Source organism: Phycodurus eques, chromosome 1 (assembly GCF_024500275.1).
Source record: "Phycodurus eques isolate BA_2022a chromosome 1, UOR_Pequ_1.1, whole genome shotgun sequence".
Lineage (NCBI taxonomy): Eukaryota > Metazoa > Chordata > Actinopteri > Syngnathiformes > Syngnathidae > Phycodurus > Phycodurus eques.
In genome coordinates this window covers 45,835,666-45,962,028 of record NC_084525.1, presented here as the reverse complement: position 1 = coordinate 45,962,028, position 126,363 = coordinate 45,835,666, and the positions used below count along the sequence as shown (strand labels likewise).

Sequence of the window (126,363 nt, the reverse complement as noted above, 5' to 3'; positions counted from 1 at the left end):
CAAAAACATGCATGCTAGGTTAATTGACGACTCTAAATTGCCCGTAGGTGTGAATGGGAGTGCGAATGGTTGTTTGATTGTACGTGCCCTGCGATGGGCTGGCGACCAGTTCAGGGTGTACCCTGCCTCCTGCCCGATGACAGCTGGGATAGGCTCCAGCAGGCCCGCGACCCTTGTGTGGAGAAGCGGCTCAGAAAATGGAAAAATTGCCCCGTTTGGCCAAATAAATCACCATTTGAGATTTCCCATACTCAAAAGTCAGCACATTTTGCAAGCCTTTCATCTTGCTGAGTTTGACCGATGGGCAATACTAAACTGCGAACCATTTTTGTTTTCATCGCTGTATGTGGGCGGAGCTCGGAAGGTTTTGATGACTTCATGCGTGATTACGGCCATGCCGAAATGACCTTCATGACACGACACGCCCCCCTCCCAGATTTCACGAGTGTTTCTGGCCGGCGTGGGGCTTCGAGGGCCGTTTTTCTCTGCTCGCAGCTTAAATTCTCTTTGCGTTTTGTCTGTGCTGCACGGGTTACGTATACACTGTGTAAATGACTTCTGTGCTTGCAAATAAAACCTGCTTTCATGTTTTTGGCTGCCACGGCTGCTGTGCTTCTTGGATAAAAGGACAAATAAACACTACAGATAAAAGGACGCTCATGTTTGTATTTTGTTACGTGTGCCGCAATTTGAACCTTTTACTATAAATGTTGAAACCTGCTTTTCATTTGCCTCATTTCCCTCCACATGTACTCTTATCCAGAATTCATTTTCATGTCTGTGTGTCAGGAAATCAATCAATCTGGTGCAGAGCCAGGCTGCTCATTCAAACAGCAGGAGCCAGAAAAATGGAGCAAAGTTCTCCAAATAAGCTCAAACCCCCACCCCCCAACCTCCTCCGGTGGTGGTTCAGATCAATTTCCCAAACCGGCTCATCAAGACAATTCACTGCTGGGATCATCAAAGCAACATTTCCAGAATGTTATTACTTGCTTGTTAGCCTCGGGGGAAGGTTTGGGCTCGACACATTTCGCCTAGTCTTGAATGGCTAAAAGGAAAAAAATGACTGGGCGGGGTACACCCCGAACTGGTCGCCAGCTAATCGCAGGGCACATCGAAACAAACAACCATTCGCACTCATATTCACACCTAAGGACAATTTAGAGCAGGGGTGTCAAACTCTTTTTTTTGTGTCTCTGGCCGCATTCTAGTTATCATTTCCCTACTTGCGACATTCCAATATTTTCCGATACCCTCTCACCGTTACGTGAGTGTGGCCTGCTAATTAGCACAAGCCTGCTCTTAGCAACAAGACCAGCAATCAAGATGCCTCCCTTTCCCACTGAGGACTATCACGGGCTGCTGCACAGGATGTCAATCCTGGAAACAAAAATCCAACGTCTTGAAGTGTATGTGGATGTAAATGGAGAGTCGGGGAATGAAACCACTCTACCGATGTCTCAAAATGGTGAGCCGAAGTGTGCTAACAGACAGCCACTTAGCTCAACAAAGAGGACGGACGCGGACTGTGGAAATGGTAATGGACCATCCAGCAGTGCTCCCTGGAATTTACTGGGAGCAAAGCCCAAAGATATGGGACAACATCTAAAAGAAAGGACACAACACCAGCAGATTACCGAGGAATCCGGCTGGCCTGCGTCGCGGGCTGCTTCAACGCAGAGTGAGCGGCCGTGGACGGTCGGTACAGCAAAGGGCAAGAAAAAGGGACGCGAGTCAATGAAAGCATTGACATCAGACTAACAAATAGATTTGAGCCACTTTTACAAGACCATGGCCAAGAATGCTCATCCCCCACCACCCCTGAATGGTATGAAACTAAATCATACATGAAAAAAATGCCACCCCAAACATTAATAGTTGGTGATGGAGCTGTCAAGGATGTGAAACGTTTTTTTGCAGTGACAAGAGCACAAAAGTACTGTGTTTTACCAATGACGTGGTGTCTGATATCGCTCAAAAAAAAATCCTGGAGATCACTAATCAGCACCCAACTGTGAAATATGTCATTTTACACACAGGGGCCCTGGTTGTTCTCAAGCAGCAATCAGAGGCACTGAAGCGAGATTTCATTGATCTCCTAACAAAAGTGCAATGTTTGGATGCTGAGGTTTTTACACTTACACACTTTTACACTTTGGAGATGAACATTTCTCTCGGGTCAGTCAATTAAATAAGTGACTCAAAGAAGTGTGTACGGCATTGACAATGTCTGCATTTTTTTGGGAGCGCAGACATCTGTACAAGGCAGACGGTTTCTGTCTAAATAGACAAGGAGTTAAGTTATTGGCTGCCAATTTTTTTTTTTTACTGTGTACGTCATTCAGCGGCCCAAAAAGAAAACACTGGCATTGGTGAAGGACAAAAAGATGCAGTTGTTCCCAAACAAGCGGAGGAACAGGAGATCAGGCGACATGAGGCGCAGACGGATTCATCGGGGTCATCCAAACAATCGGAAGAGTCAATGACAAATGAGATGAGCCAGCACGTCGAATCTCCCTGCCCCACGTTGAATCTCCCTGCCCCATTGGAGCAAAGCCCAACGCAAAACTCACTCTCGACTAGCCTAAATTCTCAGCTCGGTGTGACGGACAGGATGAAGACGTTTGTCAATATTGGAATCCAACGCGCACCACACCAAGATCTTCCTCCCATCCCCCCTCGCCTGAAAACACCGTCCACTAAGATGCGAAGGTCCCCTCCTCCACCCATGAAGAACCTTATCTGCGAATCTAACCGATATCCGCCGGGTCTTTTCCAGAATAATTCAGACCCCTGTGGCCATCAGGCATTTTTTATCACTGTAATTACAAGGGACAGAAAGTTGGTCAAAGAAATATGGCCCAAAAAAAGTAGAACTACAAACTTAGTGAGGATCAAATGGGAATCTATCAAAGCATTGTCTCCAGTTAGCTCTGTGAGACTAGCTCTTTTCAATGTCAGGTCACTGGGTAATAAATCAGTGTTGATTAATGACATCATTACAAGCTATGATCTGGACTCTTTGTTACTAAATGAAACGTGGTTAACAGAAAGTAGCTATAATACCATTTTAAATGAGGCGACACCAGCAAATTTGTATTTTATGAACAAGTGTCGAATAGGGAAAAAAGGCGGTGGTATTGCTGTTATTTTTAAGTCATTATTTCAGTGTAAAGAAATTATACTGGGTGATTTTAGCTCTTTTGAATATCTCTGTTCTTTAGTTAAAGGTGACCCAAAGGTTATTGTTTTAATAATTGATGGGCCTCCAAGCTACAATAGAACATTTATGGAGGACTTTTCAGAACTGCTGTCAGTTATTTGTACTAACTCCAACTATTTTGTCATAACGGGAGACTTTAACATTCATGTTGACAATAACATGGAAAAAAAATCTGAAGAACTCTCTGCTACACTCGACACATTTGACCTCGCTCAACATAGTAAGAGTCCAACCCACACTCCAGGTCACATCTTAGACATGACGTCGTCTTAGACGTTGCAATTCTATCAATTGACATTAAGGATATGGCTATTTCTGACCATTTTTGTGTATTCTTTGAATGACAGATTCTTCCAAAGGTTCAGCTAACCTCTATGTCTATTACGAAAAGGTCATAAATGAGAGTACCGCCATTCAATTTATGGAGACCTTTGCTGTGGCACAAACTGTGAATGCTGAGACAGATGATGAAGTTTTAGATCATTTCACCTGTAAAACCTCAAATGTCACGAATGCTGTTGAGAAGAACCCGAGGCGACCGAGAACACCGTAGAGGAGAACAATGATGGTAAAGACCTCTAAATCAAAGTGTAGGAAAGCAGAACGTAAGTGGAGAAAAACTAAACTCCAAATTGACTATGACCTCTACAGACAAAGTCTTTGTAATTTTCACCAAGAGTTAGTCAGGGCTCGACAGCAACACATTTCTGAAATCATCAGTAAGAACTTCAACAATACTTGCACTCTGTTTGGCTGTGACAAGCTCACAATGCCCCCGAATCAGATAGCTCCGGAACTCCGAACAGCAGGTAAATGCAATGAATTTGCTTGTTATTTTAGTGAAAAAATAGAATCCATCAGGTTAAATATTAGCACAAATCAGCAAAAGGATAAAATGATACTACATCTGAAGCCACCCAGGAAACACTCTCTTACCATGTCAGAATTTGATACAGTGGACCAAAAAATTGAAGAGAAAACGGTTCAGCAGCTGAAACCATCAACGAGCTCTCTTGACTCAATACCGTCTGACTTTTTCGAAGCTATTGCGAAGTCGGTGCTCGCTCATTTGCAGCAAATAATCAATTGCTCACTTCAGTCAGGCGAGTTTTCGAAAGCTCTTAAAGTAGCTGCCATTAAGCCACTACTAAAAAAATAGAACTCTGGATGCTTCCATGTTAGCAAGCTATAGACCCATCTCAAATCTCCCTTTCATACCCAAGATTGTTGAGAAATTTATTTTTAACCAACTCAGCAATTTCTTGAACTTAAATGGACTTTTTGGACAAATTTCAATCAGGGTTCCGAACTCATCACAGTACAGAATCTGCTCTTATCAAAGTGCTAATGGTTGAATACTGACTGGGGAAAGGTGTCCATTCTGGTCTCGTTGGACCTCAGCGCGACACGGTGGACGACTGGTTAGAGCGTCAGCCTCACAGCTCTGAGGACCCGGGTTCAATCCCCGGCCCCGCCTGTGTGGAGTTTGCATGTTCTTCCCGTGCCTGTGTGGCTTTTCTCCGGTTTCCTCCCACATCCCAAAAACATGCAATAATTGGACACTCTAAAATTGCCCGTAGGTGTGATTGTGAGTGCGAATGGTTGTTTGTTTGTATGTACCCTGCGATTGGCTGGCAACCAGTTGAGGGTGTACCCCGCCTCCTGCCCGATGACAGCTGGGATAGGCTCCGGCACGCCCGCGACCCGCGTGAGGAGAAGCGGCTCAGAAAATGGATGGATGGATGGATTTAAAAACATGCGTCAGCTCATTTAGCATTTTTTTTTCAGCTCAAACATTAGCAAAGCTAGGGAACTTGTTGTTTTGATAATAGTCGCTCGAGTTAATGCTAACTGGAGCGTAAACCACAACATGCAACATGTAACGTCCATCCATCCATTTTCCGTACCGCTTTGTCCTCACAAGGGTCGGGCGAGAGGCGGGGTACGCCCTGAACTGGTCGCCAGCCAATCACAGGGCACGACCATTCGCGCACACAATCAACAATTTAGAGTCCTCAATCAACCTCGCATGCATGTTTTGGAGATGTGGGAGGAAATCGGAGTGCCCGGAGAAAAGCCACGCAGGCACGGGGAGAACATGCAAACTCCACACAGGCGGGACCGGGATTTGAACCCCGGTCCTCAGAACTGTGAGGCAAATATGCTAACCAGCTGACCACCGTTATTTGTTTATGCATGTGTTCCATACAAGTTCTATGCGATGTTATCAAAAAGGGAAACTATTTTGTGGGCATAAGATTTTCTTTTCCCATTGTGCCAAGTTATGAAATTGGGCATTGTATATAATTGACAGTAAAAATGATTTAGTACTTATTTTGTAATGAAGTATTAAACTTTAATCAGTACCACTAAAGGTACGTGAATTAAATACGAATAAAACAAAACCTATTGAAAACAATAAATGCAAACATAGCTTGAGGCGAGTATGCAAACAGCTTTTTTAAACTTTTTTTTTTTTTTTTACATCCAGTACAGTACATTTAAAGGACAGTTCAGTTGTACTTAACTTTTAAGAGCCATACATTTGCATTTAACCTGCGAGAAAATTTTCACTATTCAGGTATCGCATTTTGATGATGGTTATGGTGGTGGTGTTGGCGAGCCAGCTATTTTTTCAGCTGGTACTTGGAGTAAAAAAGTTTGAGACGCACCAGCCAGTCGACAGTAAACGTGGCTATATACGCATGCGCATTATGGCGTCATTACGGGGCTCAAGTAGATGCAATTACATTTGTAAACACTGGAGGCAGCAGGGAGCGCAGTCGCGACAAAAATCCGGCGGAAGTGACGTTGAGGTTACAACCGCTCAGTGTTTACTATTGGCGACGACATAAAGATTTGGGGGGGGGGGGGGGAAAGACGCCACTTACACGTCCGTAGCTCATGTAACCAAAATAAAAGTTGTCCATGTGAACGACTGGTGCTCGTTGAAACGTGATGGCGGATCCTGCGGTGGCAACGGGCGCTTCGCTGGCTGTTGGCGGGGTGAGAAGCCGTTGAATGCGGCCGAGAGACGAGCGACTTTGCAGGCTAAGCTAACCTTTGATGTACACTACGTTGGATAATAAATAGGAAGCACTATCGCATCATTCGTCGGCGTGAGGAACCCATGCAGTGTCGAGTCGGGCTCAATAAATTGAGCATTTGAAGATACTCTTAAAATGAATTGGCCAAGTATATGTGTAAAATTTGCACGTTCCTGTGCCCCAACACACTCTGATGCAAATCCATCAGCTCATGACGTCATAGACGTAGCCATGAATATTTAGGAACCTCTTCTCGTCGCGATTCATGAACCCTCTTCAAATCGCACTCATTCCGAACTGTTTATTTACGTTAACAGCAGCCATTTATATTTATTATTGCTCCTCCATTTTCTGGACCGCGGGCCGCGGGCGTGCTGGCGCCCATCTCAGCTAACTCCGGGCAAGAGGCGGGGTACGCCCTGAACTGGTCGCCAGCCAATCGCAGGGCACACATAGACAAACCATCATTCACACATGCACACCTACGGGCAATTTAGAGTCTTCAGTTAACCTACCGTGCATGTTTTGGGAATGAATAAAAAAATAAGCAGAGCATTCTGCAAGAGCATGTATCTCAACAGGACAGCTTTAATAAAAAATAGGAGTTCCAAATTAAAATGTTTTGGGATCATAGTTTGTTGTCTATTCACAGTTTCAACTACTAATATAGGCAAGTATGACCATTTTTAGGGGGAGTTACTGACAGATTTTTGTTCTTCGCGGCTCAATATTCGCTTGGTTTGTAGTCCGTAACTAGTGTTGCCACAGTTACCTTGAAAAAGTAACTTAGTTACATTACTGATTACTTGATCTTAAAAGTAACTTAGTTGCTTTACTGATTGCTTGATTTCATTTTAGAATGTTTCAGAAGCTGCCAAGTGGCAGGAATATCACGTATCCACAGTACAAAAAAAGCATTAGCTTAACCGAACCCATTACTTGTCTAATGTACGCCACACAAGTTACAGAATGATGTCATCAATATGAGCCAATAACTTAAATATTCGTGCAGTTGAAGCCACATTAAATCAGCAACTTAGTGCAGACTTGACATGACAACACAGTACAGTAAGTACCTAAATGTAAACAAGCGCACCATTCTCAGTAAACTTCTCTAATCTTAACTGATAGATAAATGGATGCCGATTGTGGTCCATGAAGGCAACTGTGTGTGTGCGTGCTTGCGTGTATGTAATCGTGAAAGTGAGTGGCCCTTTGATATTGGGGGCATACAAACACACACACCATTGCTCCCACCATCGTCATTTTGTTGCGAAGAGCGAGAAAAGGTGACAAGAATTACGCAACTGTTTAACGAGTAAAGCTGTGGGCGATTGGCGGGGGAGAAGCACTTACTTACGTGACGTCAGCCGTGCAGCGCGTCAAACCAGCTCACAGTCCGGACTACAGACAAACTTGAAAGTTCTCCCTTTACATTGTAAATATTATTTAAGATAAGCATTGTAAGTCCTTCCGTGAGTCAGTCCTTATTGTACGGCGATTTATGACCGCGGATTTCGGTATGAATTATTAACCCCAAATGCATTGCGCATTTAACACGACAGTAAAACTGTTTTCTTAATGTGTAAATAAAAAAGTAACAACAATCAAATAAAATTTTTACAAAGGAAAATAACAAAAATCGTGTGCATTTCTTTGCACTTTTATGGTACTGCACCGTCACTGTGCATTGTAGAATCAACAATCACCCCCCAATCGCTTTCTTCCGCTTATTGAGAATTCCGCATTCTGCGTGAACGATTAAATACTCTTGAATGGCTGGACTGCGATTTTTCGAGTCACCAGCAGCCACAAATCAGCACTTAGTGAGAGACATTGATGACTCAAAAGTAACTATTGCTGGTTTGAAAAAGTAACTGTAGTCTGATTACTCTCCCGGGGGAAGTAACCCGTTATTTTGCTCGTTACTCAAAATGGCTGAATTTTGGAGTAACGCGTTACTGGCATCACTGCCTGTAACACGAGGCATTCCAGTTCTAAAATTAAAAGTGTGGAAGAAAATTGGAGTGATACATTTAATTATTTAACCTTTATTTATCCAGGAAAGCCTCATTGAGATAAATCTCTTTTACAAGAGTGTCCTGGTCAGGACAGACAATCTGAAAACATTCAGACAATCTCATAATACAAAAGCGATAAGGTTTAACATTACATATCCGGAGAGAATCAGAATCATCTTTATTTGCCAAGTATGTCCAAAAAACACACAAGGAATTTGTCCCCGGTAGTTGGAGTCGCTCTAGTACGACAACAGAGAGTCAATTGACAGAGAACACTTTGGAGACAGAAAGACAGTCACTGAGGAATAAAGGGTAGCTAGTTATCTGGTAATGTCAGTACATTTTTATTTTTTTTTTGACAATTGTGCAAAAAGATGCAGAGTCCTCTAGAAACTTCGAGCAGTTTGAAAGACTAATATTGCAGTAGTCCGGTGCAATGACCATTGTGCAAAGGGCGCCGAGACTTCAAGCGTGTAGTGCGATAATCTGGGAAAATGTCGATTGTGCAAATGTTGCAGATACTCCTCGATCAGTGTGCAAATGGAGCAGATGCTACTCTGGCATGAGTGGCCAGTATTGGTCAACAACAGATATGCAAATAGTGCAGCGTGGGAGAACATGCACAATCGCTGTCAATTTCCAATAACTATTGCGTTTGGCTGTGACTTAGTCTCCATTTTAAATTTTGGCCCAATGTGAATTTGAGTTTGACACCCCTGATCTTGTATGACCACACTACTGGTATCGGCCGTACGTAGTATATACATGAGTCTAATAGTGATCGAATATATTTCCCGTGCCTTCCCAGCGTGCAGGTGGCAATAAAGCAGCCAACAGCCCGGTGGAGAACTACCAGCTGGCTCGACGACGGACCCTGCAGGTGGTGGTGAGCGCCCTCCTGACAGAGTGCGGCTTCGACTGCGCCGAGAAGGCGGCCGTGGAAACACTCACTGAGATGATGCAGAGTTGTAGGTCTCAATCGGGAAAAAAACTCAAAAAGACACGCCGACACTTCTTTTACTATTGTTGTTCTAAAAGTTCCAAAGAACATGTCTCTTTGTTTGCGCGACGAATAACAAATCTATTTTTTATTTTTATTTTTTAAGATATAACAGAAATCGGGCGCTGCACTAAATCATATTGTGAACACACAGCCAGAAGCGTCCCAACTCTGTCGGATACTGTGGTGACACTCATTGAAATGGGTGAGTCATGCAACGCATGTTGATGATGCGCAGCTCATGCATAAGGTCAAAAATGAAATTGTGTTTGATTGTCTGCAGGATTCAATGTCGACACACTGCCCATCTATGCCAAGCGCTCTCAGAGGATGGTCATCACCGCACGTAAGAAGCCTCATCATATTATCTGTGACGCCGTTGACTTAAACAGGTTGAGTGAAAATGTGCCGGATTTGATGACTTTCAGCTCCAGTCACCAACCACCCGATGACGCCCAAAGCGTTGTCAGCCGGACAGAAGCGTACACACCCACCTCACATACCTGGCCACTACCCGGAATTCCCAGACCCGCACACCTACATCAAAACCCCCGTGAGTCCCAAGTCTCATTCGGCGTACTCGCACTAGGCTAAGGCTGAAGTGGATGTCGTAAATAGACGTACAGTGGAACCTCGATAGAATGGACTAATAGGGGCGGGAGTGGGGGGTGGTCCGATACAGCAGATTGTCCATTACATTTAAGCATTTTTTTTTTCAAAATTGTTTTGTACGTTTTTTTTTCATGGCCTAAATCGCCCAGTACAGTACATAGTTATTGGAAATAAATACAGTATAAAAAAGCTTGAAAAATTTTGAATGTTTCACATTCTATCCAAAGTTACCACGCTGGCGTGCTTGGTCAACGGTGACATTGTTGACGTACAATAAAGTAACTATCATGAGCTGCGAGGAATTAGTGTACTTCCTAGTTCCAAATCCTTTGCCAAAGGTGAATGGCTTGACAAAAAACAACTGTTACTGTACCAAAAATAGCCTGTTCCAGACTCCAAAGACTTGTTTTGTATTCCTCAAGGTAATTCAATGTGCCCCCAGTACCCTTCTCATTCATGCACATATATTCTGTCTTACTTCGGCTAATCTTCAGGAAGGAGCTCAGGGTGGACCCCTGATGCACTCCCACCTGACATATGTTCTTCTGCCCCGCCTGAGCGTGTTTTAAACTGTTTAAAGGTCAGAGGACAAAGATTTACATTTTTTCTTAACTCTAGAACCCCTTTACAAATGACGTCTGCCATTTCGAAGTGATTATATAACAGTTGTTCTTCTCTTCCTTTGGGCTTGTCCTGTTAGGGGTCGCCACAGCGTCATCCTTTTCCATGTAACCCTATCTCCTGCATCCTCCTCTAGAACACCAACTGCCCTCATGTCTTCCTTCACGATATCCATCAACCTTCTCTTTGGTCTTCCTCTCGCTCTCTTGCCTGGCAGCTCCATCCTCACCATCCTTCTATCAATATACTGACTCTCTCTCCTCTGGATGACCATCGAAGTCTGCTCTCTCTAACTTGGTCTCCAAAACATCTAACCTTGGCTGTCACTCTAATGAGCTCATTCCTAATTTGATCCAACCTGCTCACCCCGAGAGCAAACCTCAACATCTTCATTTCCGCCACCTCCAGCTCTGCTTCCTATTGACTCTTCAGTGCCACAGTCTCTAATCCGTCCACCATGGCTGGCCTCACCACTGTTTCATAAACTGTGCCCTTCATCCTAGCAGAGACTCTTCTGTCACATAACACACCTGACACCTTCCTCCACCTGTTCCAACCTGCTTGGACTTGTTTCTTCACTTCCTTACCAGACCCACCATTGCTCTGGACGGTTGACCCCAAGTATTTCAAGTCCTCCACCCTTGCTACCTCTTCTCCCTGTAGCCTCACTCTTCCCCCACCACCCCTCTCATTCATGCACATATATTCTGTTTTACTTAAGCTAATTTTCATTCCTCTCCTTTCCATTGCATGCCTCCATCTTTCTAACTGTTCCTCCACTTGATCCCTGTTTTCACTGCAGATCACAATGTCTTCTATGAACATCATGGTCCACAGGGATTCCAGTCTAACCTCATCTGTCAGCCTATCCATCACCACTGCAAACAGGAAGGGGCTCAGGGCTGATCCCTGATGCAGTCCCACCTCCACCTTAAATTCGTCTGTCACACCTACAGCACACCTCACCGCTGTTCTGCTGCCTTCATACATGTCCTGTATTATTACTTCTGCATGCAGTACCACAGTTCCTCTCTGGGTACTCTGTCATAGGCTTTCTCTAGATCTACAAAGACACAATGTAGCTCCTTTTCCATCAACATCCTCAAGGCAAATAATGCATCTGTGGTACTCTTTCTAGGCATGAAACCATCCTGTTGCTCGCAAATACTCACTTCTGTCCTGAGTCTGGCCTCCACGACTCTTTCTCATAACTTGATTGTGTGGCTCATCAACTTTATTCCTCTCTCGTTCCCACAGCTCTGCACATCACCCTTGTTCTTAAAAATGGGCACCAGCACACTTTTCCTCCATTCCTCAGGCATCTTGTCACCTGATTAGAATTCTGTTGAAAAAGCTGGTCAAAAACTCCATAGCCACCTCTCCGAGATGCTTCCATACATCCACCGGAATGTCATCAGGACCAACTGCCTTTCCATTTTTCATCCTCTTTAATGCCCTTCATACTTCGCCCTTACTAATCATTGCCACTTCCTAGTCCACCGCACTTGGCTCCTCTACTCTTCCTTCTCTCTCATTTTCCTCATTTATCAACACCTCAAATATTCTTTCCGTCTATCCAGCACACTATATTGCAGATATACAGCAGTTAAATCAATAAATATGATGCAGAATGCGCCTTCTGCTTTTTGCATCTAGCGTCTTCGACTCTATCCGGCGCAGTGATGTCACACCAGCCAAACACCCTGTTCATTCGGCGTTCCGTGCTATTGTTCCATGCTGTTGTTCCCGTCCTTGTATATTTGTTGTCGTATGATTTAGCGATGTCACGATGGTTTATAGTGTGGCATTTGGTTGTACAAATGGTTCAGGCAGTGGCAAGAGTTTTTCTTTTGGCTTTCCAAGTGAAAAAAAGAATATACGTGACCAGTGGATAGGGAAAGTCGCCGTCGCTGATGTCATCGGCTGTTTCGTACTCCTTGAACCCTGGGAGCTAGATCCATTCCACACATCCACCATCCACACACAGATGTAATTGTGAGGATTACTCCGCGGCGGACTGATATGCAGTTTGAGGTTCCGCCTGTGGGCTCTGGACTTGCTTTGGGTAAGTCACAGGAGTAGACGAGACCAGAAAAAACCCTTCCGCCGCCTCTGCTGTTTAGAATGAACGGTACTTTTACTCCGTTACACTGATCTAAATCTCGCTCGCTACTTTTATTGATCAATTATTGCTTATTTATCAACTATTTCCTGCGCGAGACTACGACTTCGACTTCCGCATTGGGCGCTGTTTGCGTCAATCCAATTTAAGCGCTAGTGACGTTTAAGTGTAGTTTACCAATCAAACGACGCAAGAAAGTCACATGACCTCACACGTGGTCTTCCATTGGGCTTCCCGGACATACGTATTCCCACTAAATAAGCCTGCCCCGCTGATCGTCGTGCGTACGTGGCGGCCCTGTTGGGAAGGTCGTCCTTACCATGAAGGCGACGGCGTGCTACTCGTGTTTACATTTCGACGAACAAAAACAACAGCTTCCGTGTATTATAGTATTTGTCTGGCACTGTCTGCCCAAACGGGGATATTTCAGCTCACGTATAACTTCAGAAAACACCGTGCGGTAAATTGCAGATGTTTTTTGGGGAGTTTTGATTGCTCATACACACACACACACACACAGCAACATCAGAATTTGCACATTCACGTTTTATTTTGTAATTATTATTTTATTAATTATTGATGTTCATGCCGTGGTAAAAAAATAAAAAATCAGAAGTTACTGACTATTTACTCAATACTTGAGTAATAATTTCACTTTGTACTTTTTACTCCAGTAATTTTTTGGAGGTCACATTATTGTCAAGTAGCACAGTACTCTTACTTGAGTGGAATGTTTGGCGACTCTCCCCACCTCTGGAGCGGACATCCTCTTTTGCTACTCTTACGTTTAAGCAACATTTTTGCTCATCAGATCAGCCAGCGTCGTATTTGTTGCGCTGGTCTTTTGTATTTTCGCGGCCCTGGTCGCGGTCCCACAGGAACCGCGACGCACACGTAACACTGGCGACAAGTGCTGATCCGGTAGTACATCTTGTATTAATTAGGAAACGCAGCTACAATTATCTAATTAGTTTACGGATGTTAACGTTAAATGTATTAAGCGACGGAGCGATGTTAAATGGCCCAAAAAAACTGAAAACTGTGGGTGTGTACGCTTCTGTCCGGCTGACAACGCTTTGGGCGTCATCGGGTGGTTGGTGACTGGAGCTGAAAGTCATCAAATCCGGCACATTTTCACTCAACCTGTTTAAGTCAACGGCGTCACAGATAATATGATGAGGCTTCTTACGTGCGGTGATGACCATCCTCTGAGAGCGCTTGGCGTAGATGGGCAGTGTGTCGACATTGAATCCTGCAGACAATCAAACACAGCGCTTATCCGAGGTCGGGTCGCGGGGGCAGTTGCTTTAGCAGGGACGCCCAAGACTTCCCTCTCCCCAGGTTAGGGTTAGGGTTAGAATTCAGAAATGGCCAATAAAAACAGAAAAATATTGTACTTAATATTTTCCCGGAGGATGCATTTGGAATTAGCCTTTGAAGTTGGCAATAGTGAAAAATGAAGTGAACCAGACAAAGATTTGAGTCGATTCTTTTCCAGAGTGAGAGTGCTTAAAGAGGAGGATGCTATTGATGTGGCACAGGCGGAGATGGGCCTGGCTCAAGTTGGAGGCCAAAACAAAAAAGCAAAGAAATGACGCAAATTGAATTCTAATCTTAAATTTGTACATCATCATGTACTTGAGCGCTGTAAATAAATGTTTTTCTGCGTGAAGAACATTTGTTTATTTCGCCTTATTGTACTCTTCAGAGTCTTCCAGATTGCTTCATTTATGTTGAAATCAAAAGAAATCTCCGCGGGGGCTCGGGGATCCCCCCAGGCGCCCCCCTCCCTTACAATGTTTTTTTTGGTCACCTTTTTCACGCCTTTGGTGTTTGCATGTCTGATAGTTAAAGTTACCGTATTGCGTTTTGACTGCTTTAAAATGTATCTTTGTCTTATTTTGTGCAGACAGGGTTTAATAGTTAAATGGGTGTCGTTTGTAGTTGTTCATCGTTAAATGGGTGTCGGTTTTAGTCATGTGTTTACTGCTGGTGGCAAGCTGGTACCCATACTGAGAATAGTTAGTATGATGTAACATATTTACTAGGCTTTACAAGATCAGGATTTCTGGGGCCGATCTGCAAGCGACACAGCGGTGCGAAGAAAAGTTGCCCTGCCTGGTACGCACGTGTCATGTATCTGACAGTGAGTTTGGGAATATGAAAACAAACGTGCGCAGAGTAAGATCATTTCTACGCATTTATTAGTGAATGAGGCCTTTTGTCCTTTTGTTATCCTAAGGCATAAAGGTCGTCGTCTAAGTCATATTTTAACATTTCCAGGGAAAAAATGAGGAAAAATAACAAATACAACAAACAAGAGTGTAGTTGCCAAACAATTCAACCTTTCAGGATTACCGTGGCCCGAATGACTGAGAATCTGCACAGAAATAAAGAAACACTTTTTTTTCCGCAAACACGTTGGCGTAGTGTGCCAGTGAGTTGAAAATGACTTGGACAGCTATCAGGGTTCCTATGAATAAGTAGGCCATTTGGTTGAATACATTTCCAGGTACACACACAAAGGTCTTACAACAGCTCTATTTTCTAAAAAAAAATAAAAATAAAAGAAGATAAACATATTTTGAAGGAGCTTGGAAGCACAGCTTCAATGTTTACGTGAGAGTAAACAGGATTGTATCATAGTCTCGGGGAATACTCGACTGATTCGCTGAGAAAATTCCATCGACACCCTTGGAACGTCTCGAGTCGTTTCTGTCAAAGCATCGTTCCTAAATGAATGCCAGGAGCAAACATAGCAAACTGACAGTCAGATTTTCTGATGAGTAAACGTCAAGTACTCTGAGGACAGAAATGTATGAATTGAAAACGATTTAATCATTTACTTTATTTGCTGATTACAACACCTTTGATTACTGGAATGCAGCTGAGGAATTTGGGGGGAAATGAAGAGACCGAAGCGGCACAAAGAGTTAGCAACTCTGTAAGTTAGTAAGGCTCCGTTGCAGACAAGAAGGAGAAGCCCGAGAGCTTGCATCAACCGTCACATACCCCGAATATGTGTGTCATAGTAAGAACTGATTTTCATTGTCATACCTGTGGTTGTTATTTAACATTGTCAAACTCGAAAATCGGAGTCCTGAATAGCGTTTACGTTCCCTTAGAAAGTTAGGGGATTGGAATGACTCTTCATAGTCAAGCCCTCAAATGTTGCAAGAGAACAGAAATCCTTTATAAAAAAAACCAAAAAAAAAACTTTGTTTTGACTACAATTTGTTGGAAAGTGACCAAGGTATAAGAAGGTGAATGTCCTTCGAGGTGTACAATTATCAGGGATGAAGGAAGTTTGCAGAGGTAAGTCCTGCGTTCTTGCCTCCACGTCTACTCAAATGTCACTTTTGACTTTTTTCCGAGAAGTCTGGAAATTTCAAATCTGAATTGTGTAGGAACCCCGAATTGCGCTCTTAGGCTCACGATTTCTTCTTTCTGTAAGCAATGGGGGAAAAAATGTATTAGTGAAAAAAAAAAAAAAAAAGAAGCAGATTTTATTTTACGGCCGCATCGTGCAGCATCACCGCAAAGTAAAACAAACAAAGTTGTAGTCATGTATGCGGCGTCGATCGGGAGTATGACCTCATTTGACCTTGAACGCGCCTCGGTCCCAGCCGCCCTCCGCTCACACGCTCGTTCTCGTCTCCCCAGACGTTTCGCGAGCCCGTGTCGGACTACCAGGTGGTGCGCGAGAAAGCGGCAACTCAGAGGCGGGACGTGGAGCGGGCGCTCACACGCTTCATGGCCAAGACCAGCAAAACCCAGAGCCTCTTCAAAGACGACATCACCACCTTCCCGCGTAAGTGACGTCAACCCCGGCTGAACCTCATTTCTTTATTAGCGACCTCCTCGCTCCTCAGGGTTGCGAAGTTTTCGGTAAATTTGCACGGGGCATTTTGAAAATAGGGAAGGATGAATGGCAAAGTATAGTATTCAAGCATATGTACAGTATCAACATTTTGTTTTGTCAGACATTTGTAATACAATTAAAAGATTTATTTGATGTACAGTGGGAGGAAAAAGTATTGGAACCCTTTGGAATTTATTAACGAAACTACAGATCGTCCAAGAGCTAATCGGGGTCGGTTGTGAGCCGACCTCGAGTCCAATCAATGAGGCAATATCGGAGGTGTGGCTTAAAGCTGCTCACGCACACACGCAATGTTAGAATTGTCTCTTTGTCAAGAAGCATTGCCTGCCGTCGACCACGCCTCACTCAAAAGAATACCGCAGCAAAACATGCAAGCGTCAAAGTCACTGTTCCACTTGACGTGCTTCTTTTTGGTGAAACAAGCCCATGTTCGAAGGAGCAGAAAATCCTGGAGGCAACCTTTTTTTTCCCGGTGGTAGAAGAGAGTCTCCGCTTTCTTTCGCTAGGTTGCTCATAATGTCACAGAACACAATGTTCTGTGGGTCTTGAAAGATGCTGGGGAATGGCTGCTGGCAACGAGGGCAGGACGACTGTTTTGAAAAGGGCTGCCAGTCAGTGAGGTGAGAGCCAAGCTTGACTTTTCAAGTTCCTGGAATTTTGCAAGCCTGCTCCTCTGTGCACAGTTAGGACAATTGATATTCTATTTCTATGGCGGCGTGAGAAGAGCTTCCGGGTCGCAGAGAGAGAACCGAGACCCGCCCCTCTAATTTGCACGTGTTCTGCGTTGTCGTCAGTGATCGCCGCGCAGCCGAGCGCCATCCCTTACCTCGGCGCCCTCCTGCCGTCCGAGCTGGAGCTGCAGACTTTGGAGGAAACGGACTCGTCGGAGCAGGACGACCAGACGGACGGCGATATCGCGGCCGGGAACGTCATGAACGTAAGCCGCCGCTCCTCTCGTAAGCGCGCAATGGAAAATTTTTTCAAAACCAGACGGCCATTTTGCGAGGAGGTCATCGTGAAAGGATGCACGATAACGCTCTTTTCCACTGTTACCGATAACAATAACGTCTTCTCCGAACCCATTTCTATTTATTTATTATTTTTTTACTTATATCAGGGGTCTTTAACAGTTTGCAGACCAAGGACCCCCAAACTGATGGAAAGCTGGAGCAGGGACTCCCTTCCTTCCGTATTTTCACAACCATATTGCGCACCGTATTAAAAGGCGCAGTCTCAGTGACGGGGTCTATTTATTTCTGTATTTAACACATACATAAGGCGCACCGTATTATTGGGCGCAGGCATGCTAAAACATCCATCCATCCATTTTCCGAGCCGCTTCTACTCACGCGGGTCGCGGGCGTGCCGGAGCCCATCCCAGCTATCATCGGGCAGGAGGCGGGTTACGCCCTGAACCGGTTGCCAGCCCATCGCAGGGCACATACAAACAAACAACCATTCGCACTCAAATTCACACGGGCAATTTAGAGTCTTCAACGAATGCATGTTTTTGGGATGTGGGAGGAAACCGGAGTGCCCGGAGAAAAGCCACGCAGGCACGGGGAGAACACGCAAACACCACACAGGCGGGGCCCCGCGGGGATTGAACCCGGGTCCTCACAACTGTGAGGCTGACGCTCTAACCAGTCGGCCGCCACTGGGGAACAATTTCGTGGGAAAAAAATTCAGTTGAGTTCGATTTATAAGTATTTAACAATGTACTCACGTTACGTTTTGATCAATCCTCATCCCCAAATCCATCAAAGTCCTCATCTTCTGTATCCGAAATGAACAGCTGGGCAAGTTCTCAATCAAACACGAGTGAGTCTCGTTGCCGTGCGGCTCCTCAGAAATGATGGCGGCTTTTACGAAAGCTCGAACAACAGCGCAAGCAGACACGTTAGCCCGAGCATCCGCAATCCATTCGCAAATCGTGGCGTAACTCGCCCGCCGTTGCCCCCTCGTCTCAGTAAAGATGTGTTCGCCATCTGTCATCCGTCGCTCCCACGGCGCTCGCAACTTCACTTTGAACGCCCTGTTTGCACCGATGTCCAGCGGTTGGAGATCATAATCCATTGGTCTTCCGACTCGGGCCACCTCGCCTTGTTTCCGCGGAAACTCAGCTTTGTCGTCTTGACTCGGCGAAGCTCGTTTTCCCGCTTCCTCCACTTGCGAACCGTGGATTCGTTGATCTTGAATTCTCTCGCGGCCGCTCGATTCCCATGTTCCTCCGCGTCACTGATAGCTTCTAGTTTAAACTAAGCGTGTCTCTTCGTAGGTGCCGTTTTCGACTGCGGTCAAGCCAGCCTCCACTCGTAAAGTAGCAGTCAAGCCAGCCCCCCCTAATTTTGTTCATACTAGGCATTACGGAAATAGGTCGCCAACTGGCGGCGAAAGCTACCTTCAAAATAAAAGCTTCCCAATAATACGGACGTCAGTGCTCTTCGGTTAAGGAATGCAACCAGCAACATTAATTTGAATCTTGAGATACATTAAAAAATGTAGTTTATTTGATATCTTAGGAAAAATAAATGGTAAATGGACTGCACTTATATAGCACTTTATCGACATCATCAGAGTGCCCAAAGCGCTTTACAAAGCCTCACATTCATGAACCAATGGGCGACTGCTGCCAGGCCCACTGGGAGCAAAATAGGGTTCCGTGTCTTGCCCGAGGACACTTCGACATGCGGACAGTCGTAGCAGGGATTCGAACCTGTTCTACCTACTGAGCCGAAGCCACCCCGACATAATCCCATTGGTATTGCGAGAGAAGTCCAGATCTGTGTGACAGACCACCAAGGACTCCCCTAAAAGAGGTTTGATGAAGATCTGATATTGTATTTCAAAATAAAAGTCTCCGAAAACTAATAAGCTACATTTTTTAATGCATCTCAAGATGCAAATTAACCTTGCTGGTTGCATTCCTGAGGCGGTGAGGTCCTGATGTCACCCATAGAGTTGCCAAAAGCGCGCAAAAAACTCTGGAAATCGTTCAGGCTTCCAAGAAAGTGGTGTTATTCAGCCCAGTGCTTCTCTAGCTGGGGTCCACGAGCTGTAACTTGGGGGTCTGCAAAAAATCATTTGCAATAAATGATGTGCGTCCATAAAAAAACCAAAACTCAAGTGTCTTTGGTGTTCTCACCAGAATCGCTCAGTTGTCGTGAAAATATCGCGGAATAATGAAACTCTGAGTGGCGACGTGACAAGATTTTCCAAAAGAATGACAAAATGCCGAGTCTGCTCGGAACGGCCGCTGAAACCCGAGTACAACACACACAGAATACTCAAAATGTGATAATAGCTTGCACAGAAACCTCGTTGAAAATCTGGTCCCAAAACTACTATTTTTGTCAGTGCCGATACCGATTATTAGTAGTCGAGGAGGCCAACAACCGATATTTGGAGCTGATATTCAGTTGCAGTTCAAAGGAAAAATCTTGCTGTCAAAATTCTGAATAACAACTCAAATTTTAAGCATGTTAATTTTTTGGTCAATTTTAGACAATAGACATCTTTGTTTTAAAATCCTAACAAAAAGTGCAGAGTTCCTTGCTCTTATGAAGTTCAATAAAAACTTGAATGAATAGCTTGTTTTCTACAATAAAGAAAGTTTTCCAAAGTTTCAGTGTCACTGAAATGTTAATCTTTTACTTTGTTTTAAGTTCAAACAAAAACAAAAACGTGCAGGGAGTTCCTTGGGTCAGCAGGATCTCTTATAAACTTAGCTGAAAATGAAAACAAATATTTACCCAGCTTTAAATTGGGGGAAAAAAAAAAAAAAAAGGCAAATGCCAATATGCGTCAAAATACTGCATATCAACCCGGTTGATAATCACTCTATCCCTTCCAAACACGCTTTCAAATTTGAGTAAAACTGTAGAACTTGATTATTTCTCAACATCTCCTTTAACCTTTAGTTCCGTCTGCTACTCAGGTAAGCCCGTCTCCAATTGGCTGACGAGTTTCAGTTAACATTATCCACCAATAAACTGGTACGGGCTGAAATTCCCAGGGAGCCGACACGTTGAAAGGAGCGTGACGTTTCAAACGACATCATTGGCTTAAAAAGCGCAAACGCAAGGTGATTGGTGAGAAGAGCAGTAGACAAGGTCGTGCAATTGTGGCCTCTTGTCACGTTCCTATTAAGAGGCAACCTTCAATTTTGTAAATTTGTGGTTAGTTCCCGTTTATCCAAATTCCTGACTTTGGTGACCCTCACGCCGATTGGTGTTTTCCAGGACGACCCGGTGGTGGACAAAGAGAACGCCATGCTTCCTCCAGGCGGCGCCATCATGTCCACGAAAGGCAGCGAGGACAACGTGATCGACAACCCGTACTTGCGGCCGGTCAAGAAGCCCAAAGTGAAGAGGAAGAAATGAGCCTCAGCCACACAGGATGCGGGCAAGCCTTCAATTTTTTTTTTCTTCCACTTCCTCCGCGGAGGACCGCCAGGGTAACCTGGATTCTCCAACTCAAGAGAACTTTAGTTTAATTCCATTTTTTGCTTGATTTCTATGAGCACTCGTTTAAAAGCATCATTTTGTAATCTGGTGACACAAAGCTGCCATTTTGTGAATAAAGTTTTTTTTTCCCCTTTTTAACCCTTTATTAGTTGAACTCATCAAGATGGGTTCTGCAACCGTGGGTTATTAACCTGATTCTCTCGTTCTTAAATGATCCCAAACTGCTTTTCGTATCGTCTATGACTTTGTCTTCTCAATTAAAAGCACAACTGATATGACGTTTGAGTTTGACCAGCTCTCAGCTAGATAAACTATTTAGTTAGCTCGCCTGTCTTGTGGGTTTTGCAGTGAGAAATGTAGAGAGACGTTGTTCGCTCTTGATTCGAGTTGCAGTTCTCGATTTGCCGACTTTATCGAAAACATTGTCCTTGAATCCAAATTGAAGCATCTTCAGAGCTCCTTTCATCGCATTTCGGTGGCCCTACACGGAGAATTTTTTAAATTTCATTTGAGCAAAGGAAAGTGAAAACCCTCCTTTCCAAAAAATGGCTCCGTGTACGGCCACCGAAACACGAAATGCGTGGATTTATTCATCTTTATTCATAAATAGCACGATAGTCATTCTTTTTGTGTGTGTGCGCGTTGAAGTTTTTTCAAAGCCAAATGTTTTTAATCCACTGCAGCCTTGCTTTTCACTCGACATTTCCTGGAGCCATTTTTGAAACCATAAGCCCAAGTGGTTTCATGCTTCACAAACGCTTCATGCGCCCATCACTTGTAATCAGGCCCAATTTGTAAATATTGAAAAATTGACACAACACCATGGCTGAGACATTGCCAAACTTCTATTGAACATGATGCAGAAACGTAATTTAAAATGAACACATTTGACTTTGGATCGTATCAGTTGGCAAAAGCACATGTTCATGTTTAACAACAGCTAACGTTGCATAGTTTAAGGATCCTGAATCAAACTTCAAGGGCCTCCTTTCTGGAAATAAATAAGGTAAGAGAACAGTTGTGACATTTGAACAATTTGAATGTAAAGGAATGATTGATTCAGGATGGGTCAACTTCTATACAACACTTTATATTGAGATATCTTACCCAAATGGCATGATAAATATTAATTGTGAAAGATTTTAAAAAGGTCTGAGGTGTGAAACGTACTGATAGCATCAAGCACACTTTCACACGCAAAAAAGGCATTCTCTGGCAACAGTGGCAAAACTTAACACGCAAGGGTGACATCACACGACTATTTTGGCACTCGGGAACGAGTCTTAAAAAGCAGCCCAGAGAAGAAGGGCTTCAAATGTGAACGTGGGGGCTTCACTCCGACTGAGACACGGAAATCGACGGACCTTTGGGGTCGTCGAATCGGTCCGTGGCGTTGAGCTGCATGATCATGTGCAGGCCGTACACGAAGATGTACAGCATGAGCAGTGATGTCAGCAACCCCATCCAAATTCCTGGCGTGAAGAAGCCCGCGCAGTCACTGGCGTAGGAGAAATTCGTTCCGTTAGTCAAGCCGAAGCCCTGAATCTGCAAAGAGGAACGAAATCTGTGAAGGGCACCCGAGTTGAATTACCACTCAACTCCACGATGTCAATGCATAAGAGCTGACGTTGAAGTTACTTTTGGAATCAGGTAATCAGTAAATTAAGTTACTTTTGAATTTAAGTCATCAGTAAAGTAGCTAAGTTATGTTACTTTTTCAAGGTGACTGACAACAGAATAAGCGGGGGGAAGAATGGTTTAAAATGTGTCAAGCAATATGGGAGTACACCAATTTCAACGATCTTCAAAATGGAAAGTGTATTGCCAAGTAATATTTATTCAACTTGCCACTTGGTAGCTGCTGAATAACCAGTAAAGTAACTTGTAATCTTAAATTCTTTAAAAATCAAGTAATCACTAATTACGTTACTTGTAAAATCAAGTCATCAGTAAAGTAACTAAGTTACTGTTGAAATTTTAAAAAAGTAAATTAACTAAATTACTGTTGAAATCAAGTAATCGGTAAAGTAACCAAATGACTTTTTCAAGGTAACTGTGACAACAGAATAAGCGGAAGGTCTTGGAGGAGACCCAGGACACGTTGGAGAGACTACGTCCTTCGGCTGGCCTGGGAACGCCTCGGGATCCACCCGGAAGAGCTGGATGAAGTGGCTCGGGAGAGGGAAGTCTGGGCGTCCCTGCTAAATCTACTACCCCCGCGACCCGACCTCGCAAAAGCGGTAGAAAATGAATGGAAGGACTTGAAGTTAGACTGGTTTAAAATCTGTCAAAGAATGTGGGAGTAGGTTAACCTGATAATAATTTCTAAAAAAATGTGAGAGCTCTTCATCGATCACACAATTCAAATCTCAAGAACAAGTACTTGGAAGTCGATGAAGTTGAGCCTCCAGTCTGATACGTTTCGGTTGGTAGAGTTTGGTACGAGCAGAGCGTCCCGGAAGCTGCTGACCGACTGGCAGTGGAAGGAATACTCGGCGGGCGCGTAGATGGCGCGGCTCCCGACGAAGGATGCCGTGACGCCGTCGGACTGCAGCTGCACCGAATCCAGCGTGAACCAGTTCCTCGCGGACACCGGATAGAATCGCTGACTCATGGAAAAGCTGCAAAGTCAAACGGAAGTAACAAATTCACCTTTATCAGTCCTGAATATCATGCAACCTTCTGTTTTTAGCAATATGTGTCCTACACTGAAGTGGAACCAAAAGGTTTAATTGGACAAATCACAGAAAAGACTTAACAAGCTGGGCGTGCCGCTGAATGCTCTGAAACCCCCCCTCCCCAAAACTTTCAGCTGTCAATCAAGTACATGCTTCCTCTCACGGGTATTTCAATTCAAAAGCTAGTTTATTTTTAGCCTTGTCGCATGTCTTTTGACATAGTAGTGTAAATATCTGACAACCAATAACAAATTTTAAAAAATGTAAACTACAAGACATATTTGCTCTTTCACGATTGCACCATGTCAGACTACTGCAATAAAATCTTGTATTCCGATACCACCGCATCCCATCTTTAACGATCATGGGGCTTTATCTTGTCAACTCATAAACGCGACCGGATACACTCGTTACCATGGCGACGGCATTGCAATGCGTGTATTCTAAGAACAAAATGGGGAAAACATGTCCTGGTGGTCACCGGTGCTCGGGAGATTACGTTCATTTAAGGCTTGCTTGAGGTATGTTCACGTACTGTTAATATAGCGCTCGCAAACAGACAACAAAGCGTTATGTAGCCTAGCAAGCTAGTGCAAGCACTAGCGGTTGTGCGTAAACATGCCGGCGTGATGTCGAATCACGCTCTAAAGTTTCGGTGTCTGAAGTACAACCCCAATTCCAATGAAGTTGGGACGTTGTGTTAAACAAATAAAAACAGAATACAATGATTTGCAAATCATGTTCAACCTATATTGAATTGAATTCACTACAAAGACAAGATATTTAATGTCCAAAGTGATAAACTTTGTTTTTAGCAAATAATCATTAACTTCGAATTTTGTGGCTGCAATACGTTCCAAAAAAGCTGGGACAGGCTCATGTTTACCACTGTGTGACATCACCTTTTCTTTGAACAACATTCAGTAAACATTTGGGAACTGAGGACACTCATTGTTGAAGCTTTGTAGGTGGAATCTTTCCCTCAGGACATCACAAGCTTCTCAGAGCGACATCACCACTAGGTCACACATCGTGACTAGTGAGTGGGTATTAATAAATACAGCGGCTGAAATAAGTATTCAACACGTCACCATTTTTCTCACTAAATAATACTTCAAAAGGTGCTACTGACCTGAAAATTTCACCAGATGTTGGGGACAACTCAAGTAATCCATACATATAAAGAAAGTAGAACAAATAAGCTCAGAAATTAAGTTGTGTGTAAAAATGTGAAATGACAGGGGAAAAAAGTATTGAACACATGGAGGTGCAAAAATGCATAGAAAGCCAAGACAACACCTAAAATCGATCAATAAACAGCATTCCAGCCCCTCGTCAGTGCAAAATGAATATCAGCTGGTTAAGTCCGAATGGATGGCCTAAAAAAAGGTCTCATTGAGTCAAGACACATCTCATGATGGGGAAAGAGCAGAGATCTGTTTCAAGACCATCACAAACTAATTGGAACATTCAGAAGCTTAGAAATGCGCCTGTAACCAATGCCATGGTTATGCTTGGCAACAGTGAGTGAGGTTGGGGCCATAATGCTTAAGCGGAAAGCCAATCGCACCACCATATATTTAGAATCAGAAGAGTTGTCCAAGAGCCAAGGACCACCTGTGGAGAGCTTCAAAAAGACCTGGAATTAGCAGGTACTGTTGTCACAAGGAAACCAGTGAGTAATGTACTCCGCCGCCATGGCCTGTATGCACACTCGCCACGCAAGACCTCATTGCTGGGGGAAAAAAAAGCATGTCGAAGCTCATTTCAAGTTTGCCGAACAACATTTGGACAAGCCAGTTAAATACTGGGAGAATACAGTCTGGTCGGATGCGAGCAAAATGTAACTGTTTGGATGCCATAATGCAGTGTTCCCCAACCTTCTTTGCACCGCAGACCAGTTAGGAGTCTGCATTTTTCTCACGGGCCGGGTGTGCTGGCGTGCGTGCATATATAGGTGTCCCAATGATCCTAGGAGGGCAGGGCCACCCATGGCAAACAGGTTCTAGGTGAGGGACCAGACAAAGCACAGCTCCAAAAATCCTTATGATGACAAACAATTCAGGAAGACGTTTTCCCTTGCCCGGACGCGGGTCACCGGTGCCCCCCTCTGGAGCCAGGCCTGGAGGTGGGGCTCGAAGGCGAGCGCCTGGTAACGTGGGTCCCCCCTTCCCATGGGCTCACCATCTGTGGGAGGGGCCATAGGGGTCGGGTGCAGTGCGAGCCGGGCAGTGGCCGAAGGCGGGGACCTTGGCGATCCGATCCCGGCTACAGAAGATGGCTCTCGGGATATGGAATGTCACCTCTCTGACAGGGAAGGAGCCAGAGCTGGTGTGTGAGGTCGAGAAGTTCCGACTAGATATAGTCGGGCTCGCCTCCACGCACAGCTTGGGCTCTGGTACCAGTCCTCTCGAGAGGGGTTGGACTCTCTTCCACTCTGGAGTTGCCCACCGTGAGAGGCGCCGCAGGTGTGGGTATACTTATTGCCCCCCGACTCGGCGCCTGTACGTTGCGGTTCACCCCAGTGGACGACAGGGTAGCCTCCCTCAGCCTTCGGGTCCTGAGTGTTGTTTGTGCCTATGCACCAAACAGCAGTTCAGAGTATCCACCCTTTTTGGAGTCCTTGGAAGGGGTGCTGGAGAGCGGTCCCGCTGGGGACTCCATCGTTCCGCTGGGGGACTTCAATGCTCACGTGGGGAATGACAGTTGCTCACCAGCAGTCCAGATGCGTTGACGGCTCACGTCATTTCAAATAAAGAAGTAGCGGGCCAGCGTCAATGATAGTACTTGGTAGCCACTCCACTGGCCAGCGACAACGGCGTACTCGCGCCTGTGGGGCACACGTACGTCACGGTGGTGTGATAATAGCGCTGGAAGAAGCAGTCAATTATGTTGCAGCAGGCAGCCAATCATATTGCAACGGGTCGCTTTGAACTCAAATGGAATTTAACAATGATTGAGATGGCGTCACACGGTCACAGCGCTCACGCTCGCTCTCTCTCTCTCTCGTGCTGGAGGTGATTGCAGAGGCAATTTTTGCTCAATCAGGTCAAATTTTTTAACTATGGCCACGTTTCCGTTTACATGGCCCGGCATTATCGCTTTAAAGGTTCAAATAAACAGCGGTTCATGCCCTGAATTTTGAAGAATGATGACATTCAATTTACAAGTACTTACATTTATCAATGTCTACTATTCAATTTACAGTAAGTTAACTTTGTAACATTTGATTAATAAATTGCGAACTTGGTATAAAACCTTGACCTGAACAAGAGAAACAGATCATGGTCATTTTCGGATTCAGCCGTGCAACAATGCCTTAAATCGGTTGAAAAAACAAACCCGGTGTTGTTTGTTTAGTACAACATTTTCATGGCGCGCCAACTGGAGTTGAGGGCATTTCCATCCATCCACTTTCAGTACCGGCTGTCCTGTGCTGGAGCCTATGCCAGCTACCTTTGGGCGAGAGGCGAGGTACACCCTGAATTGGTCGCCAGCCAATCGCAGGTCACATAGAAACAAACAACCAATGGTACTCACATTCACACCTACGGGGAATTTAGAGTCTTCAATTAACCTAGCGTGCATGTTTTTTTTGGGCTGTGGGAGGAAACTGGAGTACCCGGAGAAAACCCACTCAGGCACGGGGAGAACATGCAAACTCCACACAGGCCAGGCCGGATTTGAACTCACAACCTAAGAACTGTGAGGCAGACGTGCTAACCGGTCGTCCACCGTGGCCATGCCACCTTGAAGGCATTAGTGACTTTTAAAAAAAAAAAATTTTTTTTTTAAATAATGTTTTTAAACATCATACAAATGTATGATCACTTCATAATACTTAATTTTATTTACTTGTTTTTAATAACAAATTGAGATGAAATCAGAGGTAATGGAAAATAGTGACAACTAAATATAAATACTATGATTCAGTTTATGTTAATGGATTTGATTAAAGAAAGCCTTGTAATACAGGTTTTGCACAGACACTATGCCAAAAATAAAAATACATCGATTTAGCAAGACACCTGAAGTAGACGACTGATTTGCTTTAGTGGGCCCGTATTTTGAGTTTTAGGCCCTTTAATTCCTTACCTTAGGGTTATGCCTGATGGGTAGCTGAGCACAAGCCTGAAAAAAAAGACAAAAGCCAGATATTTTAGTAACGTATACAAAAGGCAGCGCAATGACAAAAGGCGTCTCACAGGGAGTTGGTGGAGTTGCACATCGACTCCGTCAAGGAGGGCGTGTCGACGGCGAGGTCGGTCCAATTGGCGCTGGGCGAGAAGCTGACGTTGAGATTGCGAGCCCACAGCATGATGCACGGGCCGCCTGATGCGTTGAAAACCACGGGGGGTCTGACTTCGGGGATGGCGGCTTGAAGCAGCGATCGAGCGACGGGCCGCTCCACGGCCGGCGCCGGCTCGGACATCACCTGCGAATGTGGAAGTGGGACGACAGGAAGGCCGCTCACGGAGTGCGTTCAAAGAGCGTCATGTTGCGTGTTCATCGTAACTCACTCGTGACGGTCGGCCTCCCGTGTACATTGCGATGTAAGGCGCCTTTTTGTCTTCCATCGTACTCACAACCTTGGCAATCATCTCATCTGAAAATATATGGTCAAATAAATACAAATAAAAGGTTAATCAATGCGCATCCAATGAGAGGGAACTCATCCATTTTCTATACTGGTAGTGCTTTCGCTCACAACCATTCACACGAACAATTGATAGTCTTCAACGAAGCTGACATGCGTGTTTTGGGAACGTGGGAGTTTGCCCGTGCTTGTGTGGCTTTTCTCTGGGTATTCTGGCCGATAGCAAAAGCAGTAGTATTTGGTGTCAAGGAAATACGCTGAAGTGTTACATCTTCACTGAGAGACAAGCTTTGTATGTCGGGGATGAGTTTAGCCTGGGTTGTTAGCGGAAGTCACAAAAAGTTTGTGGTCATTTCTTTTTTAAAATCAAATGATCTGTAAGCAGCGGCACAGTGGGCGACTGGTTACCACATCTGCCTCACAGTTCTGAGGTCTCGGGCTCAAATCCGGCATCCCCTGTGTGGAGTTTGCATGTTCTCTCCGTGCCGGCGTGGGTTTTGTCCAGGTACTTTGTTTTTCTCCCACATTCCAAAAACATGCACCTTAGATTAACTGAAGACTAAATTGTCCGTAGGTGTGAATGTGAGTGCGAATGGTTGTCTGCGATTGGCTGGCGACCAGTTCAGGGTGTACCCCGCCTCTCGCCCGCAGTCAGCTGAGATTGACACCAGCACACTGATGACCCTTGTGAGCAGAAGCGGTTTGGAAAATGGATGGATGGATGATCTGTAAGCCATTGAGTTTCCAAGGTAATGCTGTAAAATGAGTTGAAAATGATAAAGCGTTTTGGGATCAGAGTTTGTGGAACTCTGAGCTAAAATATCGTAGCTGTTTCACAATATTGCAATTACAGCTCTAAAATGTAATATTTTGAAGTTTTTGGGTAAATAACTTGTTCCCATTGAATGCCCTCTGTAGATACATAAGTACAAGTATAATGAAAATAATTGTTGTTTTTTTAAATACATTCCAAAGATAGTAGCTACGACAGTAGGTTTTTATTTGGGGCTGACGACTCCAAATAACAAAAACAAAACAACAGCTCATACCGCTGATGTGCACAGTTTTTGCAGTTTTGTTTACACCTGTAACCGGCCCATGGCTACCTGTGACCTTAATGAGAGTAAGCGCAACACAAGTAATAAGCAAGACGTCATAATTTGACCCTTTATCAGATATGGACAGAAGGCAAATTGCAAGCGATCTTACCATTGTTACGTAGCACTTCCCGGCAAGACTTCTGCCAGCTACAAAGCAAACAAAAATCATTCAGAATGTTAAAGTTCACGGTGTGATGAAGAAGTCCTTTTTATGAGTTGACACGTGTAACCTGGTGCAATACGGCAGATTGATGACGAGAAGGTTGCTGACAGACGCGTCCACGTCCACCCGCGACAGGGCGTCCACGTCCACCGGCGCGGGCGAGACGCCCAGCCGCTCCTCCAGCAGAGCCACCGTCGAGGTAGAGGGCGACCACGCCAAGGAGGGAAACGTCACCGAAGACGCAGACGACCGCAGCAGCGCCTGCAAGTCACGAGCGGATGAGCCACGCCGAGCCTCGCGGCTCGTGTTTGCGGAAAACGTACCTTCAGATTTCGGAAGACGCCATCCTGTTCGTTTCCGAACACGCCAGCGAAAGCCGTGAAGTCGTCTTTGCTCAGCTGCACACAAAGACAAAAATCATTCGCACAGAGACAGAGCAGATTTTATTCTGTGGATTATTTTGAGCCGTACGTTGTCTTCAATTCTATTGTGCAAGATGAATAACTTGAAAGGAGTGACCTCATTAACTGCCACAGACGTTTCTATTCGTCTACTGAAATCCAACCGTTCACTGCCACCAACAACTATGTATGAATTAGGACTGCACGATACTGTTTATAAAGAAAAAAAAAAAAAAAAAAAGGACATTGCAATTTTCTTTAATCATGTGATTATATATTATGATGTGAAAAAAACAAAAAAAGAACAGGATAACATACACTTAACGGAATTTCTCGGGAATAATACGCACCCCGAAAGTTGAGGCCAGAAATCAGGAAACGTCTTCTGCCCATACATAGTGCACATCAAGACTTTCTATCCGATCACATGTTCATACGCTTAAAAAGCTAGTGATTATCTTTTTTGCTTAAGGTTTCTCAGTGGCAGGCGGTGCACTTCGGACGTGGGCCTTCGCTCAGCAGCCTAATCCTCCCCCCAACCCCCACCGCTGTTGACCCATGAACATCAATCTGTACAACTACTGTGCTAAATAGACGACTGACTTCCATTTTGCCGTTAACTTCTGAAACAGTTAACTCCATTGTAACATGCTGCCAATTTTGTCTTGAGATGTGCTTGAGAAGTCTCTGCACCATTTGCACAATTGTCCTTAATAGTCACTTTACAATGCTTAAATTCTTGAAGTCTCTACACCATTTGCACAATTGTCACTGTACCAGATTATTGCTCTATTAGTCATTTCGAACAGCTCTGAATTGCTAGAGGATCATTTGCACAATTGTCAAAAAAAAGAAATAAAAATTGTATCAGCATTACCGGTAATCTTTCATTGCTCAGTGACTCTCCGTACTGTGTTTTTATGTCTGAAAAGTATTTTCTGTCAAATGGCTGTCTGTTGTCGCACAAGTTACTAGTTCTCTCTAGTTACTAGAAAAAAGATTCCAATTTTTGGAACCCAACCCCCATTTTTCAAGGAAACCCCTGCTCAGTCACATTTTTTTTCTACCTGCATTTATATTCTTTTTTTTTAGCCTCATCCCCGCTTACCCATGTTATTTTTCAAATTTTTTTCCCATGGCAAGTATAATGCATGCCGATTATTTGCAGATTTTAGCCGTTCAGTCGATCCCTCTCCCTATCGCCCGCAAATAGCCCGAGTCCACTGTATTTGCATTTGGAATTTAGGCGTTATGTTGTCAGTAGTCTATAGAATGCAGCCCTATGGGTGGCACAAGTCAGTGCAAACTGTAGGCCGGTCCCAAGCCCGGATAAATGCAGAGGGTTGCGTCAGGAAGGGCATCCGGCTTAAAACCTTGCCAAACAAATATGAGCGTTCATCCAAAGAATTCCATACCGGATCGGTCGTGGCCCGGGTTAACAACGTCCGCCACCGGCGCCGTCAACCTGCGGGGCGCCGTTGGAAATTCAGCTACTGTGGGTCGAAGTCAAAGAAGAAGAGGAGGTGGAAAGCGGGTTCTTCGGCAGAAAGAGAAGAGGAAAACACAGAGCCTAGAACTGAATGTGGGGACTTTGAATGTTGGGACTATGACAGGAAAATCTCGGGAGTTGGTTGACATGATGATGAGGAGAAAGGTTGATATATTGTGTGTCCAGGAGACCAGGTGGAAAGGCAGTAAGGCTAGAAGTTTAGGGGCAGGGTTTAAATTATTTTACCATGGTGTCGATGGGAAGAGAAATGGAGTCGGGGTTATTTTAAAAGAAGAGTTGGCTAAGAATGTCTTGGAGGTGAAAAGAGTATCAGATCGAGTGATGAGGCTGAAATTTGTAATTGAGGGTGTTATGTGTAATGTGATTAGTGGCTATGCCCCACAGGTAGGATGTGACCTAGAGGTGAAAGAGAAATTCTGGAAGGAGCTAGATGATGTAGTTCTTAGCATCCCAGTCAGAGAGAGAGTCGTAATTGGTGCAGATTGTAATGGACATGTTGGTGAAGGTAATAGGGGTGATGAAGAAGTGATGGGTAAATACGGCATCCAGGAAAGGAACTTGGAGGGACAGATGGTGGTAGACTTTGCAACAAGGATGCAAATGGCTGTAGTGAACACTTTTTTCCAGAAGAGGCACGAACATAGGGTGACCTATAAGAGCGGAGGTAGAAGCACACAGGTGGATTACATCTTGTGCAGACGATGTAATCTGAAAGAGGTTACCAACTGTAAGGTAGTGGTAGGGGAGAGTGTGGCTAGACAGCATAGGATGGTGGTGTGTAAGATGACTCTGGTGGTGGGGAGGAAAATTAGGAAGACAAAGGCAGAGAAGAGAACCATGTGGTGGAAGCTGAGACAGGACGAGTGTTGTGCAGCTTTTCGGGAAGAGGTGATACAGGCTCTCGGTGGACGGCAGGAGCTTCCAGAAGACTGGACCACTGCAGCCAAGGTGATCAGAGAAGCAGGCAGGAGAGTACTTGGTGTATCTTCTGGCAGGAAAGGAGAGAAGGAGACTTGGTGGTGGAACCTCACAGTACAGGAAATCATACAAGGAAAGAGGTTAGCTAAGAAGAAGTGGGACACTGAGAGGACCGAGGAGAGGCGAAAGGAATACATTGAGATGCGACACAGGGCAAAGGTAGAGGTGGCAAAGGCAAAACAAGAGGCATATGATGACATGTATGGCAGGTTGGACACTAAAGAAGGAGAAAAGGATCTATACAGGCTGGCCAGACAGAGGGACAGAGATGGGAAGGATGTGCAGCAGGTTAGGGTGATTAAGGATAGAGATGGAAATATGTTGACTGGTGCCAGCAGTGTGCTTGCTAGATGGAAAGAATACTTCGAGGAGTTGATGAATGAGGAAAATGATAGAGAAGGGAGAGTAGAAGAGGTAAGTGTGGTGGACCAGGAAGTGGCAATGATTAGTAAGGGGGAAGTTAGAAAGGCATTAAAGAGGATGAAAAATGGAAAGGCAGTTGGTCCTGATGACATTCCTGTGGAGGTATGGAAGCATCTAGGAGAGGTGGCTGTGAAGTTTTTGACCAGCTTGTTCAATAGAATTCTAGTGCGTGAGAAGATGCCTGAGGAATGGAGGAAAAGTGTACTGGTGCCCATTTTTAAGAACAAAGGTGATGTGCAGAGCTGTGGCAACTATAGAGGAATAAAGTTGATGAGCCACACAATGAAGTTATGGGAAAGAGTAGTGGAGGATAGACTCAGGACAGAAGTGAGTATTTGCGAGCAACAGTATGGTTTCATGCCTAGAAAGAGTACCACAGATGCATTATTTGCCTTGAGGATGTTGATGGAAAAGTACAGAGAAGGTCAGAAGGAGCTACATTGTGTCTTTGTAGATCTAGAGAAAGCCTATGACAGAGTACCCAGAGAAGAACTGTGGTACTGCATGCGGAAGTCTGGAGTGGCAGAGAAGTATGTTAGAATAATACAGGACATGTACGAGGGCAGCAGAACAGCGGTGAGGTGTGCTGTAGGTGTGACAGAAGAATTTAAGGTGGACGTGGGACTGCATCAGGGATCAGCCCTGAGCCCCTTCCTTTTTGCAGTGGTGATGGATAGGCTGACAGATGAGGTTAGACTGGAATCCCCGTGGACCATGATGTTTGCAGATGACATTGTGATCTGCAGTGAAAGCAGGGAGCAGCTGGAGGAACAGTTAGAGAGATGGAGGCATGCACTGGAAAGAAGAGGAATGAAGATTAGCCGAAGTAAAACAGAATATATGTGCATGAATGAGAGGGCTGGTGGGGGAAGAATGAGGCTACAGGGAGAAGCGATAGCAAGGGTGGAGGACTTTAAATACTTGGGGTCAACCGTCCAGAGCAATGGTGAGTGTGGTCAGGAAGTGAAGAAACGGGTCAAAGCAGGTTGGAACGGGTGGAGGAAGGTGTCAGGTGTGTTATGTGACAGAAGAGTCTCTGCTAGGATGAAGGGCAAAGTTTATAAAACAGTAGTGAGGCCAGCCATGATGTACGGATTAGAGACAGTGGCACTGAAGAGACAACAGGAAGCAGAGCTGGAGGTGGCGGAAATGAAGATGTTGAGGTTCGCTCTTGGAGTGACCAGGTTGGATAAAATTAGAAATGAGCTCATCAGAGGGACAGCCAAGGTTCGATGTTTTGGAGACAAAGTTAGAGAGCGCAGACTTCAATGGTTTGGACACGTCCAGAGGAGAAATAGTGAGTATATTGGAAGAAGGATGATGAGGATGGAGCTGCCAGGCAAGAGAGCTCGAGGAAGACCAAAGAGAAAGTTGATGGATGTCGTGAGGGAAGACATGATGGCAGTTGGTGTTCGAGAGGAGGATGCAGGAGATAGGCTTACATGGAAAAGGATGACGCGCTGTGGCGACCCCTAACGGGACAAGCCGAAAGGAAAAGAAGAAGTTGTCAGTAGTCTATAGAATAAAGCAAAAATGTTAATTTTACTCAAACATATACCTAGAAATAGCAAAACCAAAGAATATGATCATTTTGATGGGCACTCTTAAAATGTTTTCCAGAGCTATAGAATTTCCTGTCTAGCAAACTGCTCGGTAATTGTATTTGAAAGTTGCGACAGACTGACAGCGACAACGTCCCCTTGAGAGCATGGTTGGATCCTTTCCAGAGGAAGTACCAAAGGGGAAATAAGGCTCCAGCTCAATGTCACACTACAGCGAGAACAATGGAGCAGTGCTGCGGCAGTAGTGTCACAGGACTCCCACTCATCTAACATGTCGCCGGACCGACCTTGTCCTGCAGGAAGAGCAGCACAGTGTGGGCGCCGGAGCCAAAGGCCGAGGTGAGGTAGGAGCCCAGCTGCTCGTCGGACGTGACGTGGCCTGCTGGAGACGAGGGCGCAGGCGGCAAACTGGGAAGGAGACACATCGGCGACACATCGTCAGGCGTTTCACCACTGACCAATGAAGGCGAGCCGTCAATGCGCAGAAATGCTGGCAGGTCGACAGCGAAGAAGCATGACTAGGGTTGCAACATTCAGGGAAATTTCTAAATTGGGAACTTTCAATTTCTGTCAAACAAATTGATGGGAATGAATGAGAATGAAGCAGGAATTCACTAAATTGAAGGAACTTAACTATAGTAGGGGTGGGATATATCCACAAATGTATATTGGGTATAATTTCACCATGAAATACCACAAATGTTCAAATTTCACGGGTGTCGTGTGAAGTTACTTTTCGTGCCGGTGCGTACAATATTAAGTCAATTGGGCTAGTTCCACACACATTGCCTTTTAGTTCATAGGTTTGATATTGATACTGGTTATAAAGAACTCTGAGTCAAATGTTCATTTTAGTTTATGCTGTGGGCTGCTAAGAAAATGGATGTTCATAATTTGGACACCCTTTATTTAAACCATGAAAACCTAATTGAGGCTTAAAGAATCAGAATAGAGAATCTAAATGAGGAATCGGAGCCGGAATCGCTCAAATTCAAACGATGTCCAACCCTACCCACGACCCTAATTAGAATAAACGGATAAATAAAATAATAATAAAAAGGATAAATCAAATGGATGGACAGGTAGCCTATAGGGCGTTATGAGGATAACGTCCATGACGTTTGATTGAACTTTCCAATTCTTGAATGAATATCCAAGGCTCAAATTAAGCCGTCTCGCGTCGCTATTTGAGAGTCAAAATTTGCATTTTGTGCCTCATAAAACACATTGAAAAGCAAAAGTGCATATCACAGATTGTTCACTGTGCTCGACGGACGTGACAACACGATTACGTCGTCACTGACAAAGTGGAAGTGAACTGAAGTGAAGCTTGGTTGCTAGCGCGTGAAGGGCAAAACTTAATTGACAAGCAAAAGATGGAAAATGGCAAAGTGTGGTAGCATTTCATAGTGAAATGGAAGGCGAGCAGCCTTGACGTGTAAGGTTGGAACACGGACCTCTCGCTCTTCTGAAAATGCCGAGCATGACAGCTGAACCACTGCTGAACACACGATATACGTTATCCCCCGACAAATGAAGGCTCGCATATTTCCTCTTCGTTTTATCATAAACACCATATTTGGCAACAGATTCTGGGCGGCCGCTGCCGCCATTCATGTTTACTTCGCAGCTGGTGAGTGCGCCAGGTACGTTCGGGGACACTGCATAATGGGAGGGACTGTGTTCTTTTGTAATACAGTACATCCATCCATCCATTTTCTGAGCCGCTTCTCCTCACTAGGGTCGCGGGCGTGCTGGAGCCTATCCCAGCTGTCAAAATGTAATACTGGGAAAATTACATGTATCAGAATGCTTTTTTAAAAGACTCTACAATCCCACTGTCATAATATGGAATTTATTTTGTTTTGTAATATAAGGCTAGGTAACAGCCAGGATTGCAAAATTATCCATGTCCTTTCACCATCGTTGCTGTCATACTGTGTTGCACGTTTTTGTTTGGACAAAAGCCCCGTGATTGTTTTAATTCCTCATTAAAAAAAAAAAAAAAAGAAGACCATTCCAACATGTTGATGTTTTTTACATTTTACGTTGAAAGCTGCAGCTGGCATGGGAAAAAATGAAATGCCAGTGTTTTGAGGGTTAAAAACTCATCAGCAATATATTGAGAGAAGAAAAAAGAACTATGAACTAGTTCATTGTTTGGAACGGTGAACGTTGTTCAAAATTTTGAATTATGAACTCTCAACTCACTGAATTAGTTCATTTTTGGAATGGTGAACCTAACTTTTTTTTTGTTTTTTTTTTTTTAACGACTTTGCGCGGAAAAAGAACTTTCCCAGCACTGACGTTACTTACATACAGGGTGCTTAAAAGTTTTGTTCGGTGTAGTCCTGACCAGTATACAGTATTACCATCTTATCTGTAAGTGGGTACCCAATTATATTGTCGTATTTTAATCTTTAATAAAACCCCTGCTTCGTGTCCCTTTGCGATAAACCTGCAAAGAACTGCTCCTCAAAATTAGAAAGTTGCTCTCAAATGAAGAAACGTTGAGCAAAACCGCTCCTCATACAAACAAAACATATATATTACATATATGCCGAACCTTGACATCTATTATAGTGAAGTAACGACGACGTCGTCTTGGCTTCAAGGTGCTTTTTCCCCCGGTGTTCGAAGTAGGTTCAGTTAACATCTATGACTCAAGTTTAAGCCCCCGTATTCCGTTTGAAATGTCACTTTTAGATGTAAGAAGCGGACAGTTTTGTTCGTTTGCTTTTCTTCAAATGATCGTCGAAGAGGAAATTCCAAGCTATCTCCAAGTGTTAGCATTAGCGGAGACGGCCGCTCTTTTAATTGCACGACGAAAAGGCAACAAATGTGATAAATTACCCCTCGGCGGACCACATGAGAAGCGGCACTTGCGCGGTCGAGCTCCCCGTCCCGAAACACGAGAACAAGGAAAAGGTTAGAAACAGCATCAGCGAGCCTGCAGCTGCCATCTTGAAACCCAACAACAAGTTCCGTAAACCTGCGGGCACGTGACCCGCAACAGCTGACTGTCATGTGATCCCCACCCCTCCGCCTGCCTTCGCCTGTCGCTCTCTCTCCCTTTGTCTGTCTCTCGGTCTTCTCCGTTGCCTGTCTGCCTCGCTGCCTGTCTCTCTTTCTATCCGCCCGTCTCTCTCTCAGCCTTTCTGTCTGTCTGTCGCTCTCCTGCTCTCGCTATTGACGGGCCGGCGCCCTTTTCCGAAAGGATATTTTGGAAACGAGTGGGGCAGGCGCGTTGCTCGACTGGGGCACAGGCCCCGACAGTAGATGCCCTTCCTCACACTGCCCCACCCCACTGCTGCACTTTTACGAAAGCTTCTGCAGTACTGGTGACAATGAAGAGCAATTATGAACACTCAACAAAAGCATATACTGTATGACAAACAATATGAAGTCAGAACTCTGCTGCTTTATTATTTCAGCATGAACGCATACTGCCTATTTTACATTTGGGTAACTCTGTCAATCACTTGGCGGCACGGTGAACGACTGGTTAGAGCGTCAGCCTCACAGTTCTGAGGACCCGGGTTCAATCCTGAAGACATTTGGTTTTCAGATCAAAAGATGCATATGAGACAAAAGTTCAGAATTCCACCTTTTATGTCATGTTATTTACATGTAGATGTGTTAAACAACTCAGGACAGAGCACCTTTTTTTTTGAAGCCACCCACTTTTCAAGTGAGCAAACGTATTGGAACGTGACTGATGGGTGTTTCTAGTTGCTCAGGTGTCGCCTTTTCGGTTGATTGCTTAAACATTAGATAGTGCTTGTTTTTGGCTTTGTGTTTCACCTGTGAAAACTGCATTTGCTGTTAAGCAAACATGAAGACCAGAGAGCTGTCTAGGGGAGAAAAGCAAAACATTTTGAAGGTGAGAGAAGAGGGAAAATGGACCACAGCTATTGCACAAACATTGGGCAGGCAACAATTTGGAATGTCCTGAAAAAGAAAGAAACTACTGGTGTACTGAGCAACAGACATCGGACAGCTCAGCCAAGGGTATCTTGGGTTGGGCTCGCATGGCTGCTTCTGGAACGGGGTCACTTGTCTGGACTGATGATGTTACTCATGATGGGAGCAGAAGAATGAATTCTGAAGTCTACAAAACCATTTTGTCTGGCAATTTAAAGAAAAATGCATCCAAACTAATCGGGAGAAGCTTCATCATGCAACAAAACGACGACCCAAAACACACTGCCACACAACACGGGACTCCGTCAGGAGGAAAGAGTGGAAGGTTTTAGACTGGCCAAGTCGATCACCGGACCTTAACCCAATAGAGCGTGCATGTGACCTCCTGAAGAGGAGACTGACGGGAGAAACCCCCCAAAACAAACAAGAACTGAAAGAGGCTGCAGTAAAGGCCTGGAAAGGCTTTTCAAATGAAGAATGCAACAGTCTGGTCAAGTCAATGGGTCGCAGGCTTGATGCTGTTATTGCAAGTAAGGGTTATGCCACCAAATATTCCATGTTATTCACTTTTAAGTTCATTTAATCATGTCTGCACCAATACCTTTGCTCACTTTAAAAGTAGGTGGCTTCAAACAAAAGGTGCTGTCCTGGGTTGTTTTACACATCTAGATGCAAATAACATGAAATAAAAACTGCAATTCTAACCTTTTGGCTCCTATTCATCTTTTGATCTGAAACCCAAATGTCTTTCAGTATACAACAAAAACAAAATAATTGACCGTGCCGTTCCAATACTTTTGGAGGGGACTGTAACTTAACAGAGAAACTTAATAAAATCCTACTTTGATATGAAGAGGGTTACTGTTCTTATTGTTCAAAATAGCACCTGAAGGAAAAAAAGTGCGCACCATATTTGTTTAGCTTGTATTAATATGTTCATGCAAGTGAACAACTCTGTGTGCCAATTCAAACACTGAGATCTGTATGAAATAATCAATGAACAGCCATTTGGATGAACAACTCCAATACTTCACGGTAACATTTTGTTTAATATTTAGCTTCGACCAGAAAATTCAAGAAACTACTGTATTGTATGGATAGCTTTGTATTCCGAACACAAATTCGGACCAGTTTGGACAGACCAAGCCGACAGCAGAATTGAGGTTGGTATACATCTTTGCATTTGAAAGCGAACGGGTCTGCTGTTGAACTCATGTTAGCTAGTAATGTTCAGTCAACGTTTGTGAAGCTTGTCCGACTGGGACAAACTGGCAGCAATACTTTTCTCATGTAGCAGAAACAACACCGATCGCTGTTTTCATTCATTTTGTCGTACTGTAAATGTACTTCCAACAAAGCTGCTAGTAGCGGTGCCGCCGTTCGAGAGCCATTCGCCCCCCAACATGTCATTGCAAGGTCGGTTTCCAGTTCTGTCGTTACTTGAGACCGATACGGTCCGCCTGTCGGCGGTGGGGCCCGCGAGCCTGCGTCGACGGTGAGGGGCCCGCCCTTTTGCGGGGGTGCTGTGGGCCACACGTCGTTGCACTGTTAAAGCAGTCGTCAATCACCTTTTGTTCCCCTTCCGAGAGGGTCTACTCGCCTCGCTCGCCGTACAGTGAGCGTGAGGTCTTCCTGCAGCGGCTTATTTACAAATACGTCCATTTTATTTTTACAAAGTAGATCGAATTTGTCCGCCAGGCCGCACCGTGCGACCTGACGCCCGCACATACCAGGCAGAGCTAGCCACAGATGAGTTTGTGCGGATTCACGAGACGGAAAAAAAACAGGGACTGAAGCGACATGGAGGAATATGAACCAGGGAGGATTAAGGATGACGGACAGGTCAGATATTCCCCATCCGTGGCATTATTGAAGAAAAGTGATGGTTGACGCCGTCGGCCCCAAGAATGATTTGTTTTGCGAATGTGTCCTGTCTTGTCCCATCTTCAAAACCAGTAGTCTAATGTGAAAAAAATATGAAATATTATTTGATCAGAAAGTTTGATCATATTAGCGACTAGCCCAATACTGGCCAACACGCATTGGCTCCTGGCCCACCTGAGATGCGATTTGAAGATTTTGTTACTTACTCATCAAATTTAGCACCACCCTATCTCGCTGACTTAGTGGTACCATATGTTCCATCCAGAATTCTACGTTTGCAACACGTTGACCTTTTGGTGACTATGAAAGCCAGAAAGAAGTATGCAGGCTCTCAAGCATTTTCCATTCGGGTTCCAGAACTCTGAATTACCCTAAAGCCGTTACCTCTGTATAAATGTTTAAATCTCAATTTAAGAATGCTTTTTACGCTCTGTCATTTGAGTGAAACCACACTGAGGAAGTGTTAAATATATTTTAGAAGTTATCATTTATTTGCTTAGCTTGCATTAGTATTATGGACGATTTTGAGAAAGGAAGATGTCTCGCCTTCAAAAAGATGACTCAGCAGGAATCATCCGATGGAAGGGCGCCTTGACCAAGGACGTGGCAGGTGTTGGTCCCATGTTTTCACCTCGAAACCCTACCCTTAGTGTGTTGTGTCTTGTAGCTTAGTACGTCTTGTAAACTTAGAAACCTCCCTGTTTCAAATAAATACAGGAGCGACGGGAGAGATTGTTGAGAGCGTGATGAGAGGCTGCAATCTGAACAATCTCCCGTACGCCCTCCTCGTGAGAAAAAGAAACAAGCGTCTTCATTCCTTTTGTGTCTATTTTTCATAATGTTGGGTAAGATAAATCCAACAGTAGGCCAGTTGCCTCTTACCTTGTTTTACCCCCAGACGTCTGGGCTAGGGTTGTTTTAATGCTGCTTCTCCTCTCCTCTCACCTCCCCCCCTCCTCTCCTGCCTAGAGAGGGGATGAAAAACTGAGGCTGTTGCTGTATGGATTCTACACCAGCCAGTTCCCCAGAAGCCTTTCTCTGGAGGATTCTGCTGCGACCGGGCCAGGTCCTGAGGCAGAACCACTTTCCTGAGGCGCTTCATCTCTTTCCAGTGACTCTTATGTCGTCTTAATTAACATTGCACAGCACAGTGCTGTATGTTGCAGTCTGGTCATCCCTCCATCAATCTAAAGTGAAAGAAAAGTAACCAGTTTCTATAGAATGCTGATATTTTAGCTCCATTGCTTCAACAGTTGATTTCTAGATATGACTCCCAGATAGTTACATCCCAAATGTTGTGCTTCATACATTGTTGCCTTTCTTTGTATGTCTGTAACACTGTGTTTTTCCTGCGGCCTGTCTTGGCCAGGTCTCAGTTGAAAAAAAGAGGTTTTCAATCTCAATGAGACCAACGTGGTTAAATAGAGGTTGAATTTAAAAAAAAAAATTTGCATTTTTTTAAATAACTGTTTTCTTTGTCCGCCAAGCTACGCTGGGAACGGACACATGATCCCATAAAAATCGAGCCAACGGGAGCTTTTTCTTGGTTAAAGAAAATGTGACATGTACAATGATTTGTGTGTGTGTGTCATCTTCTCAGTCCAGTACAAATTCTACTATGAATGCTTTCAAGTCCAGGTTAAAAACTATTCTTTTATCTCACACGTTCGATTGAGCATGTTAAAAAACTTTCATCCATTGCATGTTCTTTTAGTAATTTACTGTGAGCGGTCTTATTTTTCTGTACTGTTTTGTCTTTGTCTTTTGCTGTTTGTTTTTAAATTGCTTTAATCATGCAAAGCTCATTGAGCTACCTTGTGTATGAAATATTATATATATATATATATATATATATATATATATATATATGTATACAATATATACTGTATTTATACATTACAATATTCATTATTTGTACCTTACAAGTTGATAAAAACTATTTTGTGGGCAGAGGTTGATTTTGTTTTTTACTTTGATACATTTAAGAGTGTACTTTTATTGAAGCACAATAGTTGAACCAGTGCTTCTACGTTAACCTTTTGTTTTTCTCTACTTGTACGTCGGAAAACGTTGGCATTTGATTTGATGACAGCGGCAATCACCTGGCGACTGTCCATGGTGCTGCGTTTCTGTCAGCACATTGAAAAGAAGAAACAACCAAGATACAAAACAACACAGGCAGACACGCCTTTACACAATAATGTGAACAAATGGCGAGTTTGCAGCCATTTCGAGTCTTTTTTTTCTTTGCGCCACCACAACTCACGCAGCTGTGGTGGCGGAGGGATACCGAGCCTGTGTCCGCGTAACACTGCGCTACAACTGCAAAGGGGAGATAGGAAAGAAAATACAGGACAGAATTGTGGTCTCTTTAAAGCCTAAGGCGAGCTCTGACACCGAGCGTATGCTTAACCGAAGGTGGGGGCGACGTTCCCGTGCCATTTCCTGATTGGAGTCCATTGTGCGTCAACGAGGGAGGGGGCGCACTATCTGCCGACGCGCAGGCATACTGTTCCGAGCGCTCCAGGACCAGGGCCATCTTTGGTCGTCCTCAAAGTGTGGACAACATCTCTCATTCCGACGCTTTGCAATCTCATGATCAAAAAAACCAACGACAACAACAAAAAACTCGGCTAAAGTGACAAGCGAGCGTCCGAAGCAGCTGCACAGAGAGCGGGACACTCACTGGCATTTCCCCCCCCCCCCCCCACTCTGGCCCCCGCGGGACCTTTCGCTGCGTTTCTCACGGAAAAAGAGGGCGAGACAACATGGATGAAGAATATGATGTGATCGTTTTGGGCACCGGACTCACAGTAAGGCGTCAAGCTTCATTTGTGCATCTGCTGCCGCAACTCATTCGGCGTCCTTATGGGCAGGGCGATCGAGGCCCGACGACGAAAAAAGCCTCCGCGCGGCCGCATTCGTGAAACGAGGACATTTGGGATACAAAATGTGCATTCGAGTGCTTCGATGATCAGACGGCCGCTAGTGCGTGGAACGGTGCCCGCGGGAAGGGTTTGGACCCACGAAGCGGTGTCGGTGTCGTGTTGCGGCGGCTGGAGCATCTTTTAGGCGTCGCCCCGCCGCTGCTCCTCGATCGCCGCTGGGGGCCGGATCGAGCTCCACGATCCACTCGAGTCTTCCATTTCACGCCACGACACGAATGTGGCTCATGCACATTTTGGGGTCATTTTTCGAATCGCTCGCCTCTTTTACAAAAGTCGCCATTTGAGACGCAAGATGATAATTCCCTTGTCTGCTGTGTGTGTGAGCACGTCATCATGACTCGCACATTGTGGCTGACATCATTCGTATTCGTCATTTTGCGAAGAGTGAAAGTCGAGAGTATGGGCGAGCCTTTAGTTGGCGGCGCTCGTGCACTCGTGCACTCGTGCCTGCCTCTTCCCTCCCAGCATCCGTCTGTTCTAATGGCATCACTTCCGCTCCTGTCAAACGCACCAAAACAAAATAATCATTAATTCAAAAAAAGAAAAGAATCGGCTGCAGACGTTTTCTGCTTTTACGTTGGAAAACAATGAGCAACATTTTTGCCGATTTTCTGACGGATTTACGGACCAGCCTGGTCTGGTCTGAAAGAGGTGCGATTGGTTGCTTGGTTACATGTGGCCTGCCATTGGCTGGCGACCAATCCAGGGTGTACCCAGCCTCTCCGCCAGAGTCAACTGGGATGGGCTCCGGCACACCCGCGACCCGCAGCTAGGAAAATGGATGGATGGATGTTACCCACCAAACCGCTGAAACCAGTCACTAATAATAATACTAAATTAGAATTAGTGTATATAGCGCCTTTAAGGACACCCCGGGATGCTTTACAGATTAGACACATTTTTTATTTTTTTTTTAAAAGCCAACTGTGGGCCAAAGGCCTCGGCCCATTTTGAACGAGTGCAGCATCACGTACCTCGGAGGGAAGGGAGTTCCAAAGGGCGGGGGCAGCAACACGTCCCCCAAGGTGCCAGGTTAGTGCGGGGGACGGAGAGCAGACCCACGCTTGAGGACCACCGGCTGCGACGTGTAGCACATTGCCGGAGGAGCTCTGAGGAAAACCGGGGCATTTGTCATTTCACGGGGAGCCAATGATAAGCATGGCGCCGATCAAGCACAATCAGTTGAACTTTGGGGATTTTCGGCAAATCGTGTCTCGTTTTTCAAGAAAGGCATGGACATCGAACATGTTTTTTAATCTGATTCATTGATTCATCGAAAAAATTACTGACAGATTAATCAATTATTCAAATAACTGTAAATTACACCTTGTGTTGTTAAAAGTCCTGTCAAATTTGAATGATTAAAGAAATTCTCCAAGTAGATAAAAGAAGGCTTCAATATCGTGAAAAATCAGGCCATTGTCTCTCCTCTCAAACTAGCAACGTGAGTAGATTTCCCAAAAATGACGGTCTGTCAAAATGCAGATTGGCCACTTCAATTTTTGTACCTCCTAGAATATCAGCCGTGTCAAACTCATTTTTGTCGTGGGCCAAATCGTAGTTACGGTTGCACTCGCCGCGCCGTTATGACTCTGATATGAGTCATAATGTATGATCGCCCCACATTATTGCATATGGATGACAAGCTCTGAAATCAGAAGCCAGTAAAAACTGTTCTATAACTCAATTTATTTTAAAAGAGGATTATTAACCCCAAAAATAATAATCCAAGCAACATGTCAACATTTTTAAAAAACAATATACAAGTTTGGTATTTCAGCAACAAACCCGACGTCGACGCCCATGATATGCTTTCGCGGCCACATAAAATGATGTCCTCCAAAAAGCCCTTTGTTGTGATTTGGGAGGAAAGAATGAGTGAATGATTGCGAACGCAGGAAACATTCACTTTTAAACTTTTATTTATGCAAATGTTTTTATTTTCCTTTTATATGCATACAATTTTAAATGAATAATGACTTAGGTTTTTCTCCCCCCTATAATTCTCAAATTCTTGTTGACAAGATTTTGACTTTATTCCTATAGTTACTTTTTAAAAATTATATTCAGACTTTTTTCTCAAACATTACAACTCTTGTTCATGTAAAATAATTCGATTTTTGTTTAACCCCTTGCTTTCTGAACGATTGATTGATTATTGAAATTGTTGTTTACTTTTATCATCAATTAGTTTTCGATTGGGCTCACCACCTGTGGGAGGGGCCATAGGGGTCGGGTGCAGTGCGAGCCGGACGGTGGCCGAAGGCGGGGACCTTGGCGATCCGATTCCCGGCTCCAGAAGCTGACTCTAGGGACGTGGAATGTCATCTCTCTGGCAGGGAAGGAGCCCGAGCTGGTGTGTGAGGTCGAGAAGTTCCGACTAGATATAGTCGGACTCGCCTCCACGTACAGCTTGGGCTCTGGTACCAGTCCTCTCGAGAGGGGTTGGACTCTCTTCCACTCAGGAGTTGCCCATGGTGAGAGGCGCCGAGCAGGTGTGGGTATACTTATTACGTTGGGGTTCACCCCGGTGGATGAGAGGGTAGCCTCTTTCCGCCTTCAGGTGGGGGGGACGGGTCCTGAGTGTTGTTTGTGCCTATGCACCAAACAGCAGTTCAGAGTACCCACCCTTTTTGAAGTCCTTGCAGGGGGTGCTGGAGAGCGCTCCCGCTGAGGACTCCATCGTTCTGCTGGGGGACTTCAATGCTCACGTGGCCAATGACAGTGAGACCTGGAAGGGCGTGATTGGGAGGCACGCCCCCCCCCCCCCCCGATCAGAACCCGAGCGGTGTTCTGTTATTGGACTTCTGTGCTCACCACGGATCGTCCATAACGAACACCATGTTCAAGCATAAGGGTGTCCACACGTGCACTTGGCACCAGGACACCCTAGGTCGCAGTTCGATGTCATCGGACTTGCGGGCGCATATCTTGGGCACTCGGGTGAAGAGAGGGGCGCAGCTGTCAACTGACCACCAGCCGGTGGTGAGTTGGCTCCGATGGTGGGGGAAGATGCCGGTCCGACGTGGCAGGCCCAAACGTATTGTAAGGGTCTGCTGGGAACGTCTGGCGGAATCCACTGTCAGAAGGAGTTTCAACTCCCACCTCCGACAGAACTTTGCTCATCTTCCGGGGGAGGCGGGGGACATCGAGTCCGAGTGGACCATGTTCCACGCCTCCATTTCTGAGGCGGCCGACCGGAGCTGCGGCCGTAAGGTGGTTTGTGCCTGTCGTGGCGGCAATCCCCGAACCTGTTGGGGGACACCAACGGTGAGGGATGCCGTCTAGCTGAAGAAGGAGTCCTATCGGGCCTTTTTGGCCTGTGGGACTCCTGAGGCAGCTGATGGGTACCGGCTGGCCAAGTGGAATGCAGCTTCCTCTGCAACATCGCGTGGACATCGGGGACAGTGCCTCTGGATTGGCAGACTCGGGTGGTTGGAACACACCCTCTGGTCCCCCTTTTTAAGAAGGGGGACCAGAGGGTGTGTTCCAACTACAGGGGGATCACACTGCTCAGCCTCCCTAGTAAGGTCTATTCATGGGTGCTGGAGAGGAGGGTCCGTCGGGAAGTCGAATCTCAGATCCAGGAGGAGCAGTGTGGTTTTCGTCCTGGCCGTGGAACAGTGGACCAGCTCTACACCCTCGGCAGGGTCCTCAAGGGTGCATGGGAGTTCACCCAACCAGTCTACATGTGGTTTGTCGACTTGGAGAAGGCGTTCGACCGTGTCCCTCGGAGGGTCCTGTGGGGAGTGCTTCGGGAGTATGGGGTACCGAACCCCCTGAAATGGGCTGTTCGGTCCCTGTACGACCGGTGTCAGAGTTTGGTCCACACATCCGGCAGTAAGTCGGACTCTTTTCCGGTGAGGGTTGGACTCCGCCAAGCTTGCCCTTTGTCACCGATTCTGTTCATAACTTTTATGGACAGAATTTCTCGGCGCAGCCGAGGCGTAGAGGGAGTCCTGTTTGGTGGCCTCAGTATTGCATCTCTGCTTTTTGCAGATGATGTGGTTCTGTTGGCTTCATCAAGCCGTGACCTCCAACTCTCACTGGAGCAGTTCGCAGCTGAGTGTGAAGCGGCCGGGATGAGAATCAGCACCTCCAAATCTGAGACCATGGTCCTCAGTCGGAAAAGGATGGCGTGCCCTCTCCAGGTCGGGGGGATGAGATCCTGCCCCAAGTGGAGGAGTTCAAGTATCTTGGGGTCTTGTTCACGAGTGAGGGAAGAATGGAACGGGAGATCGACAGGCGGATCAGTGCAGCGTCTGCAGTGATGCGGACTTTGTATCGATCCGTTGTGGTAAAGAAGGAGCTAAGCCGAAAAGCGAAGCTCTCGATTTATCGGTCGATCTACGTTCCTACCCTCACCTATGGTCACGAGCTATGGGTCGTAACCGAAAGAACAAGATCCCGGATACAAGCGACCGAAATGAGTTTCCTCCGCAGGGTGTCTGGGCTCTCCCTTAGAGATAGGGTGAGAAGCTCGGTCATCCGGGAGGAGCTGAGAGTAAAGTCGCTGCTCCTCCACATCGAGAGCAGCTAGATGAGGTGGCTGGGGCATCTGATTCGGATGCCTCCCGGACGCCTCCCTGGTGAGGTGTTCCGGGCACGTCCCACCGGGAGGAGACCCAGGTCACAACCCAGGACACGTTGGAGAGACTACGTCCTTCGGCTGGCCTGGGAACGCCTCGGGATCCACCCGGAAGAGCTGGATGAAGTGGCTGGGGAGAGGGAAGTCTGGGCGTCCCTGCTAAAGCTACTGCCCCCGTGACCTGACCTCGGATAAGCGGTAGAAAATGGATGAATGGATGGATGGCTAGTATTTGATTAATTTTGACAACTTTAAACACAAATTTCAAATATATTGTTTTCACTAATCAGGGACTTTGAATGTCTGCAATGTTTGTCAGCTGGCTAAACCCAAAAAAACCAAAAAAATGTTAGTTATCATAATTGTATACTGCCAATCTGCCCTGATTTTGTTCCCTTGCAATTGTTGTGTACAGGAATGCATCCTGTCTGGGATCATGTCTGTGAACGGTAAGAAGGTTCTGCACATGGACAGGAACCCGTACTACGGTGGTGAGAGCTCCTCCATCACCCCCCTGGAGGAGGTAATGGGGACCAAAGGAAGCCATCGAGAAGTTTTATTTGCCACATGACTGTAGTCTCCCTTTGCGCCCTCAGTTTACGTTTGTCTTGTGCTTTCCCTCAGCTTTACAAGCGCTTCAGTCTTCCCAACAGTCCGCCAGAATCCATGGGCCGAGGACGCGACTGGAACGTTGACCTCATCCCCAAGTTCCTCATGGCCAACGGTCAGTTCTGCGTCGGACACTGGAAATAGGCCACTGAATACAATATGGATATTTATAATAATAATAATTAGTGTTGCACCAAGTACTGATACCGGTACTGCACCGAGGTATTTTGACGTAAAAAATATAACAGTACCAGTTGTTTTTTTTTTTAGTACCGGTTGTTTAAAAAAAAAACTTATGCGACAGCATTCAAGTCATACGCCGTAGGCCATGACCCAAAAAGGCGACAGTCAGCCAATGACTGCCCGTCTTCCGACAAGTTGTGAGCGCGCGACCGCCGGGAAAATCTAATGGTTTCAAACCGCCGACCAGCTCCCGCCTCCTGCGGACAGGTTATCACGCGTTAGCATTAGCCAGCAGGACATAACCTCAGAGTCGGCAGCTCACGAGGCTCTGTGAGCAAAGATGGCGTTACGTGCGGGGGATTCTCCCGCGCCGTTTGGCAAGCTCGGCATTCGACACACACGAGAGTCTGCGTTACTGGCATGAGATCGAGAGGATCGATAGCGCCAGACGACTTTGCGTGGGTGCGCGCCGTACGAAAGATGTGGGCTACGCGCGTCGGAAATCGAGGAGTTGGAGAAGGATGAAAATACAATACAAAACTGTAGCAAAAAAGGTCCACTTATTGAGTGTCGTGGTTCCGCACGCAACAAAAAACAGCGCCGCACCGAGTATTGTGCACAATGTATCGTTTACGATGGGACACATCAAATGCAGTCAAATGCAAGAATATTTCACACTCAAAGGTTGAATAAAAAGCTTCAAAGCTTGAAATGGACAGTTTAAGTATGGGTAAAGTACGTATGAATAATGAGCGTCGTCATGGATGACATTTTTCTTCAGTTTCTTGTTCAGTCTTAATGCCAGGTGCAACTAAATATACCTTTGTTTGGACAAATCTAATGATGACAACAAAAAGAACTCAGGAGAGTTGAATATAAGAGCTGATATCTTGCTCTGGCCATTTTCTGTGGTTTTCTTGGCAAGGACCAAAATTATATTTAATAACACAAATAAGCTTCAGTATTCTCAAGGTAAAATGCCTTCAGTGGTACCAGCTATTATAATGAACAAGAAATTGATGAAACAAGGGTGGTCTCATATTTTTTATATATCATACATATACTGTATATAGACGTACAATTTTATATACTGTACATACAAACACAGGTGTACAATTTTGTATACATACAAACACACAAATATTATTAGGAAAAAAAACAACAACCCCATATTTGTTATATAATATGATAATTCAGGTATTGATCTAATTATTTTTAAAAATGTTTTGAATTAATAAAAATAAATATACAAGTATTACATTTTTTTTTATTCAGTGTTCATTCTGCTGCTTTTACTGATGTTTTAGACTTTTGCCGCAGTATTGTTACAGTGTCGGTATCGATATACTTTATGCAGGTTTAGTATTGAAGTCAGAATTCTGGTATCCTGACACCACTATTAGTAATAATATACAGTGGGACGAAAAAGTATGTGAAGCTTCTGGAATTTCTTACATTTCTCCATAAAGTGTTTATCAAATGTAGTCTGATCTTCATATAAATCACAAGAAGAAGCAAACAGTCTGCGTAAACTAATAAGACACAAACAATTCTGTTTTTATATTTTGACTGAAAACAATGTAAACACTCACAGGACATGGAGCAAATGTGAATCTCAAGGCTACAAATTCTCCAAGAGCTAATCAGAGTCCAATCAATGAGACGCAATTGTGGCTTTTGTCATCTTTTCCAGTTTTATGCAAGTGAATATATGAAGCCCTGACCTCAACCCCATTGAGATGCTGTGGCATAACCTCAAGAGAGTGATTCCCAGCAGACATCCCTGCAGTAATCTTGCTGAACTGCATCAGTTTTTGTAAAGAGGAATGGTTTAACATTCTGACCTGCAACTCCAAGAAATGCTTCCTTGAAGTTATTTTCCAAAGGGTCAAGTGTCAACCAGTTATTGAAACCAAGAGTTCACTTAATTTTTCCTCCCTCTCCTGTGAAAGTTTACATGTTATGCTATTAAAAAATATTTAATAATTATTAATTCACCCGGCGGCACGGTGTCCGACTGGTTAGAGCGTCAGCCTCACATTTCTGTGGACCCGGTTTCAATCCCCGGCCCCGCCTGTGTGGAGTTTGCATGTTTGTGTTTGCAAACTCCACACAGGCCAGGCCGGATTTTAACCCGCAACCTCAGAACTGTGAAGCGGATGTGCTAACCAGTTGGTCACCGTGCCTCCTTTAATAATTATCCATCCATCCATTTTCTGAGCTGCTTCTCCTCACTAGGGTCGCGGGCGTGCTGGAGCCTATCCCAGCTATCATCGGGGAGGAGGTGGGGTACACCCTCAACTGGTTGGCAGCCAATGGCAGGGCACATACAAACAACAACCATTTGCACTCACATTCAAACCTACGGGCAATTTAAAGTTGTCAATTAATCTACCACGCATGTTTTTGGGATGTGGGAGGAAACCGGAGTGCCCGGAGAAAACCCACGCAGGCACGGGGAGAACATGCAAACTCCACACAGGCGGGGCCGGGGATGGAACCCGGGTCCTCAGAACTGTGAGGCTGACGCTCTAACCAGTCGTCCACCGTTCCGCCCCTTTAATAATTATATTATTTTAATTTAATAATTGAACAAGCCGCACTCAGCAGGAACAGCAGGTGTTTGTTTTTATGTATTGTTTTTTATTTCTATTATTTTACTTGTTACTAATTTCTGTACTGGTTGATCTTTGAAGTTATATTAAAAGTTGAGTTTTGGTATATGAATAAATACTTAGTTTTGAAATCAATTATTAATTGTGTTTATTAATCACAATTTCAATATCAAAGTTATCATGATTTTTATTTTTTCCATAATTGCTCATCCCTACATATGGATGTACAACCCCAATTCCAATGAAATTGGGACGTTATGTTAAACAGAATACAATGATTTGCAAATCATGTTCAACCTATATTTAATTGAATAAACTACAAAGACAATAATCTTCAAACTGATAAACCTGATTGTTTTTAGCAAATAATCATTAACTTAGAATTTTATGGCTGCAACACGTTCCAAAAAAGCTGAGAGAGGTGGCAAAAAAGACTGAGAAAGTTGAGGAATGCTCATCAAACACGTGTTTGGAACATCCCACAGGTGAACAGGCTCATTGGGAACAGGTGGGTGCCGTGATTGGGTAGAAAAGGAGCTTCCCTGAATTGCTCTGTCATTCACAAGCAAAGATGGGGCAACAAGTGCGTGAGAAAATAGTCCAACAGTTTAAGGACAATGTTCCTCAACGTACAATTGCAAGGAATTTAGGGATTTCATCATCTACAGTCCATAATATAATCAAAAGGTTCAGAGAATCTGGAGAAATCACTGCATGGAAGTGGCAAGGCCAAAAACCAACATTGAATCCCCGGGACCTTCGATCCCTCAGGCGGCACTGCATCAAAAACCGACATCAATGTGTTAAGGATATCACCACATGGGCTCAGGAACACTTCAGAAAACCAATGTCAGTAAATACAGTTCGGCGCTACATCCGTAAGTGCAACTTGAAACTCTACTATGCAAAGCAAAAGCCATTTATCAACAACAGCCAGAAACGCCGCCGGCTTCTCTGGGCCCGAGCTCATCTAAGTTGGACCGACGCAAAGTGGAAAAGTGTTCTGTGGTCCGACGAGTCCGCATTTCAAATTGTTTTTGGAACTTGTGGACGTCGTGTCCTCCGGGCCAAAGAGGAAAAGAACCATCCGGACTGTTATGGACGCGAAGTTCAAAAGCCGGCATCTGTGATGGTATGGGGCTGTGTTAGTGCCAATGGCATGGGTAACTTACACATCTGTGAAGGCACCATTCATGCTGAAAGGTACATACAGGTTTTGGAGAAACATATGCTGCCATACAAGCGTCATCTTTTTCATGGACACCCCTGCTTATTTCAGCAAAACAATGCCAAACCATATTCTGCACGTGTTACAACAGCGTGGCTTCGTAGTAAAAGAGTGTGCGGGTACTAGAATGGCCTGCCTGCAGTCCAGAACTGTCTCCCATTGAAAATGTGCGGCACATTATGAAGCGTGAAATACCACAACGGAGACCCCGGAATGTGGAACAGCTGAAGCTGTACATCGAGCAAGAATGGGAAAGAATTCCACCTACAAAGCTTCAACAATTAGTGTCCTCAGTTCCCAAATGTTTATTGAATGTTGTTAAAAGAAAAGGTGAGGTAACACAGTGGTAAACATGACCCTGTCCCAGCTTTTTTGGAACGTGTTGTAGCCATAAAATTCTAAGTTAATGATTATTTGCTACAAACAATAAAGTTTATCAGTTTGAACATTAAATATCTTTGTAGTGTAGTCTTTGTAGTGTAGTCAATTAAATATAGGTTGAACATGATTTGCAAATCATTGTATTCTGTTTTTATTTATGTTTAACACATCGTCGCAACTTCATTGGAATTGGGGTTGTACAATACATGGAATCGGTCTCAGCTCCTCAGTATTATTAGTGGTTTCTCTCAGAGGATAAAAAATATATGCCTTTGAGCTATTCGTTAGCCCGTCTATGATGTTTCCCATTATGTGTTAGGATGAAGCTAGCGGACTTTAAGGCAAAGTTATGTGGTTGTCTTAAATCAGGGTGTCCAAACAAAAGGAGCACAAAAAATGTGTTGTTTCCCACCCGTCACGTCAACATTATGCTAGCGATGTCACACTACACGGGGGTATGTTGCTAGCTGAAATGATGGGCTCATAGCTGAAATGATGGGCCACGACGGCGCACGTTTGTCTGCGACGTGTCTGTCGGGTCCAAATCGGACTACAAGTGTGTAGCGTGAGCTCAGCATAAAACGCGGTTCTTGTCAATGTTCATAGTCGAGAGTGTCAAGTGTGTCGAGTCAAAGAAGGTCGGCATTTTCTTTGTACCTGTTCAAATCTCTCTGAACCTGTCTTCATCCGGCCGGCGGTAAAAGTTGACAAGAGGCAGTCGTCCGTGCCCACTGTGACGCTCGCGTCGCATTGCAGCTCAAGAAGTTCCAGCTGCAGGTGCTCTGGAGTGCCATTTGTGTACACGGAAAAATGAGAGGAAAAAAGCGTGCTCTCCTTTCCAAGAGCTGCAAAATCCCGAAAACGCTGTTGAAATTGCTCAGCCCGAGATGAGACGTTTGCTCCGTATCTCACTCCTTACCACACTGATATTGTTCGCTTGCTGCATCTGGAAAAGTAGCAGCTTGATCCGAAAGGCTTTGATTTGTGAATACGGTTGGCTTACCACTGCATTTTGCCCTTGAAAGGCTTGCGTTCAGATTGTTCAGATGTCGCGTTATGTCAACTCAAAATCCCAAATCAGCCAGCCAAACAGGATTAGATAGTTCTAGCATCAGTTCACCCCTCCCTTTTTTGCCAAGAATTGCCTGATTTCCTCCCTCAGAGAGTAGAAGCGCTGCGGCGCAAACCCCCGACTGAGCCGTTTTACGTCATTGTGAGACACAACATCTCCGTGTTTAGCCTGGATGTTGAGTAGAGAATGTTGACATTGGTGGTGGCACAGGGCTTTGGAGCAAATAGAATTCTTGATCACCGGTTTCATAACCTGACCATATTTCAGATGTTTGGCACATACAACTTGTTGTTGAATAATACGGTCGAGTTTTATAGCTTTATCCATTCTTCGCTGACTTTGTTACAGAATAAGGTTGATAATCCACTTTGCTCGCCAACCATGGTAGGAGTGCCATCTGTAATCATCCTAGCCACTTTATTCCACTGAAGTTTCATGTCATGTATGGTAGCAGGAAAATAAGCAAATATCTATCCCTCCAGTTTGGTCTGGAGGTCAATTACTCAGGTTCATTTCACTCTCCACACCTCTCCCAAAAATCAGTAACTGAGCGGTGTCGGAAGCCTCCGTGCCTTCGTCACTGGCTCGTGAAAAAAATCTAAGTCAAGTCCTTTTGTCTCCAACTGTCTCCTAATATTAGATGAAATGCCTTCAATCATCTGTACCACATTGTTACGAGCCAAGCAACATGAGTGGCCAGTATTGGTCAACAACAGATATGCAAAAAGTGCAGCGTGGCGAGACTACTACAGTGAGTGCACGAGTAATGTATAATTGGCCCGACAGAAATGTGACAACAAACTCAAGACAAACAAATTGGCAGCATGTTGCAATGGAATTGTAGGTTAGCTGTTTAAGAAGTTGATGGCAAGAGGGAAGAAGCTGTTGGAATTTCTGCTAGTTCTAGTTTGCATTGATCGGTAGCGCCTACCTGAGGGAAGGAGCTGGTAGAGCTGGTGACCGGGATGTGGAGGGTCCAAGAGGATTTTGCACGCGTGCAAGTCCTCGAGGGTGGGTAGGGGGGTACCGACAATCTTTTCAGCAGTTTTGATTGTCCGTTGCAGTCGGAGTTTGTCCTTTTTTGTGGCAGCACCAAACCAGACTGTGATGGAAGAACACAGGACCGATTCGATGACCGCTGTGTAGAACTGCCTCAACAGCTCCCGTGGCAGGCCATGCTTCCTCTGAAGCCGCAGGAAGTACATCCTCTACTGGGCCTTTTTGAGTATGGAGTTGATATTGGTCTCCCACTTCAGGTACTGAGAGACTGTAATTCCCAGGAACTTGAAGGTCTCCACGGTTAACACAGGGCAGTTGGACAGTGTGAGGGACAGCTGTGGCAAAGGATGCCTCCTGAAGTCCACAATCATCTCTACAGTCTTGAGCGTGTTCAGCTCGAGGTTGCGGTGGCCCCACCACAGCTCCAGCCGCTCCAGTTCCTGTCGATACGCAGACTCATCACAGTCTTTGATGAGGCCGATGACTGCGGTGTCGTCTGCAAACTTCAGGAGTTTGAGATGCGGTCGTTCATGTCGAGAGAGAAGAGCAGCGGAGAGAGGATGCATCCTTGGGGTACCCCGGTGCTGGTGGTGCGTGTGAATGAGGTGGTGTCCCCCAGCCTCACTTGCTGTGTCCTGCCCGTCAGGAAGCTGTAAATGAAATGAAAGTCTCCTTTCCATGTTGTCGTATGCACGATTGTTGTCACGTGTGTGTGTGTTTGTGTGTGTGTGTGTGTGTGAGTAGGCCAGCTGGTGAAGATGCTGCTCTACACAGAAGTGACTCGCTACCTGGACTTCAAAGTGGTGGAGGGAAGCTTTGTCTACAAGGGCGGAAAGATCTACAAGGTGCCATCCACCGAGACTGAGGCGCTAGCTTCCAGTAAGCCAAAATACTGCGATGAGTCGAGCACCGCCAGGAAATGTCACTGTGTAACACCTGTTCTTGAATCTCCAGATTTGATGGGAATGTTCGAGAAGCGCCGCTTCCGCAAGTTCTTAGTCTTCGTGGCTAACTTTGACGAGAACGACCCCAAGACCTTTGAGGGCGTGGACCCCAAGACCACAACAATGAGGGACGTTTACAAGAAGTTTGACTTGGGTCAGGACGTCATTGACTTTACTGGCCACGCCCTGGCCCTCTACAGGACAGATGAGTAAGCGCACTAACGTGCACGTCTATTAACTCGCTCTCTGGCAGCACAATTCCCCACATTGCCAGCAGCCTGTTTTAGAGCATTTTGATTGATTTTCCAAACCCACAGAACCGCAGTATATATATATATATATATAGCCCTGCGATTGGCTGGCAACCAGTACAGGGTGTACCCCGCCTCCTGCCCGATGATAGCTGGGATAGGCTCGAGCAAGCCCGCGACCCTACCGGCTCAGAAAATGGATGGATGAATGGAGATATATATATATGTATATATATATATAAGTATATGTATCTTCTTCTTTTCCTTTGGGCTTGTCCCGTTAGGGGTTGCCACAGCGCGTCATCCTTTTCCATGTAAGCCTATCTCCTGCATCCTCCATCCTCGAACACCAACTGCCATCATGTCTTCCCTCACGACATCCATCAACCTTCTCTTTGGTCTTCCTCTAGCTCTCTTGCCTGGCAGCTCCATCCTCATCATCCTTCTACCAATATACTCACTATTTCTCCTCTGGATTTCTCCTCTGGACGTGTCCATTGAAGTCTGCTCTCTCTAACTTTGTCTCCAAAACATCGAACCTTGGCTGTCCCTCTGATGAGCTCATTTCTAATTTTATCCAACCTGGTCACTCCAAGAGCGAACCTCAACATCTTCATTTCCGCCACCTCCAGCTCTGCTTCCTGTTGTCTCTTCAGTGCCACTGTCTCTAATCCATACATCTTGGCTGGCCTCCCCACTGTTTTATAAACTTTGCCCTACATCCGAGCAGAGACTCTTCTGTCACATAACACACCTGACACCTTCCTCCACCCGTTCCGACCTGCTTGGACCCGTTTCTTCACTTCCTGACCACACTCACCATTGCTCTGGACGGTTGACCCCAAGTATTTAAAGTCCTCCACCCTTGCTACCTCTTCTCCCTGTAGCCTCACTCTTCCCCCACCACCCCTCTCATTCATGCACATATATTCTGTTTTACTTCGGCTAATCTTCATTCCTCTTCTTTCCAGTGCATGCCTCCATCTTTCTAACTGTTCCTCCAGCTGCTCCCTTCTTTCACTGCAGATCACAATGTCATCTGCAAACATCATGGTCCACGGGGATTCCAGTCTAACCTCATCTGTCAGCCTATCCATCACCACTGCAAAAAGGAAGGGGCTCAGGGCTGATCCCTGATGCAGTCCCACGTCCACCTTAAATTCTTCTGTCACACCTACAGAACACCTCACCGCTGTTCTGCCGCCCTCGTACATGTCCTGTATTATTCTAACATACTTCTCTGCCACTCCAGACTTCCGCATGCAGTACCACAGTTCCTCTCTGGGTACTCTGTCATAGGCTTTCTCTAGATCTACAAAGACACAATGTAGCTCCTTCTGACCTTCTCTGTACTTTTCCATCAACATCCTCAAGGCAAATAATGCATCTGTGGTACTCTTTCAAGGCATGAAACCATACTGTTGCTAGCAAATACTCACTTCTTTCCTGAGTCTAGCCTCCACTACTCTTTCCCATAACTTCATTGTGTGGCTCATCAACTTTATTCCTCGATAGTTCCCACAGCTCTGCACATCACCTTTGTTCTTAAAAATGGGCACCAGTACGCTTTTCCTCCATTCCTCAGGCATCTTCTCACCCGCTAGAATTCTATTGAACAAGCTGGTCAAAAACTCCACAGCCACCTAGGTCTCCTAGATGCTTCCATACCTACACAGGAATGTCAACAGGACCAACTGCCTTTCCATTTTTCATTCTCTTTAATGCCTTTCTAACTTCCCCCTTACTAATCATTGCCACTTCCTGGTCCACCACACTTGCCTCTTCTACTCTCCCTTCTCTATCATTTTCCTCATTCATCAACTCCTCGAAGTATTCTTTCCATCTAGCTAGCACACTGCTGGCACCAGTCAACATATTTCCATCTCTATCCTTGCTGGACAGAAGGAAAGACAATGAAGTTATGGGAAAGAGTAGTGGAGGCTCGACTCAGGACAGAAGTGAGTATTTGCGAGCAACAGTATGGTTTCATGCCTAGAAAGAGTACCACAGATGCATTAATTGCCTTGAGGATGTTGATGTAAGAGTACAGAGAAGGTCAGAAGGAGCTGCATTGTGTCTTTGTGGATCTAGAGAAAGTCTATGACAGAGTACCCAGAGAGGAACTGTGGTACTGCAGGCGGACGTCTGGAGTGGAAGAGAAGTATGTTAATACTAATATAGTTTTGTCGGGGTTTGCCTGTGTGGAGTTTGCATGTTCTCCCCGTGCCTAGGTGACACTCCAGTTTCCTCCCACAACCCAAAAACATGCGTGGTAGGTTGATTGAAGACTCTAAATTGCCCGTAGGTGTGAATGTGAGTGCGAATGGTTGTTTGTTTCTATGTGCCCTGCGATTGGCTGGCGACTGGTTCAGGGTGTACCCCGCCTCCAGCCCGAAGATAGTTGGGATAGGCTCCAGCAGCCCGCGACCCTAGTGAGGATACGCGGTAAAGAAAATGGATGGATGGATGGAATATAGTTTTGACCTTATAAGCTCCTCATCCTGGCTGACATACACGGTAACCGATACATTTTTACTTTATTGGTTTACGTGCGTGTTCTTCCTGTGTAGCTCTTCTATTATTTTCTCACAAGATACCTACCGTATTTTCACAACCATAAGGCGCACCGCATTAAAAGGTGCAGTCTCAGTTACGGGGTCTATTTCTGTATTTAACACATACATAAGGCGCACCGTATTATTGGGCGCAGGCATGGTAAAACATATGCTAGCTTAAAACATACGATAGCATGCATCCACACGAAAACAATGTTTTTAAAAAGGCAGCGGGAGCAAAACTGAGTTTGGTTGTACTTTATTGAAGTATTTAACAATGTACTCATGTTATTTTTTGATCTATCCTCATCCACAAATCCATCAAAGTCCTCATCTTCTGTATCCAAAATGAACAGCTGGGCAAGTTCTCCAACAAACACGCCAGGTTCCCTCTCGTTATTGTCAGAGTCAGTCTTGTTGCCGGGGGGCTGTTCAGCAATGATGCCGGCTTTCGCGAAAGTTCGGACAACAGTCAAAGCAGATACCTTAGCCCAGGCATCCACAATCCATTCACATATGGTGGCGTAACTCGCCCGATGTTGTCTCACAGTCTTAGTTGCACCTGGTTTTTCACAGCGGCTGTGAGATGGGCACGCATAGAGTCACAGATCAACAGGGACGGTGCCGCGTGGAAAAAAACATCCGATCTATTTACGTACACCTCACACACCCACTCTCTCATTTTCTCCTCGTCCATCCAGCCCTTTTGATTGGCCTTAACAATGACTTCGGCTGGAAACTTTTCTTTAGGCAGCGTCTTCCTTTTAAAAATCAGTTCTGGCAGTTTCTGTCCATTACCATGGCAACCAAGCACAACAGTAAAAGCCGACTTCTCATGCCCCGTTGTGCGTATCGCTACCGTGGTAGTCCCCTTCTTCTCTACAGTGTGGTTCACCAGGATGTCGAAAGTGAGCGGCACCTCATCCATGTTGATGTGGTTGGGCTGGATGTGTTTGTCGGCAATCCTTTTACTGCAGTAGGAGCGGAAAATGGCCAGCTTTTCCTTGTAATCCGCCGGAGGTTGCTGCGCCACGGTAATCCTTGCGTGGATGGATGGATTTCATAAAACGAAAGCACCAAGACAAACCTCCTTGAAAATGTTAAATTTTCATTTCTTTTGCAAGCGTTATTGCCCTCAGTCGAATGGTGACCGTAGAGATGCTTCTCCCGGCTGTTCTTTGCTCATTAATCCATTGCCCGAGTTGGTGTCATGAACGGAACAGAGGATAGGACCCAAAAATGCACGACTCCAAACCAAATGGACAGTTTCCAAAAAGAGAGGTTTAATAGACGGACATAGGTCGGTACACAGGCAGGCAATCCAAGAAAGGCAACAGGATCCAAAAACATGAGGCAAAGAGGCGAGGTCGATAATCGGAACAGGGTCAAGTCTTACTGTGAGTCTGTGACGTGGAAACAATGAATGCTGGAACGTAACGACAAGGTACAATGAACTGGCGACGAGAGGGAATGAGACACGAGGTTAAATACAAGGGGTAATTTGGGTGAACGAGGCACAGGTGGTAAAGATGCTCACAGTAGCAGGTGTGTGTGAAACAGGGAGAAGACAAAACCCGGAACACACACCCATGACAGTTGGTCTTCCGACTCGGGCCACCTCGCCATGTTTCCGCGGAAACTCAGCTTCGTCGTCTTGACTTGGCGAAGCTCGTTTTCCCGCTTCCTCCACTTGCGAACCGTGGATTTGTTGATCTTGAATTCTCTCGCGGCTGCTCGATTCCCATGTTCCTCCGCGTAACTAATCGCTTGCAGTTTAAACTGTGCTTTGTAAGTGTGTCTCTTCGTAGAAGCCACTTTCGGGGGTCCTTAGCCAAACCGATGTTGTTTTCCACAATGCACATACCGGCGCTATATACCTACTGGGGGCGTGTCTTTAACGTCCTCTGTCACGCGCACCCTTCCCCCTTTACGGCCGCATGCTGTCCTCAGTCACATCCACGTTCTTCAATATAAGCAGCGTGTCGGCAGGAAATGCTCCCAGTCAGTCAAGCAGAGCGCTCATTAAAGTCACACAACAACATTTACAGATTTTGGAACTCGGTGCACACATAAAGCACGCCGCATTATAAAGGGCCCCGTCCATTTTGGAGAAAATTTAAGACTTTTAAGTGCGCCTTATGGTCGTGAAAATGCGGTAATCATTTACCTGCTAATTTGCTGTACAGGTTGCTCTCCGCTGTAACACGGTTACAGACAGAGTGAGCACCTCTAAGCACTTATTCTGGTGATTCACTGGTGTTTAGCTACTCAACAGTTCACGTTAGCTTTGCGATTAGCTACTCTATATCTCTTCTTGCGCTTGTGTCACATGCTTAGCTACTCTTCGTACACCGTCCGTGATAACGGTACATGTCACAATTGTAACTTAGTCGCCACCATGGAGGCAAGGATTACTGTTGTTTCAGAGGAGAAGATCCGCTCTCCGAAAGCGGAATGTTTAGCTGGTAGGTGGTGTGGACTCGGAGCAAGTTAGCTGAGCGCATACCATAAGCATTCTCTCCCTCTTGCAACCACCCAGGGCAGGAGGGAGGATTTTTTTTTTTTTTTTACCAGCTCAGAGTTGTTTAGTTTGCATAGCTTGTCCACAAGTAGCCTGCCTCTTCTGATTGGTGAGTTTGGCAGGATACTTTATGAAGTTGACACTCAGATTGTGGGGTAGTCTAGCAAGTTGCAAATTAAAAAAAAACAAAAAAACATATTTGGCGATCACATGATCGCTTTGTCTGAAATCCCGATTTTTGATCTAAAAACGATAAATCATTCAGCCCTATCACATACTCTGTTTGTACCAAACATATACCTCGTACTCTGCTGGAGTGTGAGGTGCCTAAACCTGCCTGACTGCCGTGTTGGCATTTCTCTCAATCACGACCGACAGACGAAATTCACGGTCTTATGTTGATCTTCTACTCAAAAGCGGTGCTGATCCTGAATCTAAAGCGATGCGACCCTGCCCTCTACAGGGATCTGTTTGTCACCACAGTGGTTTATGAACCTGAATTTTTACAGACAACCTGGGCAAGACCCACACCTACCCGTCGAATATGTTTGTCAATGTTAGTGAACGTTTGGAATCCGTTTCAAAACATCTGCGACTTTGAACGAGTTCAAGTTGACATCAAGCTGTTTCACCCGTGTGTGCAGGATCTAAACCAAGTGTGTTTTTTGTCCTGAGGTACCTGGATTTTCCCTGCCTGGATACTATCAACCGTATCAAACTGTACAGCGAGTCGCTGGCGCGTTACGGGAGGAGCCCGTACCTCTACCCCTTGTATGGCCTTGGAGAGCTGCCGCAGGGATTTGCCAGGTGTCTTGACAATGTTCATTTATTTGCTTTGTGATAGTGATAAAATGCAGTACGCGCATCTGTGCGACTGAACATTTTCTTTTCACCTCGCTTAGGTTGAGTGCCATCTACGGAGGCACCTACATGCTCAACAAGCCGGTGGATGAGATTGTGATTGAAGGCGGCCACGTGATCGGCGTCAAGTCTGAAGGCGAGGTACAACTGGACTCATTCACTGTGGGAAAACGTATTTGACTTCGGCCCACTGCACAATGCGGTCGAACCCGAATGGCAAAAAAGGCGATTCACACCTGCACATTGAGCACTTCAATATATGGACGCCCCGAACAACAAGCTTTTATCGGCGTTTGATGCTGCAAATGCAGTGTCCTGTACATTATCGCATGTATTAAATCATAAAAAGATAGATTAATAGTTAAGGAAGAACCATGTTTCTACAGAGCGAGGTCGTGGGCGAGAATAAAGGTGATAGTGTCAATATCTTAAAAGAGGCTCGCTCACTCCCATTTACTTGAGTGTAACCTGCGTGCTACTAGGAATGGGTACATTTTCACATTTGAACCCGGTACCTGGGAATCGATACCGGTAGCGATTTTCGGTACTTTTGTGTGTTGACTCTTTAAATTCAACATTTATTTTTCATTATATACACTTTGACAATTATAACAAAATAACATCCCAAGTTTAAAAGAAATCGGGGATGAAATAAACAAATAAATACAGCAAACGTATAATATTTTAACCCTATCCCAGCCGACTTCGAACGAAAGGCAGACTACACCCTGAACTGGTCGCCAGTCAGTCACAGGGCAACAATGATTAATAAAGTATAAATAATGCAAACAATGAATAAAATATTACAAAATTCAAAGTGTGATGCAAACTTCTTTGCAATGAACTGCAGGAACGAAGATAAACAGGAATCGAATCATCTTATTGTTGTATTATTAACATTGTAGAGACCGCTGGCTAGCTGCTGCACGTCCTCTATTTTCACTATTTTGTACCTAGCTTTATTGATTTACTAAAGACTGTCTCATATAAATGCTTGACTTCAAACCCATTTGATAGACTCGGCTTGCTCGATCCAGAAAAAGTAGTTTTACAGCCTTTAGCTTTCTGCCGCTTACGGCATCGCCACTCGTTAGCCAAAAGCTAGCGACCGGTGTCTGACGCTTGTGTGGCTACCTTGCGCGCTCTGCGGCTCGGCGTCAGCCTTCTGTTGTGTCCCACGAAGCACGCTCCGCCTTGACCCGGGTTAGCTGGCCCCAGCTCGCTCGCCGTGCCTGGTAACACACCTAACGACCGGCCAGTCGGCTTCGTGTCAAACTCCCGAACGCAACTCCGCCGCTCGGTTACTCGGTGGCGGCGATGTTATGTTTCCGGACCTTTTCAAGCAGGACCCCTCTACTGTTCCACCATACTTTTGAGCTTGTTTGACTCAACATGGTTGTTTGTCGTGAGTAACATCATTATGCTCTTGTGCGGCACTGATGCGTTCAAGTGCGCATGGGAATTGGCCACCACTTCCGCTCCCGCTGCAACGGGCGCACCTAGGTACCGAATTACAGTACCGATTGATTTTACGTGAATCGGTACTTAGCAGTAGTGACCAAAGTCAGTCGGTACCAAAAGATTTACAGATTTTGGTCTTTAAGCGGTACCTAACGCACATACACGTACATTTTGGCCTCAAGCTTTGCTTTTTTTGTCCACAGGTACATTGTAAATTGTATATGTATATGTATCCACCCATCCATCCGTTTTCTCTTCCGCTTATCCTCACAAGGGGATAGGGGGCGTGCTGGAGCCTATCCCAGCTAACTTTGGGCGAGAGGCGGGGTAGACTCTGAACTGGCCGCCACCCGGTTTCGGGGGAAAACATTCGCACTCATATTCACCCCTACGGGCAACTTAGAGTCTTCAATCAACCTACCATGCATGTTTTTGGGACTTGGGAGGAAACCAGAGTACCTGGAGAAAACCCACGCAGGCACGGGGAAAACTGTCAAACTCCACACAGGCATGGCCGGGATTTATACCCCAGTCCTCAGAACTGTGAGGCAGATGTGCTAACCAGTCGTCCACCGTGCCGCCCCCCAAGCAAACATGTGGACAGCTATTTTAACGTGATTACACTGACATTAGCCGTAAATATTGTTGTAAAATACAATATATGCATACAATATATACTATACTCGTATGGCTTGGTGGCAGCCGGCTGTTTCGCCCTCACTTAAAACCCGGAAATGTTTTTTTAGCGTGAGTGAGAGCTTCAGTGCTTTTTGATTGGCTGTCATCTGCCACGGGGTGCGGCAGTGATTCCAATTTTGAGCGGCGACAAAAGCAGTGGCAGACAGACGGGCTCGTCGTGAAAACAGTCGCGTGGCCCAGCAGTGACTCAGTCGGGTTGGGTCGCCGTAGCTTCTGTGGAGCAACACAAAGACGCCCACGGAGCCCCACAGAGACTGCCGCTGCACCCCCCGGTCGTCGGCCCCTGCGAGCTCTCACCGTCGCGGCCGTTTGCGGGGAACTTTCTTGTGCGCCACAGACTCACAGCTGAGCTCAACTAAAGTGAGAAAGTAAGGAATCTGTTCATTAAGAACCATATTCTTTCGTTGGCGTGCAAGTCAGTATTTTATGGACCTGGTTTGCGCGCTGTCAAGGTGCGTCAGTTCACCTGTAATGACTTCTGACACGCCCACCGCACGGACCCGGCTGGTTGGCGGGTAATGGTTTGAGAGGCGTGACTCACTGAAGTCTACAGGAGGGTAGAATTGCCGGACTGTGGAGTTTCCCTGAGACGTGAATGTCATTGAAATCTATTTGGGAAATATGTCATAATTTACATGTGAAATTAAGCGGATGAAAGTTCATCGTCGCCATGCAGTGAGACGTGTGCACCGTTCATGTAACATGATATTTTGAAGGGGCATGTGTTTTTGCATTCTATATTTAATACATCCATCCACCCATTCTCTAAACCACCTATCTTCACTGGGGTCACGGGTGCGCTGGCGCCTATCTCAGAACTCCGGGCAAGATGCGGGGTAACTGGTCGCCAGCCAGTTGTCAATTTATTCAATGCAATAAAAGTAATTTCATCAGAAACCAGAATACTGAGCTCACAACTGAACGCACGAGCCGGCCCGCATCAATAGAAAAGCGAGTGAAGCAGCTTTTGTTGATCAGCGTTGCCCAGCAACCATGCTGGCATAAATGCTGCTTGCAGGTGAAAAGAAAAATTCTGCTGGGGCTCAAGTTTTTTTCTGACAATTAAGTCAGAAAAGCACAGAGCTACGCTTTTCTGACTTAAGCACACAGGAGAATCTCCCCCTAAGAGATTCCATTCAGTACAGTCACTTAAAAAATGTGTTCATTTGACCGAGTTATTTGTGAATCACAACCCTACTCGAGCCCCACGCACCTGCACACCACTTATGTGCAGCCTTGCTGATGAGCGTTTTTTCATTTTCAGCAGTCTCTGCGGTCTCCTCTTGGAGGCGCTGTTGCCTAACTGTTAGAAGGGACTTGGCGTGCGAGAGGTCACAAGGGGGTAATACCTGAATGAGTTAATTACGTCCCACCATCAAGTGAGAGTGAGGTGTCCAGGCCATCCATCCATCCATCCATTTTCTGAGCCGCTTATCCTCACAAGGGTCGCGGGAGTGCTGGAGCCTATCCCAGCTGTCATCGGGCAGGAGACGGGGTACACCCAGAACTGGTCGCCAGCCGTTCGCAGGGCACATACAAACAAAGAACCAGTCGCACTCACATTCACACCTACGGGCAATTTAGAGTCTTCAATCAACCTACCGCGCATGTTTTTGGAAAGTGGGAGGAAACCGAAGTGCCCGGAGAAAATCCACGCAGGCACGGGGAGAACATGCAAACTCCACACAGGCGGGGCCGGGGATTGGAACCCCGTTCCTCAGAACTGTGAGGCTGACGCTCTAACCAGTCCCCGCCGTGTCAAGGCCAATGGAGGAATTTTGGTTTATCATCCCTGTGTTAATGGCGTTGGCAAGGAGGTGTTAATCCCATTACTTTGTTACAATGATGCAGACAGAGAGCTTAGTTTCTGATCGCTCAGGAAGGTTGATGTTCCTCTGGCGGGATGTGGGGGTTCCGAGACCAAGGAAGAAGTTTGCGTATTCCTCATTGGGGCCCAGCCCGCCAGAGCTAGCCGACGGGTCCGGCGATTTTCATGACACGAGTCATGGAAGTGATTTGAGTTTGATTTGTGACAGGTGGCTCGCTGCAAGCAGCTGATCTGCGACCCCAGCTACATCGCCGAGCGCGTGCGCAAGGCCGGCCAGGTGATCCGCGTCATCTGCATCCTCAGCCATCCCATCAAAAACACCAACGACGCCAATTCCTGCCAGATCATCATCCCGCAGAATCAGCTCAACCGGAACTCAGGTGAGCTCCGATAAAAGGTGCAGGTGTCATAAAGTTATCGATTATTAATGAGAGCTCATCGTCCTTCGTGCAGACATCTACGTGTGCATGATCTCTTACGCCCACAACGTGGCGGCCCAGGGGAAGTACATCGCTATCGTCAGCACCACGGTGGAAACCGGCGAGCCAGAGTCCGAAATCCAACCCGCCTTCGAGCTGCTGGAGCCCATTGACCAAAAGTAAGTCCTTCCTTCCAGCCGACATTTCGCTGAAGAACAATCACATCACGCTCATCGTAGATCTTCAATTCAATTCAAAATTGAGGGATTATTTTATTTATTTACTTTTTAATTGCAGATTTGTGGCTATCAGTGATCTGTACGAGCCCACAGATGATGGTACAGAGAGCCAGGTGAGATTATCACATTGGGCATTGTCACCAAAAACACATCACGTCATTCAGGGGTGGAAAATTACTGCCACACCTCCGTATCGTTTCTGGTAAATTTCCAATCGAAATTAAACGTTCCAAATTGGAAACTTTGCATGGGAATGAACTGGGAATTGAAGGTCATGAAATGAAAACGTTTCATGTTCCAGCATCAACCGTTACGCTCGTGTGTTAGAATATTGAACCCAAAAAGCACAGCCACAACAACTTGAGCAAAACGCACAATAATTTGATTTAAACAAGGGAACACGACAAACATGAGAGAGACAAATAGACAAGACAAATAACCATAACGAAAAACGTCAACAGAAGGTTGATACGGAAACACGAGAAGCAGCGAGCACTCAATAAACTGAGATGAATGGCCGAGCCATGACGACCGAGGCGCCGAAATATAAAGTATACAAGACATGGTAAAATAATCAAAACGGAAGCACGGGTGACAAACAAATCTACACTGCACAAGAGTGGAACAAACACTAGGTTTATACCTAGTGTTTGTGTTTGAAAGCAGATACGACATGGAATGCGGTGGTGAAAAGCACACAAATGACAACTAGCAAACAACGAGGAGGAAACAATATTGCGGCGACGAGCTCCCATCTGTCTGGCGCTTAAGAACCGAACTGATGATGATTCAGAGCAGGTGTGCGCCAGAGGCTCCGCCCATCCACGGACCCAGGCACTGGAAAAATACAGAAACAAATGAGTACCACAACACGGGCTCACGACATAAACACTGTTTCATCATAAGAAGCCAAGGCACCAATTTGCATGAAATCTGCTTTTACAGATTTACATTCTGCAGGTGTAAAAAAGGAGAGAACATTTAGTTTTAGTGTCCTTTATATTTACTCACATGCACTTTATATAGTAGCTTTCTTCCGTCTGTGACCAATCATGTGTGACTTCTTCTGGTTTTGGCAGATGTTGACTAGCGACAGCGCCTCGTGCAGTACAACATCGAAAACGGCGGTGGCCGTGAAATTCTGTTGCTTTGATCCATTTCTTGGAACGACAATAATCTCGCATGTTTTTCCAGATCTTCGCCTCCAGGTCCTATGACGCCACCACTCACTTTGAGACCACCTGCAACGACATCAAGGACATCTACAAGCGCATGACCGGCAGCGACTTTGACTTTGAGAACATGAAGCGCAAACAGAACGACGTGTTCGGGGAGGATGAGCAGTGAGCGGCCCGAGAGGGAGGCGGGAGGCGGGCGGCCGTGGCGCCGGCGGCGGCGGCATTTCTGAAGGGGCAAAAGGGGGTCGATGGCTGCGGGCTGCAAACGTTAGAATTAAGGAGGCGGGAAAGAAGAAGTGCTGTACCTGTCTTCAACCATTTGCCTCCTTTTCCCTGTAAACCCCCCCCCCACCCCAACACATACACACGCCACGGTCACCGAAAGCAGGGCTGATACTGTCTTTCATTCCATTGTAGAATCTAGAATCACATCTGAACCCTTGTCAGTAGAGGTCCATTTCTAAGGCAATTCTCAAGCACTTCATTCTTTCTCGACCTTCTTTTCTCATGTCAGATAACATCTTAGCAGACATTAACAGGGGTGTCAAACCTATTTTAGTTCAGGGGCCACATTCACCCCAATTTGATCTCAAGTGGGCCAGACCAGAATATTTGTGGCCTTGTAAACTATATCCATCCATCCATCCATTTTCTAAACCGCTTATCCTCTTTCGGGTCACGGGTGCGCTGGTGCCTATCTCGGCTAATTTCGGGTGGGAGGCGGCGTACACTCGCAATCACGATCGCAGGGCACAAACAGACAAACCACCATTCGCACTCACATTCATACCTACAGTCAATTTAGTGTCTTCAACTAATCGACCATGCATGATTTTGGAACGTGGGAGGAAACCGGAGTGCCCGGAGAAATCCCACGCAGGCACGGGGCGAACATGCAAACTCCACACAGGGAGGCCGGATTTGAACCCACAACTGTGAGGCTACCGTGCTGCTCCCGAGTAAATGTGAATAATGAAAAATTCAAATTTTTCTTGGTGCAAATTATTACAAGTACATTTGGAAAATATTCATATTTATTGACTATTATCTTATAATATTAGTGCAATTTCAACATGAGTAAGAATCAGTGTTTTTATATACACGTGCAACTTACAGATCTCAGTGGATCTATATACTGTATGTTCCTTTTATAAAACAACTTTGTTCCTGAAACTTGGCATCTCTCAGCCTTTACAAGTGCATCAATATCTGGTGTCAAATCCTGAGTGGCAGCCAATTTCAGAATACATATAAGTGGTTATTGAAGTGGTCGTCAGTGCGCCGACCAGTGGCCAAATTTAGCCACAACAGAAAGTTTGATTGAAAAATTGCAGTGAATGTGTTCTATCCCCACGGCCCGACTTGGACCCCCAGATGGGCCGTACGTTGGACACCCCTGGTGCATGCATCATAGACACACACAGTAGTATTGCGCATCACCTCATACGCTCGCAAGGCCGGACGGTCGCACCGGTCAGCCTTGCTTTCACCCGTCCTTCAATCCACAACGTGCGTATTCAGACGACGGCTCCGTCGACTAATGTGCTAACTTTGCCGTGCTGTTGTGTCTCCACGTGCGCTAGCAGGCCAGCTAACCAGTTGCTCTTTTCTGTCACTCCGCTGGCCAAACTCGCGGCATTCCTTTTACCTTGCAGTAGTTGTAACCTTTAAAAGGATTCCAGAGTTTTACGTCTTTGTGTTTGGTGCACGTTTTCACTGGCTGAAGTTATGACGTTTACAGAGGGGAGGTTCAAACTGCGCTTCAGCACAAATTGTATTGAAAGAGTAAACAAGGCTTTTTTTAATTGTGGCAATTGGAAGTGGCATAGATAGGTTTGTGGAAAGTTTCACTGTTGAGTGAATACAGACTGAAATTTTGGCCCAGAGTGAAAAAGCCCGGTTGTGTCCTAGTTGTTCCAAGCTTTGCGTATGTCATGGAGATGAGTTCATTGCCTGCAGGCTAAATTGAATGCAAGTGCCAGTTTGCCTCCACGAAGACAAAGCAGAAGAGAAATGGCGCCCCACAACAAACAAAGCAACATGTTGGGATTTGCTTGAAGCCTTAATTTGGGCTTTGATTCAAATCTTTGGGCCGTTACTGTACCTCTTAGCGGCGCTCGCTCACCTACACATCCACACTAGCTAATTCTTTCCTTGGGCATCCGCTCACTCGGCAACCCTGAGCACACTTATTGGGGTGTACGTTGTACATGTCTTAATTATATTTGATATTTATTAACGATGCTATACAGTGCTATCATTTTTGCTTGTTCTGCAGCGCGCACACATATACAGAGCAATGATGTGTGTTCTATTTGACTTTCTCCAGCCATCCTTCCAGTGTTTGTCACGCTTGGATTGAGGAATGGCCGAAACCCGAACGTGAACGCTGTGTTCTTGCCAATTTCACACTATACATTATTTCACTGAACAACATTGTGTGTGTGGACAAATGTTACCTGAAAATAACTGGAATACTCCTTCCTCATTAATATATTGCCCTGCCTTCCTCAGCAAACAGTGCTGTACATCTCTTTTTATTATTTATTGAAAACAAAAAGCCCCATGTGTGGTTGTACTGTTTTAATTCTCATTGTTTGGCCTTTGAGACCCACTATTGACAATTTCCCTGTGAATTGATGAAAGAAATAGGTTGAGTCGTGGAAAATTGACTGTCCTTGTTTGATCACTAATATGTGAACAATCCCTAATGTCTTGTGTAACAAATACAATGAATTAAATTCTGAATGAAATGATAGAAAAATTAAAAAAAAGCAGATGGCGAAATCTGGAAAAATGGTCTGCCATTCTTTTCGAAGATTAAACCGATGGCCGCATACATACGATAACACTCATGATGCACTTTTCCCCAAAATGAGAACACAGGACCAAGCGGCTTCAAGAATACAGTTCCGTGACGTTAAGGCACTTGTGCGTATTTTTGTTTTGACTTTGTATGTGCAGTCTGTAATCTCCTCGCCACCGCTGCACGCAGAAAAGCAGACAATGTCACTAAGAAATTGCTGACGCCGTAGCCTGGCCGAGCGCTCGCTCGCGCTCAGCCTTTATGAAGCAACGATGTCGCAAAGACGTCTACTTGGACCTGAGTTACGCATGTGCCAGGCGATTTTAAACGCGCTCCACCACGTAGCTGCCGTACGGCTGAGCGAGTAGTCGCTCGATCTCCGACTTGGGCACCACCCAGCACTGCTCCACATGTTGCCTCAGTACGGTGTCCTTCAGCAGCTTGTCCTGCAAGGTGACTGGCATAAACTGGGACCCCCGCCTCAGGACGCCAAGGGCCAACATTCGGTCACCGTTATCCCCACGATGATGATGATGATAATCCCGCACCGCCGCGACGCTCATGGCAGCATGCTGAAACTGGCCTGCAGACAGAAGATCAACATCAAACAAAAGAGGCTACGATGTTGAGTGGACGGCAAATTTAGCAATCACTTTTTCAACTAAACAGGGGTGCCATCAGAGGGTGGCCACCCCCTCGCCAGTGAATCAGATAGATCCTAGCATCAGTTATGCGTTTCATTCCAAATTCAGCCAGCCAGGACCACCCCGCGTCAACGATCGGTTTCGTCGGCAGAAAAGGTCAAGTGCATCGCTGTTACTTTACAGTGGCCCAAAGAATTTTGATCACCAGTGTTAAGGGCTTTTCACATTGCACTTGCTCAGTGCGAAAGGCCCCCGCGTCAAAAAGCGCAACGACGACGGCAACGGAGGTGCGGCCACCCATATTTGGACGTGGTGACGTAACAGCCTTGAAGGAAGTCGGAAGGCTTTCCCCACTGAGTGGACCCCAACTCGGCAATATTTACAGTATTTGTCGTTGTTGGAAAAGAAAGTCCTGTTTATTTTGAGGCGGAAGTGATGCAGCAGCAAAAAAATAATTTTAAATAAAAAATGGGAATATCCCATACTAATTTCCCGGCAGTATCTCAGAGTTTAAACCAGTTCGTGCCATTTCTAGTTCCAGGAAGAGTGTATTTCAGGCTGAGCAGGGAGCTTTGAAAGGGAGTTTGATAGCCTCCCGCAGAGCCGTCTCGGTAAATTATTTTTCAACTGGCCCTGAGTTCAGTATAGTGGAATGCTGCAATTATTATGCCTTCCTCCATTTCCCCCCTTGCCGTTTGCAGTGCAAGTCTACCAAAATCACACTCAGAAATCACTCCGCCTGCCCTGCTCAATATTGGAGCAGCTTTTTGACGTCACCGCATCATTCATCCATCCATCCATTTTCTTAACCACTTATCCTCACAAGGGTCGTAGGGTATCTTCAGGCGAGAGGCGCCGTACACCCTGAACACCCTGTCACCAGCCAATCGCAGGGCACAAATAGAAAGAGAAAACCATTCGCACTTAAATTCACACTTACGGGCAATTTAGAGTCTTCAGTCAATCTACCACGCATGTTTTTGGGAAGTGGGAGGAAACCGGAGTGCCCGGAGAAAACCCACACAGGCACGGGGAGAACATGCAAACTCCACAGAGCCGAGGCCGGATTTGAACCCCGGTCCTCAGAACTGTGAAGCGGATGTGCTAACCAGTCGTCACCGTACGGCCTATTATTATTATTATTATCAACAAAAGGAAAAACAAGATGGCTGCCGGGGTGCAGCCACATAGTTTCGCAGGTCCTGTGCGTTTGCTTGAAAAGTCATCCAAAGATCAAATAGGACCATGGATTATGCTATCAACGTATTCCTTTGCTGTTTGGATAGCCCTCTATCTTCTGCTAAGATCAACATGTCCAAGAAAAAGGGGCACTCTAACCTTGTATCCAGCCAGATGGAGTCAGCACATGCTATTCACAAGGGTACTGGACTATGGCCATGCCAGGCCACCCCCAGGTGAGCAGGAACAGGCTGTCACAGGGTGTTTTTAATCTCTTGCTGATACTTCTTTTGGCTGGTGATGAAAAATGGATGGATGGATGGATGGATGGACATCCTGACAGAACCTCAAGTGATGGCTGATGCTTTTAACAACTACTTCATTGAATCTGTGTCAGAAATCTCTGCTAAGTTTGCAGTAAAACAAAGGAAGGAAGACCCTGCATTGTCTTTACTATTACAAATATTACTGAGACCAAAGTTATCGATTTAATTCATTCACTCAAACCATCTAAGGCAAAGGATGTTTTTGGGAATGGACACGAACATGCTCAAAGATCGAGGTTCAACTCTTGCTACTCCTATTGCCTCAATCATTAATCTTTCAATTTCATCTGGTCACTTCCCAAAGGCCTGGAAATCTGCTATTGTTACCCCTGTCTTTAAATCCGGTGACTCAACTTCTCTGAATAACTACCGACCTAGAAGCATTCAGCAGGAATCCAGCGCCAGAGTATTGACGCTCGTTCGTGGTACACAAGCCGACTTTCGTGATTCCTTCTCGTGGGTTCAATTGATTACTTGGCTACCCGCAAGCGTACTAATCCTCTTGTGTCCTCCTCCTTCCCCAGTGCTCCTTTTGTGTCTCCCGCTTCGCTGCCCACTCCAGCCTCACCGTCAAGCTCTTCCGGCTGCCCACGCTCCCTGCACTTTCCCAGTTCCAACGGACCACCATCACTCCTCCGATATCCATCCCTTGAGCTACTACCTAATAGACCACTCATCTACTTCCTCCGCCTCCGTCAACGTTTGGGTCCAGTCCTATATCATACGATTGCTAATAATCGTGACATCTTCCTTTTAATTGTTCAATTCAATTTTTATTTATTAAATTCATTTTTGCTTATATATCACCAAATTATGACAGAAGTTGAGTCAGGGCACTTCCCACAATGAGCAGGTCGAAGAACACACTCCTCACTTATTCTCAATTGTTAAAACATTTAGTTTTTTCACATATACATACACGAGTGATAATTATGCTCTGACGTTGTGTCTCAGCATACAGGTAAACCTGTGATTGACTGGCGACCAATCTGGGGTTCTCCGTGACCCTCAACAGGACAAATGGGAGAAAACGGACAGATGAAATGCCTCGTCTTACCCAGTAGACCTCGAGTGGAGGCCGACAGCCCTCGTCCACGCGTGATGTAGAAGCCAAGGTGCGCCATCTGCAGGTAGATGGGGTGCTTGTAGCGGTGAAGGAGAACCAGGAAGCGCACGTCCTCGGCCAGCCGGATCCAGCAGCTCCGGTGTTCGTCCACAGTGATCGTCACACCCTGCCTCATCACGGATCCCGTTTGATTGATGCTGAGCGTATCCCGCCCTTCGCCTTCGACCGCCACCTTGTCCAACGAGACCGTGATCACGATGTTGCCCGAGTGGCCCACGGCTGCCGAAATGTTCACCCAGTCGAAATAGGTTCGGGAGCGGTTTTCGTGGCCGCGCTTGGAGGGAGCGCCGGTCAGGTGGCCATCAACGATCAGTCCTTGAAGCGATCGCAGATTTTGTTATGCACCCGAAAAAAGAAAAAAGCCAGCCTGTACAAATCAACGTAAATTCCAAAACTACTGTCCCACTAACTACTGAAGGATGAAATACCTCTGTGCGGGTCCTCCACCAGCCTCAGCACGTCATTGGCTCGGCCATCGACTGTGAAACACAAGTTGTGTTGCTGCTTTGGCAGCTGGAGCACAAAATGAGGATCTCCATCAGCTGGAACACAGGCAGTTGAGCAACATTAAAACAGACATGCACTTGCTTTAATCTTCGAAAGACTCACCCCACGAACCAGCAGAGCATATTCAGAACACAGACAGCAGTGCCTTGAGATATGAGTTTCATTTGTTCCTGGATCACACTCGTAACTCAAAACACTCGTATCTAAAATCATCTTTCTCCATTTAACTGAGTAAAAATGCCATTAATCAGTTCCAGCTACCCCAAAAATATATATATATATATTTTGTACTGTGTTTTTAATGAGAACAAGAGTAGTAAATAATTGTATACTTTATAAAAACATAACAGTAATGGCATAATTTACTGGCATGGACATCTAAACATGTCAATTAGGATCCCCACATTAATTGCCATTGAAGTTAACAAGAGTCTTTTCTGTAATGTGTCAAATTTACAAGCTGCGCTGTGCGGCTCTAGCATGCCCACGGCCCTAGTGAGGATAAGCGGTTCGGAAAATGGAGGGATGGATGGATTTTGCCCAGTTTTGGGGCTCTTTAATGTGTTTAATATCCACTTTTTAAACAGCTGCAATTAGAATTAGGAGACCAGCAATGCTTTAAAAATGACTGGTACTGTCCAACCAACAGCCTGAGGTTCGAAGATTCAAGAGGAGAGGAAATGGTGTAATCGGCCAACAGGCCGTTTACACTAGAAGAAATATCGTATGCAATACTAAGAACAAATAATGATTGTCAGAAATGATAAAGGAAGGATGGCCGCTACGGAGCCATTTCCTTTGTTTGTAAAAAAGAAAAAAAAAAAACATACATGATCGAGTCATGTCTTGTGAAGAAGGCCCGTGCGGCGAAACTCATAATGGCTCATAGCATCGGAGTTAGCTCAGCTCATCGGCCGAAGATGGGTTTGGTTGAATTCAGCAAACTCATCCGGATTAATCTGATGAGTGGTTGCCGTCATTGACGACTTGAAAGCAGCCACGCGTTGTCACCAGAAGCCCCAGAAGATCCGAGAAGGTAAGGGCTAATAATTTATTGGGCTAACTTGCTAAAGCTATCGCTAACTGTGCATCAAAGCAATTCCCCCTTAGTCAGCAAAAGAAATACTGGCGTCAAAGTCACTATTCTGCTCATTGTAACTCTTTTCACAAAAAGGCAGTACAAGACAGACATACTGTTGATAGATGTTCTGACTCCTCACAGCTCAGCAGTGCGGCTCTAATATTAGTCGTGCTTCACAGAGAATAAATGCCTGTGATATTATATGATCTGTCTACATGTGTACTGGCAAAGTTTGTGTTCAGATATCAACTAACAACACCACCGCATAGATGCAAATTGTTAGCCCGTGTGTCTATAGGGTTTCCTAATTCTCTTTGTTTTATGTTTCGTTTGACAATTTGCAATAAAGAGCATTATTTATAAATCTGGTCAAACTGCCGCTTGTTGTCAAGTGAGTTGAGTCACCTGCCACAAAACAGTGCTCATATTTCAAGTTGTTGCTAACGAGTCAAAGCAAAGAAAAAGAAAAAAAAACAGATTCACAGTTTGCTTTTGTATAATTGTGCAATATGCTTTTTTACTTCAATGTCTCTTGACCACTTGACCCGTCTTCTGTACAATGTAGATGAATACTATGTGGAGCACAATCGTTCCATTTTTTTTTTTTTATATAATTGCATACTTTTGTTTTTCTTGTACACACTATTTACCAATATGTCCATTATAGTCTGCACGAATCACGACTCTCTCTCTGTCTGGGATGCTCAGACCAACTTAACTCGTTCCTTCCAGAATTTCTCTTTCACCTCTAGGTCACATCCTATCTGTGGGACACAGTCACTAATCACATTATACCTAACACGCTCGATTTCAAGTTTCAGCCTCATCACTCAATCTGACACTTGTCCACCTCCAAGACATTCTTAGCCAACTCTTCCTTTAGAATAAGCCCTACTCCATTCTCTTCCCATCTACACCATGGTAAAATAATTGTTAAAAAACTTCCAGCCTTACTCCCTTTCCACCTGGTCTCCTGGACACACAATATATCAACCTTTCTCCTAATCATCCTGTCAACCAACTCCCGAGCTTTTCCTTTCACAGTCCCAACAATCAAAGTCCCCACATTCAGTTCTAGGCTCTGTGCTTTCCTCTTCTCTTTCTGCCTAAGAACCCGTTTTCCACCTCTCCTTCATCTTCGACCCACAGTAGCTGAATTTCCACTGGCGCCCTGCAGGTTAACGGTGCCAGTGGCGGACGTTGTTAACCCGGGTCACGACAGATCCGGTATGGAAATCTTCGGATGAACACATATTTATTTGTGTGGCAAAATTTTAAGCCGTAAACCCTTCCTGACCCAACCCTCTGCATTTATCAGGGCTTGGGATCAGCCTGCAGTTTGCACTGGGTTGTCCCCCCCCCCCCCCCCACAGGGCTTCATTAAATAAAATAAATTATGAGTAACGGGGTTAATAGCAATGAGTAGTCGTCATGTCAGTCACCTGATGAGGAGAAGTGCTCAGCGCTCAGTCTGGACGGTGGTTCTAAAAGCACAAGAAGATGTTCAACTCAAGGACAATATTCTCCACTCCCAAGCACTAAAATCAATCACAATACTGCATGTGTGTTGTGATATGGAAGGAGCTCAGGCAGCGTTTTCAGAACGACACCTACCAAAAGATTCCGTGTCTGCAGTATTAGCCCCTAAAATGGCAGAAAAGAAGGCAAACGTGTTCACAAAGAGTCAAAAAAGCACTCATGTTGGTGTTTTGAACTTACAGCTGTCATAGTTGAGATCGTAGTCATAGGTTGCGTCATAGTCTGGAAAAAGCAAAGGACAAGTTCACTATTAAGAAATAAATTTTTATCATGTTAAGAATTATTAACTCATACTTGCCTTTCACAAAATAAGTATCTGTTTAATAAAGATATATGTATATATATGAGAATGAAGATTTTCTTGAACCAAAGTGCACTATTTTTCATAAAAATGGAGAGAAAAAAACATCACCTTTTCTCTGGATCTGAATGGAGGTAGAGATGTCTAGTGGAAATACAAAGTAAACATTTACATGGTATGGTACGCTTTATCAATCCTCAATATGTGAGAAGCTAGAGAGAGCTGAAATTTCTTTCGAAAGGCCCACTGTCTCAAACAAAAAACAATAACAATAATACAATCCTGTCGTCTCCATTCATATATATTCTGTTGTTTGAAGCAGTTATAGATACAATTACAGTGTGACAACGACAACATCACATCAATCTATTAAGACAGCGATTCTCAAAGTGTGTAGTGCTTCTGGGTGCGGACGCGGACCGCGGGTTTGTGACCTCTGTTTTAAACAATGCCGCAACAATCGAGCGAGCCAGAGTGAGTGCTTTCGCTCTGGAGCACACGAACTAGTTAGCTCGCAGGCGAGTGAACATAATAAATAGTTAACTTTTGCTAATATGTCCCAGTTGTTTGCATCTATGGAGCCAAAGCTGGTCGGCCAGTGGCTCGCTGCGTCGTGAGTGGGGCGCCGGGTGTTACCACAACGATGAAAATTTATCGGGTCCGGAAAAAAAAGTCTTGTGTCCATTGTATTTATGAGACGATAACCCGCTCTACCCCTCCTTATCACCTTATTGTTGTAGAGGGGTTTGTGTGTCCCAATGATCCTAGGACCTAAGTTGTCTGGGGCTTCACGCCCCTGGTAGGGTCAACCATGGCAAACTGGTCCTAGGTGAGGGACCAGACCAAGCACGGCTAAAAGACCCCTATGATGAATACTAAAAATGGATTTGGGTTTCCTTTGCCCGGACGCGAGTCACCAGGGCCCCCCTCTGGAGCCAGGCCTGGAGGTGGGTCTCGAAGGCGAGCGCCCGGTGGCCCGGCCTGCACACATGGGGCCCGGACGGCCCGGACGTTCCGGAAGTCCCCTTAACTGGGAACTCCATCGTTCTGCTGGGGGACTTCAATGCTCATGTGAACAATGACAGTGACACCTGGAAGGGCGTGATTGGGAGGACCGGCCCCCCGATCAGAACCTGAGCGGTGTTCTGCTTTTCGACTACTGTGTTCATCACGGATGTTCCATAACGAACACCATGTTCAAGCATAAGGGTGTCCACACGTGTACTTGGCACCAGGACACCCTAGGTCGCAGTTCGATGCTTAACTTTGTGATTGTGTCATCGAACTAGTGGCCGCATGTCTTGGTCACTCAGGTGAAGAGAGGGGCGGAGCTGTCAATTGATCACCACCTGATGGTGAGTTGGCTCCGATAGAATCCGCTGTTTCAACTCCCACCTCCGACAGAACTTAGCTCACGTTCCGGGGTAGGCAGGGGACATTGAGTCAGAGTGGACCATGTTCCATGCCTCCATTGCTGAAGTGGCCGACCGGAGCTGTGGCCGTAAGGTGGTCGGTGCCTGTCGTGGCGGCAATCCCCGAATCCCCTGAGGGATGCTGTCAAGCTGAACAAGGAGTCCTATCGGGCCTTTTTGGCCTGTGGTACTCCTGAGGCAGCTGATGGGCACCAGCTAGCCAAGCGGAAAGCAGCTTTGGTGGTCGCTGAAGCAAAAACTCAGGCATGGGAGGAGTTCGGTGAGGCCATGGAGAAAAATTTACGGACGGCTTCGAGGTGGGGTGGTGGGGGACCAGAGGGTGTGTTCCAACTACAGGAGGATCACTGGAGGGTCCGTCGGGAAGTCAAATCTCAGATTCAGGAGGAGCAGTGTGGTTTTCGTCCTGGCCGTGGAACCGTGGATCAACTCTACACAGTCGGCAGGGTCCTCGAGGGTGCACGGGAGTTCGCCCAACCAGTCTACATGTGTTTTGTGTACTTGGAGAAGGCGTTCGTCCGTGTCCCTAGGGGAGTCCTGTAGGTGGTGCTTCCGGAGCATGGGGTACCGAACCACCTGATACGGGCTGTTCGGCCCCTGTACGACCAGTGTCAGCATTGCTGGCAGTAAGTCGGACTCATTTCCGGTGAGGGTTGGACTCCGCCAAGGCTGCCCTTTGTGACTGATTCTGTTCATTACTTTTATGGACAGAATTTCTAGGCACAGCCAAGGCATAGAGGGGCTCCGGTTTGGTGACCTCAGTATTGCATCTTGGCTTTTTGCAGATGATGTGGTTCTGTTGGCTTCATCAAGCCGTGATCTCCAACTCTCACTGGAGCGGTTCGCAGCTGAGTGTGAAGCAGCTGGGATAAAAATAGCACCAAATCTGAGACCATGGTCCTCAGTCGGAAAAGGGTGGCGTACCGTCTCTACGTCGGGGATGAGATCCTGCCCCAAGTGGAGGAGTTCAAGTCCAAGTATCTTGGGGTCTTGTTTTTGCATCTTCACTTAAACAGCTAGCATTTTAGCATTTGGTGACACATTAGGTTCATGGCTGTGCATTTCTGAGCTTAGACCAGCTGACTAGGAATAAGACAAATATTCTTTGTACTCATAGAAGTTTTGGAAGTGTTCAATTTGTTCAAACTAAAATGAAGAAACCGAGAGAGAGAGAGAGAGAGAGAGAGAGAGAAAATTTTGGAACCGCTTTCTTCCCGCTGCTCAATCGAAGCGTAAGCAATCGAACGCTTCACTTGCGCGTCTATGCATCGGTGACGTAAGCACATTGTGTCACTTACGCCACTGCCTGCTTCCGTCTTCGCGACTGTCTCCGCGGTAAACCGAATTAGCAGTTTTGCATTTCAATGTTTCTTGATGCGCAAAATGCAAATTTTGCCCCGCAAACTGTGATGCGAGACAGCTTAATTTGAACCTTGCACACATATGTTGGTAAGCAATGTTGTGTGTCATTCGACACAGATTCCCCATGCTTTTTTAGGATGGGGACGCACATCAAAGGAGATACCTGCTTATTTGGTTGAGGCATGATGGTGAACGTGGGGATATTTACCCAGAAGGCCTGCTGCCTCCCACAGCCCGGGTGCATCTGTTACACCAGGCATGGGTGCAAAGGTGGTGGCCACCAAGGTGGCAACGTTCACGTCGCTCTCGGGTGCCGCCTTTCTGACGTTTCCTTCCAAATCCGGAGCAGAGACCGGGGCTGGAGTGGGCGGGGTGAACCCAGACAAGAGGTGCGGCGGTGACATGCCAGGAGACATATTGCTGCTCTCCAGTTCCGTGTGCCTGGTAGTGGGCTGGGGGATCAAAGATCTCTCTGGGACAGCAGGAGGCGTGCTGCTGCTGCTGGCCGCTCTCGGCAGTGTGGTGGGTAAAGAGGGCGTGGAAACGTTTCTCGGTCCGGGAGGCTGGGCTGTCTTAGGAAAATGGAGTGGAGAGCTGGACATTTTCCCAACAAGAGGCACGGAGGCATTTCTGAAAATATTCTGCGAAGGCTTTTTGCCAGAGAAGAGCACTGGGGGACGTTGAGTGGTGGCCAGGCTGGAGGGTGCCGTTATTTTCACAGTTTTTGTGATGGGAGGAGGTACTAAAGGTTTTCTAACCTGTCTGGGAGGGCTCAGGTTGAGATTGTTGGTTCTTGGGTTAGAAGAGGAGTGGGGCCTCTTTGCAGCTGACGTTTTGACCAACGTGGTTGTTGTGGCGGACACGGTAGGCCTCACAGTGGTTGGAGCGACTGGGTCCGTATTGGGCTTCACAACAACTAGAGATGTGACAGGCGTGACGAAGTTGTACTGCAGGGAGAGGTTGCTGGCCTTGTCTAACAGAAGCTTCTGGGTAACCGCATCTGTAGTGTTGAGTTTGGCTAGGAGCAGCTCCTTAATGGTGAAATACGCCCAGAGACGATGCACAAAGCTAGAGATGCCTTCAGGAGCCCCCGAGCAGTCGGGTGAGCGCCAAGTGCTGTTGATCAGGACCTCCTTCTCCAGCTTCACATGTTGCTTGGAATCATTGGCAGAGAGGGACACCTTGAAATTATTCAGCCCTGCTGGAAGCCTTCCGGCCACAACCAACTCGGAGCCTCGGAAGTAGTTTGGGAAGAGAGAGCGGGTGACGTCAAATGCCTGATGGGCCAGATAGTCGAGCTGGACATCGGACAACAAGGGGCTGGCCACTTCGTCGTAGAAGCCCTTTAGCTGCAAGGTAGCGTCCACGTCCTCATAAACCATCCGAGCCACACCGTGGTTGTCCAGGGCCAGACGTTTGAGGAGCAGAAAGTCGGCGTCGTCCCCAAAGGCCAGGCCAAAGAGAGAAGTGGAGCCCAGCACCTTTTTGGCGTTACTGAGGATAGCGTCGCCCGCCGTGACTCCGATGGTGGCCTCGCCGTCTGTGAGGAAAACCACGAGGGGGACGCGGCGGGAGCCAGAGGACGGAGGGTTGACGAGCTGGGCGGCCGAGAGCAGAGCCGCGTTTATGTTCGTCCCTGAGGAGAGAGAGAGAGAACATTGGTGAAAACCCAGACAGAGCAGACCTCTGCTCAGGCCACACAATCGGGACAAATGGTGCCAGAGCTGAGTTAACCCTAACCCAACAGTCAAGCAGGCAGATGACAGGGTTTGAAGCCAAAATGTTGTTTTTTTTTAGTCTAATTTGAAACCCTCAACCTAATCTAAACCCTAAACCCTAGTTGGGAACCCTAATCTTGGCTCAAACCGTAATTTAGAACCCTAATCCTGTTTTTCTTCCTGTCTTTATGTCTCAAATGTGTTCTCTGTCAATTGACTGTCTGTTGTCATACTAGAGCGGCTCCAATTACCGTAGACAAATTCCTTGTGTGTTTTTTGGATATACTTGGCAAATAAAGATGATTTTGATTCTGAAATTGAAACTCTAATTTTGGCTTCAATCCCACAGGGCGATAACCTACATTTTTCAAATGTTTTTCCCTTCCATTTTGTTGACGGGAAGGAGTGGTGGCCTGGGTTCTGCATGAGGGGGGAGGGGGCGGGGGCTTGGCACAAATTTGCGAGGGGGCCAAGCCCAGTTAGAGTGGGCATTGGCACCCCCCCAGAACTGCTACTGCTGTTCAAGTTAATCCCCTTCTGCCACACAGATACATACGTGCACGCGTGCACAGACACACACACACACACACACACACACAGTTCAAACAAAATAATAATGGAATTATGTAATGACCTATGGCATGGCACACACGAACCGAGTGGGAAACACCATTTCAGGGTGACGCCTGCACCCAGAGCAACAGCAGACCGTGGCCACAGGACACCGGCATGGCGCTACAGTGTAGTGGCTTTTATGGACAGAATTTCTAGGTGCAGCCGAGGCGTAGAGGGGGTCTGGTTTGGTGGCCTCAGTATTGCATCTTTGCTTTTTGTAGATGATGTGGTTCTGTTGGCTTCATCAAGCCGTGATCTCCACCTCTCACTGGAGCGGTTCCCAGCCAAGTATGAAGCGGCTGGGATGAGAATCAGCACCTCCAAATCTGAGACCATGGTCCTCAGTCGGAAAAGGGTGGAGTGTTCTCTACGGGTCGGGGATAAGATCCTTCCCCAAGTGGAGGAGTTCAAGTATCTTGGGGTCTTGTTCACGAGTGAGGGAAGAATGGAACGGGAGATCGACAGGCGGATCGGTGCAGCGTCTGCAGTGATGCAGACTTTTTATCGGTCCATTGTGATGAAGAAGGAGCTAAACCGAAAGGCGAAGCTCTCTATTTACCGGTCGATCTATGTTCCTACCCTCACCTATGGTCATGAGCTGTACAAGCGGCCGAAATGAGTTTCCTCCGCAGGGTGTCCGGGCTCTCCCTTAGAGATAGGGTGAGAAGCTCGGTCATCCGGGAGGATCTCAGAGTAGAGCCGGTGCTCCTCCGCATTGAGAGGAGCCAGATGAGGTGCCTGGGGCATCTGATTCGGATGCCTCCCGGACGCCCCCCTGGTGAGGTGTTCAGGGCATGTCCCACCGGGAGGAGACCCCGGGGACGACCCAGGACACGCTGGAGAGACTACGTCCTTCGGCTGGCCTGGGAACGCCTCGAACCCTCATTTGGACTGCCAACCCCAGCTTCAATCCATAAATATGGCTTCAAATCTTAATTTGAAACCCTAACCATGGCCCGTGCCTAACTAATCCACAAAGTGTTATGAAGATCACATTTAATGACATTGGTAACATGCATAGCTATCCAGAAGTTGCAGACTCACATCCTTCAGCAACAATCCTCTTGACGAATTCTTTGGCATCTCGCACATTGTGCCGAGTGGCCGGCACTGTGGGTCCTTTATTCCAAGTCTGAACCTTATCTGAGAAAGTGACGATGTTAAAGTGGTCTCCTTCCCGAAGGTCCTCAAGGATGGTGCTCATTGCCTGCTTGGTCTGCTAACACAAATCATAGGAGGATCATTCCAGAATGGGAGGACTTTTCAAGTAAGCAAAAGTATTGGAACAGACATTATTAAATTAATGTATTGTGAATAACATTTAATATTGGTGGCATAACCCTTAATTGGAATTACTGCATCAAGCCTGCGGCCTATTCACTTCACCAGACTGTTGCATTCTTCATTTGAAATGCTTTTCCAGGCCTTTACCAGGCATGGTGGACGTAATGTCATGGTTAGGGCTTGCATGACTTGCAAGGCTGCTTCGAGAACAGGCTCACTAGTCTTTATTGATAATGTAAGTCATGATGGTGGCAGCAGAATGAATTCTGAAGTCTACAAAACCATCTTGTCTGGCTATTTACAGAAAAAAATAATCAAAACTAATCAGGACAATCTTCATCATGCAACAAGACAATGACCCAACACACACTACCAACACAACAATGGACTTCATCAGGGGGAAAAAGTGAAAGGTCTTAGACTGGCCAAGTCAATCACCGGAAAATTGAAGTGTTTGGATGCCATTAATACACACCACGTTTGGAGGAGAAATGAAATCACCCTAAAAACACCATACCAACAGTGAAGTTTGGCGGTGGGAACATGATGGTGTAGGGCTGCTTTTCAGCAAATGGGACTGGTAAAATTCATATTATTGTAGGAAGGATGAATGGCCAAATGTACCGAGACATTCTTGACAAAAATCTGCTGCCATCTATGAGGATGATGAAAATGAAACAAGGGTGGACATTTCAACAGGTTCATTATCCAAAACATACTGCCAAGGAAACTCTCAATTGGTTTCAAAGAGAGAAAAAAAGATGCTAGAATTGGCCAGCCAATCACATGACTTGAATCCAATGCCAAATCTATGGAAGGAACTGAAACTCAAGCTCCATAAAAGAAGGGCACGGAACCTTCGAGACAAGACTGCTTGTGTGCAGGGATGTGCCAAAATCATACCAGGGCAAAGCATGCCACTAGTTTCTCTCTCTCCCTTATAAATATACAGGGGTCGCAGTTATACTGGAGCTTATCCCAGCTAATTGCGGGCTAGAGGCGGGGTACACGCTGAACTGGTCGCACAGCCAATCACAGGGCACATAAACTAAACCAGTCCTAAAAATACCCCAAAATGTTCCATTGTTTAGTATAAAACGAAGCTATTATGGTTCAGTTTGGCAAGATCGTTGTAACTTTGGATTATTTTGTCACTTTGTGACATTTGAAATGTTAGAAAGTGAATAAAACCCATCTTTTTCACTCGATCTTGATCAACTGAAAATTATGTGATTAACTTCAATTTGTGATCACGTGATCGGACCGGGACATCTCCTAGTTATGACCTGTTTTGTATTATTTTTTTCATCATAACCAAAAATTATAAATGATCCATCCAAAAATATTGGTGCCTAATTTGTCCTCCAATTCTGGAATGAGCCGTGAATTTAGTAGGAAACCGAACAACCGCAACACATTTCATTGTCTTCTATTGTCACAGGACCTGTTTGATTTTGGTGCCGATCATGGAGCCGCTGACATCAAGGACAAATATGACATCCTTAGGAACCACAGGAAGTCCTCTAGGTGCAAAGTAATGCACAAAGTAGCCATCAAAAATCTGAGAAGACAAAAGTCATAGATGTATTTCTTTGTTTGACAACATTGGGATACAACCTATCACTCACTTGGATGTCACCCATGAGGTCTGGGAGCTTTACATCATACTGAAGAACAAAGTCCGCATTCAGACCCTTGGGGGAAATGCTGATCTGCTGCTGAGGAGTAGGACTGTAACGAACCCGAGCGCAGCCAACGCTCTCTTCGACCTGAGTCGATGCGGGAGGTTCTGCATCACCTAGAGGAACACACATTCGTATATCGTCGCTGTCGGGTGGAAACCCAGTATGTCCAAATATGATCAAATTGTATATATTTTTTAAATCCAGTACAATCTAATTTATTTATAAAGCACATTTAAAAACAACTGAGTGGCCCAAAGTGCTGTACAAAAGAGGATAGAGAATATAAAAAGTAATAAAAATATATAGCACCAATAACATGAAACCAAAGCAGTATAAAACACACTTGTAAAAATCACAAAATAAAACCACACACTGCCAGCTCTCATACAGAGTCTGAGAATACCAGGGAGAGCAAATGGGTTTTTAAATGGGATTTAAAATGTATTCACACCAGGGGGGGGATTCCAGCAACCAGGCTATTGGTAGTCTGGTTGGAAGTTGACCCTGAGAGGAGGGAAGCTTGATCATTCCATTCCAAAGAGCTGGGGAAGCGGAATTTCCTACTCAGTTACAGTGGTAACTGACTCCATGAACCTAACGTGCTCGCAAGCAGGTTAAGTATGGTTAAGTATCTCCTCCCACCTGAAACAAACACGGCTTGTCTGTTTCGCCACAATCCCATCGATAATGAGGCACAGCTAAATCTAAAATGATATGCTAGTATTCCCAAACTAATTTGTGATCGTGAACTATTGCTTTTTCATACTCAAGTCAACATGGCAGATTTGTGTCGACATCGGTGCAAATTTTGTGCAGTGACGTGTCCACCGGGGAGAAAGGTCACAGTGAAACGGCCATGATGGTGTGAGAAAAATAGTTCCACAGGATTGCAAGTGTTAGATGTAAATTAAATTTTAAAAAATTGTTTTTGCATTCATTAAATCAGTTTTCCTAAAAATTGTATTAAATGTCTTTTTCATCGTATCTATTTTGTAATAATTTCTATGTTCCTCTGTTCAAGTTTAATGGTCGAATTTGTTCCTTGTGCTGCAGAAGCCGTGTGGCGAAATGGTCGCCAACATTGAAAGTCTGGATGTTTTATTTTGACTAGACTAGACTAGAACCACCAGTCAACATGGCAGATTCGTGCCGACATCGGTGCCAATTTTGTGCAGTGACGTGTCCGCCGGGGAGAAAAGTCACCGTCGCAGTGAAACAGCCATGATGGTCTGAGAAAAATAGTTCCATAGGAGGGTAAGTGTTTTCCATCCATCCATCCATTCTCTGAGCTGCTTCTCCTCACTAGGGTCACGGGCCGCTATCCCAGCTGTCATCGGGCAGGAGGCGGGATACACCCTGAACCGGTTGCCAGCCAATCGCAGGAACCATACAAACAAACAACCATTCCCAGTCACATTCACACCTACGGGCAATTTAGAGTCTCCAATTCATGCATGTGTTTGGGATGTGGGAGGGAACCGGAGTGCCCGGAGAAAACCCACGCAGGCACGGGGAGAACATGGAAACTCCAAGTGTTTTATGTAAATGAAATAAAATAGTTTTTGCATTAATTATTTTTTGTTTTTTTGACTAGACTAGACTAGAACCACCACTGATCTTGAGGTATATTTTTTCTATTATTCTAATTATTTTGAAAAAAATGCTTGGCCACAACTTTCTGGTGAAGGTGATACGACAAATAGTTTTGGATTTTTTTCAGGATTTTGGGGTGGCCCACGGCCCAAGACCCCACTAGAACAGTGAACAGTTCTCAACTGGTTGGTCGGGATTTAGGACTCCAGAGTGTGACAGTGTATTGTCACACACGACCTTAAAGGAGTTACGGGGTCTAATTGATTTTATGTAATTTTTGAAACTGGCAGTCCTTTCCAATAATATCAATTCAAATTTGAAGCAATTTCATTGCCAATTATCAATTCAAATTGAAGCAATTTAATCGCCAAAATTGACACCCCCCCCCAATGGCTTAGTGTGATGTAAGAGAGACCAAAATTCACTGCTGTGGAAAATGGAATGTACTATAATATAAATTTGCAGTATTTAATCATATTTTATATATTCTTGCTGTCATGTGGAATCTCTCCACCTCCAAAATGACACCTTTTCAGGAAATTAAAAAAAAAGAAAAAAAAAAAAAAAAAAAAACAGCTTGCTTGACTTTCCAAACAGCGCTTTGTTCACGTTGGTATACCTTATATTGTTATGATTTACCATTGAACACAACAGCTAGCACCCCAGAATTTTGTTCAAAACATTTTTTTTTCAAGTGCCCAAGCCTGATAAAATGTTACAACCATGGCGCCGTGATTGCAGGGATTTGCAGTGTTGACAGCCAGCAGTGCCCATCACAGTTTCTGCTAACATACGCCCCCGATCACACAAAAACTTCATAAATGCTAACGCCTGTGTTATCTTAAAAAAAAGGTGAGCGATGCAATCAATCCAACAAACAGCTCACCAAACCCGTGAAATTGGTGGAAATGAATCACTGAGCTCAGGTGGCTGCGCTCTGCAAGGAGCCATCACAGCGATCGATTGGAACAAAACAAGCCTACATAAATTTATCGAACCTCACTATCTCAAGTATGTGGAACTCAGATATGCTTCTTGCGCTTATGTCACAGGTCAAGTAATGCGTCGAGCAAAATTTGGGCGGGTCATGATTTGTTAAAAAATATGCCACAAATAGTCTTTTTTGGGGGGAATTCTTTCTGCAGACATAATTTGTAAGTCCAGAACTATAAAATAAGTGCCTGTGTTCACATCATTAGAGGGTACCTTTTGTGTGCTTGTGCATTAGCAATCATGTCAGGCAATGGCCCACCTATTCCAAGTGTACTGGAGGGAGTAGTGTACCAAACTACATGTCAGAGTACTCCCTCTAGCTACATGTAATAGACTTTTTAGATGTCAAGTGGGCTCAAGTGCAGCACAGATTGCCTGGTTGCCAAAGACTATTCTGAACGTTTAGAAGTCACTATTTTCATTGGTAGGCAAACATGAACCAGAATTACCTTGAGCGTCGTTGTGGGACAGCAGTCTACTTGTCCGAAGTGGAAGAACCTTGACGAAGCTGATGCCCGTTCGCTCTGATAGGCTGACGTCTAATGTGAGGTTCTGCACGGGCTGGCCGGGCCTCAGACCCACGCTGAGCTCGTAACGGCCGAGGCGGCGAGGCAGTAGGTCTTCGTAAGTCAGGCAGAAGGACATCCGAGCTCCCGGTGGCACGCTCACCGCCACACGAAACTTCTCAGTCTCCCGCTCTCTAGTGGAATGAAACTAGTCGTGAGAAAGAACTATGGAAAATTCAAAAGGGACAGTATTGTGATAAAGTCTTTGGCTTATAATCACTAACGGCAGTGGCTCTCAAACCTTTTACACAGAGTACCACCGCAAAAAAAATACGTAGCTCTCACCATCATGACCAACATTAAAATACTGTAGAGTAGTTGGCCCAAGTGATGGCCACACTTTTGAGAATCACTGAACCTCCCTGTTAAAATGACATCACATCTGTTTATTGTTACCAATGAACAAGGAAGTAGAATGCGAAACAAACAAACAGATCAGAGCTCACCAACCCAAAATTTGCTCAAATTACCTTTAATTATGTTACGGTTAATGATATACATCTATGTGAAGCAATTGATCAAATTAATTATTTCTCATAATAATTATTAATAATTATTTAACAATGTCCGAAACAAATAGCACTACGCAACACATTTTTTAAAAATAAATCTCTACAGTATGTGATTCATCCATCCATCCATTTTCTGAGCCAAACGCAGGGCAAGTATGTGATTACATTTTCTACTTATCACTTATACAACGATGTCCCCTCACTGGTGAGCTATTTTGAGAACAGACCCGCAAGCTACTCATGTGATTGTTGGGGGTGACCTTTGGTGAGCCCTGAAGCAGATGGTCAAAGAAACTTTTTTCCTTGTCAGAGGTCTGCGCTATAGTGAATTCTGCTTCAACAAAAAGAAACGACAAACCAAATGGTGGCCAAAGACTTTTGCACAGTACAGTAAATGATCTTACACTCATCTGTCTGGAACTAACTTGGTAGCGACCAGTCCTGCTGTTTTTCCTTGCTTCTTTGCAGCGTCGTATATTTTCCTGGCCGTAGCTCGTTCCTTCACCTGGGCTGCGTACACCTTTCCACTGGACGTACTGATGGGATGGAGATGTGGCTCACTGTGAGACTTACAGTGGTTGTATTACAACAAACCCCTTCTATTCATGGGCGGTAGGTACTGAGTGTCAGGGTTGGAGCCCTGCCACGAATAGCATAAAAACACGAGTAATTGATGCCCCCCGTAAAAAAAAAAAACAACAACAAAAGTTTAATTGGCTATGAACTTTGATCCCAAAACACTTTTAATCATTTCAAACTCATCTTACAACATTACCCAGAAAATGAATTGCCTTATAGATGATTTGCGCCGTTACTTCCAGAAAAAACCCGGGCTGAACTCGGCTCTTCCGACATACCAAGATGTTAGTTCTCAGTTGAGATCTACAGCCTTGGGGAGTTGGGATTAGATACATGTAATGGCGTTATGTGCAACCCCAATTCCAATGATTATTTGCTAAAAACAATCACATTTATCAGTTTGAACATTAAATATCTTGTCTTTGTAGTGTATTCAATTAAATATAGGTCGAACATGATTTGCAAATCATTGTATTCTGTTTTTATTTATGTTTAACACAACATCCCAACTTCATTGGGGTTGTAATTAGGACACAAAAAAAGGGAACTGTAATAGTTAGATTTGATCTTTATTCATTTCGAACAATCAAATCACATGAAAAACACAAAAAATAAAAAAATTGTGTGTCACTACCCGTGGGAGGGGCCATAGGGGTTGGTTGCAGTGTGATCTGGGCGATGGCCAAAGGCAGGGATCTTGGCGATCCGATCCCTGGCTACAGAAGCTGGCTCTAAGGACGTGGTACATCACATCTCTGGCAGGGAAGGAGTCCGAGCTGGTGTATGAGGTCGAGAAGTTCCGACTAGATATAGTCGGTCTCGCCTCCACACACGGCTTGGGGTCTGGTACCAATCCTCTTGAGAGGGGTTGGACTCTCTTCCACTCTGGAGTTGCTCACGGTGAGAGGCACAGAGCAGGTGTGGGTATACTTATTGGGCTCAGCGCCTGTACGTTGGGGTTCACCCCAGTGGACGAGCCTCCTTCCGCCTTCGGTTGGGGGAACGGGTCCTGACTGTTGTTTGTGCCTATGCACCAAACAGCAGTACAGAGTATCCAGCCTTTTTGGAGTCCTTGGAGCGGGTGCTGGACAGCGCTCCTGCTAGGGACTCCATCGTTCTGCTGGGGGACTTCAATGCTCACGTGGGCAATGACAGTGAGAAATGATTGGGAGGAACGGCCCCACCTGATCATAACCCGAGAAGTGGTCGGTTTTTGGACTTCAGTGCTCATTACGGATTGTCCATAACAAACACCATGTTGAAGCATAAGGGTGTCCACATGTGCATTTGGCACCAGGACACCCGAGGTTACAGTTCCATGATCGACTTTGTGGTTGTGTCATCGGACTTCCGACCGCATGTCTTGGACACTCTGGTGAAGAGAGGGGCGGAGTTGGACACTCGGGTGAAGTGAGAGGCGGAGCTGTCAACCGATCACCACTTGGTGGTGAGTTGGCTCCGATGGTGGGGGAAGATGCCAGTCCGATGTGGCAGGCCCAAACGTATTGTGAGGGTCTGCTGGGAACGTATGGCAAAATTCCCTGTAAGAAGGAGTTTCAACTCCCACCTCCGATGGGATTTTGCTCATGTTCCAGCGGAGGCGGGGGACATTGAGTCCGAGTTGACCATGTTCTGCGCCTCTATTGCTGAGTCGGCCGACCGCAGCTGTGGCCGTAAGGTGGACGTTGCCTGTCTTGGTGGTAATCCCCAAACCCGTTGGTGGACACCAATGGTGAGGGATACCGTCAAAATGAAGGAGTCCTGTCGGGTCTTTTTGGCCTGTGAAGTGAAGTGAACTGAAGTGAAGAAACGGGTCCAAGCAGATTGGAATGGGTGGAGGAAGGTGTCAGGTGTGTTTTGTGACAGAGTCTCTGATAGGATGAAGGGCAAAGTTCATGAGACAATAGTGAGGCCGGCCATGATGGACAGATTAGAGACAGTGGCACTGAAGAGACAACAGGAAGCAGAACAAATGAAGATTTTGAGGTTCTCTCTAGGAGTGAGCAGGTTGGATAGGATTAGAAATGAGCTAATCAGAGGGAGAGCCAAGGTTAGATGTTTTGGAGACTGTCATGGGTGTGTCTTCCGGTTTTTGTCTTCCCCCTGTTTCATACACACCTGCTCCTGACAGCATCTTCACCACATGTGCCTCGCTCACCCTAATTACCCCTTGCATTTAACTACGTGTCTCATTCTTTCTCGTCGCCAGTTCGATGTACCTTGTCGTCGCGTTCCAGCATTCCTTGTTTCCACGTCACAGACTCACAGTAAGACTAGACCCTGTTCCGATTATTGACGTCGCCTTTTTGCCTCATGTTTTTGAATACTGTTGCCTTTTTTTGATTGCCTGCCTGTGTACCGACCTCAGCCCGTATATTAAACCTCTCTTTTTGGAAACTGTCCATTTGTCTTGGAGTCGAGCATTTTTGGGTCCTATCCTCTGTTCCGTTCATGACAGAGACAAAGTTAGAGGGAGCAGACTTGGATGGTTTGGACACGTCCAGAGGAGAGAGTGCATATGTTGGTAGAAGGATGATGACGATGGAGCTGCCAGGCAAGAGAGTGAGAGGCAGACCAAAGAGAAGGTTGATGGATGTAATGAGGGAAGACATGAGGGCAGTTGGTGTTAGAGAGGACGATGCAGGAGATAGTCTCACATGGAAAAGAATGACACGCTGTGACCACCTCTAATGTTACTAGCTGAAAGGAAAAGAAGAATAAAATGTATCTTTAGGAAAGAGGGACAGACAGTGGATCACCTACTTTATAACCCTTGACTTGAGTGGAAGTGAGCTACTGAGCGTCGATCTACAGTTATTATACTGTATAAAGTTAAACCAAAATAAATGAGGGAAATTATAGTAGTTGTGTTATAGTCTACTTTGGGAGTAATTTTTTGTATGTAATCCTGCCTTTTGATATCCAAAACTGTGAGCTCAAACTTAAAAGAACACAATTTACAAACCATATGAGAACATCTACTTGGATTACATTACTGAGTACCTTTTTTAACAGATAACTAGTAAGTGTATCAAAATGCATTTTTTCAAGTAACCCTCCTAACCCTGGGGATGTCTCACTTCTTCGGTTACAAAAATGTACAAAATTGGACACTTCATGGAAATTAACAGAATTGATGGAAACAAACCAAGACTCTTTAAGACTGAACACTGTCTCATAGTAAGGAACTTAAATATAGTTTGGGAGAAATATATTTGAGCATAGTCCTGACTAAACCAAGCAGATTTCATGCTTGAGGGATGCGAGCAATCCCAGGTTTTAAGGTGGAAGCTGGGGATGCCTGTACTGCTCAAATTTGTTTCTGCCTGTATTAGTCTGTCTTGTTTTGCTTCACGGTGATGTTGTATCACACCCTTTCTGGATGGTATAGGTTTTAGCTCCAAATAATAAAGAATATAAAGTTCTCTACTTGATTATTTTGCTTTGGTTCATCTTTATTGTTTTCGTTTTGTTTTGTTTTGTTAAGGTATAGGTCACCACATTCACACGCACACTAATAAAATGCATGTCTTGTCTGTCCTGATTTTGACCAGTCTTGGTGTATACAACAAAAGATGCAAAAAAAAAAAAGTGCATGAGAGCGAGAAATGCTGCACACATGCAGGAATGTGACACTTATGTGCAATGTTGCAAACATATCATAGCTTCAAATGATCCAAAGTCAAGGTCGGGAGGAGTTATTGCTTGTTTGTATGGCGTTCAATTCCTCATATATACCGTAGGTATGAACTTTAAAAAAATAATAATAACACCCTATAGGCAGCATGGTGAACTTTCCATTTTTTTCCCTGTGCCTGCGTGGGTTTTCCTCCCACTTTTCAAAAACATGCATGTTAGATTCATTTATGACTAAATTGTCCGTCGTTCTCTCTGTGATTGTGTTTGTCTATATGTGCCCTGCGATTGGCTGGTGACCAATTCAGGGTGTACACTGCCTCTCATCCCAAAGGAAGCTGGGAAAGGCTCCAGTTCACCCTAAAGATGATAAGCAGAGTAGAAAATGAAAAGATGGATAATTGAACTGAATGGGAATTTTTTTTTTTTGCAACCAATTTGAAGTTGGTCACGGCTGTCTGGGTTACGACAGAATTTCCGGAATAATTGTTAGAGTTCGTGGGGCAGAGGCACTTGTTACTTGTTACCAGCGAATGGCGTGTGAAAAGGAGGCATGATCGAAAACACACCAAGTGAAAATATAAGCCCGCACCCAAAAAAACCAAAACAAAACAAAAAAAAGGCAAACTGACTCTCAGTGTGTTCCACTTGACACAGCCGACTTCCTCATGTCTGCTGACCGCTCGGGTCACATGACAAGGTGCTCAATTAAGGTAAAATCCTTAGAGTAAATATATAACAGGAGAAAAAAACACTTATACTAAACACTAAAATAAATGCATGAAACGCGTGCATGAGAAGGTGTGAGTGGAAAAAGGAAGGCGCTTGTATTTATGTGTTGCGAAGGTGAAGGAGCGGCTTTGCGCCTACCAACAAAGCCTAAGTTTCACGCACAGAAATAGCACACAACCAATGCGTTGAATATTTTTTCCCTCAGGGTATTTGGTGGCAGGACAGGCTCCGAGTGTGCGAAAATATAAATAGGTGCAAAAAAATCTTTTGAAATAGCTGCAGACTAACACAGACTGTAGTTTAAAAGTGGGAAGGCAGCCGCAGCACGTGTGTACGCGCGGATGTGTGCGAATGCGGCTTCTCCCACTTGGCAGCAGGCCTCAGTCAACTGTGTCGGGGAGGGAAGTGGCACTCGGCAAACTGCTGTCATTTTCTCCACCAACTTTCTGCCCGGCATGCACAAAAGGTGGCATTCATGCGCTCTCGGGTTCCCCTCCTCCTGAGCTGCTTCCGTTCCAATATCTAGCGCCGCGATGGCTGCTACTTATTTTAATTTTTTTGTTTATGTTAAGCACTTTCAAGTGAGAGCAGTTCACAACACCCTGAGTAATCGAATGATGCAACAACCCCTGAAGCCTTGCATAATTCCTCTCAACTTCAAACTGGATCTTCTATTTGCCCATGAAATGAATGCTCTTTGGTCCCAATTTGTCACCAAATGTGGAGGAAAATATAGGACTGACTGGGCCATTGAAAAAAGTCATTTGTGGCTATTCTAGCATTAGGTCCATAAAAATAAAGCCATAGCATCAAACACTGACGAATCTACATGGGTCTTGTATACAATCAAAAACACATCGGTGGCTATTTGCTGAAGAAAAAGAGAAAAAAATAAAAATAAAAAAATCACCCATTTTGCATTTTTTTTCAATTCTATCTATAGAATGATAGATGACACAAGATGGCGCCAAAGAACTGTATAATCAGAAATAAGTTATCAGTGTCAAGGAAGTATGTTGAAAAATGTCGTGGAGAAAAATACATTTTGTGGCGTTTATCTCAGTCGGGAAATCTGGATTGGTTGGTGACAAATAGTAAGGTAAGTTAGCGTTTGCTCACCCCTGGTTGGCATAAGAGTGTTTCCCCTTTGGATTTCGCTGGGGTGGGGGGTGAGGTGATTGAAACTCTGAACTACAAATTGTAAGTCGCAGGTGGGTCGCTGTTTTACGGTTGCTTTACCGGGGTTAGGTTAATGTAAAAAACTCTCGTGAGTACTCACATGAAGGGTGTGGGGTATGGGGCGGGGGTGGGGGTTGGGGTGGCAGTGGGGGGGGCGTTAGTAAATACTTGGAGCCACTTTCTTTAAAAAAACAAAGACCAAGTCCAAAACCTTGGTGTGCTGATAGATTCCGATCTGACTTTCAGCAGTTATATCAAATGAATCACTAAAACAGCCCTTTTCCAGCTGAAGAACATATCCAGAGTGAAGCTTGCATGTGCCAAGCAGACCAGAAGAAGCTCATCCATTTTTTTTTTTTTACCCCCAATAGACGTGACAGTTGTAATGGTCTTCCGGCTGGACTCCCCCAAAAGAGCATTAACAGCTGCAGCTCATTCAGAATGCTGCAACTCTGGTTCTGACCAGAACAAAGAGGTCAGAACGTATTACTCCAATTCTAAAGCTTCTTCACCGGCTTCCAGTCAGCTTCAGAATAGACAAAGTTCTCCTACCGGTCTACAAATCACTAAATGGTCTAGGTCCTGACTACATTAAAGACAAGCTAATGGAATACACTGTAAACACAGTAGGCCTCTGAGATCTACAGACTCAAGTCAAATAGTAGAGCACAGAGTCCAAAGCAAACATGGTGAAGCAGCATGTGGCGGCTGTGCTGCACACAATTGGAATAAGTTGCCAACAGAAGTCATGTCAGCCCCAAGTCTGAATGTTTTTCTGTCCAGGTTAAAAGCTTTTTTTTTTCTCCACTTTTAAATGATCTTTCTTGTACTGTATGTTTTTTTAATTGCATTTTTATTTTTATTTGAGTTGTAAATGTTGTTTTTAAAAAAAAAGTTTTAATAATGTAAAGCACATTGAGTTACCTTGTGTATGAAATGCGCTATAAAATATAAATTTGCTTTGCTTTGCTTTTAGAGTGCAACGACATACCTGCAGTGAGACCAAATTTCGACCTCAGATATTGGTGTTTGTGTCTGCATGTTAAGGGCTACAGTCCTGTTTTGTTTTAATTTGTCATTAAAAAATGAAGACCATTCAAGCAACCAGTTTTTTCCTCGTTTTTAAGACTGTAGGGTGAAAGCTGGAGCTAGTGTGGGCCAAATGGGTGCCAACAATGGGGAAATCCCACTATTTTTATAGGGTAATAGCCCGTCAGCCACATAAAGGAATAACAAGAACTCTGAACTGGTTCATTTTTTGGAAGGGTGAACGTAGTTCAGAATTTTGAATTATGAACTACATACTGAAGTGGTTCATTTTTGGAACAGTGAATTGAACTTTGAAGTAGTTCGTGTAGAAAATTTACTTTCCCAACACTCCCAATATATGAAAGTTATGTTGAATTTGTCCAAGACCGATGGATGCCACTCTCGTAAATGTGAGATTGTATTGGAAGTATTTCTTCCTATACCTGTCACTTTCTGTAAACATGTTTTCCATATCCTTCCTCTACCAAGCCGCGATACCCCCAAAAATTCCCAAAAGAGATGATTTTTTAAACAAGGGGAAAAGTCGCGAGGCACACTGACTGCTCGCACCAAAAATGGGAGGAGGATGGATCGTGTCACTTTGCCTGCACTGAGGACAGCTATAGCTCATTCCGCTAATAGAAAGTTTTAGTGGTTTTGAAACAGTGATTTATTTTTATTTTTTTTATGAAACAGTGGTATACCTTGAAACCGGTAACACTCCCATGGCTTGTTTCAACTTTTTATATGGGCAATTAAAAACATTTTTAGGGGGATATTGATTACACGCCGTCGGGCTCAGGCACTGTCCCCTGCAAATAGTGGGGGTTTACTGTACAAATGCACAGGCTAATAATAAATGTAATTCAAAAGATAAAAGGCCATCACAATCCCGACATGCCTCTTTCACAAAATACTGTATAAGTGTAAAGATGGACTTACATGGAGAAGTTGGAGATGAATGCTGAGGAAGGCAGGTCCACCTCAAAGGCGGCCTCCTTGGTGATGAGCATCTGGTTCCAGATGGAACTCTGCACCGTGGTGACAGCATAGCGAGACACCACAGAACACTTGACGTGGTAGTCAGTCACCTTCAGCTGGAGGCATGGCAGATGCACGTGAAAAGAAAAGGTTCATGAAGCTTCATAATTTCATGCATTCTGCTCACCACTTTTGTTTTCTTCTATAGGAATGTTCATGTCAGTTAATGCTAATATGTCATCACGCCACTAGAAGCGCTGCAACTGACCTACATTTGCAACCTAAATTCTAATATTTGTTCCAAGAAATTGTATTAATCTAGTCCCTGGTCGGGCGGCACGGTGGACGACTGGTTAGAACGTCAGCCTCACAGTTCTGAGGACCCGGGTTCAATCCCCGGCCCCGCCTGTGTGGAGTTTGCATGTTCTCCCCGTGCCTGCGTGGCTTTTCTCCGGTTTCCTCCCACATCCCAAAAACATGCATTAATTGGAGATTCTAAATTTCCCGTAGGTGTGACTGTGAGTGCGAATGCTTGTTTGTTTGTACGTGCCCTGCGATTGGCTGGCAACCAGTTCAGGGTGTACCCCGCCTCCTGCCCGATGACAGCTGGGATAGGCTCCAGCACGCCCGCGACCCAAGTGAGGAGAAGCGGCTCAGAAAATGGATGGATGGATGGTTATTCCCTGGTCTATCCTCTTCGTTTTGTGTGCTCCACTGCTTCCAGTACGTGTATGTAGACGTTAGAATTTTTGTCCAATCAGATTTGAGCGGGTTGCCATGTCAAACTGAGTAAGCGTAAGTAAATGTTCAATAAAAAGAACTACTGAAGTACTCAGTAACTTCTGATTTATTCTTTAATCAACGCATTAACGTCCATCCATTCCATTTTCCGTAGCTGTCATGAACGGAACAGAGGATAGGACCCAAAAATGCACGACTCCAAAACAAATGGACAGTTTCAAAAAGAGAGGTTTAATACATGGGCAGAGGTCGTTACACAGGCAGGCAATCCAAAAAAGGCAACGGTATCCAAAAATGTGAGGCAAAAAGGCGAGGTCGATCATCGGAACAGGGTCGAGTCTTCCTGTGAGTCTGTGACGTGGAAACAAGGAATGCTGGAACGCGACGACAAGGTACAACGAACTGGCGACGAGAAAGAAGGAGACACGTGGTTAAATGCAAGGGGTAATTAGGGTGAGCGAGGCACAGGCGGTGAAGATGCTCTCAGGAGCAGGTGTGAAAACAACAACCGGAACACACACCCATGACAGTAGCACTTATCCTCGCTAGGGTTGCAGCCATGCTGGAGCGTATCCCAGCTGACTCTGGGGAAGAGGCGGGGTACACCCTGAACTGGTCGCCAGCCAATTACAGGGCACATAGAAACAAACAACTTTTCACACTTACATTCACACCTATGGGCAATTTCAATTAGTTTTCAATTAACCTCCCATGTATGTTTTAGGGATGTGGGAGGAAACCGGAGTAACCAGAGAAAAACCCTGCAGCAGTAACATCAACGAGAGAAAAATTTTTTTTTTTTTTAAATGTGCAAATTCAGGTATTGCCCAACAAGATCAAATGTAATCTTTATAAAATAGCACACATTAAGGCAATTCTTGTCATGTGTGTGTGTGTGTGTGTGTGTGTGAGCGTGTGTTCCAGGTTTTGTCTTCCTCTCTCTCGTTTCTCACAGACCTGCTCCTGTGAGCATCTTCACCACCTGTGCCTCGTTCATACCTAATTACCGCTTGTATTTAACCTCGTGTCTCATTCCCACTCGTTGCCAGTTTGTTGTACCTTGTCGTCACGTTCCAGCATTCCTTGTCACAGACTCACAGTAAGACTTTGACCCTGTTCCGATTATCGACCTTGCCTCTTTGCCTCATGTTCTTGGATACTGTTGCCCTTCTTGGATTGCCTGCCCGTGTACCGACCTATGCCCGTCTATTAAACCTCTCTTTTTGGAAACTGTCCATTTGTTTTGGGTCCTAGCCTCTGTTCCGCTCATGACAATTCTGGCGCAAGAAATTGTTTTGAAACAACTTTCTTAAACCTGGTACACATAAGACAATTGGCCTGTTTTTGTGCTGAATTTGCCCCTTCCCGACTAAGCACGTCGAACGCCATCCAATCTTATGTCTGATAAGATGATCCTCTAAAACTGTCCTTGTCACTGATTATATTTTGTTTCATGTTTTCCTGTGTCCCATGTTGTTCATGTCTTGTGTGCTCGTCTCGTTGCCACCTGTTCTCGTGAGCCTTGAACTTGCGTCAACCTGTCAGCTCCCTTCAGCCATCCATGTCTTGTTCAGGTGTTCCTTCTCCTCTGGTTCATTCTCGATGTCAATTTGTCGTCTGTCGCAGGTTTCTTTGGTCCTGTCGTGTTTCTTAGTGCGTAATTTCCAGTATTTTTTTAGTGAGTTTGATTTTTTTTTTTTTTTTTTTTTTTTATAACTTTATTTACATTTGCCTCCATGATCCGTGTTTGTCTCTGTTTTTTAAATAAATCATTTTTTGAGTTTACTTCACAACAGCCTGGCCTCCTATCTTCCCTTCCCTTCGTGTGGAAGCAAAGCAGACTTTTCCCGACTCATGACGTGGTGAATTGTGACGTGGAATAGAATATTGCCCATCAAGAAGCACCTTGACTCAAAAGGAGAAGACTGTTTAAACAAATTTAATTAAAAATAAATAAATCAAGCATGCTTTCTCTGGTGTCATTTTTTCCGTATAAAAATGGGTTACCCAGATGGCAAGTGTTTTCCAAAGCAAGTAGTTTTTCTGGGTGGGGGTTAGGACAATGCCATTTTATAAGGCTCCAGGCTTGGCAAAGTTAAGGAACATTCAGGAAACTTCAGCGCATATACGTTTCTTCTTCTTGGGTTTTGTGAGAGCAAGTGTGCTCACGTGAGGATTTTGAGATTGGTGATGGAACAGAATCCGGAACAAAATGTGTGTGGTGTTCTGTGTTGTTATTATCAGAGCACACCACACACAATATGACCAAAACCTAAATACCAGATTTCCGACATCCCCTCTCTCTCACATACAATACCTTCCTTTTGTCCATTCCAAAGAAACTCAATAATTCTGCCTCCAACCAACAGCACAGACTTCTAGATCGTTATGTAACTCCACAACCACTTTACAACTGAATGGAATAATAATGAGGGCGTTTCCACCCAACGACTCTTGTGGACTGACAATTGACTCTCTGCCCCTTTCTTGCGTCCCGAAATAATGATATTGTTTGGGGTCGCACTCTAACTAGGAGCATAAATAGTTGAGTCTTCGACACTACTAGTGGCTAGTGCGTCCAACTAAACCTTGTCACATAAACCGATGAATCCTGCTCGCTCGGATGAGAGGCCAAACGTCTTCCAAGACAAACAGAACAGGCCAGTTGCCATCGATTCAATGCCCTGAGACTCTTGTATGAATGACAACAGGTGAGTTGGACCTGTTGCCATGTAGTGGAAGAGCATATAATTGTTGTGCCTGTCAGTGTATGTCGCTGGCATAGACAGAGGAAGAAAGATACACTGCCACACACCTTCGCTACACTGTCCCTCACGCTGTCCAACTGCCCTGCGTCAACTGTTGAAACCTTCGAGTTCCTGGGAATTACAGTCTCTCAGGACCTGAAGTACGAGACCAACATCAAATCCATCCTCAAAAAAGGCCCAGCAAAGGATGTACTTCCTGTGGCTTCTCAGGAAGCACGGCCTGCTGCGGAACTGTTGAGGCAGTTCCACACAGCGTTCATCGAATCGTTCCTGTGTTCATCCATCACAGTCTGGTTTGGCGCTGCCACAAAAAGGACAAACTCCGACTACAACAGACAATCAAAACTGCTGAAACAATTGTCACGCAAGAGCGGCTACAACTACTGGAGACAAATTCCTTGTGTGTTTTTGACATACTTGGCAAAGAAATGAGGATTCTGACTCTGATGGTACAGTGGTTGGGCATCACTGGCGTGTATGAAACACAGCACAGTGTTGTCAGCTTCCAGCTGTGGTGAGAGGCCAGAAGACAACAGAAAACGGCCACATTTGTCCTCCTTTTTCCATCTCTGGAATACTGATTCCCTCCAACGACTCGACAAAACAACATAAAGAGTCTCTCTGTGTGCAGTGTCTTGCCCTTTGCTTGTTTGCATGGGCCACGCCAGCACCTGCTGAGATCAGTGTGGTCAGTGAAAACTGCAATCCCAGAGCCACGTCGGGGCTGCTTGCTGGGATTTAGAATGACCCTACTTTGGGAAGCACTGATTACCACAGGTGGCAAAAATGCTCACATTCTGTACTGAAGTAGAATGACAGAAAAACAGCTTCTGGTTAAAGAATGACTGATTCAACTCCTGTATGTAAGAAAGTAAAAAAACAACGACTTTCAAATTGAGTTAAGTACAAAAGTAAAAATAAGTTTTTACAGTCCCTTACATGCAATAGCTGTTTTGGTATAACAGCGCAATTTAAAAAAAAACGTCTTTCCAAACAAAAATATTTCCCTCTTTTTTTAACTTACAAAGTGCTCATACTGAGGGGGAAAAAAGATCACATCACTTGTCCAAAATCTACCTAAGCTTAAAAGTGTTAAAATTAATTATATGAATTGTTTTCTTCACTTTTGACACTTTTCAACAACTTCAGGTTTAACCACAGACATACAGTTTGGTTTATAGTCAACGTTTTTTTTTTAGGTTCTTATGCCCTTTGTGTCATAGCAACCCTTGCACTTTTTAACAGGATAAACACAACATGTGCAATATTTTCCCAAAATAAAGAGTTATGAAGTGAAATGTTTGATTTGGGGATAGTACAGCTTTGAATAGGTCAATAATTCATAACACTGATTCTGATGCATTATTTTTGGTGAAATGACAGTGTATTTAAAAAAACTATTCTTAAAAGTGTTGAAGTAGGTAATATATGATTTTGTGTTTTTTTTACTTTCAACACTTTGGCAGATTAATCTATAGATGTCTTTATTGTTTTTTTAAAATATTTTTTTGTTAAGAGCGAGCTAGTGTTCGCTGGACTTTTATGTTAGCAAAACAGCTTTGCTAATAACATTGTGATCTTCCCCAAAAATTCTAAATCAGATAATGAAAAAAGAATCTTTACCTTTGTGTTTTTTTTTTTTTTAGATTACACTGGAAATTTTTGGGAGGTGGGGCTGGAAGGCAAGCGCCTGGTGGCCGGGCCTGCAACCATGGGGCCCGAAAGGGTAACGTGGGTCCCCCTACCCAGGGGCTCACCACCTGTGGGAGGGACCATAGGGTTCGATTGCAGTGCGAGCTGGGCATTGGCCGAAGGCGGGGACCTTGGCGATCCGATCCCCGGCTACAGAAGCTGGCTCTAGGGACGTGGAATGTCACCTCTCTGGCAGGGAAGGAGCCCGAGCTGGTGTGCGAGGTCGAGAAGTTCCGACTAGATATAGTCGGGCTCGCCTCCACGCACAGCTTGGGCTCTGGTACCAGTCCACTCGAGAGGGGTTGGACTCTCTTCCACTCTGGATTTGCCCACGGTGAGAGGCGCCGAGCAGGTGTGGGTATACTTATTGCCCCCCGGCTTGGCGCCTGTACATTGGGGTTCACCCCGGTGGACGAGAGGGTAGCCTCCCTCTGCCTTCGGGTGGAGGGACTGGTCCTGACTGTTGTTTGTGCCTATGCACCAAACAGCAGTTCAGAGTACCCACCCTTTTTGGAGTCAGCAGTGCACCATCAATACTGTGTATAGTGGGGATGGGGCGCTGCTGACCTCGACTTGGGACGTTGTGAGCCGGTGGGGAGAATACTTCGAAGAACTCCTCAATGCCACCGACATGCCTTGTTATGAGGAAGCAGAGTCTGGGGTCTCTGAGGCGGGCTCTCCTATCTCTGGGGTTGAGGACACCGAGGTGGTTAAAACGCTCCTCAGTGGCAAGGCGCCGGTGGTGGATGAGATTTCCACGGAGTTCCGAAAGGCTCTGGATGGTGTGGGGCTGTCCTGGTTGACACGCCTCTGCAACATCGCGTGGACATCAGGGACAGTGCTTCTGGATTGGCAGTCTGGGGTGGTGGTGTGTTCCAACTACAGGGGGATCACACTCCTCAGGCTCCCTGGTAAGGTCTCTTCAGGGGTGCTGGAGAGGAGGGTTCGTTGGGAAGTCAAATCTCAGATCCAGGAGCAGCAGTGTGGTTTTCGTCCTGGCCGTGGAACAGTGGACAAGCTCTACACCCTCGGCAGGGTCCTCGAGGGTGCACGGGAGTTCGCCCAACCAGTCTACATGTGTTTTGTGGACTTGGAGAAGGTGATCGACTGTGTCCCTCGGGGAGTCCTGTGGGGGGTGCTTCGGGAGTATGGGGTACCGAACCCCCTTATACGGGCTGTTCCCGTATGACTGGTGTCAGAGTTTGGCCCGCATGTGGGAGGAAACCGGAGTGCCCGGAGAAAACCCACGCAGGCACGGGGAGAACATGGAAACTCCAAACAGGCGGGACCGGGGATTGAGCCCCAGTCCTCAGAACTGTGAGGCTGACAAGCTAACCAGTCGTCCACCGTGCCGCCGTTAAATATACTTTATAGGAATAAATCCTCTACCTCAGCTGTGGCTCAATGGTTAAGATCATCGCCTCCCACCATGGGGGACCAAGGTTTATGACCCCAACTGGACTATCCGGCAACATCTCCTGGACTCACGGCTGTGGTGTCCTTGAGCAAGACACTGGTACCCTGAAATGCTCCCCGGGCGCTTCAGCTGCCCCCTGCTCCAGTGTGCTCCACTCACATGTGTATGTGTTCACTGTGATGGGTTAAATGCAGAGAACAAATTTTGTGTGCATGCATGTTCATGACAATAAACAGTGATTCTATTCTATTGATGTACAGTGGATCTCTGCTATTCGCGGGGGACAGGGCCAGACCGCAAATAGTGCAAATCTGTGGGTAAGTGAAAATCAGCAGATAATTGACACCCATTACACAGGTAATTGCTTTGAGGAAAAATAAATGAATCCCAAAAATTCTACAAGCAGGGATAAATGGCTATTAAATGTTTTCGGTGTGGGTCCCCCCCGCCCCCACTCCAAAATATATATATATTTTTTTTAAATTGTACAAGAAATTGAAAAATAAAATCTGTGGATAGGTGAATCCATGGGTGCTGAACCGTGAATGTGTGGAGTTCCACTGTATACTATTTTAATGTGGATCATGACTGTGTTACTTGGAGAGCCAAGTTGTTGGGTTTTTAGGATGTATTTGGTGTAGAAATGTTGAGAACTCTTGGCCTAGTGTTAGCTTTAGGTAGCACACCCTTAAGTGTCCGAACTGATAATCCCACTTTGTGGTTTGTACCTTTGCAATAATTACAACAACAGTTAATGGCAGCAGTATGCAATAGAGTTGAGACTCACCGCTGGTCTGGTCGCTTTGCTTTGCCGTTTGCCCCTCTACAATGAACAGATGAGAGCCACACTGAGAATATTAGTGAGAAATAAGAACATGGTACTATAAGAAGACAATTAGTGATGGCTATAGCATCTTGGAAGTTGTGGCCACACTTAATGAATCCCTACCATTAATGAATGAAGGGGAAATTAAAAGTTTTCACTGTATGCGTTGAGCAGGAGGGTGCACGCACACGTGCAGGGTTTCAAACGTTCATTTGGTACACAAGTCATTGCTTTGTCTAAATTTGCACACATCTGGGTCAACATCAACAACTTTAATGCAAACACAACTTGAAGAGTTGTTATCGATTCAATGCCCTGAGAATGAAATGACCTGGATGAATGGGAATATTCAGAGGCAACTTGAGGAGTTGAAACTGTGTGAGAAACTAAACTATTGTCTGATCATCGATTTTACCAATTCCAAAAAGTTGATACAAAGGTAAACAGTTCTTCATTTTTAAAGTGTCTGAAAAATTAACTTAAGCACCATAAAAAAAGAAAGATGTCTTTCAAATAATGTAAGACTTAACCATTATCTAGCATTGTAAAAAGGGGGAAAAAATGTCCTCACCCTTGGAAGATTTTGTCCAGTATGATCCGAATATTCCTGAGATAATCCTTCTTGCACACAAAATAAGACGAGTAATATGCACTGGATGCTCAAATGTATCATTCTCATTATAAAGCAGCTTTTAAACACTAAGACCAAAGAAAACTGATGAAAACTGAAAACTCCACCTCACATCATAGCTGCTAACTACTACACATACGGACGTTGCCTGCCTGCCTGCCTACATGGATCTCCCACTCTCTCCTCCCTCCTCCCTTATGTCCATGATTACAGCAGACACAGGAAAAAAAATCCCTTTAGCTATTGTACAGGAAGCAAAAAGATGGTGAGAAGTTGGCTCCCCCAAAAAGTCAAAGTGGGATTGAAGAGAGCAGCTTTTCTGTGGGTACTGGAAATTTCGTGGGCTGCTGCCACTCAGATTTATGAGTGGAATGACGGATACTGACATTCTCTGCTATTTGTGGGGAAAAAAACATCCCGCCCTCACATCGTCCCACTACACTAGAGTCTTTTCACTGCTTCCACACAGACACACACATGTGGACTTCAGAAGAGATGGCAAAGGGTAATCATGGTCATCTGTATTTAGAGCCAGGTCCACTCTGTAGAATGTTATTTGCTTTTTGTTTTTTTTACTATATTTTTCTGTTATCTTTACTTTGGGACAACAAGGGTTAGGTTAGTAGGTGAGGGTTAGGTTTGGAATTGGGGGCATTGCCCCCTCTTCCTGTAGGGAAGTATGGTGCACGGTCCATCCACCCATGGTTCTGCCTCCCATTTCCTTGTTGTAATCCCTGGGGTGTGTGGGCTGGCGGCACCGCCCATAGCGGACCTCTGTCCAACCCCCACCCTCCATGATGTTTGCTTCCTTTATTTGAGTTCACCTCGGCTATTTAAGTAATCTTTATTTTTGTTGTTTCTTATTTATTAGTTTCGGTATTAATTTATAATGTATTTGAATCAAAGAAATAAAATAAAAGTCAATAAAACAAACAAAAAAACAAAGACATCCGCAATTCAAACCAAAAAACCTATAACAACCTATGCGTGTGCCCTGACAACGTTTCGGCCTGTAAGGGCCTTCCTCAGGTCGGGGCACACTTTTTTTAAAAAAAAAAAAACAACAGCAAAGCAGCTCTACTCTTTGGTGATGTTCTCCCTCCGAAATCCAAAACAAAACTGAGACCTCTGGGCTTGTCCGCCTTTTATATGCTGCTCTTTTTACAACATTTTAACTTGTGTTAAAAGTAACATAACTTCAAATTAACCCAATGTTGTTGTCTTTTATTATCTATAACCATTAAATAACCTCTATTTTAACTGTATTTATACCATTTTAACCAAAATTCTAACCTTATTCATATCTTTTAACTGGTTTTGTTGTTTAATGTGTTTTACAGTTTTTATAGTTTTTCTGTTTTTTTAATGTTATTTATTTTTTTTCTTTTTTTCTTTTTTTAATAAGAACTCTACATGCACTATATATAATTTCAATCCCTGTAATCTGTATTGTTATCCAATCATCTTTTTAGGAACATAGTTCCCATTTTATGTTATTTTATAATGTTTTAACTGTCCTATAAATTGAAATCATTTTTTAATTGTTTTTATGCACCTATTAGTTCCCTTTCCTGTTTTAATGTCTTACTCTGTATCCTATGCTTGGTTTTTATTGTTGTGCCCTAATTTATTGTAATGTCCAATAAGTAATTTATTTATTCTTATTCATTTATTTATCATTATAAGGGTTAGGGTTAGTGGTTAGGGTAGGAGAATGAAGGGTTAGGGTTAGGTGAGGGGAACTGAGCCCTCCCTCTCCTGGACACAAGGATATAATCCCCCTTCCAGGATCGGGAGGGAGGTGCACGGTCCTTCCCCCAACGCTCCCCTCCGTCCTCCTGTTCCCGTTCCTGGTGACGCGCCTGTTGGCGTCGTCGTCCATAGTAGACTTGGGTCCACTGTCCATTCCACATTTTTGTGTTTTTAATTTATGTGTATTTTATATTTTATCCAGTAATATTTATTTATTTATTAATTGTAATGGATTCGTAATAATAATAATGGTTGTTTTCAATTGTGCTGTTTTCAATTGTGCTATTTATTACGTTAGATCTGTATTGATAATGTATTTTTAGATATAATTCCCCCCAAAAAAACAAAAAATATATATTTTAATAAACCCCAAAAAACTTTTTAAAAATGGCCAAATATGAGATAGGCTGTGACTTCCGGTCCAATTCTGTGTGCCAAGACAATGTTGCGGCTCCTTGAGCCTTCCTCAGGTCTAATGGCAGACAGTCACAGCACAGCAGGTTCGCGATGTTCGCACTCCGGTGAACCAACTCGAATTGAGCCAAACTGAGTGCACATCCTTATATAACCTCTGCTGTCATTGTATTTACTTTTCTTTTTACACAACTAACATTTAGTGTTTCAATGTAGAAAATAACCCCATAATGGCCAAATGTTTTGTAATGTCCATATAAATCAATGTATATCCAACAGAATGATGTCCTAACTTGACATCCCATTGTTTTTATTATAACACTTGATATATCATCCCTTCCTGTTTTCACTCCTCCCCAGGATCCGCGAGGCCGACAAGACCCACAAGTTGGTGGAGCAGGAGCTGGCACACGCTGTCAATGCCAGCGCCATGGTGCTGACCAAGGCCAAGCTGTCTAGCCCTGAGGTAGGGACACCAGGTGGAGGCAGATGGGTCCAGACAGGACTACAGATGGCCCGTTGGACCCACTCAATGCACATTTGTACATGAGATGTGTGGGGACGCTGTTACCTGTCAACCCCAAACCATCCCAGAGTGCATCAATGCGAAGTACCCGTGATACAGCTTTTGCAGCGTGGTGTGTTGTGTGAATTTCATACCATTTTTCTACCATATTTTGATGTACGCGGATAAAGTGAGTGCAGGGCTCGACAAATGTTACAGGACTACTTTATTGTAGTCCAGAGAACATGTGGCCTGACATGTCATGGATTTAAAAAGAAAAGTGCGCCACAACTCTGCTTTTGATGTAGCACTAACCCCAAATGTTTGACTTTATTTCCCAAAAATACATGTTTTGTAGGTTTTGGATAAATCACTCAAACCAGTGTTGTTAATTTTCAGTTTTGGAGTCGCAGCACAGCCGTGGAAATTGTCAACAGCAGCAAAGTTCTCCAGGCAGAGACAACCATGCTTATGGATGGAAAACATCCGGTAACCTCTCTCGCCACTAGCTGAGGCCACTTTTTGGCCATCTGATCTCTCACGCACCCTTCTTCTCATCCTCCTCAGTCCGAGTTCCCTGAGGAAGAGGGGCTCTGCTTCACCCTGAACAACCTGAGTGCTGAGCTCCACAAGCTGGATGACATCCACTGGATCTGTCCACTAATGCACTGTGCTGAGGAGCTAAGGATTGCAAAACACCCTGGCGTGCGTGCTTGTGTGCATTGTGCCACGTGAGATTGTGTGTGCATCCAGGGGTTGGTGCGTCCCAGTTGTAAAAGCAGCATGACGCTTAAGATCATGTCAAGGTGAAGAGGGAGAAGGAAAAGCTCCACAAGCAGAAGTCAAACAGCTCGCTCTCAGGTTGGAACAGCCGATAAAACACACCCAAAGTGTTTACACCAGACAAACCGGAATTTGGACTGTTGTTTTGAGCAGGTTACTTTGCTTCCCTCTAGTGGCCTGGTGAGGTAAACTTTGCAGCTGCATGGCCAGCTACTTGAAGCTGCTTTCACACAGCATTCTTTTTCCCCCCTTTCCATATTGTCCACCAATTTATTCTCCTTTCCTTTTTGAGAGCCTCACCCACCGAAATAGCCTTTGTCCTGAGAACATGCGTGCTTGCACACTGCCGATGTAGGTTGCAACATGAACATCATCAGATGTCAGCGTGGCAGCTCCGATTGTTTTCAACACAAAGTAGCATGCGTAGTGAGTTTTTTAAAAATGAATACCTCTCTGAGATTTTCAATCCAAAAAGTATTTTATAAATGATAATTGGTCCTGACGTTGTGGCCAGTTGTTAAAGATGTACTGTTTTTAGAAGAACTTTTGTAAATCATTTTTGTGCGCACGTGTATATAGTGTACATATTGCGGGCATCGGGCCAAAATCTTCCATGTCCAAATTTAGTCCGTCCATCCATCCATTTTCAACACCGCTTATCCCGGTAAAGGTCGCAGGGCGCTGCGCCGGAGCCTATCCCAGCTGTCTTTGGGCGAAAGGCGGACTACACCCTGAACTGGTTGCCAGTCAGTCGCAGGGCACATATAGACAGGGACAACCATTCACACCGTCACTGAGTGGGAACTGAACCCGCGCTGCCCGCACCAAAGTCAGGCGAGTGCACCACAACACCATCAGTGACTTACCCAAATCTGTTCAATTTCATATTTTTTCACCTATTGATACTGTTGTTCAGTCCACACGTGGGTCTGTTATTCTTACAAATGACTGAGCGTTGTAACTTGCTTGCTCTTTGATGATGCAGTGTTAATAAAGACGTAGTTATTTTGTTTTCCTGAAAAGTAATGGTTTTGGACATGCAAGTATTCCACCCAACGCCAATGATATCCAACCTATAGGACACTGCGTGGTTTTTGTACGAGCGCGCATTTGGAGTTTGTAATCGCTTGTGGTCGTGCCGCTTTAGGAACATGGGATGTCAAGTGTACGACTCCTGAAGCAGAATTGCCAGGCAACTGATGATCTTTTCCGGCCCCTAACCTTGACCGCCGCGAGTGAGGAGATGCCGTCCACCCGCTGTCCTGACTGTGGCGTAGGCGGCAAGGATTAGCTGTTTTGCGTTTCCTTACTGTGCATTTTTTTTTTTGAAGCGGTGTCACTCGCATTGCTCCTCCACTGGCCTGCTGTGCTAATGAAAGAGCCTATAATTATGTCACTTTGTCATAAACAGTGTCTACACGTTGCTTGTATGCAGCAGAGTACAGCCATCTTTTAGAAACAACACGATGGAAACCGTCTTCAGACTGAAATGAGACTTTTCGGGGACACCTTGTTTCTACGCCATGCAACCTTCAATGACACCAGAAGCCGATGTGCAGAAATCTTGGACGTTGAACAGAAAAGAAAAACATTGAATGTATTTGTGTGTTGAGCTGTTAATAATTTAATAATACTACTGACAATAATACTGATAATGATGTGCACATGCAAGGTGCTCAAGTGGTTTTCACTTTGTTTGGCTTGTCGTGACCTCAACTAAAGAGGTCATGGGGGTGGTTCATGATCAGCTGACTAGATGTAATGCATCAATGTGAATGTTTGCTTTGCCAGTAGTTCCCAATTGTTCTTATCGTCTTGCTCTCGTGGGTTTGCTGTCCAATCCCCCACCACCCTCCAGGTCCCCCCAACCATCCCCCCCGTGCGTTCATAAACACGATAGGATCAATCAAGAAATCAAGTTGGCCAAATGGGCAAATTCGTCGTTTGCATAAGCATGTTTAGTGTAAGCAGATGCTTGCTGTGAGGGGCATACAAAATGATAGCGCGTGCAGGAACATGCTTGTTTCCGCTCACGGTCGAGCATTGCCAAGCTCCACTGTAGTCGGGTGCTGTTTCTGCATCTAGTGTGCGTTGCTGCCTTTTTGCCTTCAATGCTTTTGTGGTGTTGTGCCAAGTAGAGTGACACACTCCAGTGGTGGGTGCAATGTGGCGTTCATTTCAAGTTTACTGTGTCTGGGCTCGCACTTTACAGACTCCTTAATGGGGTAAATGTGCATGTATACGCGTTTACGTCAAATTAGGTGAAGAATATGAATTTTTATTTGTGAACTATTAAATATGTAATGTAAAAATGCACGCCCATTGATGTGATCCATGGCTGTGGCGTTCCTGCTCCTGTGTCCACTGATGCGCTGGGCTAACGTGTTACCATGGTAACCACGTTATCCATTTGAAGCTTAAAGTCAAAGCTTAAGTAGACTCATTAATCACTTATTGATGAAGATAAAATGTTTGTGTACAATGTGTAACTTTTTGAAATGGTATCATCAACTTGTTCTGAACATATGATTGCAACGTGTATATTGGTTTTTAAAAAAAAAGCTCATTGAAGGAAATATAGAATACTTTATATTCTAATATGTAATTCTATATGTAATATAATATAATATAGAGTTTCATGGTGTAACTAGTTTGGAAGGTAAGCAATGATGTGTATTGCAGTATAATCAGACAAGGGGGTAGGAGTTTATTGCAGGAAAGCCCCCCCCCCCCCCCATCAGGGTGTATCTGGAGACAATAAAGAACAGATGTCAAGGAAGAAGAGGACTGCGGGGAGCCACTATAGGCATTGAATTCAGGAATGTGGGATGCCGTCTGGAGGCGACACCTGGAGCCACCTCAAATGGTCATCATTCTGCAGAGCAACGATGACGTCAGATTAGACCACGGACCAATCAGACGACAGCGATACCATACTGGCCCATTTGAAACATTGTATCAGATAGTTTTGTTCGACTACTCTATCTGCTAAGGATAAGATAGGGATAAGTACGAACCCAAAGCTCTGCAAAATGTATAGATTCCTCTGTCAGGAATAAATTGATTGGTTTTTAATACATTGTTATGAACGTAGTTCTTTCACGAAAACGAGCACGCCGGGAACCACGAGAGTAATAGGAGATTTTAAACACAGGTTCCTTCAAATGGTGACCCTGACGTGATCCTGAAAGAACATTAGATAAAAAGACAGAGGAACGGACAGGAATTCAGTTGGACTGCAAATCTCCCCGGTGCACCGAAATATAAAAGGTGACCAGAAGCCTGTTTGATTATATCACAAATTCTGCACATTGGAAATTGCGAAATTTGGGAGACTTGTGGTACAGTACAAACCAGGATAATAGAAAATCCTTGGAGAGAGTAGGGTAACAAGGTACCTACTTGTCCCGTCATAGACTGACTTGAAATCGGACGTGGTTTCAAATTGTAACGTTTCGGTAGATGTTGGGGATTTTGGGACCCCCAAAAACCGATTTAGAATAAGATGAGTGTGCCACCAAAACTCGGGGTTGTGAATTGGACAGTCGAGTGTCGAGGTAATGAATGTGATATGTGTCGGAGTGACTACCAGAAGTCATTGGAGGACTTGCGGAATGAAATAGAAAGTCAGTTGTTAGTGGGAATTGAAAGAAAGAAGCAGAAAAAGAAACAAGCAGGATTAAGAAGTGTGTGGGCAAAGTGGAAAAGAAAAAGGAATGTAAGTTGTTTCACGTAACAGAGAGGTTATTCTGAAAGAAAAAAGATGAAGGAAAAGTTGAATGCTGCAGGGTGGAGAGAGAAAAGAGATTTGAAAAAGAAAATAGAAGAGAATGAAAAATTGAGGAGAAAAATTTATGAGATTTGTCTGGTGTGCCCTGCCATGGCAGCTGTTCAGCGGAAAAAAAAAGAGCGAATAATTCCCCCGCTGAATACAATTGACGGACCTTCCCGAAAACGATGTCAAAGAAGAAAAGGACTGCGGGGAGCCACTATAAACATTGAATTCAGGAATGTGGGCCGGCGTCTGAAGGCGACATCTGCAGCCAGCCGAAAATGGTCATCATTCTGCCGAGCAACGATGACGTCAGATTAGACCACGGACCAATCAGACGACAGCGATTCCATACTGGCCCGTTTGAAACATTGAATAAGTCTGGGGTAGAATCAGATAGTTTTGGTTCGACGACTATCTGCGAAGGATAAGATTGGGATAGTTACGAACCCAGAGCTCTACAAAATGTATAGACTCCTCTGTCAGGAATAAATTGGTTGGTTTTTAATACATTGTTATGAACGTAGTTCTTTCACGAAAACGAGCACGGTGGGAACCACGAGAGTAATAGGAGATTTTAAACATAGGTTCCTTCAACACACTCGATCGTTGTGAATCCACCTTTCAAGGGCGGTCTCCCCCAAGTCTCTGGACGGTTGTGGGGCCGAGCGCCGACCGTCAAAGCATTCAGTTTCGCTCCAGTAGTAGGCCTTAATTGACTAAATTGTAACATGACGACCTATGTGAATTCGGCAGAACTTTTGAACCCTTAAGTTTGAGCTAGTGGGCTGACGTTCGACACACTCGATCGTTGTGAATCCACCTTTCAGGGGAGGTCTCCCCCAAGTCTCTGGATGGTTGTGGGGCCGAGCGGCGACCGTCAAAGCATTCAGTTTCGCTCCAGTAGGAGGCCTTTATTGACTAAATTGTAACATGACGACCTATGTGATTTCGGCAGAACTTTTAAACCCTTACGTTTGAGCTCGTGCGCTAACGTTGGACACACTCGATCGTTGTGAATCCACCTTTCAGATGAGGTCTCTTCCAAGCCTCTCGTAGGTCGTGCGGCCGAAAGGCGAGCGTCAAAGCATTCAGTTTCGCTCCAGTAGTAGGCCTCTATTGACTAAATTGTAACATGACAACCTATGTGATTTCGGCAGAACTTTTGAACCCTTAAGTGTGAGCTAGTGGGCTGACATTCGACACACTCGATCGTTGTGAATCCACCTTTCAGGGGAGGTCTCCCCCAAGTCTCTGGACGGTTGTGGGGCCGAGCGACGACCGTCAAAGCATTCAGTTTCGCTCCAGTAGTAGGCCTTTATTGACTAAATTGTAACATGACGACCTATGTGATTTCGGAAAACTTTTAAACCCTTAAGTTTGAGCTCGTGCGCTAACATTGGACACACCCGATCGTTGTGAATCCACCTTTCAGATGAGGTCTCTTCCAAGCCTCTCGTAGATCGTGCGGCAGAAAGGCGAGCGTCAAAGCATTCAATTTCGCTCCAGTAGTAGGCCTCTATTGACTAAATTGTAACATGACGACCTATGTGATTTCGGCAGAACTTTTGAACCCTAAAGTTTGAGCTAGTGGGCTGACGTTCGACACACTCGATCGTTGTGAATCCACCTTTCAGGGGAGGTCTCCCCCAAGTCTCTGGATGGTTGTGGGGCCGAGCGGCGACCGTCAAAGCATTCAGTTTCGCTCCAGTAGGAGGCCTTTATTGACTAAATTGTAACATGACGACCTATGTGATTTCGGCAGAACCTTTCTACCCTTAAGTTTGAGCTCGTGCGCTGACGTTCGACACACTCGATCGTTGTGAATCCACCTTTCAGATAAGGTCTCTTCCAAGCCTCTCGTAGGTCGTGCGGCCGAAAGGCGAGCGTCAAAGCATTCCGTTTCGCTCCAGTAGTAGGCCTTTATTGACTAAATTGTAACATGACGACAGATGTGATTTCGGCAGAACCTTTGAACGCTTACGTTTGAGCTAGTGCGCTGACATTCGACATACTCGATCGTTGTGAATCCACCTTTCAGATGAGGTCTCTTCCAAGCGTCGAGGAGGTCGTGTGGCCGAAAGGCGAGCGTCAAAGCATTCCGTTTCGCTCCAGTAGTAGGCCTTTATTGACTAAATTGTAACATGACGACCTATGTGATTTCGGCAGAACTTTTTAACCCTTACATTTGAGCTAGGAGGCTGACATTCAACACACTTGATCGTTGTGAATCCACCTTTCAGGGGAGGTCTCCCCCAAGTCCCTGGACGTTTGTGCGGCCGAGCGCCGACTGTCAAAGCATTCAGTTTTGCTCCAGTCGTAGGCCTTTATTGACGAAATTGTAACATGACGACCTATGTGATTTCGGCAGAACTTTTGAACCCTTAAGTTTGAGCTAGGAGGCTGACATTCGACACACTCGATCGTTGTGAATCCACCTTTCAGATGAGGTCTCTTCAAAGCGTCTAGGAGGTCGTGTGGCCGAAAGGCTAGCGTCAAAGCATTCCGTTTCGCTCCAGTAGTAGGCCTTTATTGACTAAATTGTAACATGACGACCGATGTGATTTCGGCAGAACCTTTGAACCCTTAAGTTTGAGCTAGTGCGCTGACATTCGACATACTCGATCGTTGTGAATCCACCTTTCAGATGAGGTCTCTTCAAAGCGTCTAGGAGGTCGTGTGGCCGAAAGGCTAGCGTCAAAGCATTCCGTTTCGCTCCAGTAGTAGGCCTTTATTGACTAAATTGTAACATGACGACCGATGTGATTTCGGCAGAACCTTTAAACCCTTAAGTTTGAGCTCGTGCGCTAATGTTGGACACACTCGATCGTTGTGAATCCACCTTTCAGATGAGGTCTCTTCCAAGCCTCTCGTAGGTCGTGCGGCCGAAAGGCGAGCGTCAAAGCATTCCGTTTCGCTCCAGTAGAAGGCCTTTATTGACTAAATTGTAACATGACGACCTATGTGATTTCGGCAGAACCTTTGAACCCTTAAGTTTGAGCTAGTGCGCTGACATTCGACATACTCGATCGTTGTGAATCCACCTTTCAGATGAGGTCTCTTCCAAGCGTCGAGGAGGTCGTGTGGCCGAAAGGCGAGCGTCAAAGCATTCCGTTTCGCTCCAGTAGTAGGCCTTTATTGACTAAATTGTAACATGACGACCTATGTGATTTCGGCAGAACTTTTTAACCCTTACGTTTGAGCTAGGAGGCTGACATTCAACGCACTTGATCGTTGTGAATCCACCTTTCAGGGGAGGTCTCCCCCAAGTCTCTGGACGTTTGTGCGGCCGAGCGGCGACTGTCAAAGCATTCAGTTTCGCTCCAGTCGTAGGCCTTTATTGACGAAATTGTAACATGACGACCTATGTGATTTCGGCAGAACTTTTTATCCCTTACGTTTGAGCTAGGAGGCTGACATTCAACGCACTTGATCGTTGTGAATCCACCTTTCAGGGGAGGTCTCCCCCAAGTCTCTGGACGTTTGTGCGGCCGAGCGGCGACTGTCAAAGCATTCAGTTTCGCTCCAGTCGTAGGCCTTTATTGACGAAATTGTAACATGACGACCTATGTGATTTCGGCAGAACTTTTGAACCCTTAAGTTTGAGCTAGGAGGCTGACATTCGACACACTCGATCGTTGTGAATCCACCTTTCAGGGGAGGTCTCTCCCAAGTCTCTGGACGTTTGTGCGGCCGAGCGGCGACTGTCAAAGAATTCAGTTTCGCTCCAGTCGTAGGCCTTTATTGACTAAATTGTAACATGACGACCTATGTGATTTCGGCAGAACTTTTGAACCCTTAAGTTTGAGCTAGGAGGCTGACATTCGACACACTCGATCGTTGTGAATCCACCTTTCAGATGAGGTCTCTTCCAAGCCTCTCAGAGGTCTTGCGGCCAAAACACGAGTGTCGAAGCATTCCGTTTCACTCCAGTGGTCGGCCTTTATTGACTAAATTGTAACATGACGACCTATGTGATTTCCGCAGGACTTTTGAACCCTTAAGTTTGAGCTAGTGTGCTGACATTTGACACACTCGATCGTTGTGAATCTACCTTTCAGATGAGGTCTCTTCCAAGCCTCTCGGACTTCGTGCGGCCGAGCGGTGACCGTCAAAGCATTCAGTTTCGCTCCAGTAGTAGGCCTTTATTGACTAAATTGTAACATGACGACCTATGTGATTTCAGCAGAACTTTTGAACCCTTAAGTTTGAGCTAGTGAGCTGACCTTCGACACACTCGATCGTTGTGAATCCACCTTTTAGGGGAGGTCTCCCCCAAGTCTCTGGACGGTTGTGGGGCCGAGCGGCGACTGTCAAAGCATTCAGTTTCGCTCCAGTCGTAGGTCTTTATTGACTAAATTGTAACATGACGACCTATGTGATTTCGGCAGAACTTTTGAACCCTTAAGTTTGAGCTAGGAGGCTGACATTCGGCACACTCGATCGTTGTGAATCCACCTTTCAGATGAGGTCTCTTCCAAGCCTCTTGGAGGTCTTGCGGCCGAAACACGAGCATCAAAGCATTCCGTTTCGCTCCAGTCGTAGGCCTTTATTGACTAAATTGTAACATGACGACCTCTGGGAATTTGGCGCGACTCTTAGGGTTCTTAATTTCGAACTAGTGGGGAGTGCATGTGATGACCTGCAAAGTGCACTTTATTCATCTTTTAAGACCATTAAAGTAAGACAAGAACACACGGGATGTATCTTATCTTTTCATATTTCAGTCTGGTTGGCCTTCTATCAAAAATAATTGATAATAGAACATACGAAGATACTCAAATTTCTTCGTGTTTTAATCTCACAGCAAAAATACAATTTACTGGATTTAGTTTGCCATTTTAATAGGTTTATATTATCTAATGTCCTTGACGGAGTAGCAGATGTTAGGTCACGTTTCCTTAAAGCTGACATGATCGTTTTTTGAAAGACGCTATTGTTGAAAAAACGGACAATTCAGAGTTTACTTCGGAGTTCAGTTGAACTCTGTTGTTAACCAAAACAGGAGCACCTCCCGTGTACCACGTCAAGAGCCTCTCAGATGAATTAAGTCCACCAGTTGGACAAATTAATGCCTCCCTGAAGTAGTCGCACATGACGGTAATTAAGCCTCCAGGAGAACCTTGCCGTGTAAACAGTCTCTTGGATTTATGAAATTGTTGACTTGGCTCACGCTTCCCTCCAATAGACACCCCACGACCACCGTAACACAATTTTTCAGATCGCAGATGTCGCAAAAAAAGCAGCAGCACCTATGGAAGAGTTTCTCAGATTAATTAATAGTGCAGAGTCTATCATCATCAGTCTTATTTTGCTTCAAACTCCACTTTTACTTGCCACACAACGCAATACTCTTCCTCCCTCTCCCATCTGCAGTTGAGTAAACTATGAAGTTTTAGCCCCTCCCCCTTAAAAAAAAAAAAAAGGTGCACGTGAACTTTGTTGGAGTGCAAAAGTCAAGAGGAAATCTTCTCTGGTTTTGGGGGGGTCCTAGCAGGAAACAACTCCACTCCTCCTCCTTGCACACTCCTCCACATCTGCCCCCTCCCCCCTCACTCTCCTCTTCCTCCTCCTCCTCTTCCTCGCGCGAGCAACTTGCAGAGTGCCGCTCAGCCTCGACCGCGCGGCTGCCGCTTGACGCCGGGGGTCCTTGCAGAGAAGCGCCCGCCCGCCTCCATGTGCGTGTCCGCTGCGTGCTGAGATCGCGGCGAGCTGCATTGTGCGGCTTGGTGGTGGAGGAGGCACCGGTGGACAGTGGAGGTCCGGAGACGGAGGAGTCGAAAGTGCGATTTTGAAGTGTTTGACGGCGCCGAGGGTTTGGTGTGGCGTTCAGGTACCCAATTAGTTGGCGTCACCTCATTTTGTCCATTGCGCAGATAATGTGTGGTGACGCCAGTTTTTTTTTTTTTTTTTTTTGTGTTTGTTTGTTTGTTCGTTTGTTTTGTCATTTGAATGTATTCAACATTTTAAGCCAGAAATAATGAGTTTATAGTTGTTTGGTGGAATGATACGTTCAAGTAACCAATTAGATTCAATGTGCACCTGAATTTGGTGAGAAAGCACTTTCTCGTGTGAAGATTTGTAATATATGGAATTGATTTACATGGACTGTAATACTAGTTTTTCCCCATTTATCAAGTTTCTCAGCTTCTTAAAAGCTGCGTATGGAACTATTTCCTACAGAAATCATGCTGTATTTGCAGATTCTAAGGCAGAAATCCTGACTTTATAGTTTTATCTTGGAATGATATGTTTAAGTAACCAATTAGATTCAAGATGCACCTGAATTAGGTGAAAATGAACTTTTTTTCGGGAAGATTTGAGGAATCTTACTGCATTATTTAGATGCATTAAAATACTAGTTTTTCCCATTTATCAAGTTTCCCCATAAGAATTCAGCTTCTTAAAACTGTATATATAAAAATTTTCTACAGAAAACATGCTGTATTTTCATATTTTAAGGCAGAAAGCATGAGGTTAAATGTCTTGATGTGTTAAACTAACATTTTATTATTTGATGTTTTTGAGGAAAAGAGGGGAACATTACGTCAGTTTAACAAATTTGAATGATGTGCAACCCAAAATTAAGTCTTTTTTGTGTACAGTAATTCTAGTTCGTCTGATTTATCGAGTTTTCTTATTTTAACCGGTTTAAATAACTATTTTCTACTAAAATCTTCTTTTTCCAGATTTTAAAGTGGAAATTCATATGATTATTTTTTAAACAGTGTAAATATTTCTACTATTACGATGTAGTTTACTCCAGAAACCATGCTGTATTTTCATATTTTAAGGCAGAAATTCCATGTATATTACATTATACTTAAAAAAACATTGCATCTTTTGTGTCGTTTACTGCAGGAATCCTGCTGCGCTTTATACATTACTAAAGCATAGTTGTGTGCAGCAATCCCGAGTCTTAATACTGAAGCTACAGTCGAAAGTAACATTGCAATTGTATGATGCGTTCAAGTACCTCATTTGTGTTCAAGCTGAGCCTGGAGCAGGAGAAAAGACATATTCCAGTTGTTTACAACTTAAATCTTGTTGTGGTTTAACTTTTTAAGGCAGTGATTCTCAAATTTTTTACACAAAGTTATACCTCCAAAAAAAAAAAAAAAAAAACACTTAATTCTCCAAGTTCCACCATAATCACCAACATTAAAACACGGAGGCATCCAAACATTTGATTATTTTTTTTCATTAGCCACAGTAACATGCAGAGTTTGAACATTAACACTGTGCTTTAAAATAGAGGAACAAAATTACTTAAGTGATTTCATTAAAATGTATTGCACGTAAAAGTTAAATAAAAATGTCACCTAAATTAATGTTTAAAAGCAAATATTTCTGAATGGTGAAAGGCAAAAATATTGTACCTAAAAGGGAAATACAACCGAACTGTACTTATGTACTGTACTGGATAAAGAAAAAGAAAAGTTGAAGCCCATGTAACATTTATGCACAATGTGAACAATGAATTCAGTGATCTGTTTGGTTACCACAAGAGGGAACCAGCATACCACAAGTGGTACTCATACCACACTTTGAGAGTCAGTGTTTCAAGGCAGAGTTGTGTGCAGAAATGCTGCACTCACACTTTTTTTTTAAGGGTATAAATATGATTCGTTCAAGAACACAGTTAGTTGTCTTGCATCTGAAATAAGAAATTATTTCTTTGACTCCAATCAAGGATCAACTAATATTTTGATTTTTTTTTTTGCACAATGTGCAATTACAAGACATATTTCCCACATGCAGTGTATTCATTTGCATGTATTTAAATTATATAATTATGACTCTGAACCTACATAAATGTATGATTGCCTCATTTATGACATACACACAAAACATTGATAGGTACTTTTGAATTCAGAAGTGACATAAAAGTTTATTTTTCAACTTTAGGCCTTTATTGACTAAATTGTAACATGACGACCTATGTGATTTTGGCAGGACGTTTCCGCGCTTACGTTTGAGCTAGTGGGCTAAGATTTGAAACAAACGATCGGTGGGAATCCAGCTTTCAGGGGAGGCCTCCCCCGAGTCTCTGGACGGCTGTGGGGCCGAGCAGCGAGCGTTAAAGCACTCAGTTTCGCTCCAGTACCATGACGACCTGAATGACTTCGGCACGACTTTGGGTCGCTTAATTTCAGCCTATCGGGCTAGGAATTCACACAGACAATCCTTGGGAATCCAGCTTTCAGGGGAGGCCACTTCCAAGCCTCTCGGAGGTCGTGGGGCCGAACGACGAGCGTCAAAGCACTCGGTTTCGCTCCAGTCTTAGGCCTTTATTGACTAAATTGTAACGTGACGACTTTTGTGATTTTGGCAGGACTTTTTAGCGCCTACTTTTGAGCTACTGTGCTAAGATTTGAAACAAACGATCGGTGGGAATCCAGCTTTCAGGGGAGGCCTCTTCCAAGCCGCTCGGAGGTCGTGGGGCCGAACGCCGAGCGTCAAAGCACTCGGTTTCGCTCCAGTCTTAGGCCTTTATTGACTAAATTGTAACATGACGACCTATGTGATTTTGGCATGACTTTTTAGGGCTTACTTTTGAGCTAGTGGGCTAAGATTTGAAACAAACGATCGGTGGGAAGCCAGGTTTCAGGGGAGGCCTCCCTTGAGTCTCTGGACGGCTGTGGGGCCGAGCGGGGAGCGTTAAAGCACTCAGTTTCGGTCCAGTAGTAGGCCTTTGTTGACTAAATTGTAACATGACGACCTTTGTGATTTTGGCAGGACTTTTTAGCGCTTACGATTGAGCTAGTGGGATAAGATTTAAAACAAACGATCGGTGGGAATCCAGCTTTCAAGGGGGGCCTCTTCCAAGCCTCTCTGAGGTCGTGGGGCCGAACGGCGAGCGTCAAAGCACATGTTTCGCTCCAGTTGTCGTCCTTTATTGACTAAATTGTAACATGACGACCTATGTGACTTTGGCAGGACTTCTTAGCGCTTAATTTTGAGCTAGTGGGCTAAGATTTGAAACAAACGATCAGTGGGAATCCAGCTTTCAGGGGAGGCCTCCCCCGAGTCTCTGGACAGCTGTGGGGCCGAGCGGCGAACGTTAAAGCACTCAGTTTTGCTCGAGTACCATGACGACCGATTTGACTTCGGCACGACTTTCGGTCGCTTAATTTCAGCTTAGCGGGCTAGGAATTCACACAGACAAGCCTTGGGAATCCAGCTTTAAAGGGAGGCCTCTTCCAAGCCTCTCAGAGCTCGTGGGGCCGAATGGCGAGCGTCAAAGCACTCTGTTTCTCTCCAGTAGTAGGCCTTTATTGACTAAATTGTAACATGACGACCTATGTGATTTTTGGCAGAACTTATTAGCGCCTACTTTTCAGCTACTGGGCTAAGATTTGAAACAAACGATCGGTGGGAATCCAGGTTTCAGGGGAGGCCTCTTCCAAGCCTCTCGGAGGTCGTGGGGCCGAACGCTGAGCGTCAAAGCACTCGGGGTCGCTCCAGTCTTAGGCCTTTATTGACTAAATTGTAACATGACGACCTATGTGATTTTGGCATGACTTTTTAGGGCTTACTTTTGAGCTAGTGGGCTAAGATTTGAAACAAACGATCGGTGGGAAGCCAGGTTTCAGGGGAGGCCTCCCTTGAGTCTCTGGACGGCTGTGGGGCCGAGCGGCGAGCGTTAAAGCACTCAGTTTCGGTCCAGTAGTAGGCCTTTGTTGACTAAATTGTAACATGACGACCTATGTGATTTTGGCAGGACTTTTTAGCGCTTACGATTGAGCTAGTGGGATAAGATTTAAAACAAACGATCGGTGGGAATCCAGCTTTAAAGGGGGGCCTCTTCCAAGCCTCTCTGAGGTCGTGGGGCCGAACGGCGAGCGTCAAAGCACTCTGTTTCGCTCCAGTTGTCCTTTATTGACTAAATTGTAACATGACGACCTATGTGACTTTGGCAGGACTTCTTAGCGCTTAATTTTGAGCTAGTGGGCTAAGATTTGAAACAAACGATCAGTGGGAATCCAGCTTTCAGGGGAGGCCTCCCCCGAGTCTCTGGACAGCTGTGGGGCCGAGCGGCGAACGTTAAAGCACTCAGTTTTGCTCGAGTACCATGACGACCGATTTGACTTCGGCACGACTTTCGGTCGCTTAATTTCAGCTTAGCGGGCTAGGAATTCACACAGACAAGCCTTGGGAATCCAGCTTTAAAGGGAGGCCTCTTCCAAGCCTCTCAGAGCTCGTGGGGCCGAATGGCGAGCGTCAAAGCACTCTGTTTCTCTCCAGTAGTAGGCCTTTATTGACTAAATTGTAACATGACGACCTATGTGATTTTGGCAGAACTTATTAGCGCCTACTTTTCAGCTACTGGGCTAAGATTTGAAACAAACGATCGGTGGGAATCCAGGTTTCAGGGGATGCCTCCCCCGAGTCTCTGGACGGCTGTGGGGCCGAACGGCGAGCGTCAAAGGACTCTGTTTCGCTCCAGTAGTAGGCCTTTATTGACTAAATTGTAATATGACGACCTATGTGATTTTGGCAGGACTTTTTCGCGCCTACTTTTGAGCTACTGGGCTAAGATTTGAAACAAACAATTGGTGGGAATCCAGCCTTCAGGGGAGGCCTCTTCCAAGCCTCTCGGAGGTCGTGGGGCCGAACGGTGAGCGTCAAAGCACTCGGTTTCGCTCCAGTGGTAGGCCTTTACTGACTCGTCGCTTAATTTCAGCCTAGCGGGCTAGGAATTCACACAGACAATCCTTGGGAATCCAGCTTTCAGGGGAGTCCTCTTCCAAGCCTCTCAGAGGTCGTGGGGCCGAACGGCGAGCGTCAAAGCACTCGGTTTCGCTCCAGTAGTAGGCCTTTATTGACTAAATTGTAACATGACGACCTATGTGACTTTGGCAGGACTTTTTAGCGCTTACGTTTGAGCTCGTGGGCTAAGATTTGAAACAAACGATCGATGGGAAACCAGCTTTCAGGGGAGGCCTCCCCCGAGTCTCTGGACAGCTGTGGGGCCAAACGGTGAGCGTCAAAGCACTCGGTTTCGCTCCAGTCGTAGGCCTTTATTGACAAAATTGTAACATGACGACCTATGTGATTTTGGCAGGACTTTTTAGCGCCTACTTTTGAGCTACTGGGCTAAGATTTGAAGCAAACGATGGGTGGGAATCCAGCTTTCAGGGGAGGCTTCTTTCAAGCCTCTCGGAGGTCGTGGGTTCCGAAAAGCGAGGGTCAAAGGACTCGGTTTCGCTCCAGTCGTAGGCCTTTATTGACGAAATTGTAATATGACGACCTATGTGATTTTGGCAGGACTTTTTTGCGCCTACTTTTCAGCTACTGGGCTACGATTTGAAACAAACGATCGGTGGGAATCCAGCTTTCAGGGGAGGCCTCCCCCGAGTCTCTGGACGGCTGTGGGGCCGAACGGCGAGCGATAAAGCACTCGGTTTCTCTCCAGTAGGAGGCCTTTATTGACTAAATTGTAACATGACGACCTATGTGATTTTGGCAGGACTTTTTAGCGCTTACTTTTGAGCTTGTGGGCTAAGATTTGAAACAAACGATCGGTGGGAATCCAGCTTTCGGGGGAGGCCTCCCCCGAGGCTCTGGACGGCTGTGGGGCCGAACGGCGAGCGTCAAAGGATTCGGTTTCTCTCCAGTAGTAGGCCTTTAATGAGTAAATTGTAACATGACGACCTATGTGACTTTGCCAGGACTTTATAGCGCTTACGTTTGAGCTACTGGGCTAAGATTTAAAACAAACGATCGGTGGGAATCCAGCTTTCAGGGGAGGCCTCTTCCAAGACTCTGGACGGCTGTGGGGCCGAGCCGCGAGCGTTAAAGCACTCAGTTTTGCTCGAGTACCATGACGACCTGTATGAATTCAGCACGACATTCGGTCGCTTAATTTCAGCCTAGCGGGGTAGGAATTCACACAGACAATCCTTGGGAATCCAGCTTTCAGGGGAGGCCTCCCCCGAGGCTCTGGACGGCTGTGGGGCCGAACGGTGAGCGTCAAAGGATTCGGTTTCTCTCCAGTAGTAGGCCTTTACTGAGTAAATTGTAACATGACGACCGATGTGACTTTGCCAGGACTTTATAGCGCTTACGTTTGAGCTACTGGGCTAAGATTTGGAACAAACGATCAGTGGGAATCCAGCTTTCAGGGGAGGCCTCCCCCGAGCCTCTGGACGGCTGTGGGGCCGAGCGGCGAACATTAAAGCACTCAGTTTTGCTCGAGTAATAGGCCTTTATTGACTAAATTGTAACATGACGACCTATGTGATTTTGGCAGGACTTTTTAGCGCTTACGTTTGAGCTAGTGGGCCAAGATTTAAAACAAACGATCGGTGGGAATCCAACTTTCAGGGGAGGCCTCCCCCGAGTCTCTGGACGCCTGTGGGGCCGAGCGGCGAGCGTTAAAGCACTCAGTTTCGCTCGAGTACCATGACGACCGATTTGACTTCGGCACAGCTTTAGGTCGCTTAATTTCAGCCTAGCGGGCTAGGAATTCACACAGACAATCCTTGGGAATCCAGCTTTCAAGGGAGGCCTCTTCGAAGCCGCTCGGAGCTCGTGAGACCGAACGGTGAGCGTCAAAGCACTCGGTTTCTCTCCAGTAGTAGGCCTTTATTGACTAAATTGTAACATGACGACCTATGTGATTTTGGCAGGACCTTTTAGCGCTTACGTTTGAGCTATTGAGCTAAGATTTGAAACAAACGATCGGTGGGAATCCAGCTTTCAGGGGAGGCCTCCCGCGAGTCTCTGGACGGCTGTGGGGCCGAACGGCGAGCGTCAAAGCACTCGGTTTCTCTCCAGTAGTTGGCCGTTATTGAGTAAATTGTAACATGACGACCTATGTGATTTTGGCAGGACTTTTTAGCGCCTACTTTTCAGCTACTGGGCTAAGATTTGAATAAACGATCGGTGGGAATCCAGCTTTCAGGGGAGGCCTCTTCCAAGCCTCTCAGAGGTCGTGGGGCCGAACGGCGAGCGTCAAAGCACTCGGTTTCTCTCCAGTAGTTGGCCTTTATTGACTAAATTGTAACATGACGACCAATATGACTTTGGCAGGACTTTTTAGCGCTTACGTTTGAGCTCGTGGGCTAAGATTTGAAACAAACGATCGATGGGAAACCAGCTTTCAGGGGAGACCTCCCCCGAGTCTCTGGACAGCTGTGGGGCCGAACGGCGAGCGTCAAAGCACTCGGTTTCTCTCCAGTAGTAGGCCTTTATTGACTAAATTGTAACATGACGACCTATGTGACTTTGGCAGGAAGTTATAGCGCTTACGTTTGAGCTAGTGGGCTACGATTTGAAACAAACGATCGGTGGGAATCCAGCTTTCAGGGGAGGCCTCCCCCGAGTCTCTGGACGGCTGTGGGGCCGAGCGGCGAGCGTTAAAGCACTCAGTTTCGCTCCAGTAGGAGGCCTTTGTTGACTAAATTGTAACATGACGACCTATGTGATTTTGGCAGGACTTTTTAGCGCTTACGTTTGACTTAGTGGGCTAAGATTTAAAACAAACGATCAGTGGGAATCCAGCTTTCAGGGGAGGCCTCTTCCAAGCCTCTCAGAGGTCGTGGGGCCGAACGGCGAGCGTTAAAGCACTCAGTTTCGGTCCAGTAGTAGGCCTTTATTGACTAAATTGTAACATGACGACCTATGTGACTTTGGCAGGACGTTTTAGCGCTTACTTTTGAGCTAGTGGGCTAAGATTTGAAACAAACGATCGGTGGGAATCCAGCTTTCAGGGGAGGCCTCCCCAGAGTCTCTGGACAGCTGTGGGGCCGAACGGTGAGCGTCAAAGCACTCGGCTTCTCCCCAGTAGTAGGCCTTTATTGACTAAATTGTAACATGACAACCTATGTGATTTTGGCAGGACTTTTTTGCGCCTACTT

At 45.3% G+C, this 126,363-nt stretch overlaps 4 protein-coding genes across 5 annotated transcripts; 2 read left to right on the top strand and 2 right to left on the bottom strand.

The window, feature by feature from the left end:
• The first annotated feature begins 6,056 nt into the window (after window positions 1–6,056).
• Window positions 6,057–21,128, top strand: taf8 (TAF8 RNA polymerase II, TATA box binding protein (TBP)-associated factor). Its single transcript, XM_061694295.1, has 8 exons — window positions 6,057–6,229; window positions 9,100–9,259; window positions 9,398–9,496; window positions 9,575–9,637; window positions 9,720–9,844; window positions 16,310–16,457; window positions 17,324–17,466; window positions 20,771–21,128. The coding sequence occupies exons 1-8, from the start codon at window positions 6,182–6,184 to the stop codon at window positions 20,909–20,911; spliced, it is 927 nt and encodes a 308-aa protein (XP_061550279.1). The 5' UTR covers window positions 6,057–6,181; the 3' UTR covers window positions 20,912–21,128.
• A 694-nt stretch (window positions 21,129–21,822) lies between these two features.
• LOC133411663 (V-type proton ATPase subunit S1-like) lies at window positions 21,823–37,426 on the bottom strand. Its single transcript, XM_061694281.1, has 10 exons — window positions 37,261–37,426; window positions 34,695–34,815; window positions 29,857–29,931; window positions 29,601–29,794; window positions 29,480–29,517; window positions 28,194–28,279; window positions 27,879–28,108; window positions 27,769–27,804; window positions 23,379–23,616; window positions 21,823–22,540 (listed from the first exon to the last, which is right to left on the bottom strand). Exons 1-10 carry the CDS (start codon window positions 37,368–37,370, stop codon window positions 22,328–22,330), a joined length of 1,341 nt encoding a protein of 446 aa, XP_061550265.1. The 5' UTR covers window positions 37,371–37,426; the 3' UTR covers window positions 21,823–22,327.
• A 5,128-nt stretch (window positions 37,427–42,554) lies between these two features.
• gdi1 (GDP dissociation inhibitor 1) lies at window positions 42,555–70,609 on the top strand. 2 transcript variants are annotated; one of them, XM_061694268.1, is made up of 11 exons: window positions 42,555–43,028; window positions 48,167–48,274; window positions 48,376–48,475; window positions 55,583–55,717; window positions 55,793–55,991; window positions 61,785–61,916; window positions 62,012–62,111; window positions 66,167–66,338; window positions 66,412–66,556; window positions 66,675–66,729; window positions 67,283–67,793. In XM_061694268.1, the coding sequence occupies exons 1-11, from the start codon at window positions 42,984–42,986 to the stop codon at window positions 67,304–67,306; spliced, it is 1,215 nt and encodes a 404-aa protein (XP_061550252.1). In that variant the 5' UTR covers window positions 42,555–42,983; the 3' UTR covers window positions 67,307–67,793. The 2 variants fall into 2 exon arrangements, with proteins under 2 accessions (XP_061550252.1, XP_061550243.1); XM_061694259.1 differs by lacking the exon at window positions 67,283–67,793 and adding an exon at window positions 67,811–70,609 and having other exon boundaries at window positions 42,560–43,028.
• Window positions 70,610–70,877: 268 nt separating this feature from the next.
• On the bottom strand, window positions 70,878–105,352 carry itih6 (inter-alpha-trypsin inhibitor heavy chain family member 6). Its single transcript, XM_061694245.1, is given in 17 exon segments — window positions 70,878–71,183; window positions 73,807–74,190; window positions 74,304–74,417; window positions 76,906–77,001; window positions 77,078–77,107; window positions 77,183–77,224; window positions 77,301–77,318; window positions 77,415–77,447; window positions 80,304–81,731; window positions 83,473–83,644; window positions 85,157–85,273; window positions 85,341–85,510; window positions 88,433–88,683; window positions 89,487–89,597; window positions 97,159–97,313; window positions 104,603–104,638; window positions 105,213–105,352. Coding segments are annotated over 17 exon segments (3,525 nt in total). The 5' UTR covers window positions 105,321–105,352; the 3' UTR covers window positions 70,878–70,923.
• Window positions 105,353–126,363: the final 21,011 nt, after the last annotated feature.

What these genes read in the sequence shown, in the direction of transcription:
- taf8 (XM_061694295.1), top strand. Translation starts at nt 6,182, where the DNA reads ATGGCGGATCCTGCGGTGGCAACGGGCGCTTCGCTGGCTGTTGGCGGG. An exon ending in CTTCGCTGGCTGTTGGCGGG is followed by an intron (nt 6,230 to 9,099) that starts GTGAGAAGCCGT and finishes GTGCCTTCCCAG; the next exon opens with CGTGCAGGTGGCAATAAAGC. An exon ending in GGTGACACTCATTGAAATGG is followed by an intron (nt 9,497 to 9,574) that starts GTGAGTCATGCA and finishes GATTGTCTGCAG; the next exon opens with GATTCAATGTCGACACACTG.
- LOC133411663 (XM_061694281.1), bottom strand. Translation starts at nt 37,370, where the DNA reads ATGGCAGCTGCAGGCTCGCTGATGCTGTTTCTAACCTTTTCCTTGTTC. An exon ending in TGCTCTTCCTGCAGGACAAG is followed by an intron (nt 29,932 to 34,694) that starts GTCGGTCCGGCG and finishes CTTTGTGTGCAG; the next exon opens with CTGAGCAAAGACGACTTCAC. An exon ending in CGGGAGGCCGACCGTCACGA is followed by an intron (nt 28,109 to 28,193) that starts GTGAGTTACGAT and finishes CCACATTCGCAG; the next exon opens with GTGATGTCCGAGCCGGCGCC.
- gdi1 (XM_061694259.1), top strand. Translation starts at nt 42,984, where the DNA reads ATGGATGAAGAATATGATGTGATCGTTTTGGGCACCGGACTCACA. An exon ending in CCATCACCCCCCTGGAGGAG is followed by an intron (nt 48,275 to 48,375) that starts GTAATGGGGACC and finishes GCTTTCCCTCAG; the next exon opens with CTTTACAAGCGCTTCAGTCT. An exon ending in TCAGCTCAACCGGAACTCAG is followed by an intron (nt 66,339 to 66,411) that starts GTGAGCTCCGAT and finishes TCCTTCGTGCAG; the next exon opens with ACATCTACGTGTGCATGATC.